The 142555-nt window shown below is 44.3% G+C and overlaps 3 protein-coding genes, 5 long non-coding RNA genes and 1 pseudogene across 12 annotated transcripts in view; 5 read left to right on the forward strand and 4 right to left on the reverse strand.

Annotated features, from left to right (window-relative positions):
• The first annotated feature begins 561 nt into the window (after positions 1 to 561).
• On the forward strand, positions 562 to 6937 carry PDZK1IP1 (PDZK1 interacting protein 1). 2 transcript variants are annotated; one of them, XM_077845059.1, is made up of 5 exons: positions 562 to 712; positions 926 to 1099; positions 3905 to 4013; positions 5832 to 5927; positions 6517 to 6937. In XM_077845059.1, exons 2-5 carry the CDS (start codon positions 1033 to 1035, stop codon positions 6587 to 6589), a joined length of 345 nt encoding a protein of 114 aa, XP_077701185.1. In that variant the 5' UTR covers positions 562 to 712; positions 926 to 1032; the 3' UTR covers positions 6590 to 6937. The 2 variants fall into 2 exon arrangements, with proteins under 2 accessions (XP_077701185.1, XP_077701184.1); XM_077845058.1 differs by lacking the exon at positions 562 to 712 and having other exon boundaries at positions 807 to 1099.
• On the reverse strand, positions 2125 to 9110 carry LOC144282009 (uncharacterized). Its single transcript, XR_013350386.1, has 3 exons — positions 8355 to 9110; positions 4931 to 5064; positions 2125 to 4672 (listed from the first exon to the last, which is right to left on the reverse strand). It is a non-coding gene; the product is annotated as an uncharacterized LOC144282009 (long non-coding RNA).
• Positions 9111 to 12294: 3184 nt separating this feature from the next.
• Positions 12295 to 25098, forward strand: LOC144282010 (uncharacterized). Its single transcript, XR_013350387.1, has 4 exons — positions 12295 to 12679; positions 15593 to 15707; positions 19525 to 20022; positions 24348 to 25098. It is a non-coding gene; the product is annotated as an uncharacterized LOC144282010 (long non-coding RNA).
• On the reverse strand, positions 20060 to 27568 carry LOC144282011 (uncharacterized). The gene is made up of 2 exons (XR_013350388.1): positions 27508 to 27568; positions 20060 to 22650 (listed from the first exon to the last, which is right to left on the reverse strand). It is a non-coding gene; the product is annotated as an uncharacterized LOC144282011 (long non-coding RNA).
• Positions 27569 to 30738: 3170 nt separating this feature from the next.
• Positions 30739 to 67836, reverse strand: CYP4X1 (cytochrome P450 family 4 subfamily X member 1). 3 transcript variants are annotated; one of them, XM_077845061.1, is made up of 12 exons: positions 67517 to 67825; positions 60486 to 60627; positions 58747 to 58791; positions 57247 to 57374; positions 54941 to 55068; positions 54702 to 54856; positions 42002 to 42108; positions 41254 to 41444; positions 37929 to 38062; positions 34555 to 34619; positions 32390 to 32472; positions 30739 to 31548 (listed from the first exon to the last, which is right to left on the reverse strand). In XM_077845061.1, the coding sequence occupies exons 1-12, from the start codon at positions 67691 to 67693 to the stop codon at positions 31380 to 31382; spliced, it is 1524 nt and encodes a 507-aa protein (XP_077701187.1). In that variant the 5' UTR covers positions 67694 to 67825; the 3' UTR covers positions 30739 to 31379. The 3 variants fall into 3 exon arrangements, with proteins under 3 accessions (XP_077701187.1, XP_077701188.1, XP_077701189.1); XM_077845062.1 differs by lacking the exon at positions 60486 to 60627 and having other exon boundaries at positions 67517 to 67836; XM_077845063.1 differs by lacking the exons at positions 58747 to 58791; positions 60486 to 60627 and having other exon boundaries at positions 67517 to 67835.
• LOC144282013 (uncharacterized) lies at positions 38392 to 55494 on the forward strand. Its single transcript, XR_013350389.1, has 3 exons — positions 38392 to 39642; positions 41150 to 41411; positions 54630 to 55494. It is a non-coding gene; the product is annotated as an uncharacterized LOC144282013 (long non-coding RNA).
• Positions 67837 to 100412: 32576 nt separating the features above from the next.
• Positions 100413 to 121059, forward strand: LOC144282014 (cytochrome P450 4A11-like; annotated as a pseudogene). Its single transcript, XR_013350390.1, has 7 exons — positions 100413 to 101289; positions 101731 to 101837; positions 101929 to 102118; positions 102226 to 102360; positions 117426 to 117490; positions 117631 to 117707; positions 120112 to 121059. The product of XR_013350390.1 is annotated as a cytochrome P450 4A11-like (transcript).
• Positions 121060 to 125183: 4124 nt separating this feature from the next.
• LOC144282015 (cytochrome P450 4A11-like) overlaps positions 125184 to 142555 on the forward strand; it is a 22275-nt gene continuing 4903 nt past the window's right edge. The window contains exons 1-9 of the mRNA XM_077845064.1: positions 125184 to 125428; positions 128633 to 128774; positions 129625 to 129669; positions 136668 to 136795; positions 137771 to 137895; positions 138248 to 138402; positions 138845 to 138951; positions 139043 to 139233; positions 139329 to 139462. Of these exons, the coding sequence (XP_077701190.1) occupies positions 125234 to 125428; positions 128633 to 128774; positions 129625 to 129669; positions 136668 to 136795; positions 137771 to 137895; positions 138248 to 138402; positions 138845 to 138951; positions 139043 to 139233; positions 139329 to 139462 (1222 nt within the window). The 5' untranslated portion in view covers positions 125184 to 125233. The remainder of the gene's footprint in view (positions 125429 to 128632; positions 128775 to 129624; positions 129670 to 136667; positions 136796 to 137770; positions 137896 to 138247; positions 138403 to 138844; positions 138952 to 139042; positions 139234 to 139328; positions 139463 to 142555) is intronic.
• On the reverse strand, positions 125231 to 127144 carry LOC144282017 (uncharacterized). The gene is made up of 2 exons (XR_013350391.1): positions 126279 to 127144; positions 125231 to 126012 (listed from the first exon to the last, which is right to left on the reverse strand). It is a non-coding gene; the product is annotated as an uncharacterized LOC144282017 (long non-coding RNA).

Consider the following 142555-nt stretch of genomic DNA (forward strand, 5'->3'; position numbering starts at 1 on the left):
CCGGGCCTCAACAGGTACTTGGGTCATTCTTCACTCCTGAGCTGGAGGGCCAGATGGACTCCATGTGATCCTGGGGCTTGGGGCCCCAGATGGGATCCTTCCACCTGGGGATCTTTCTTCTGCCGGCACAGCAGGGCTGTGTTCACCCACTTGTCTCCCTGTGATGGGTGGAGGTGGGTCAGAGGGATATATAGAGGCCTCTGACCAAACCTGGGTCTTGTCCCAGGGAGGTTCCACCCAGCTTCCAGGAACCCCTTGGGGGCCGAGAGGAAAGCTGAACAGGACCAGGGCAGCTGGGCTGGGTGGGGAAGGCTGGGGACTGGGGCTCTCAGGCCCTCTGTCCGGAGCCCCATGAGAGAGGGTGGATGATAGAGCTACTGAGCCAGGCCAGGGATGGAGGGACAGAAGCCAGAGCTGTGTCCCAGGACTGGAGCCCCATGGTCTGGCCTGGCTGAGTAGGGACAGGTGAGGAGAAGAACAGGGAGTAGGCCCGGCCGTGGGCGGTCAGCTTTGACCTTTCCTAGCCTCTGGGGTTTTCCCCAAGCTCCTGCTCAGACAACAGATTTCTTAATCCCACTGTCAGCCTTCCAAGACGCCCCGCCCACAGGAGCGGCACTGTCACTCCTCTCCCCACAACCAGCCCCAGCCCCAGCCCACCCCGCTGTGAGAAGAAGGGGGAGCTGACCAAACTGGAGAGGCCTGGGGCTTGGCGGTGAGGCACCAACTCTCCTCACATCTCCCTCCTCCTCGGACCTGCTTTCTTAGCCAGCCTCTGAAAGATGACCTCGAGTGCCAGCTCCAGTGGGCCGGGCACCGACCTGGGAGGCCAGGCCTGGAAGCTCATTACCATGGGAGGGAGGGCAGTTTCTCTCCACCTCCCTTCCTTCCTCCTGTGCCTTTTTCCTTACTAGCTTCTCTCCTCCAGGGCCAGACTGAGCCCAAGCTGATCTCTGGCCCTCCGGGCAGACCCCACAGCAGCTCCAGGAGCCCAGATACCAGCTGCCAGAGAAGGCCCAGAAGCTTCCTGCAGCCATGTCGGCCCTCACCCTGCTCATTCTGGGTCTGTTCACGGCAGTGCCACCTGCCAGCTGTCAACAAGGTAATACAGGACGGGTGGCTGTAGTGAGGAGGGCTGGGCTGGGTCCCTGGAACCCAGGGTGGATGGGGTGGTTGTCTGGCCTCCCTCATCACCCGGGCACCTGCAATGGGGAGGGGAAGAAGCAGAGCCTGGGCTCTCTGGAGGAACCTCCGAAGGCAGAGACTCCTGAGCAAGGCTTCTGTCTGTGACTCACTTTCTCCCAGTGAGGAACGCGGGCAGTGGGGGAAGTGTGGGGTCTCGGACTGGAGACCTACAGGAGTTGAGGCCCAGCCTCTTGATGCAGGAATTGCCCGAGAGACGGCGGGGTCCTGAGGACACGGGGTCCTGGGTATAAGGAATGGGGGAGCGGGACCCGAGCCCCCCTCCCAGGGCAGGCTGGGCCCCCTGGGGAGCACTGTCAGGGCTCTGGCCTAAGTCCTCACTGTCTCAGCTCCCTGGGCTTGGGTGGGGGACAGCGCCCCGGTGTGGCCCCCTCCCGAGCCCGAGCTCTCTGTCCAGCTCTGCCGCTGTCCTGCCGTGTGCGGCCTGGAGAAAATCACTGCCCCCCTCTGAGACTCAGTTTCCTCATCCATAAAGTGAGTAAAGTGGGGACAATAAAGCTGCCCTGCCTGCCTCCCGGGACAGCTGCCAGGCTAGGGTGTGGGAAGGCTTCGTGCCCGTGAAGCACCACACCCTGAGCTCTGCTGTCTGCCCTGAGCAGTGTTGCCGCATCTGCAGCCAAAGTGTGGGGCCCTGCACGTGGGTCCAGATGGGGCCCGAAGGGGCCTGGCGGAGATGCTCCTGGAGTCCCCCTCCTTTGCAGAGACCCTCAGCTTACACGCATGTCTGCTTCACCTCTGCCTCCCAGGCTCAGGAGCCCTCTTGGAAACTGGAGATCAGAGGGGTTGAGTAACCTGCGTGGATCACACAGCAGAACAAGAAGGGATGCAGCCGGGGTGCAAGCACGCCTGGTTCCGGGGGTCCCAAACACCCCGGGTTTGGCCACTTGCCACTGACGAAATCCAAAGACAGAGAAACAGCAGTGGTGAAACAAGAAAGGGATTTATTTTGGTGAGGCCAAGACTGTCTCCAGCGTGCCAAATGTACTTCCAGGTTTAGGTGCAAAAAATGTAGGGCAAAAATAGGTGGGTCTGTGCAGGTGGGCAGTGAAGGTCGGGGGGATCTCTGTGTTGGGGTCAATCACCGGCGGGGTCTGGCTGGCTCAGGGCAGTCCCGATTGCTTGAGGGGGTGGTCTGGGTTCCCAGCAGCGGATGCATGGCCCGCAGGATATTTTGCCCAATTTAAGAGATGAGCCGGAAAGAACTTCATCGACAAGGAAATTTGAGGTGACAACGGAGGGACTTGCGATCCTTCTAGGACAGGGCTCAGGTCACCTCGTTCCCGCCTGAGGCTCTCTGCTCACTTCAGAGCCACAGGGAAGGAGCAGCAGGGACTAGGGCTCCTTGGTATCTGGAGGGAGCTGGCTGCAAGGTCTGGAGGAGGCAGACGGGGGCCTCCCAGGGCTTAGCCCTACTCCCCATCCTGGAGTAACCACTGACCTGAGGAAACATGGGTCTGATCCATTGTTTCTCGGGGGAAACAATGAGTCCAAAGCACTGCTTTTTGGCCAGTATGGAACTCAGGGTAACCACAGTGACTTGGCCCCAGGCCAGAGAATTCCCAGATCCTTCCCGTCTTCCCTATATCTGCCAGACTCAGAGTTTACTCAGAGAACAGACTGGGCCTTCTCTGTAGCAGGAGAGCTTTAGGGTAGACTCAAGGAAGGACTTTTGAGTGAGACTGAGACAGAATGAGACAGAATGAGGGCTTTGATGCCCAGCCTGGGCCCTCCTAAATACAGGGTGGCACTAGGGCTGCATGTGTTCTGGCCTGGAGGCAAGACCCTCTAGGAGCCTCCTGTTGGCTTCAGTCCCCTCCTGAGACCTGTCTGCTACTGCGTGTCTATCCTCTGCAGGGCCCAGTTCTCTCAGGCTCCTGGAGCACAGGGATGCCGGGGGAGGGGAGAGCCTGTCTGGCCTGCCAGTGGCTGAGGGCAGAGATTTGGGGAAACCTGGAGGGTGAGAGGTGCTGTCAAAGGTCAAGGGTCAGGAGGTAGAGGAGGTGATGAATGGGGCCTCAACCTGGTGTCTGGCCTAGTCCGGTAGGCCCCCAGCTGGAGGAGACCAAAGGGGCTCAGGTTTGAAGCTCTCTTCCTGGCCCCACGGCCTGGAGGAGCCCTGGCCCCTCTGCCTTGCTCTTCCAAGGGTGTTTGGTCCCACCCCTCTCTGGGCACCCCTAGCTAAGCAGCCTTGCCTGTCCTACACTCCCACGCCCTACCCGTACCAGGGAAACCTCATTACAGAACAGGATCTTCCAGATACCAGCCCAGTCCTATCAGCTCGGGCCGCTCCGGCCTTCTGGGAGCCAGGGCAAACGGGAGACACCGTGGGCTGGCAGGGCCCAGGCCAGCTGTCCAGAGGGCTGCCCTTTGGTCCCTGGGGCCCAGACACTCCGTAGGGGGCCCTGCAGGTGACCCATGTGGTGGGGCAGGTGGGGGCTCTGGGCTGTCTCTCCTTGGCTCCTCATTCCTTTTTTGAATTCATTTTCCCAAGTGTCATCCCTTTCTCAGCTCAGTGGGGGGGTCAAGCGGGTCCCCCTCGCCACCACCGCTGCTGCCCCAGGATGTCTCCTCTGGTCCTGGCAGCCAGCTGATGGCCTCAGACACAGGCTCTAGCCCTTGGAGCATCCCCTCCTTCCAGGGTTCTGCACTTGCAGCCCCCACAGCAGCTGAGCCGCCTGCAGCATCCCCACTCCCCTCTCTCCAGGCCTGGGCAACCTGCAGCCCTGGATGCAAGGCCTAATCGCTGTGGCTGTGTTCCTGGTCCTCGTGGCAATCGCCTTTGCTGTCAACCGCTTCTGGTGCCAGGAAGAGCCGTGAGTGCTGCCCGGGAAGGGGTGGCTGGGGGCAGGGTCTGCGCTGCTGGCACAGGCAGGCCAGACCCCAGGACCACTGCTACTGCTCTAGGAGTGCTGAGAAGGGCCGTGGAAGCCCAGAGTCCAGGCCTGTCCCTGTGTGGAGTGACACTGAGCTGAAGGTCTCCCGGCCGGGAGCTCAGGCTCAGTGGCTGCCAGCCGGGCTCGTCGGACCCCACAGCTCTGGTTCTCATTCACCGTGAGCTCCGGGGTCTTCTCTCCCTGAGGGCTCTGTGTCTCTCCGTAGTCAGGACGCTGGCCCAGCCTGTGATGGGGGCTTTGCAAACCTCTGGGAAGAAGGCTGCATCTTTCTTCAGGGTCAGGTGCCACACGCTGGGGTTCAGAGGGTCAGTGGGACACACACAGCCCCACACTCCAGGCTCCCAGACCGGAAGGCCAGGAGCAATCACAGCGCAAGTTTCAGCTCCATGGTAGGAGGGAGTGCACTGTGGTGCTGCGCCTGCCCTGGTCTGGGGGCCCAGGGACCGTGGTCCAAGAGGGCTTCTGATGGCACGTTTATTCTGAGGGCTGAGGAGTGCAGAGGAGCCAGGTTCAGGATAGAGCATGCAGGGGAAGGCATTGCAGTTGTGGGAAGAGGACACTGAGGGTACCAGGGGTTCCTGGGCAAAGGCAGGCACAGAATTAGAGAGGGGTGGGCTAAAATCCAGCCCACCCTGTGCTCACCACCCCTGGAGCAAGGTGGCACCTGCCGCTAGCTCTCACGAATGGGGCTGGGGCCTGGGTGCAGCCCAGTGAGGGAACACCAGCTGCCACAGGTGGAGCGAGGGCCAGAGAGGTCCCCGGGGGGCCAGCCAGGTGGGCAGGACCTGGGCCTAGCGGGCCTTGTACACACCAATACCCTGAACTTTGGGCTTTACCTTTCCTGCGACAGGACCCCAGCGCTAGCTTGTATGCTGGTCTTGGGAGGAGAGGTGGCCTGAGCACAACGGTTCTGGCTGCCCTGGGTGCACGCGTGGGTAGGGGCTGCACACGAGACTGGAGAGTCTGGACTCTGGAGGCAGTGAGGGGACAGAGAGGGGACATGTGGCAGCTGTGGAGGGGGCAGTGGATGGGGATGGCGGCGGGCAGGAGGGAGGAAGGACGGGATGAGCCCAGGCTTCTGACAGCCCCAAGGACCGAGGTGCGGAGCCCAAGGTCCGGAGGCAGCTGCTGAGTGCACCGTGGGACACAGCAAGTCTGTGGCGCCCTGGGCAGGAGGGGTGGCCAGGGGAGGACAGGCGGCGCCCTGTAGAGAGTCCCTGTAAGAGCAGTTTCCAGTAGGTGGGGGCAGAGGTCGCACTCCCGTGGTCTAAACTCGAATAAGAGGCCAGGAGCTTTTTGTTGGAAATGCTTCCTTTTCCAATGGACCCAAGCTCTGCCTTCAGTGGATGCGGACCCTGTGCACCCAGTGCCGGAGGAGGCCCCTGAGGAAGTGTGGGGGGATGCTAAGTCCCGCTGGGTCATGAGCCGAGGCCACAAGGGGGACCGCATGGGAGGCTGGGCGGTGGTCGGTGTGAGGCTGGGGTAAATCCATTGCACCTCTCGAGCTGGGACCTGAGGCCCCCACCCTGGACGGGGGAGACGGCTGTGAAGGCCCGTGGGGCAGGGCCAGAGTCAGGCCACCAACAGCGCCCCGCTGGAGAGAGGGGCTTCTGCAGGGGGCCAGCCTCTGCCCTTGGACTTGTGACAACAGGTGCCTAGGACAGGGCCCGACTGGACAAGGGGGAGGACAAAGAGGGTCGGGACCCAGGGAGCCCCACTGATGAACCTCGCCCACAGGGAGCCTGTGAACATGGTCATGACCGTTGCAAACAAGGCAGATGGGATCCTGGGAGGAACAGATGGAAGGTACTCCTTGACGGCGGCCAGCTTCAGGTGAGGCGCCGGTACAGGGCTGACCGCGCTGTGCTCCAGAAGGACCAGGTGTTCTGAGGGGTGGGGGGAGAAGGCTGGGGGGGGGCAGGGAAGGAGGAGGACTCATGGAGGTTGGGGCTCAGCAAAGAGAGGAGCTCAGGGAGGCCTGTGAGGGCTTTGTGAGGATGCAGGGCTCCTGGGGGCCCAGCATGGGGATGGGGGCAGGGGTGCAGCCAGCGGACTGGGACTCACAGGTAGGGGTGCATTGGGGGAGGGGACTCTGAAGGGAGTTGGGAGACTCAATGCAGGGAGAGGGGTGAGGAGGGGAGGCAGCTCAGTGAGGAGATGGGCTCCATGAGGGGGTGGTTCAGTGGGGGCCCTGTGGGGACCCAGGGGGGGCGGAGCTCAGCATAGGAGAGAGATGGGGCTCAGTGAAGGGTGCCGGGAGGCCTCCAGTCTCAGGTGCACCTGAGACCAGATGTGGGCAGGGGAAGTCCCTCTGGCACTCAAGTATATTTATTCTGGAAGAAACTGCCCACACAGGTACAAGACGGGGCAGGGAGAAGGGGATGGCCTGGGAAGGGTGATGACCCCTGTCATCTTCTCTCAGGTCCAGTGAACACGAGAATGCCTATGAGAATGTCCCTGAAGAGGAGGGCAATGTCCGCAGCACCCCCATGTGACCCCCACTTGCCTGTGGCCCTCCGCCCTGACCCCAGGTGCCTGTGACCGATGCCCGGCTCACCACACAAGCCTCTCCTCTACACGGGAATCTACAATAAGAGGCTGACTCTCCCAACCCCACACCTCCCACCTTCCCTTGAATTGTCACCAGCCAGTCAGGGCTGTGTCCAGGCTGGGGTTCAGCTGTGGCCCTAGGGTTTCCCGCCAGGTCTCCCACCCAATTCAATTCAGAAGACCCTTCAGAAGAGGACAGTCAGCTCGTCACCTCCTCCCTGCCTCACATCCACTCCCTGTAACCGTGGAAATGGCTCTTATTTCTGTGAAATAAAGATGTTTTGTATTTCCAAGCCTGATGTTCCCAGGGCTCGGAAACAGCCCCTCAGGCTTATAACCAGGTCCAACCTTGCTTTCTGAATCATGACAATCACCTTCCAAAGCCACTGTCATGGTGGCTTTGGAGGATTACGCAGGAAACCCTCTCTGGGAGGACCACGGGGCCAGGGAGCTCACCCACTCTGCCCCTTGTTCTAGGCAGAGACCCTCCTGCGGGTGCCCCCCAACCCCCCGACCTACTCTTAACAGCTATGCTTCTGGGCCTGTCTTTGCGCAGCACCGACACCCCTACCAAGTCTCTATGCTGCCTGGCTTTGCAGGTTGTTTACTCATCCCCCGTCCAGGCGGCTCCAGCCTGCATGGGTTGGCCTTTGAGCATAAGAAGCTCCAAGACAGAGCTTGGGTAGGACTTTGGAAGCCCAGCTGAGTCCCTGTTCCCTGCAGACTTATTATGGGACTTTGGGAGAGTCACAGTCCTCTCTGAACTAACCTTCCCCTCTGGGGAGGGTTTGGCCAGTTTCACCACAAACCTGGGGTAGAATCATCCTCGCCACCGGCTCCCAGTCCTGGGTGGACGTGGAGTCAGGGCACTGGGTCCCCTGGGGAATGAAGCAGGATGGGGGCGGGGAGAAGGTACTCCCAGCTGGCTGGCTGACCGTGAAGGCCCCTCCTCCCTGTGACTGCCATTCTAACGGAACAGAGTCTGGGGTGACAACCTGAGACAGACCCACCCAGGAGCACTCCCAGATCCAGAGGAGCAGGCCAGAGGGTAGGAGGCAGTCCACGCTGTTCCAACCAGTCCCAGCCCCCCTTGCTTCCCCACCACAGCCATTGCTCTGCTTTTCGAAGCCTTCAGACAAATACTCCACCTGAGATCCGAATTATCCTTTCTTACCACACCGAGGTCTAGTCTGCAGCCTGCAGGCAGAGGGAAGGGCCCTGAGCAGTGACTCAGGACAAGTTGCCTCCCCTCTCTGACCTTCAGCTCAGTGAACTGTGGCTGTGTTCACGTGGGCAGATGCCTTCTCACCCACCACTGCCAGTTCAAACTGCATATTCCCTTTCCTTGGCTCTGCCAAGAGTCCTCTTCCTCTAGGAAGTCCTCCTTGACCAGACCAAAGGGCAGAGCCAGGGGGCCAGCCAGTCCAACCTCTACCTTACTGGAGGAGGGATGGAAGTTACTAGAGGGCCTCTGCTAAGGCACAAACACCCTCTTCTTCCTTTCTAGCCTCCTGGTCTGAACCTTCTGGCTGCTTGGATCTGATTCTCCCTGCACGAACCTCCATTCCCTCCCAGTGCTGCCCTGAGTTGTCCCTGAGAGGCTGGGTGGGGGGGGGGGGGTCAGGTCTGGCCCTACACGCCCTCCAGGGTAGAAGGCAGAGCCACCATCCCTTGGCCTCCGGGCAGCAAGTGCAGCCTGGCCTGTCTCACCTGTGAGGCGTCCCAGGGCCTGGGGGCGCCGCTGCAGTCCTCCTGGTTCCTGGGGCACCACCCGCTCCCTGCCTTGGCCTCTCTGGGAGTCTCCTCAGCCCCTCCCGGGCTGGACCAACCGGCATGGTGGGAACTCTGGGGTCCCTGCAGGTGCTGGGCTGGCACTGACCCGCCCCCACCCCGTGTTCCTGCCCTGGCAGGGGGCACGGGGCACAGAGCTGCGGGCCCCAGAGCCCCCGGCCCTTATCGCCTCTTCCCACCTGCCAGCCTGGCCAGCCGAGGGAGGGAAAGGAGGCTGGGCCCGGGCCAGGGCGGTGCTTAATGACCCTCCGGGGCCTAATCTCAGGCTGGCAGCCGCCGAGTGGCTCAGGCTCGCTCCTGGAGGAGGCTGATAACACACCAGCTGGGCCCCCCACCATCTATCGGGGCTGCACAGCCAGCCCCAAGGGGCGGCGACCGGGGGCCTGGGGAAGGGGGCCTCTGGGCTGAGGCGGGTGGGAGGCCAGCCCCGGGGGGAGGGGATTCTCGTCTCCTTGACTGACAGGCAGGGGGAGGGACCGGCCGCTGGAGGGAGGCTGGGGGGCCCCCCACGCGGCCCCTGCGCCCCGCGGGACTTCCTGCTCTCTCCTGCTCCCTCCCCGCCCTTTTCTCCCACCCAGTCCGGCTCCTCCTTTGCTCTCCCAGCCTTGATGGAGCTTTCCCTCCTCCACCGTCCACCGTCCACCGTCTAGCCTCCTTCTCCCCCTTCCACCTGACCTAGCGCCCACCGTCCCCTCTCCCCTTCCATCCTCTCTGTTTCCAGTGGGTCCCCCTGCGCGCCCCGCCTGCCCAAGGGGCCCCGTGCCAGTCCCTTGGCTGGGGACAGTCCCTCGCCCTCCCTCATTGGCATCTCACTTCTTCTTCCTGTGGCATCATCTCCCCCGATCCCTCCACCTGCTCTCTGGGCAGAACGCTCAGGTGGCCCGGCTCTGGCTGCAGGGCCCGGAGATCCTCTGACTGCCGGCGGACCTTGCTCTTCCTGCTTCCTGGAGCAGGACTTGCACCTTCCTTTTCCCTTCCGTACCTAAAACGTGTGGATGTCACAGGGTCACAGTATAAGTTACATCCAAACTCAGCCACTAAAGGCTCCACCCAGGAACTGCAGAGTTGGAGGTAGATTGCAGCACTATTAACTTCAGTTAGACTCAAAGAGGAACTTCCAGTCTGGAGCTGGTTTAAAAAAAAAAAGGGCAAAAGGCTGGGGAATTCTATCTCCAGTGTCACCTGTTAGAGGGCAGAGTGCCAGATGGTTGGAATAATTTTCAAGATGACTTTCTTCATGCTCAGAGTAACATGAGCAGAAATACTGCTCCAAGGAGCAATCAGATGATCAAGACTACTGCTGGGCAGGGATTCCTCCCCCAGCTTAGGGTACAGGTGAGGGTGGGAGTGCAGAGTGGCCCTCCGGGGGTGATCCCAGTCCCATACACTTTGCCTTGTCCCCTTGGGCCAAGTTCACAGGGGACTCAGACAGTTGGAGCTATCAGAAGCTTCTCTGGGACCAGGGCGGGAGGCATCTGCCCCTCCCCCAGGTCTGGCCTGGGGCCTGGCCTCCCCCAGCTTGGCTCTTCTCCACATTCCCAGGTCCCCTTGGAAGTGCACACAGTGGCCAAGAGCTTGAGCTTGAGAATCATGCAGGCTCCGGTTCGAATTCCAGATCTGTGCCTCACCGCTGGTGGACTGCCCAGCCCGTCCGCTGCTCCACCGGCTTGTCTTCCCTGCGGGGCTGCTGGGAGGAAACAGATCCTGGGCTGCTCTTGCACCTGACACCTCCAGGAAGCCCTCCAGGTGCCGGGGAAGCTCTGTGCCCACCCCCTGGGCCTTTCTCTGGGCTATCCCAGCCACCTCTGTCCGCACCACCCTGCGGCTATTTAATTGCCAGGCCTGGGAGCTCCCCAAGGGCAGGAACGAGGTCACGTCCCTCTGCATCACCGGCACCCAGGACAGGGCTAGACTCGGGAAGGGAAGCCGTAGGTGTGAGGAGGAAACCCAAAGGAAAGGGCTCAGCCCCTGTGGTTTGCCCAGGCGTATGTCTGTCCGTACCCTTCAGCACACAGAGGTGCAGAAAGACACGCGTGCTTGTGCATGCACATGTGCTCACACTTTCCTGCTCCCTGACCCTGATCCAAGGCCGCAGGGTCAGTGATGAGCCCCAACATCTGTGCTCCACCCAACCTCGTCAGCCGGCCTGGAGCCTCGGCTGCCATCTGGTGGCCACGCTCAATAGAAAGGGCAGATGAGTAGAACTTTTGAACTTGAGCTGAAGTAAGTCAATCGGAGAAGGACAAACATTATATGTTCTCATTCATTTGGGGAATATAAATAATAGTGAAAGGAAATATAAGGGAAGGGAGAAGAAATGTGTGGGAAATATCAGAAAGGGAGACAGAACAGAAAGACTCCTAACTCTGGGAAACGAACTAGGGGTGGTGGAAGGGGAGGAGAGCGGGGGGTGGGGGTGAATGGGTGGTGGGCACTGAGGGGGGCACTTGACGGGATGAGCACTGGGTGTTATTCTGTATGTTGGCAAATTGAACACCAATAAAAAATTAATTTATTAAAAAAAATAAAATAGACTTGTAAAGTAAAAAAAAAAAAAAAAAAAAAGAAGCTCTTTCCTTCTTAGGTGCCGTTCCAGAGGCTTTCCCTCGGTCCAGCTCCAGGGACACCCCCCCTCCCCCAGGCTGTGCCAGCACCTTACCTTACCGTAGGCTTCAAGGGCAGCTGGCCTCCAGGGCCCCCTCCCTGTGGCCCCAGAGGCCAAGACTGTGACTACCTTAGGTTGCAAGCCCTACCGGTGGTGGGGGGGGGGGGGCAGGCTCTTGGGGCCTTCATCATCCTGCTCCTGATGACACACTTCGCTTTCTTTCAGAAATGATCTGGGAGCCCAGTGGTTTCCACCCTGGTGTGCTATTCTGGAGGATAAGGGATGACAAAGTTTCTAGGATATGTTCCTTATTGAGTCCCTGGAGAAGCAAAATAGAGGGAGCTTGATGAGAGAAAGAGACAGGAGGAGGAGCAAAGAGAGAGAAAGAGAGAGAAATCAAGGATGAATTCCAGTATTGTCTGAGCAAGTTGGAAGATGGTGGAATTTGGGACATTGAGCTGGGCTATGCAGGGCATGTCTCCACTAAATCAGGCCCTGCTAGGGATCCCTGGGTGGTTCAGCGGTTTAGCGCCTGCCTTCGGCCCAGGGTGTGATCTTGGAGTCCTGGGATCTAGTCCCACATCGGGCTCCCTACAGGGAGCCTGCTTCTCCCTCTGCCTGTGTCTCTGTCTCTGTCTCTCTCTGTGTCTCTCATGAATAAATAAACAAAATCTTAAAAAAAAAAAAATCAGGCCTGCAAGCTAGTTTGGGCCTGTGTCTGCCTGAAGGGAGGGGGCGCCTTTTCCTGCTTCTCACCAAGGCACCATATAGCCTTGTGAATGGCACTGAGAATGGCAGGTACCAGGGGACAAGCAAGAATGTGTGTGTGTGTGTGTGTGTGTGTGTCTGTGTGTGTGTGTGTGTGTGTGTGTGTGTGTGTGTGTGGTGGGGTAAGGATGCACTTATGGGCGTGTGGAAATGAGAAGCTTCTGGGGCATCTACAGGGGGTAGACTGGAGGGCAAGGTGGGTGCACAGTTCAGCTCTGAAGCTCAGGTGAGCGGTGGTTAGTAGCTGGGCCAGAAATTTCACCCACTGGGGGGTTAAGAGCCCAGGCCTGGGTCAGGCAGCCTGGATAGAGCCATGCTCAGACAAGTAATACCAAGTGGCCTTGGATAAGTGAACTCAACTCACCAAGCTCCAGCTCACTCGTCTATAAACCGAGGGCAATAAATGGTGTCTATCTAATGAGAGATGATGTAAAGATTAAAGGAAACAATGCTCATAAAACACATAGAATAGTGTCTGGCCCAATAAGTGTTAGCTATTGTGTTTTGTTTCTATCATTATTACAGGATGAGCTGAACTGCGTGTGAGACCAGTGTGTCGGAGCTAGCCAAATCCTTACAATCATTTAGCCCAGGTTACTAATATCGTACTGTGGAATCTGAAGCCTCAGGTCATGTACCAAGTTGGGGTGAGAAGCAGCGAGAGGCTCTGCACAGCTGGTAAGTACAGAACATGCTGGACCCAGCTGCTCTTCTGGACCTCTGGAGGCACCAGCATAATGGAGTTGGTTACATGGGTTCGTTCTGCATCGCTGAGGCTGGTACAATTCTGCATGTGGACTTTGCAAATGAATAACCAGGCTCTTGACCAGTTCTAGCTACAAGCCCACATGTGGGATGGAGGTGGATGGAGGTGAGTACAGGTGCTAATAAGATGGGGAAAGGGTCAGGGAGGAGAGGGAGCATCAAGAAGCAGAGGGGAGAGGGAGAGAGGAGGTTGGGGAGAAGCTGATGGAAGCATCTTCTAGGCCCAAAGAGCTAACCATTTGGGACAGAGACTGGGAAGGGCCTTCCCTCAAAGCCAAACACGTGATGGTGGGGGTGGGGGTGCTGGTTCTGACATGAAAGCCGAGGGCTACTATATGGTTGGGAAGGTGCTTTCTGATTGCAGCCTTGTTCTGATCCTTCCAGCTGGATATAACTCAGCCCATTTTCTTGGGGGAGAAAATGCAGACTCAGAAAGGGAGGTGACTTTAGTGGCATTGGGCTAGTTAGTGGCATTAGGCTAATTAATAGCATTGTGCTCTAGTCTTTGGACTTTAAATCCATTGCTAATTCTACTCCAGCATAGAGTTCTCTGTGTGTGCGGGTGTGTGTGTGTGTGTGTGTGTGTGTGTGTGTGTGTGTGAAATGGGGAGCTGAAGAAAACAGAGTGTTTGCCATTGTAAAGCTTATGCAAAACTTGAATTTGGAAAGATGCATCTAGGAAAGCAGAGAGGGATCCCTTCAGGGATCTGGAGGGGGTCAACATTTGTCCCCTCTACTTCCATCCTTCGCACCTGCTCCTCAACTTCGTAGCCTCGATTCCACTCCTAACACCTCTGAGACGGCCCGCACCCAGGGCACTAGAGTTCCCTCTTCTCATCGCAAGGTGTGATGGTTTATCTGGTCCTTCTGCTCTCAGCATAATAGGATAATGGCCAGTTTCTCTGTGGCACTGCTCCTGACCATCTGCCCTCAGCTGGCCAGGTTCTCACAGGCCTGGGGGCTCACAGTGGTCATGGCATTGCTCTCTGAATGAGACTGTGAACTTGGAATTCCATGAGGCGGAGTTGCACCTGTCTTGTTGATTGTAGTGTCGGAGTGGCCAGCATGGGCCTACAATGCTGGGGGTCCCCAGTACATGTTCGAAGGAATGGCATGGGCACCTCATCCACTCAGGTCATTCCCATTACTGCCATGAAGTATCAACTTCCAAATCAGTCCCAAATAAAACAACCAGTTGTCTGAGACACAAATGCCAATGATGGATGCTTCAGGGTGGTGCTTGGACAACATTTCTTAAGAAATAAATGGTAGCTAAACTTGAGGCAGGGAAGGGCCAGTTCTAGAATCCCAGTTCTAGAATTCCATCTGGTACCTGCTTGCCTCTCGCACCATTCCTCGGGGATCTGAGGTCCAAATGGAATCCTGCTATTTTGCCAATCTGCATCCCCTGTCCTTGTTAGTGATACCACCACTCATTTACTCAGGTCAGAGATGGGACTGACACTGAATTCCTCTCCCTCGCCCCATTTCTGCTCCCCTGCTTCTGGCCTCCAGCTCGCCTGGATGGATTAAAAAAAAGTGGTCTGCAGACACTTTTCCTGTCTTCCCGTTTTCGCTCTTGCTGCATGCTCAAACCAGCTTCCACACTGCCACTAGAGAGAGTTTTCCCAGACACAGCCAAATGGGATCCAGCCCTTTACACCTTCAAGGTGAACCCCACTGCTCCAGGCAGGTGCAGCTTAGTGACTGGGGGCATGGGCTAGAAGCCAGACTTCCCTGGGCAAATCCTTCTCCGCCAACTTTATATTAATTAGTGCGATGTTGGGCAAGTTCATAACAAAGGTATGTCAACAGCCGAATCTTAAAATAAGGGGTAAAATGATGCCCATCTTATTGGGTTGCAGTGAAGAGTAAATGAGTAAACGCATGCACAGAAAGCACACAGTAAATAGGTGGTGAGTGTAATTTTCCTTTCTGCTGTGCCTGCAGTATCTTGAGCAACAGTAGGCGGCCACAGTGAAGGCCCTCTGTGACCTGGCATCCTTCCACCTTCCCATCTTCTGGTCACCCGCTCTCGGCTGCACACTCTTCACTGCTTCAGGCTCTCCAGCCTCCCGTTCCCTCTCCTCCCACACTGCTTCACATCTTTGCGCCTGTGGTGTTCATTCAGGCCTCACAGTGTCCCTTCTGCCAGCCTCACGTTCTTCAGGATGACTCTCTGATGCCTTTTTCCCTCCCCACGTTCTATGTCTGTGATCTCCCAGGGGGCAGGACATCCCCAAGACATCGGGCACAGTCCCTGCGTGGAGCAAGTGCTTGCTGTTTGTTGAATGAATGTCAGCTGGTCCCAGCTCAGCCAATTAAGTCCATTGCAGGACCTCATAGAATCACTTCACCTCTCTAGGACTCAGTTTCTTTTCCTTAAATGGACATTAAAGAGAGGATCTACTTCATATCCGTGGTGAGAGTCCAGCATCAGGCTCTAGTGTAAGACGTGACATTCTGTAGCCCCAGGGCCACCTGCCTATCACTCACCGTGCATTCATTGCCCACCAGCTGTTGCCCACCTGTGCTCACTCTTTTCACCTGGCCCAGCTGAGGGTATTAAAAATGGTTTTTACCTCTTCACAAAGGTCCTTCTTTACCAACTAGGGTCCGGGATTAGTCTGCAAGCCAGTTGGGCTGGGTGGACCTAGGCTTGGTTGACGGATCCGCTGAATCCAGTGAATTCCCATTTGCCTGGAAAGAACAACCCAGTCTCCCCAGCCCTGAAGCCCTACTGTGCCTCCAGGTGACTGCATTCCCAGGTCTCTTTTTCTCCATCCGCCTATTCCTGATGTCCCAGCTCAGTCTGGGGAGGAGCTGGAGGTCTGGCTCCTGGCCACTCCCCGTGGATCTCTGTACCCTAACAGTGCCTCTATCTGGATGACACTAGTCATTGTGCCTCTTCTATCAAAGCCCTGAAGCAATATCCCTTCCGTAGGGCAAACCCCCAGGAGTGGAATGACTCTATCAAACAATATGAGCATTTCTTTTTAAAAAACATTTTATTTTTAAGTAATCTCTACACCCAATGCGGAGCTTGAACTCACCATAGATCTAGAGTCGCCCCCTCCACTGACTGAGCCAACCTGATGCCCCAAGAATATGAGTATTTCTAAGGCTCTTGTAAGGTAAGTACTCTCTATTGGTTTCTCTAAGGGTTGAATCCATGTACACTTAATCAGTTCCACCTCAGTGTAATCAGTAAGGGGAGGGAGAAGGTTCCAGCTTGCTTTGAGCCTGAACACTTTCTAAAAACTCATGCACAAAATGCAGTGCTTTCTTTTTGCAAATGCCTGTTCCCGTTCATTATCCTTTCTCCCTATTGCTTTTATTTGTTTATTTATTTTATAATAAATTTATTTTTTATTGGTGTTCAATTTACCAACATACAGAATAACACCCAGTGCTCATCCCATCAAGTGCCCCCCTCAGTGCCCGCCACCCATTCACCCCCACCCCCCGCTCTCCTCCCCTTCCACCACCCCTAGTTCGTTTCTCAGAGTTAGGAGTCTTTCTGTTCTGTCTCCCTTTCTGATATTTCCCACACATTTCTTCTCCCTTCCCTTATATTCCCTTTCACTATTATTTATATTCCCCAAATGAATGAGAACATATAATGTTTGTCCTTCTCCGATTGACTTACTTCACTCAGCATAATACCCTCCAGTTCCATCCACGTTGAAGCAAATGGTGGGTATTTGTCGTTTCTAATGGCTGAGTAATATGAATGGATAAAGAAGATGTGGTTTATGTATACCTTGAATATTACTCCCTATTGCTTTTAATGTCTTGATTAGCCACCAGATGGCAGAGCTTACACAGTCCCTGGGAAGATCAGTGCTGGACCAGCAACCCGCCTTTTCCTGTGCAGAGAGAGCAGTCTCCCCAGCCTGGGAGTCTGAGTAGAGTGACTATTGATGGGATCCCTGTGGGAGTGGCCCTAATGGAAAGAACCCTGGCTGAAGTTCAGGAGTCTGGGATTCTAGAACTGGCCCTGCCCTGCCTCAAGTTTAGCTACCATTTATTTCTTGAGAAATGTCCAAACACCACCCTGAAGCATCCATCATTGGCATTTGTGTCTCAGACAACTGGTTGTTTGATGCAAGTCTCACGCAATGTGAAGCCCAAGACAAATGTGTGTGCTGATTGGCCACCAGACAAAGTTTATTAAAATGGAGGTTTTGGTGGCTGAATTTTTTTAAATTTTTATTTATTTATGATAGTCATACAGAGAGAGAGAGAGAGAGAGAGGCAGAGACACAGGCAGAGGGAGAAGCAGGCTCCATGCACCGGGAGCCCGATGTGGGATTCGATCCCGGGTCTCCAGGATCGCGCCCTGGGCCAAAGGCAGGCGCTAAACCGCTGCGCCACCCAGGGATCCCTTGGTGGCTGAATTTGTAAACCAGGTATGGTGATGCAGGAAAGTGTGCTGGTCAAGGTGGATGAGTTTGCTTTCGTTAAGCACTGCTTCTAGGCAGAATTTGGAGCTATTGGAAGAGAGGAGGTGGAGCAGCATGCTAATGGATGAACAGCTGATGGTGACTGAGCTTACCTCCTGTCCTTTAGTCACTGATCTGTTCACCTAGGCATTGCCTTGGTGACTGAAGGCACACTTCATAGTGGTGTCCAGGGTCATTAGGAAATGTGTTCAGGGGTGCCTGGGTGGCTCAGTGGTTGAGCATCTGCCTTTGACTCAGGTCATGATCCCGGGGTTCTGGGATCGAGTCCCACATCAGGCTCCCCGCAGAAGCCTGCTTCTCCCTCTGCCTGTGTCTCTGCCTCTCTCTCTCTGTGTCTCTCATGAATAAATAAAACCTTTTTTTTTTTTTTTAAAGAAATGTGTTCAAAGAAGTTCAGATCTGGGTTTGGAGTATTGAGCCTCTCGTATATGTCCTGGAGAGATGAAGATGACATCATACAAAATGCTCATCAATCTATTGGCCCCTTTTTCTACATGTCCCTGATGCTCAAAATTTATGGTGCCTTTTAGAGCTTCTTTGGGCTCTGAAGTAGAGAGAAATGGTACAAAATAAATGTACACTATAATTACAAGTACTACAAAGCAAAGCAACCTGCAAGCACTGGAAGGAAATGCTGTGTCCAAATTGCCCACTTCCCATCAATTGCACCATGAGGCTCTGCCAGTATGCTATTTGACTTCCAGAAGATAATTCCCTCTTCAGTGAACCTACCAGAGATCCTATAATTCTTTATACACAATGTTCAGCATTTAATAAAAACTTAGCCAAAATGCCAAGAAGCAGTCCAATTGATCAAAACAGCAAAAGAAAAAACCTCAGACAATAGAAACAGTCCCTTGAGTGGCCCAGATATTGGTAGCTAGACAGAGACATTGAAATGACTATGACTAATGTGTTTAGAGTATAGAGGGAAAAATGGAGAATTTCACCAAATAATTTAATCTATAAAAAAAAGAGTGAAATGAAAAAAAAAAAGGAATGAAATGGAAATTCTAGAATTATTTAGTGAAGTTTTGTAGTCTAGGTCTATAGGCTTGAACATATTTTTGTAAAATTTATTCCTACATGTTTTATATTTGGAGCTGCTACTGTAAATGGACTTGTGTTTCTAGTTTCATTTTACAGCTCTTCATTGCTTCTATCTGAAAATACAACGGATTTTTGTATGCAGACCTATTGGCCTTTGTGTTGGGGGTTTCCAAGACCACCATCAGGTTTGATGATTCACTGGAAGAACTCAGAGAATTCAGAAAAGCTGTTCTACTCACAATTATAGCTTATTACAGTGAAAGGATGTACATTAAAAGCGGCAAAGGAAACCGGCACATAGAGACCAGAAGTGAGATACATGCTGTCTTCTACCAGTGGAGTCAATGAACAGCGCTTGATTCTCACAGCAATGGCGTGTGACAACACATACAAAGAATGGCCAATCAGAAGAGATTGCCTTACCCTTGATGTCCAGGATTTATTTCTATTGGGAGTCAGTAATTTCAGAATGGAGAATGTGACTGATCTTAGTTACTTAAACTCTCCAGCCTTTTGGGAGGTGAAAATGATACAGCTTGGCCCAAGTTCTCCACCATAAATCACATTGTTAGCATAAGTTCCCTGCTGAGGTTGAAGGCCCCAGATATATAAGGACACTCATCAGGCAAAATATTTTAAGAGCTTAGAGTTTATCTCCTCAGAGTCATCAAAAGCCAGTCTATTTTCTCACATGTGTAGGGTTTGAACATCTCAAGACTGATGAGTTAGTTTTTTAGTGCACAACCTTCTATCTTTGAACCTTCCCAACTTATTAGTTTTGGTAACTTTTTTGTAGACCCCCCCAGGATTTTTTAATTGACATTATATTTAGAATGGTTTTATATTTATAGAGAAATTGACAAGATAATAGAGGGTTCCCATACCCCACACTGAGTTTCTCCTATTATTGACATTTTACATTAACGTGGTACATTTGTTACAATCAATGAACCACTATTGACACATCATCATTATTACTATTATTATTATTAAAAGATTTTATTTATTTATTCATGAGAGACACAGAGAAAGAGAGAGAGAGAGGCAGAGACACAGGAAGAGGGAGAAGCAGGCTCCATGCAGGGAGCCTGATGTGGGAATCAATCCCGGGACTCGAGCATCATGCCCTGGGCTGAAGGCAGGTGCTAAACCACTGAGCAACCCAGGGATCCCCTACACATTATTATTAACTAATGTAATAATAGTTTATTCAGATTTTCTTAGTTTTTTGCTAATGTCCCTTTTATGTTCCCTGTTCTGATCCCATTAAGGATACTATGTTGTATTTAGTTGTCACATTTCCTTTGGCTCCTCTTAGCTGTGCTGTAGGAATTTCACAGACTTTCTTTGTTTTTGATGACTTTGATGGTTTTGAGGAGTCCTGGTATTTTTTAAGATGTCTTATTAATGGAATTTGATATTTTTCTCATTATAGGACTGGATTATGAGTTATTGGGAAGAAAACTACAGACATTTTCACCACATCCGAGGGACTATTCAGCTACTCCAACTTATAAAGTACTACTCTAGAATGAATTTCAAAATACTCACAAGTAAGATGGAGATCAAGAACATCCTAAGAGCACCCTTAGCTTAGCCAGAACATAGGAGATCCAGGAAGTTCTTCTGGCCATGGAGTCATGCCCAACAAACCACCTAGCCTCACTAGACAAGTTTTTCCTCTGTAGATTGGAACAATGACACCATTTAAAAAGTGAAACATGATACCTTGAGTCAATAGAGTCAAGAATAAAAATAATTCCCTATGAATTCAATTAATGTTATTAACTGTGAACACACTTTGAGATGCAAGTCAAAATACTGAACGGAAATGAAGTGCTTTGAGCCGGTTTATTTCATAGAGAAAGGAATTATGATACCCCGACTCAGGAGATGGAAAGCTTCTGACAGCACAGATGTGTGATCTCACTCAGTAAGTTCATTAGCTTCAGAACAAGTATGGTTTTGGCTCTGTCATTCTCTCTTGTTGAAATAGTTAAGAACAGGCAAGTGAGACAAGATGGTTTTTGTAGAAAGAGAGTTTCATTCCTTTAAAGGAAGGCTTAACACATGGGTGGCTCAACACATACCTGAGGAAGTTACCCAAGGCTAGCAAAGCACATCTGAACGTCTTAGAAGGAGCAAAGTCAAAAGCTCATAGTCCGGGAATATTTTGTGTCCTCCCCAGTAAGAATGAAAAACCTCAGAATTCATAAGCCATTAGGTACAGTACTCAGAGGAAGCTGGTCACAGCAGTGGGACAAAACAAGACCTAGAATTCATGCTGCTCCAGTCCAACAAAGCATTGAAACAAGATTTCTTTTTTTTTTTAAGATTTTATTTATTTATTCATGAGAGACACATTGAGAGAGGCAGAGACAGACAAAGAGAGAATCAGGCTCCTTGCAGGGAACCTGAGGCAGGACTTGATCCCAGGATCCTGGGATCACAAACTGAGCCAAAGGCAGATGCTCAATCACTGAGCCAGCCACCCAGGCATCCCTGAAACAAGATTTCAAAGGATTAAACTGTCTCTTAGTAACTTCACTTCCCTCTGATAATAAAGCCCCCATATACTATAGCTATTCACCTAGTGGCCAACAGTGGAATCAGGTTATAGATCTAGAAATAGATCAAATTAGGCATAAACAAACATTAACAGAAGATGTAGGAAGAGTCATGCTATGTATTCCAAAAGGCACCTGGTCGAAACCAATCATATCAATGGACAATCTTGTATTAGTAAATCATGACCATGAAGAAGATGTCTGACCATGAAGAACTGTCTCCCTTATGTTGGAAAAGCCCTACCTAAATGTCAGGGAGCCATTCCTCAGTCAATACTGAGAGTGAGCTGAGACACGAGAGTGGGCTGTGGAAGAGAAGGCGTGTGGAGGAATCGAAAAGGCTGGTACTAGCAGATGACAGGGCAACTCTGGGATGGGGAGATGAAAGGGACCATCAGCTTCAGAGCGATTTCCAGAGGAAGAGCCTAGAGTAGGCAAGGGAGACGGTGACTAGCCCTCCCTAATCCAGAATCTTTTGTTTGGCCATTTCTTGAGACTTCTCTTGAAAGGTGGGAAGAGTTATGTAAGTATGCTCAGAATTCCCTGATGATTATTGCAGAAATGAAGGAGGAGTCATAGAGAATTCCTGTCAACAGGAAAGTTAATTTGGCTTTCCAGGAACTCCAGACCCTGGCTACAACTTTAGTCTGACCCTGTAGGGTCTTGGTGACCTTGGCTGTTAAAACTGAGTGAAAATGGTAGACAATCTGGTTAGACTTTGGCTGAACTGAACAATTGTAAGAAAATTGAAAATTCAGATTTGAGGGTTTAATCCAGGGTTTATTGAGGGTTCTCCAGAGAAATAGGACCAATAGGTTATATATATTATATAAATATAACATTGTGTGTATGTGTATATAAAGTAAGGAATTAGCTCATGCAGTTATGGAGGATGAGAAGTCTCAAGATATACAATCAGTTCTTTGGAGACTCAGGAAAGTCAATGTGTAGTTCCAGCTCGAATCTGAAGTCCTGAGGACCAGAGACGCTGATGGTGTGTCTCCAGTCCCAAAGTCTCAGGACCCAAGAAGAGCCAATGTTTCACTTCCAGTGTCAAGACTGGAAAAGTCTGATTTCCCAGCCCAGCAGTGAGATGGGAAGAGCTCGCTCTTACTGAGCTTCTTTGTTCTATTCAGGTCTCCAGTCGATTGGCTGATAAGCAACCATACTGGAAAGGGAACTCTGTTCTCCTCAGTCTTCCAATTAGAGTATTAAGCTCATTTGAAAACACCCTCACAGACACGCCCAGAAAAATGCCTGGCCAAATGGCTGTTACCCTGCAGCCTAGTCTTGTTGGCACATCAGATTAACCATTACATTCAGCAACTGATATGCAGTAAGCTCCGGGAAAGAGTGTGCAAAGAACATGTGACTAGAGTCAAAAGTCTGTTGTGGGGAATTTTGTTCCCGGCAGTGTGACTTAGTAGAAACTAAACTTAACTCATTCAGTCTTCAAACAGATAAAACCAATTCTCAGAGAAAGGGCAATTGAAGAGAGCGGGCATAGGTTGAAGAGGAAAGGAAAAGGAAGCCAGAAGCAAGGAAGAAAATGGCGGAAATAGTGAAAAGAAAGCAGAAGTTGTAGAACAGTAGAAAGAAAGGACCAAAGAGTGAAAGCTACAGGTTTCTTTTAAAATGAGCACTTTGGGGGATCAAGCCAGAAAATATTGTCAATGCTGGGTTTTCCAGAGTTGTTGTTGGCATCATGGCACATTCCTAGTTATTTGCGGTGTCCTTCTGCGCTCTCTGATATGTTAGGAGGGAAAACAATTCTAAGGGTTTTTGATGATCTTTGGTTGGTATTTTGTGAGCTCCCTGAGGTCTGTACCAGCATTAAAAGTGTCAGCTGAGAAACTGCATGGCATAATGAAAACCCGGTGTATGGTATGTAGCAGTGGCCGGATGGATACCAGAAGAGCTTCACGGGCAGCACTCAAACTCCCAGTCTCCACGTTAGAATTTTAGGGGTTGTTTTCCATTCTATCCCATGAAACCTGTGGATGAAAAATTTTCTTGGTCGCTTCCCAGATCATCCACTTGGTAATTCTGCTTCTGTCCATATTGTGTTTGTTATACAACAGCTGTCTAGATTACCAACTCATTGGTATCTCTGAGCAGAGTCATTTCCATGGTGATACTAAAACTTACCTTTAGAGATGTTACTAACCCTCACCTTTTTAGAGTGCCCCTTAAGGGCAATTAAACAGAAGTTTGTTCCCTGGCCAACTCAACACACTTGAGTCAATGTGTAATGGCAATTCTCCCTCCTGCACCCTTTATATATGATTTTTATCAGTAATGTTGGATTAGTTGAGATGAGCACTTAGCAACATGAAGTCTCATGGAAAATTATTTCCTTAATTCTAAGTAATATTGCTGCTTGCCACGTTCATGAAGGAGTCCAGCCAGATAGGAAGGGTCTCCAAAAACAGGCATCACCTCCTTTGGGAAGCATGTCCTACCTGACTTACTGTCATCATCACCACATGGCTGCTTAGCAATCGCTTTCTTAGGCTCTCACTGCTCTCTGGGCAAATCCAAGGAACATTGCTTTTCTTTTTTTTAATATTTTATTTATTTATTTATTCATGAGAGACAGAGAGAGAGAGAGAGAGAGAGAGAGGCAGAAACACAGGCAGAGGTTGAAGCAAGCTCCATGAAGGGAGCCTGATGTGGGACTCGATCCTGGGACTCGAGGATCACACCCTGGGCCAAAGGCAGGCGCTAAACCGTTGAGCCACCCAGGGATCCCAGAACACTGCTTTTCACGATGTATTATAAACATTGTTTTTTACTTGCCTTCTTCCTCACTGTACTGAAAACCCCTCTTAGTCAAAAACCATGCTTAATTATCATTGATATCTTCAATTTCTAACAAGATTGTTAGCCCACAGTAGAGTAAATAAATGAATCAGTGAATGAATATGTTGCCAATAAAAATGGAGAAAAGGGGTTGAATTCAAGAGAAAATTAGAAATTTGACTTTGTGACTGAGTCTGATGAGAGTAGGAGGGAAGTAGATGGCTCTCTAGCTTTAGTAACTGGGTGGTTGTTAGAATCATTTTTAATAAAGTTATAAAAATTTGTTTTGTTTTGGTAGGAGAACATACAAGTATAGTGGTATTTATTTTTAACTTTTTTTTTTAAGTAGCCCCACTCAGTGTGGGGCTTGAACTCACAATCCTGAGATGAAGAGTCACATGTTCTACTGATTGAGTCAGCCAGGCGTCCCAGAAGTATGACAGTGTTTTGTACTGGTCTCAGCCTATTAGTAACCTATGTGGCTGGACCAGTCCTTGTGGTTCTTATGATTGTTCTTATGATGACACCCTTCAGCAACAGCCATCAGGAAACTTTGAAAAAAATAAAAGTTTAGCTTACAAGACCTGTAACTGACAACGCATAGTTAGGACCATGCAGCAAAGTTTTGGGTAGAGAGAGAGAGCATGTATGGGCCTGGTATTCTGCTTTGCATGGGCTTAGGGTTCCCCAGGCTCACTCTTTTTTGGTGAATTTAAAACAGAAGAGTAGGCCATGTCTATGTCTTCCTCTGTGAGATTTCTGTTCATGTCTTTTGCCCATTTCATGATCGGATTGTTTGTTTCTTTGAGTTTAATAAGTTCTTTATAGATCTTGGAAACTAGCCCTTTATCTGATACGTCATTTGCAAATATCTGCTCCCATTCTGTAGGTTGTTTTGTTGACTGTATCCTTTGCTGTGCAAAAGCTTCTTATCTTGATGAAGTCCCAATAGTTCATAGACATGGCCAACAAGCACAGGAGACAATGCTCCACATCACTGGTCATCAGGGAAATACAAATCAAAACCACAATGAGATACCACCTCACACCAGTGAGAATGGGGAAAATTAACAAGGCAGGAAACCACAAATGTTGGAGAGGATGCAGAGAAAAGGGAATCCTCTTACACTGTTGGTGGGAATGTGAACTGGTGCAGCCACTCTGGAAAACTGTGTGAAGGTTCCTCAAAGGGTTAAAAATAGATCTGCCCTATGACCCAGCAATTGCACTGTTGGGGATTTACCCCAAAGATACAGATGCAGTGAAATGTCGGGACACCTGCACCTTGATGTTTCTAGCAGCAATGTCCACAATAGCCAAACTGTGGAAGGAGCCTCGGTGTCCATCGAAAGATGAATGGATAAAGAAGATGTGGTCTATGTATACAATGGAATATTACTCAGCCATTAGAAATGACAAATACTCACCATTTGCTTCGACGTGGATGGAACTGGAGGGTATTATGCTGAGTGAAGTAAGTCAATCGGAGAAGGACAAACATTATATGGTCTCATTCATTTGAGGAATATAAATAATAGTGAAAGGGAATAGAGGGGAAGGGAGAAGAAATGGGTAGGAAATATCAGAAAGGGAGACAGAACATGGAAGACTCCTAACTCTGGGAAATAAACTAGGAGTGGTGGAAGGGGAGAGGGCGGGGGGGGGGTGGGGGTGACTGGGTGGCAGGCACTGAGGGTAGCACTTGATGGGATGAGCCCTGGGTGTTATTCTGTATGTTGGCAAATTGATCACCAATAAAAAATAAATTTATTATTAAAAAAAACAGAAGTGTAGAATTTAAAGTACAGGAGGAGAAAAAACAAGTGGCCCAAATGGTCAGTTATCAAAATCAACCAAAATCCTTCCAGCCCTCGGGAAAGGGAGAGGAGATCTAGAGCAAGCAGCTTGGTTTTAAAACTCTTGACGTGATCCAAGAGTTGCACACACACATCAATTTTGCTCATATCCCATTGGCCTAAACAAACTAACTCACACAGCCACACCTAACAGCAAGAAAATCTGAGAAATACAGTCTTATTGGGATAGGGTTGAGAATTTTTAACTGCAGTTTTCCTGTCTCTCCTCCATCATTAAGTCTTTAGAACTTAATGAGTTCTAAAGAACTTGTCTTTCAGTTCATAGAACCCTAGAATGCAAGAAGTCCCATCGAGGCCCGATGGAGAGAAATGAGCATTACTCAGAGATTTTAAATGCTCTGCAAAATAGGACTTTATTGTCATCCTCACAGAGGGAGTAGATGCAGTCTGTATTGGAGAAGAAAATAAACCAAAGGGATAGACTGGCACAGGGAGGGGCAATATTTTTGTTCTTTCCTTTGGGGGTTTGTTGGTTACTATAGCTAGCCTGAACCTAACTAATGTATTCCTTTATTCATTTACTTTTTTTTAAAAAAATATTTTATTTATTCATGAGAAACACAGAGAAAGAGGCAGAGACACAGGCAGAGCGAGAAGCAGGCTCCTCACAGGGAGCCTGACTGATGCGGGACTCAATCCCCAGACCCCAAGATTATGACCTGAGCTGAAGGCAGATGCTCAACCCCTCAGCTACCCAGGCATCCCTATTCACTTGCTTGTTAACTGTTTGAGGTCCCCTCTTGAATATAAGCTTCAAGAGGTCAGTCTTTGTCTGTTTATTCCTTATACCTGCTGCACAGGTGTTCCAAAAGTATCTATATATGAGTGAAGAAGTGCAGATGGAATTACACCCCCTGCAGTGGGCAGGAGCTGTGCAAAGCCACACAAACATGTCACCAAACCATGGCTGAGACCGACGTCATGATTGACCCAGAGCTGCAACATTTATTTTCTCCGAACATAAATAACTGTTGTCTAGGCAGTTGGTATAACAGCTGTGGCTAGAGGTCAGCTTGTGATCATAGTTCATTTGCTCACTCATCTGTTCATGAATTCATTCACTCATTAAACAGATATATCTGGAACGCCTACCATGTAGTAGGATATATGGAACAACCCGGTCAACCTGTGGGTACAGGTGGGGCCAATCTCCAGTCAGGCAGGTATAGCTCCGTAGTCCACAAACGAATGTCACTTATCTCAGGTGAGAAAAAGAGAGCGAGCCTGGGTGGTTCAGCACAGCCATTCTGAGCTAGAAGGTGCACCTCGGAGCATCCCATATAACAATGGGTTGTTGTGGGGGAAGAGTCAGGAAAAGGTCAGTGTCCTTATTAGATATTTCAAAGATTGCCAAGGAAGCCGTACTGTCCCATTCAGGGGAGATACATTGTTTTCTAAACGAACTTGCAGGGCTGAGGCCTATGTTATCACAAGTCCTCCAGAGATCAGAGAAAAGAGAGCTCTGGACCCTTTTCTTCTGTGTTTACAGTTGTTCTCAAGGAGACTCTGGTTTCTGGAGTGTTGACTAAACACGCATTCTGGCTTCCCCAAACACCACAGGAATCCCTATCTGAAGTGGATGCCAGAAGAAGAAGGCTTATAACATTTTGGGTTATTTTGTTCATTTCCAGGCATCGTGCTTTAAGAGAGATGTTGTCAAACTGGTTTGAGTTTGGATATGAGGATAGTGATGTGTTGAGGAAAAGTAGGCAGAGCTAGGGTCTGGATCTGGATCACCATGCAAGGGGGATCAGATGAGCTGCTTGAAAGACTAGCCAGCAACTGCGTCATTGGCTGAGACCTGAGGGTGAGTGTAGTTCAGGCCTCCTCTTTGAGGAAAAAAGGACAATCAGGAGTTGGAGAGATAGCCCAAAATGCATATATTGAGTCCAGAAACCAGAAGTGAAATTATAAATGAGAGAATCGAGATGCCAGAGCCTAAATGGGTACCAGACTGGAGTAGGGACAGAAGAAGGTTAATTCCAGGATGACTGCCATGAACACCATCGGTTCTCTGCAGCTCGACTCCATGGTGGTGGATGTTAGTGCAAAGGCACATCTGATTTGCTAAAACTATAGAGCTGAAACACTGAGGACCTGGGAAGTCATGAGAACTATTTCTAACTACTTAATGAATTGCCAAAGCTCCAGAGTTCTAGGTCTGCTACTCACTGACTGAGAGACCTTGGATGTGCCACTTGATCTTGCTGAACCTCCTTTTCCTCATTGGAACTGGGTTTGATAACATTCCATGCATACATCACAAAGGGTGTGGTATAGATCTAATTATGTAATGGTGATAAGAGGACTGTGAAAACTATAAGTTGATAAAGAAATTTTGAGCTTTATCAATGAGTGAATGTTATAAGAAAGAAGGCTTTGGTTCAGTATCCTGAAACACTGTTGTCAGTGATAGCTGCCGGGGGATGCAATGACATGCCTCCTGAACTAATGGGTACCTCCATTACTAGATACAGCTACCTGCTAAGGTTCCTAAGGATATGAAGGCAGAAGAAGTGCTATCAGCTGGGTCCAGGCATAGGCTCGTGGAGTCCACCAAAGTCATGAAATCACAGACAAACCCTGCTGGTGCTTGGGGTACATATGCATTTCTGGAGAAGATCCACAATTTTCTTTAGATTTGTAAAAAAGGCCAATGACTCCCAAAAGGTAAAGAATAAAAACATAATACTTGATATTACTTACAGCTCTATTGAGTGTATTTTCCTTTGTAGAACTTAAGATTGGTGTTGAAGAAAGCAAGCACTTTTTTTTTTTTTGCTTCTGCGTCATCTTCCAGTTGAGGGGACAAGAAAAGAGAGTCACAGTATTTCATTGGGGCTATGTGGCTCCTTCAAGATACTTGCCCACCCCATCCATTCCCGGCTTGAGAATATTTATAAATTTACCTGTATGGCCTGTTGAATGCTGCTGACTCTTGATTACTGTACTCTAAATGCTGTGACACCTTCATGGTTGGCACGATCCCTGATATCATTTCTATTTTAAAGGACCTGTTCTGACAAACATTATATGGTCTCATTCATTTGGGGAATATAAAAAATAGTGAAAGGGAATAAAGGGGAAAGGAGAAAAAATGAGTGGAAATATCAGAAAGGGAGACAGAACATGAAAGACTCCTAACTCTGGGAAACGAACTAGGGGTGGTGGAAGGGGAGGTGGGAGGGGGGTGGAGGTGACTGGGTGACGGGCACTGAGGGAGGCACTTGACGGGATGAGCACTGGGTGTTATTCTTTTTTTTTTTAAGATTTATTTATTTATGATAGACAGAGAGAGAGAGGCAGAGACACAGGAGGAGGGAGAAGCAGGCTCTACGCAGGGAGCCCCACGCGGGACTCGATCCCAGGACTCCAGGATCGCGCCCTGGGCCAAAGGCAGGCGCTAAACCACTGAGCCACCCAGGGATCCCCTGGGTGTTATTCTATATGTTGGCAAATTGAACACCAATAAAAAATAAATTTATAAAAAAATAAATTTATAAAAAAAAATAAAGGACCTGTTCTGGTCCGTGCTTAAATGATAGGCTGTTGCTGGCAGAGGTGACTCAGTGTCCTTTCAGCATCCCTCTTCTACTTCTACACAAATGGACGATTTAGCTGAGCACATGGTTGCCAGCTAAAGACCACATTTCCCAGTTTCCTGTTCAGCTATAGGTGGGACTGGATTTTCCACAGAGCTGTGAGCAGAGTGATGAGTACAACTTGCAGCTAATATCCTAAAAAAGGAAATATTCCTGCCCTCCCATCCCCTTTCATCTCCTCCCTCTTGCTTTAAGGTAGGAGCTAGCAACTACCTTAGATCATTCATTGAAAGCTGAGTATTGAAGATGGAGGACAAGATATAAATAGCCTGGGTACCTGATGACCATGTAGTGCAAACTACCCTACTAGTTCTGGACCACCTACCTCCTCAAGCCTTTCATACAAGAGAAAAACACATTTTTTTCTTGTTTAAGCTCCTCTATTTGGGGATATTTTTGTTATGGTAGACTGTTACGGATGTGACCAGGACTTTATTTTCATTTCTTATCCATCTAGAGAGTCAAGATTAATATGCTTGTATTTGGCAAGGATGATAAACTTCTACTATTTGTTTCAGAGCTATCAAAATAATTTTTTTATTTGAGTATAGCTGACACACAATGTTGCATTAGTTTCAGGTGTACAACATAGTGATTATATTGTACTATGCTCACCCCAAGTGTAACAACTATCTGTCACCATACAATGCTATTACAATATCATTGCCTATATTTGCTATGCTGTGCCTTTTATTCTCATGGTTTATTCGTTCTGTAACTCCCAGTGTTTCAAGGCTATTTTAAATTGTCCAGTGACTTGCCAAAATTTTGCCACTACGGGGCATCTGAGAAAGAATAGGAGTAGCTTCTAGACTTTGAGGTCTCAACTTACCTGTTCCTTTCTTAGAGAGGATTTCCTAGACAACCTGATCTAAAGCAAGTTCCCCTTCTTACTGTCTAGTACTGAAGGAACTAGTGCTTTCATGACACTTAGTGAAATCTGTAATTATTTGTCTGTTATCCATCTTAAGGATGCTTTAGGATATAAGCTCCATGAGGGCAAGGGTCATGTCTCTTCATTCACTGAATGCTTATCACAACAATATCTGGCATATAGTGGACACACGAAAATCAAATCAGTAATGAATCTGGAAATAATACAAACTATTATTTATTATTTGGTAATTATTAAAAAATTCCCACTCAGGCTTCACAAGCACTGTTGGCACCAGGAAACTATGTAGACTATCTAGATAATATTCCAAATGAAGATTTTCTTATCCAAGACTTAACTCCCAGAAACCACAAAGTTTATTTATCTTCTTTCATGAAAATTTAGAAATTCTGTATGCTAATATTTAGCATACAGTTTTATAAAAGTAAAAAAAAAAGGGAAAAATTATAAAGTTACAATCAAGGACTGTTATCCACAATATTAAAGATCTCAAATAGAACTACATAGGAAAATAAGCATAAATGATGTATGAGTCACAGACAACAAAATAAAGATAAACACAAATGGCAAATAAGCATGTTTTTAAAACTACAAATAAATTAAATATCCAATAATAAGAAAATAGCTCAATAAATTATAATACATCCACACTATAGAATATTATGAATCCATGATTAGGAATAAGATGCATTTTTTATTTTTTTTTAATTTTTTTTTTAAAGATTTTATTTATTTATTCATGATAGTCACACAGAGAGAGACAGAGAGGCAGAGACACAGGCAGAGGGAGAAGCAGGCTCCATGCACCGGGAGCCCGACGTGGGATTCGATCCCGGGTCTCCAGGATCGCGCCCTGGGCCAAAGGCAGGCGCCAAACCGCTGCGCCACCCAGGGATCCCCAAGATGCATTTTTTATTAAGTGAAAAAAGCAAGAATAATACGGATATGATCCCACCTATAAGAATACACACATACATACATATGTATATTTGAAATGTATAGGAAAAATTCTGAAAGAATGCACACCAAACTCTTCTGTTTTTAGGAAAATGAGTAAGATTGGTCAGGGCAGAGAGGTATAGAGTCTGTAAAGTGGGATTTTTACTTTTTACTCTACATGCTTTTGAATGTTGTAAATCTTTTACTGTGAGTATACACACACCTATTACTTGTATAATTCCAAAAACTATTTTAAAAAGCAACAGAAAATATATGGAAGTCACTGAGCAAAATTCTTGGTATATAGCATTAATAGCAGCCAGAATCAAACAGAAATGATTGGAAAATCTCCCCAAATCATAAAGAAATTGATCTAGGTGACACAGCGTATCACCTAGAAACGTTTCTGGATAATGTGCAGTTACACAGAGTTGCACAGATAATGTGCAGTTACATCCCACCTACCCCTAACCCTCCCATCATATTTTGACTCCTCTTCATTTTCTTGCTCCAGTAGCTGTATTTAACTTTAAAACTAGATATACACACATATATATGTATATATAGTTTGGATATGTATACAATCATTGCACCCTGGGCTAGAAACATTAGGGGAGTTTCTTCAGGTGCAAGTGGACCCCATTCTTGGGTTTGAGGACAATCTGGTGCAAGAAGACAAGAGGTCTGGTGGGGTCTGGAGACACCTTGAAGTGGAGCAGAATCAAGGCAATGGCCACCTTTAGCTTGACCATGGCAAAATGCTGCCCGATACAGTTCCTGCAGACACCAAGGGAAAGAAAGAGATACTTGAAGAAATGGTAGTTGTTTCTGACTCTTTCATAAGATGCTAGGATAATGAATCTGTCATTCACAGTAAAGCAGCATTGTCACACTAAATGCCATGGAAACTTTTGAACTTCTATTGTTCCCTGCTAGAAAGTGAACTGAAAGGCTGTAATGTGATGATGGCCTCTCGAAACATGGTGGCACTTGGAGTTGCATATAGAATTGTTTCTCCTGTGAGGACGCAGTGTGGGGGTTATTCTGTATGTTAGTAAGTAAATTGAACACCAATAAAAAATAAATTAAAAAAAACATGGAGACTATAGTGGCTAACACTGTATTGTGCAACTGAAATTTGCTAATAAGATGGAGCGTAAATGTCCTCAGACACACACATGCAGAGATAAATTGGTGAGATGGAGGATGTGGTAATTAACCGGAGGGAGAAGAACCCTTTCACAATGTACGCAGATAGCAAATCACCATGATGTATGTTTTAAATATCTTACAATTGCATGTGTCAAAGATACCTCAATAAATCTGAACTTAAGAAAAAAAGGAACTATTTCTCCTGCATTGGAGGTGGGCTGCATGGCTTATGAGCAAGTTTGCATCACGGGATAATTGTCCGAGGCATAGCTGAATAGGATGTGACAGAGAAGGGCTTTGTCCTTTGTGGAACTAACTGGTCTTTTCGGGGGCTCAAAGAGGTACCAAGATCTACCTCATAATCTGGTGAGAAGATGGGGTTCCATGGAGCTGAGGTACCAAAGGGAGAGTGCTGTTTCCAAGTAAACATTTCTGTGCATTTTCAGCAACCTCAAATTGTCCTTACCTTGGTCCAGCCGAGAATGGTAAGAAGGAGTGGGTGTGTCTCTGATCAGAATTCTCCTGAGAAAACCTCAAGGGGTCAAAGACCTGAAATGACAGGGCAACGCCACCACCATCCCCAAAACACCATGAGCACACTTCTTAAGCTACTATTTAGCACTGATTGAGAAACATACAATGAGCTACATATGTAATTCCAATGTTCTGGTAGTCACATTCTTAAAAGGTGGAAGTAATTTTGATAATATAATTTATTTTGCAGAAAATATTATCATTCTAACATGTCTCAATTTAACTGATCATTAAGCAAATAGTCCACTTTTTTGTACTGTGTCTTCAAAATCCAGTGTGTATTTTACATTTCTAACATACCTTATTTCTGAGTAGCTACATTTCAAGTGCTCAGTAACCACATGTGACAAATAGCTACCACACTTGGCAGTGCGACTCTAGACCTGCAGCCCTTGTCTGGCCTTCCAGTGGACTAGTCTGCTACCCAGACTAAGTATGGAGAAAGCAGAAATGGTAGGGCCAGTGTTATTATTTTCACTTTGGAGGTAAGAATGCATCCATTTAATTTACCCAAAGAAAATGAAAACATTAGAAAAGACATATGCATCCCTATGTTTATTGTAGCATTACTTATAATAGCTAAGATTAAGGAAGCAACCTAAGTGTCCTTCAATAAATGAATGGATAAGGAAAATGTGGTGGATTAAATGGAATATTACACAGCCATAAAAAGGATGAGATGGTGCCATTTGAGACAACATGGATGGACCTAGAGGGTATTATGCTAAGTGAAATAAGTTAAGATTGAGAAAGACAATTACTATGATTCCACTCATAAGTGAAATCTTAAACAAAACAAAACAAAACCAACCAAGTACATAAACAAACAAAAAGCAGAATTAAACCTTTATATACAGAGAAAAAACTGATGGTTGTGGGGGGTTTGGACAAAGTAGGTGAAGGGGAGAAGGAGATACAGGCTTCCAGTTATGGAATGAATAAGTCACAGGAGTAAACGGCACAGCATAGGGAATAATCAGTAATATTGTTTTAGTGATGTAACAGGACAGATGGTGGCTACCATCAGGGAGCATCGTGAATCAACTTGTCAAATCACTAAGATGTGCACTTGAAACTAATGTAACATTGTGTGTCAACTCTACTCAATAAAATTAACTTGAACTTAAAAAAAAAGAATGTTCTCACTTAGACTTAGAAGTCTAGCCAAAATGATTATGTGATCAACTGTTAATGAGACCTGCAGTCCACTTCCCATTACACGTAAGAGGTCTTCAACCCTAGCCACTTATGTGAAAACAAGTGTCTGTAGGTGTTGTGAGTGTTCAGAGTTCAAGACGGTTGAATCAAGCACTATGGTTAGCTGTGTGTCTTCTTTTTGCCTCTCCAGATCCTCTCTCCTCCCTTTCCTGCTCTGCTCGGGGCTCCAAGAAGCTGACCCACATGGTTTGCTCTTGGGTTTGGCTGATAAAAGACATTGATTGGCAATCTAGAGGGTGGACAGAGAGAGCTTTTGGATTATTTATTCCCTACACCTGACTCTACCAAGCTGCCTCCGGCTGGCTGCTCTACTGAAGGCCCAACTCCTGCCCAGGACTCCTCCCAGCACGACAGTCACTCTCTGGGCTTCGAAAGTCTCTCTCCCCTCTGGCCCAGAGGTGGGAAGCACTTCAGCATTTGTGCACTCCGTGTTACTTTTCTAAACTCTACCAACGCCTTTGTAAATAGTTCCTTTATGAAATTCTCCTCTAAGTGCCCAACTTGAGGGTGTCATCAGTTTTCTGCCAGAATTCTGATTGTTACATCCAGCAGAAGAGTGAGTTGCCTGCATGGCAAAATGGATAGCCTGCAGTCCTGCAGATGGCTAGGTGAGTGCTTGGTGGAGCTCACTGAGTAAATGACTGCAGCACAGACTGCAACTTAGAGCAGACTGTGTGGTATTTTGTCAATCCATTCATTCAAAGCTAACACACAGTAGGAATAGGGGAACAGGACAGTTTTCTTTTAGGGGGAAAACTTTAACATTTTTGGTCTTTCTGTTTATTTGCTTTGTGCCATTTGCCACTTCCACATCGTGCTAACAAAAAGTGAGTTGTACTGCATTAGTTCTTTGAAGGATTTATAAATAAACAGTCATACCTTTGGGTTTTCCCAGATGGCAGAGTTATGGTGAAGGCCCCAAATACTGAGAACCACGGTTATTCCTGAGAAAGAAAAGAAAGAAAAAAGATTGCAGCAGATAGATCAAGTTGTGGGCTACTGTTATACTGCTCTTCTTGAAGGGAATGAGGTTGTTCCTGGCAGAGCTCTGCGTGCTGTAGCTGATGTCAGCAGTCAAGGACTCATGGAAAGTTGAGGCTTGGGTGACACCTTGGTTTTCTTTCTTTTTTTCTGACACCTTGGTTTTCAAAGCAATGACTTATTTAATATCTGATTCTACCTTAAGGAGCTGTTGGTTTCATGTCAAAATGATATCTGTCAATGGACTGTACAGCACCCACCAGAGACCATTTGGGTCCAGGGGAACAGAACCATAATTCCATCATGCAGGTCCAATGATAAGTTTCTGTTGGTTCTTTTTTTTATCTAAGACACATTTATTCAGCGTCATGATCAGACTGTTACATTTAGCAATCAAGAGCATGGGTGCAAAAAAAAAAACTACATTAAAACACTTTGTTGGAATGCTTTACACTTTCCACAGAACAGAAACTAAAATAACCTGTTATATAATTAGTCACAAATACAGTCCTCGAGTTATTTGCCCATTCACATGAGTATGGTCTAAAACATGTCTTCTCTGTAGCAGCTAGGCCCTGCCACCACAGTGCTTGGCTGAGTTCACAAATCAGCTGTAACTTGTAGTTTCCCTGTCACTTCTCTGGCTCTCCTCTCCTGCTAAGTTTTGTTTCCTGGCAGTGATTAAAACCTTCTGCCTCTGCCATAGCTGCTGCTGCTGCTGGAACTGCCATAGCCACCTTGGTTTCATGGTTTGACAAAGTATTGGCCTCCACCACTGTAGGGGCCAGAGCTTCTGCCTCCAAAATTTCCTCCTTTCATGGGTCTAAAATTTGAGGATTGATTGTTGTAATTGCCAAAATCATTATAGCTTCCTCCACCTCCAAAGTAACTTCCATCATTACCAAATCCGTTCTAGCCATCCCCACTGCCACGGTATCCACCACCACCTCGACTGCCACCAAAGCCACCTCGACCACTGAAGTTCCCTCCATGACCAAAGTTGTCATTCCCATCAAAATCACCTCCAAGACCACCAACAAAGTTTCCAAACCACTTCGTCCTCTTTGGCTGGATGAAGCACTAGCCGTCTCTTGCTTCAATAGGGCTTTCCTTACTTCACAGTTGTGGTCTGTCACAGTATGGTATTTTTGAATGATAATCTTGTCTACAGAGTCATGGTCATCAAATGTCACAAAAGCAAAACCTCTCTTTTGCCACTGCCTCGGTCAGTCATGATCTCAATCACTTCAATTTTCCCATTCTGTTCAAAATAATCTCTTAGATGATGTTCTTCAGTGTCTTCTTTAATGCCACCAACAAAAATCTTTTTCATAGTTAAGTGGGCACCAGGTCTTTGAGAATCTTCTCGTGAGACAGCCCTCTTTGGTTCCACAACTCTTCCATCCACCTTGTGTGGCCTTGCATTTGTGGCTGCATCCACCTCCTCCATGGTGGCATATGTGATGAACCCAAAACCTCTGGAGCACTTGGTGTTAGGGTCTCTCATTACCACACAGTCCGTAAGGGCTCCCCATTGCTCAGGATGGCTCCTCAGACTCTCATTGGTTGTTTTGAAGCTCAAGCCTCTGATGAAAAGCTTCCGCAGCTGCTCAGGCTCTTTGGAAGACTCTGACTTAGACACGATGGCAGTGGGAGGGGAGACTTTAACGATGCTTACTCGGCGGCATCTAGGGGCCTTTCTGTTGGTTCTATTCATAAACGGAGGGGAGGAAATTTTGGCAAATATCCACGTGGTTTGGGGATTAAAAAAAAGAGGAGAGAGATTTTGAGGATTATTTGATTACCATGAAAATTCTGGATCTGTCAACAAAGTCCCAGTGACAGGCCATTGGTAATTGCTACAAGCAATCCTGCCAGCTTGTTTCCAAGGACAAGAGTTAACAGGATCCCCAAGCAGAGAGGTGAAGGGTGTCTCCCATGACACCCTATGCTTCCCCCTTGCCCTGCTCAGAAACCTGTGCTCTGAAGAGCACTGGGTTCCAGTGTGGGGCCTCTGTGCAAGTTCTAGTTCTGCCAATCTGCACATTGGGATCTCTAGTGAGGTTTTTGGCTACACCAAGAGTATCTGAAAGTGCTTTGTAAACTGAGAAGAACTATATAAGTGTCTGTTAAGATTATGTTCTGAGGGTGGGAAAATGAGCTAATGCTCTTGAAGGCTCTATGTAAACTATTACGTGCTGCACAGTTATAAGAATGATAGTATTACGATGATGAAACCAAAGACCCTACCTTGGGTCTTCTAGATAAAGATAATGATGTTCATCTCCCATTAATGTGGGAAACAAAGGCAGAAGAAAAATTATTGAATTTCCTTGCTACCTACAGCCCTTTGACAAGTCCTTGAAACAGGCAGAGTGACATTCCTCTAGGAATGAGTCTAGGGGACTCTGAGTCTAGGGGACTCAGTAGTCTTAATGTTGACACTTTGCTAAGGGCAAAAGGCAATCACAGCCCAACCTTCAGGATCCTGTGAGTCTACTTCAACATACAAAAATTCCTTTAGAAATTTCCTTTATGTGCTCGCTTCGGCAGCACATATACTAAAAATAGAAATTTCCTTTATAACTAAACCCCCAAGACATGTGTTGGCGATCATCCCCCAAGCATATGGCCCATTGACATACATCTGAAGGGAATCATGACTGAGGTTTTATTATAGTAATAAATGACCTTTTCCTAATAATAGCTAGTCCCCTCAAGGTCCTGGAAACATTTTTTCCAAAATTCCTTAGAGACTTACACTATCCCTAGCCCTCTCCCAACTTGAAGATATATAATCACTACCCCTCACAACCCCATTATAGCTCTTTCTGCCCATAATGGGTCCTGTCCATGTGCTTTAATAAAATCACCTTTTTGCACCAAAGGCTCAAGAATTCTTTCTTGGCCGTTGGCTTCGAACCCTAATGTCTTTTCCTACATCATCATGAAGTCTCACCCAGGTCTCAAACTAAGCTAAACAAAGATTATCTTAGAAGCAATGTCCTGCTAAGTGAAGAAACTCTGGGTTGGGATTCTGGCCACCTGGGTTCTGGGCACAGCTTCGCTGCAAATGGCTATGTGCCTTTGGGAAAGTCTGGAAACCACATCTGATGAAGGAATTACACACTGAGTTATTAGGCACCCAACCCTAAGCCAGAGGTTCTTTTGACTCCTCTAAGAGTCAAAAGAGAAAAAAAGCCAGTCTTTGTCACTGTGGTTGCCAGGATCCCCTGGTCTCTAGGACCTGCTTAGGAAAAGAATGCAAAGACCTGCAGGCAAGGAGCGTCCATCTGGGAAGGTAATGGGCTTGCTGAGCTCTCTGGAAATGGATGGGATTGGAGGCGCCAGTCGGAGTGACTCCTTGATGCACATGGTGGTATACGACATCTCACCCAGCTGGTCCCTGTGAGGACAAGGGAAGGAGGGGCAGGAACTCAGACTCCATAGCCAGTTGGTAAATATTAATGTTTTTTCCTCTTCATTATTTATTCTTGGTAAACATTACCTCTAGGTTAAAGTTATTTTGCAATTGATTTATGTAACAGAATGCTAAAATGAGACTCTTTCTGCCTGAGGATCAGCTGAAGTTCCAGAGGAAGAGGAACCAAACAAGTGTCAGATATCCTCATTATAAAGTGAGATGCTAATCTACTGGTAAAAGATTTGCTAGGGAGGTTTCAGAAACCAGTTTCGCAACTCTTAGTCACCATATAAATCAAGAATGTAGAAAGTATGACTAAGGACTGAAGAGAGAGGGCTTCAGAGTTTTGAGAGAGGAAAAAAATCCTTTAAAGATAATGTTGGAATGGCACAATGCTGCGGAATGCAGGAGGGCCCCCTCAAGCGTGTTAGGCAAAGAGGGGCTTCTTGGGTCACTTCTTGGTCACTTAGATGATCTGACATGTGTGCCTTGGAGTTTGAGGAACAGAGGACTGAGAGGAAAGTCTGTGACTCAGAACAAACAGGGAGTTGGGGGAGAGCAATAGAGACAAATAGGTAAGGAGTGCTCCAGTGTGTTCTATGGGCCAATGAACCAGCAAGAGGGAGAGCTTCGGAACCGTCTTGAAAGGAACTCTGAGGACAAGAATTCCCTTGTCTCATGAATTACCATGGCAAAGCTCCAGTGAGGAAATCTCCAAGATTCTCCTTGAAACTCAGATACGCCTACTGAGAGTGAAAGGAAGCACTGAATAGCCACCAAGCTCAGAAGGCAAGATCTCCATAGTACCAAACCCTTTCTCCTCGTTCCTCCTGGGACCACTTCTAAAAGGTTCAGAAACAGCAGCTACTGGGTTGGTGAGGAACTTGTCAGTAAAAAGAAGCCAATCAAGACCCCCTCACCCACCACTGGCTTTCAGACCCAAAGAAATGCTGAGCTGGGATGGAGGGATATGCTCCAGATTGATACGAATTTGTATTTTTTGCTATTCCACTGGACCAGACAGCTTAATTACTGAAATGAGACTGCTCTTATGACTTAAATGGATAAGAACTCTATGAGATTCACTCAGAATTTCACCCCAGATGAAAAGAACTTGCCCCACACAAGTGTGAAGTATCAGAGGGAGAAGAATAAACTTTTTCATTTTCATCCTAGCCAGTTATAAGATGACTGCATATATTCAGTCTATTTGCCTTATTGTATTTCTATTTGCTTTTCTGATTACTTATTTAGAATGCAGGCTCTGGCCATTTGGCAGTGCAGATTTTCATTTTGAGCTCTTTCCTCCTCAAGCTCAGAATAAAAAGGGTAATTCTGCTTAGTCTGGCATTTTGCATATTTTAGAAACACAGTATTGTCCATCTTAGCCCTGGTGCAAGAAGAGAGAAATTTTAACCCAATGCAGAAATGGCTGACGAGGAGCCAAAGGGATGTTGAACAACTTGCCAGCTTTTTCAGAAATTGCTCTTTGCAGTGTGGTTTTATTATCTGTCTAAAAGAATTATAAGTTTTCAGCATGCCATGTACAAATTTCATTAAATGTAAGTATAGGGCCATAGTATGGAATAAAAACATATTTTTCTTTATATTTTTATTTCTTTCATTAAAATGAATGGTAGTTAACAGATCCTTAGGAATTTGTTTTCTTACCTGGCCAAGATTTCTTTGTTTTCACATTTCACATAGGCCAGAAAAGAATAAGAAAGGCCAATATTGGGGTTGTATATATATCCACCCTAAACAGGTTAAGATATCCAATCAATGTTAAAGAATGAATAAAAAATGACTAATCGACATTATTTTGTGCTATACAGATTAAACCTTTAATTAATTTATTTTTTATTTTTTTCTAAAGATTTTATTTATTTATTCATGAGTGACACACAAAAAGAGAGAGGCAGAGACACAGACAGAGGGAGAAGCAGGCTCCATGCAGGGAGCCTGACCTGGGACTCAATCCCAGATCTCCAGGATCATGCCCCAGGCCGAAGGCCACGCTAAACCTCTAAGCCACTGGGGCTGCCCATAAACCTTTAATTTATGGTAGGAAATAACTACTGTTTCCTTATAAAAAGTAAGATCTCTATCATAGCTATATAAATCCAAATTTCCCCTTACAAAAGTTCTTACTGAGCTTACCTTTGCATTTGAAATGCAGTGTTCCCCCCTAGTGCTAGGGGTGGATGACTCTTAACATTTCCATCTTTCTGCCCTTTTGACTAGCAGAGCAAATAATAAGTGAAATATCTAGCTAGGGTGAAGAATGTGGTTTAAATCAAGACGTGCTTGTTTGTTTTTCTTTCAGACAGCATGTCTTAGGGGTAAATCCATAACCTGGGCATCACTGAACAGTCAGATAAGCTCAAAGTCTTGCAAATGGTGTTGACATTTCTATCTAGCTAATCCATCCTAGAAGAGGCAGCTTGGGTGTCAGATCTCCCAGGAAGTCCTCTTGAGTCCCCTCTTGAGTACCAGGTTAAGTGACTGTCTTCTAAGTCTCTGTAGTGGCCAGCACATCTCTCTCTTGCTACCCTTAGCAGATTATATAGAGATTATCCATACAGAAGCCTGTCTCCTCTCCTTGGGTGTGAGCTCATTGAGGACAGGACCCACACCAAATCTTGCACATTTCTTAAGTGCCTCAGTACTGAGAATGTATGTACTCAGTCCATAATCACTAGATTCAACTACAGTGTATATGATTTAGTACTGTGTTCAAAGTCTAAGCTAGTTCTGAGGAATGAAAAGGAGATGGGAGGGAATGACTACAGTGGGGCTTAAATGATACGGATGCTTGCTGGGATCTCAGAGAGGAGACACACTTGAGCTCTACCATTTAAGCTCTCAATGCAAGTCTAGGGATCAAGTCCCTATTTCCAGTGCACTGAGCCAGGTGAAAGAAAGAAATGGGACGTTACACACCACTGATTAGAAAAACAAAACAAAGAAACAGATAATTGTGGATGGATGAACTTCTTTTGCAAAGATATAATGATAATTTTGATCTCTCTAGAAAAAGAATAGTAGTCTCCTTTTCTGTTTCTATAGGCACATATCTTGAAGCACAATGGTGACTAAGGTACCAGAGGAGAAAATAAAGGAAAACCCATGAAGAGGAAGAAGGATGAAATGTTTAAGAATGCAGATCTTACCATGTGATAGAAGACCTGTCCCTCAGGATGCCCCTGATCTCCTGCCGGCATCTCTCCTGATGCTCAGGGTTCAGAGCCAGGTGGTAGAGGAGCCAGGAAATGCTCCCTGCCATGGTGTCATGCCCTGCCAAGATGAATGTGTTCACCTCAGACCGTAGGTCAGTATCTGAGAAGCTGTTGCCATTTTCAGCCTGGAAGGTATAGTGGAGATATGTTTATGCAATGTCAGTTTACAGATGTCTGCAGCCCTAATCAAGATAATGGCTTTAGGGGAAAAAATTAGAGATTCATATGAGAGTTTCCATTTTAATTCTGTTCAACAAATATATAGTAGGAGCCACACTTTGACAAAGGAGAACCAACATTACATAAGAAATGTAGGTCTTGCAAAGAGTTCCTCCAATCATCCTGCCAGATTCATGCAGATTTTCCAGCACCTCCTCTTCATCATTTTACCAACTTACTTTGTGACCCATTTTCCCGTGTTTCCCTAAACTACCATGTATCTTTGCAGTAATCACCAAGTCCTGTCCAATTAGCAAAAAATTTAGTATTATCTGATTCCCTGTAGTGACAGAATTACAGACCTCTATCTTTACCTCAAACTGTATAGAGCCAACCCATCACCTCAAAAGTATTGTTAAATTTAGTTGATCAATTTTGCTCTTGTCTCCCCTCCTCCTCACTCATCCATCTACCCACACAATTAATTGATACACGAGCTGCCTCAGACATTTAAAAGATTTACCTGGGCAGAAAGGATAATATCCAGATAATCCTGGTCCTTCCGTTTCTGAGTGTTGCCATGCTTCTTCTCATCTTTGAGTAATTTCTTTCTATCCTGGATTACCTTTTCTGGGACAGAATAGCAATTCCCCATTACCAAAGTGACAGCAAAGTTAATCAAAGTAAAATAATTACAGAGCAAGCCATGGCTCATAAATAGCTTCAAATCTTAGCTAATTTCCTGATCTCAGAATGGGTACTTGTATTTAAGTAGAATTAATTTTTGCGGATGTTTGTTCTCCCTCAAACGACAAACTTTGATCAAAGCTCCAAAGAAACACAATATACCTGAAATAGACTTTGTATAACTAGGTAGGCAATATAACAAAAATGGTTTCAAATGCAGGTGCAAGTCCCAATCATTCTTTTCTTTCTCAGTCTCTTTTTAATGGAAAATTTATCAAATGAAATGGAAGACAAGCAAAGAAACACCAACATCTGTATAACTGAAGGGTCTTAGAAGAAAACCCCACAAAAATATGAAACTATCTAAGAGTATCTAAAACTATAATTCAAGAAAACTTTCTGGAAGTGAGACATAATTTAAATGTACATATTAAAAGGCCCATCCTATGCCTAGGAAAGTTGGAACAGAATAACCAATACCAATACATATGCTAATAATACTATTTGACATTAAAGACAGAAAAGAAAATCCTCATAGACTCCAGACAAAAGAGCAAATAACTTTTAAGGGTAAGAAAATTAAGGTAGCATCATATTTTTCAAGAACAATAAAGAAATCAAAGCAAGATTAGAGCATTTTCAGGGTGCTTAGGTGGCTCAGTCAGTTAAGCATCTGACTCTTGATTTTGCCTCAGGTCTTTATCTCAAGATTGTGAGATCAAACCCTGCACTGGGCAAAAGATCAGAGCCTTTTAAAGAAATTCAAGGACACAAACTAGGAAAAAAGTATTTTATATCCAGGAAAATTGTCAGTCAAGCAACTATCAAGTCTATAAAAAATAGGTATAAACTTGAATGAACTCAGAAAATATTATGCTCATGAGCCCATCCTGAGGAATCTAGAGTGGATGAGCTTCATCCAACCAAGAAATAAGTAGGAAAACTTCATTAAAGAACTGAGGTGGGCATTTCATAGATGTAATTTTAGATCTCAGACTAAAATAAGGATTGGCACATGGGAAGAAGTATATCACATAAACACTAAAAGTGAAAATAATTCAACTAAAAATAGGAGGAGAAGGGAGAGAGAAAGGAGAAAGTAGAATAATCACTAATTGTTGGGAGCCTTGCACATTTTATCTTTTCTCCTTCTGGACCTGAGGCCTTTCCTGCAACCATGTTACACCAGATCCTCAGGCCAAAAAGCACCCGAGCTTGATCCTCCTCTTCATCTTTATTGGAGTGAGAGGTACTGGCGCAGTGTGGATGTCATTTGGGATAGGAAGAATAACCCAGAATCCTGGAACAAACTGGGTCTTCATGATTAATACAAGTTCTGCTCAGTGAATGTACATTACAGAAAACTGAAGAAAGGAGATCCAGACTTCAAATGAAATGTTTCACTATAAAGTTGCTCAGAAAGAAGGCCTTCCAGAAGCCATCCTCATGATTTTCTACTTATCCAGGAAATATTTCCCCTCTAAATGCATGAAATCATGTTGGTGTATTGTGTTAGGGTTTGCACTGATTAATAAGTATCTGAAACTTGAAAAAAAAGATCACTAATAGATGTATAAGTAATAAATGAAAACCAAAGGATATTATTAAATTATTATTAAAAACTGACAAACTATCAAATAACCAGTCACCAAAGGACAAATACTATATGGCTCCTATGGCTCCTCATATATATCTAGAATACCTAGTCAAATTTGTAGAGACAGAAAGTAGAATGGTGGTTTCCAGGGGCTGAGAAAGGAGTATAAAGAGGAATTATCATTTAATACTTATGGAGTTTCAATTTTGCAAGGTAAAATGAGTTCTGGAGATGGATGTTGGTGGTGGTTGCACAATAATGTAAATTTACTTAATAGCACTAAACTTTATACTTCAAAAAGATTAAGATGGTAAATGTTATCTATATCTACCACAGTAAATATGACAAGCCAGATAGCAAAAGTTTAAATAGGGAAAGGGGAATTAAGGATTTATGAAGGACTAAACACTATGGTAGCCAGAGTAAAAATATAAACCTTCTAAAATATCAAAAGGTTTATTTTTAAAAAGCAAAGAAAACATACCACATAGGAAAAGAAACACAGTGTGCTGAATTGAATAATGTAGCCCCCCCCCCCCAATTCCTGTTTACCCAGAACCAATAAATGGTTATCTGTTATGGAAGTCTTTAGGAAACTAATAAACACAGTAACTATAACATAAGACACATAGTAAAACATAATCATATGACAATGTTGAGTCCAAACATATCAGTCATTTCAACAAATAAGAATGGGAATGTCTTGTTTACTAAAATAAAAACATTTTCAAATTGACTCATAAAGCAAAACCCAACTATGTGCTGCATGTAAGAAAAACACATAAAACAAAGTAATACAAAATGGCTACAAATAAAAGGATGGACAAAAATATACCAGACAAATGAAAATAATAAGAAAATTGGGGGTTGCAATCCTGATATCAAACAAAGTAGAGTTTGAACAAAAACTCATTAAAGGAGATCAGTTTTTAATGTTAAAAGTCATGGTATCACAGGGCACCTGGCTGGCTCAGTTGCTGGAGCATGTGACTCTTGATCTCAGTTATAAGTTTGAGCCCCACATGGAGTGTAGAGATTACTTAAAATCCTATTTTAAAAAGGTCATGATATCACAAGATGTAATACTTAGGAACACATACACACACCAAATAATAGCAATACCTATTTAAAGCAGAAACTAGAGGAAATGCAGGGAAAAATAGGCAGAATTGCACTGATAATAAGAGTCTTCAACATAGCATTCCCAATGCAGGACAGGTCAAGTGGACAAAAATAAGATATAGAAGATCCAAACAGAATAATAAGGCAGAGCATATGGGGGGAACATTTCAGATGCCATACTTAATGACAGAGAATTTATCTTCTTCATAAGAGTAAATGTTGGTTTTTTTTTTTTTTTTTACAAAATTGATCATATATTGGACCAAAGAAAACATTACTGAGTTCTATAAAATGGAAATACTACAAACAATGCTTTCTAATTACAATACAATAAAATTAGAAATTAAAAAAATATAGAAGCTTTCCATTCAGAAATTTATAAATTTTCTATTAAACATCTTTTGAGTGGAAGGGAAATGCAAACCGAAATTAAAGAATTTCAGAAAAAATAGGGGTGCCTGGGTGGCTCAGTTGGTTATGTCTGCCTGCAGTTCAGGTCATGATCCCAGGGTCCTGGGATCTAGCCCTGCATCAGGCTCTCCACTCGCCCAGAAGCCTGCTTCTCCCTCTCCCTCTGTTTGTGCTCTTTCTCTCTGTGTCAAATAAATAAAATCTTTAAAAAAAGAATTTATGAAAAAATGATAATAAAAACATTACTTATCAAAATACATGGGGTGTATTTAATTGATAAACAAGAGAAAATTCATAGCCTTAAAAGCATAGAGCAATAAGAAATGTAAAAATCCATATTAAAATTCTTATAGAATCTCAAGGGACTGCAAAGAGCCAAAACTATCTTGGGAAAAAACAAAACTGAAGGACTAACTAAACTATCTAAACTCTTAAAACACAACACCAAGAAACAAACAACTTGATTCAAAAATGGGCAAAGGACTTAAGTGGACATTTTTTCAAAGAAGATATATGAATGGCCAATTAGCACATAAAAGATGTTCAACATCACTGATCATTAGGAAAATGCAAGTCAAAACTACAATAAGATACTACCTCACACTTATTAGGATTGCTATTATCAAAAACCCTGGAAAACCAGTGTTGGTAAGAATGTGGAGAAATCAGAACCGCTTGTGAACCATTGGTGTGAATGCAAAATGGTACAGCTGCTATGGAAAACAGTATGGCAGGTCCTCAAATAATAAAAAATAGAATTATCATATGATCCAGCAATTCCATTTCTCGAAAAACTTATGAACACACACACACACACACAAATAGATTAACAAAGCAATTAAAAATAGTAATAAGAATGAAAGAATTAAATATAGTAGTCCTCTCTTATCTGCAGGAATACGTACCAAGACTTTCAATGGATGTCTGAAGCCACAGATAATACCAAACCCTACATAATCTATGTTTTTTCTATACATACATACTCATGATAAAGTTTAATTTATAAATTAGGCACAGTAAGAGATTAACCACAACTAAAAATGAAATAAAATAATTATAAAATATGTTGTAATAAAATTTACGTGACTGTGGTCTCTTGCTTTCTTTCTCAAAATAGCTCATTGTACTATACTTTCACCGTGCTTCTTGTGATGATGTGAGATGATAAAATAGCTACTTGATGAGATGAAGTGAGGGGAATGACACAGGCATGGTGACATAGAGTTAGGTTACTACTGACTTTGATGATACATCAAAAGGAGGATCATCTGCTTCCAAACCATGATAATTGAAACCGTGGAAAGCAAAACCATGAATGAGGGAGAACTACTGTAAATATATTAGATCCTAACTTAAAAATTAGAAAAAGAATAACAAAATAAACCAAAAGAGAGTACAAAAAATAATAAAGAAAATAATAAAAATTAGCATGGTAAAGAACAGAAACACAGTAGATCAAATTAATAAATAAAATTTTTTGAGTCTTTCAAAAAAATCCATAATAGACATATACTGGCTAATTTAATTGGGAAATGAGGAAGAATGCACAAATATATGAAGTAAGAAATGACAAAGGGAAAATAACTATTAATACAGAGAAATTAAACATTTTTATTCTATTTTATGTATTTTTAAAGATTTTATTTTTAAGTAATCTCTACACTCAACACTCAACTTACAACACTGAGATCAAGAGTTGCATATTCTGTTGACTGAACCAGCCAGGTGTCCCCAGAGAATTTTTTTAAAATCATGAGACTACTGCTTCTATCCAAATAAGTTTTAAAACCTATATGAAATGGAAAATTCAGTGTACCAGAGTTGACTCCAGAGGAGCTAGAAAACTTAGACTAATGTCCATAGAAGAAATAGAGAAGGTCATGAATAAATGATCCCCACCAGAAAAATGAAAAATAAAGGACCAAAGAGAAGAAAGAGAGAAAGGAATAGAAGTTTTTGAAACAGTAAATGACTGAGAACTTTCCAAAATTAATGATAGACACCAAACCACAGATATAGGAAACTCAGGATACCAAGCAGGAAAACACCAAAATATCTACACGAAAAAATCAAGATGCACGTTTCATTCAAACTACAGAAGATCAAAGACAAAAAGGAAATCTTGAAAGAAACCACAGGAAAAAAAAACTTAACCCATAGAACAGCAGTGACAAAAATTACATTGGACTTCTCTTCAGAAACCAGGCAAAGAAGAGAGTGAAGTAAAAAATTTAAAGTGTTTAAAAAGAAAAATCCAACCTTGAATTCTTCCAAATTACCCTTAAAAATGAAAGAGAAATAAAGACTTTCTCGGACAAAAATTGAGGAAATTTGTCATCATTAGACATGCTTTACAAGAAATAGTGAAATCTGTTCTTTGGAAAGAATGAAAATGATATAGGCCTGAAGCTCAGATCTACATAAAGAAAGAACATTAAGGAAGGAATAAATGAAGGTAAAATAAAACCTTTTGTTTTCCTATTTTTTTTTTTTTTGGAGTTTTAAAAAAAATTTTTATTGGTGTTCAATTTGCCAACATATAGAATAACATCCAGTGCTCATCCAGTCAAGTGCCCACCTCAGTGCCTGTCACCCAGTCACCCCCACTCCTCTCCCACCTCCCCTTCCACCACCCCTAGGTCGTTTCCCAGAGTTAGGAGTCTCTCATGTTCTGTCTCCCTTTCTGATATTTCCCACTCATTTTTTCTCCTTTCCCCTTTATTCCCTTTCACTATTTTTTATATTCCCCAAATGAATGAGACCATATAGTGTTTTTCCTTCTCCGATTGACTTATTTCACTCAGCATTATACCCTCCAGTTCCATCCACGTCGAAGCAAATGATGGGTATTTGTCGTTTCTAATGGCTGAGTAATATTCCATTGTATACATAAATCACATCTACTTTATTCATCTTTCAATTTTTTTCCTATTTTTAATTGATCCCACATATAACAATCTGTTCAAAATAATAACAACATTCAGTTTATAGCTTATGAAGAAGTAAAATAAATAACAATGTTATAAGGGATAGGAGAAAAATTGGGAATTGCGAATACCCTGTTATAAGTTGCTTGCAAGTATTATTTGAAAATGGGCTTGTTAGTTGCAAATACACATTATAGGGATGCCTGGGTGGCTCAGTGGTTGAGCATCTGCTGGCTCAAGGAGTGATCCCAGGGTCCTGGGATCGAGTTCCGCATCAGGCTCCTGGCAGAGAGCCTACTTCTCCCTCTTCCTATGTCTCTGCCTCTCTCTGTGTTTAATGAATAAATAAATAAAACCTTTAAAAATACACATAAACTCAAGGACAGCCACTAAACAAGGTAAAAAGGAGTATAATTTATATGTTAAGAGAGGAGAAAAGTGGAATCTTATTAAATCTTTAATTAAAACCAGAGAAAGCATAAAAAGAGTGGAAGACTAAAAAGAAAAAACAAAACAATGAATAGTAAGAAGTAACAATTATGGTAGCTATCAATCCAAATATTCATATTAAGCATCAATGGTTTAAATAAACCAATTAAAAGATGGACTGTCAGAGTGAATTAAAAAACCAACTATATGTTGTCTACAAGAAACCCACTTTAGGTATATAAAGATACGTGTAGATTAAAAGTAAGGGAATAGAGAAAGATATACTAACTAACCAAAAGAAAGCTGGGATAGCTATATTAAGTTCAGATAGAACAGATTTCAAAACAAGGAAAATTATTAGGTTAAAAATTATTAGAGATTAAAAAAGGGCATTCCATAAAGATAAAGGGGCCAATTCTCCAAGAAAACAACAGTCTTTAGGGTAAATGCGCCTAGGAACAGAGAGTCGAAATACATAAGGCAAAAAATAATAGGACTCAAGAAGGAATAAATGAATCTGTTCTTATAGTTGGAGACTACTAAACTCCCCTGTCAGTAATGGACAGATCCAACAGGCAAGAACCAGCAAGGACATAGTTGAACTGAACAATATCATCAATCAACTGGATCTCTTTGACATCTATAGAGTACATCATCCAATGCAGCAGAATACACTTCCTTTTCAAGCTCACAGAGAACATTCATCAAGATTGACAGCATTTGGGCCATAAAACACACCCTAAATTTTAAACAAACATAAATCATACAAAGTATGCTCTCAGAGCACAATGGAATAGAAATCAATAACAGAAAGATAGTTGGAAAACTCCAAAATAGTTGGAGAATAAACCACACATTTTTAAATAACGTATGGGCTAAAGCAGTCTCAAGGAAAATTTTAAAGATATTTTGAACTAAATAGAAAATTAAAATACAACTAATCAAAATTGTGGAACACAGTGAAGGCAGTACTTAGAGGGAGCTTTATAGCATTAAATTAATATATTAGAAAAGAAGAAAGATCTAAAATCAGTAATCTAATCTTCTGCCTTAGGAAACTATGAAGAGAACACATTAAATCCAAAGTAAGTTAAAGAAAAGAAATAAAAATTAGAACAGAAAGCAGTGAAATTGAAAATAAGAAACTAAGGGCTAAAAATCAATGAACCAAAAGTTGGTTCTCTGAGGAGTGCCTGGGTGGCTCAGTTGGTAAAGCATCTGACTTCAGCTCGGGTCATGGTCTCAGGGTCCTTCAGCTCAGGTCATGGTCTCGGGGTACTTTCTGCTTAATTTTTCTGTAAGCCTAAAACTCTCTGAAAAATAGTTTGTTAATTTTTAAACTTATTTTAGGGAGAGAGGGAGCATGGGTGTGGAGAGGGGCAGAGGGAGAGGGAAGGCGAATCTTAAGCAGACTCCATGCTGAATGTGGAGCCCTAAGCAGGGCTCAATCTCACAACCCTGAGATCATGACCTGAGCCAAAATCAAGAGTCAGACACTTAAAAAAAAAAAAAAAAAAAGAGTCAGACACTTAACTGACTATGCCACCCAGACATGCCTAATTTGTTATTAAAAAGAAATACTACAGAGTCTCTTTAAATAAATCAGCATGGTCCCAGTACATGAATACATAGACCAATAGAATAGAAAAGAAAGTCAAGAAATAAGCTCAAGTATATATGTCAGTTTAGTATATGATAAAGGTAGCGCAAATCACTGGAGGAAATGATGGAACTTTTAAATTAAATTAAATTTTTAATTGAAGTGTAATTAACATAGAGTATTATATTAATTTCAGGTGTACAATATAATGACTCAATAATTCTATATATTACTCAATGTTTATCATGATAAATAAGTACACCCTTAATCCCCTTTATTTACATCATCCAATCTCCTACCCATCTGTCCTCTGGCAACCTCCAGTTTGCTCTCTGTATTTAAGAGCCTGTCTTTTTTTTGCCTCTTTTTTTCTTTGTTTTGTCTTTAAATAAAAAAATCTGAGTGAGTTCATATGATATTTGTCTTTGACTTCACTTCCAGAATACCCTCCAGGTATGGATGTGTGTTGTTGCAAAAGGCAAGATCTCCATCTTTTTACGGCTGAATAATAGTCTGTGTGTGTGTGTGTGTGTGTGTGTCACAGAAAAGATGGAACTTTGTAATACATGGAGATGGGACAACTGGATAACCATTTGGAAATGTAAGATCAACACTTCATAGCATATGTAAGAATAAACTCTAAATGGATCAGAGATCTAAATGCAAAAAGAACAAGACCACACAAGCACTGGAAGAAAAACATGAATGAATCTCTACAATTGGGGTATAGTTGCAGTAGTTCTCAGCTGGAGATAATTTTTTAAAGGTTTTAATTTTATTTTTTGCTTTTTGAGAGAGAGAGCACTAGCAGGGGTGGGGTGAGCAGTGGGCAGAGGGAGAGAGAGAATCTTAAGCAGGTTCCACACCCAGTGCAGAGCCCAATGTGGGGCTCAGGGCTCGATCTCAGGACCCTGAGGTCATGACCTGAGCTGAAATCAAGAGTTGGGTGCTTCACCACCCAGGCACCCCAGCTGCAGATAATTTTGATCCCAGGGGACATTCATCACTATCGAGACATGTTCAGTTGCTACAACTATCAGAGTCATACTGGCATCGAGTGGGTAGGTGTCAGGGATGCAGCTAAACATCCTACAAGACACAGGACAGCTCCCCACACAACAAAGGCTTATGCAACCCAAACTGTCATTAGAGCAAGGGTTGGCATACCCTAGAAGAGGGGGAAGGCTATTAACTACTATTTAAAGTCCAGATGCAATAAAAAATTTCATAAATTTGATGACATAAAAATAAACATTTTGAAAAAATTTTATTTTGAACAAATTTAATTTTTCCCCAGTACTTTGCATTTTGTTTTTTAATCATCATTATGTAATATAAAAAAATAGTAAAGAATTTTTTCACCAAGTACATTGTAGATGCCCCCAGATACATTCTAATGAACCATACAAATTTAGCATTTTCTGTGTGGGCAATGATATGGACAAGTCTGGAACTACTGCTGTATATAATGCCAATCTATGTCTTAAATGGTTAAACTAACCTGCTTCTCTGAGTCTACTCCTTATAATATCTACATTCCTGTGTGTCTATGTGTGACTGTGCATGTGTCAGTGTGTTGCAAATTTCCTTGAGGCAAATATATTCGCTAAAGTAAATATATATATGTGTATATATATTTTTTTTTGAAAGAGAGAGAGAGAGAGCAAGCATGAGCAAGCAGGAAGGGCATAGGGAGAGGGAGAGGCACGCTCCCTTCAGAGCAGGGATCCCGAAGCAAGGCTCATGGGATCATGACCTGAGCTGAAGGCAGACACTTAACCGACTGAGCCACCCAAGTGTCCTAAAGTAACTATTTTTATGTTTAACACTTATTCAGTGCCAGGTATTGTCCTAAGCCCTTTATGTATCCCAACATATTTAATCATCACTGCAAACCTAGAAGATAGTTCCTTTTAATCCCCATTTTACAGATGACACTGAGACAAAGCAATGAGTAACATGCCCAAAGTCACACTGCTAGTAAGTAGTAGAGCCAAGGAAGGTTCATTAACTACTTGATAAATATTCTCTATTATGATGTTGATGAAAAGTAATGTTGAATTGCTTAAAAAGCTTAATCTATTTCAACTTTTATGTTTATGTTTTGCCAAAACTCTCTTTGAATGAAGCTTCTTTTTTTTTTAAGATTTTATTTTTAAGTAATCTCTACATCCAACCGACATGGGGCTCAAACTCATAACATTAAGGCTGACTGAACTACTGACTGAACCAGCCAGGTGCCCCAAATGAAACTTCTTTTTTTTAATTTATTTTTTTATTGTAGTAAGATGAGATTGGGCACGTTCAGGATGGTGTGGCCATGGACTGTTTTATTTATTTATTTTTTAATTGTAGTAAGAACTCTTAACCTGAGATCTACCTACTTAACAAACTTTTACATGCCCAATACCGTACTGTTAACTTACAGGCAGATCTCTAGAACTTCTTATCCTGTGTAACTGAAAGTTTACCCCCACTGAAAAACTCTCCATTTCCCCCTTCTTTTGAATACATATCCGTGCTCACTCTGCTCTGCTCCTACATTCATTTCTATATTGTGTGAGTGTTTTTAGTTTGTCATTATTCCTTTATTACTGCAAACACTGTGTAAAGAGCCACGTGCCCTGTATGCTTTGAGATATTAAATGTCCCCTTGTTATATTTGTATTATTAACAATTGTACATAATGACCAAGGTGTAGCTAACTTCTGACAGGACTACTACTATGGATGCAGCAAATTCTTTTTTTTTAAGATTTTATTTATTTGTGTATGGTGAAAGAGAGTGGTCTAGTTTCATTCTTCTGCATGTGGATGTCCAATTTTCCCAGCACCATTTATTGAAGAGACTGTCTTTCTTCCAATGGATAGTCTTTCCTACACAAAGATAAACTCAAAATGGATGAAAGATCTAAATGTGAGACAAGATTCCATCAAAATCCTAGAGGAGAACACAGGCAACACCCTTTTTGAACTCAGCCACAGTAACTTCTTGCAAGATACATCCACGAAGGCAAAAGAAACAAAAGCAAAAATGAACTATTGGGACTTCATCAAGATAAGAAGCTTTTGCACAGCAAAGGATACAGTCAACAAAACTAAAAGACAATCTACAGAATGGGAGAAGATATTTGCAAATGACATATCAGATAAAGGGCTAGTTTCCAAGATCTATAAAGAACTTATTAAACTCAACACCAAAGAAACAAACAATCCAATCATGAAATGGGCAAAAGACATGAAGAGAAATCTCACAGAGGAAGACATAGACATGGCCAACATGCACATGAGAAAATGCTCTGCATCACTTGCCATCAGGGAAATACAAATCAAAACCACAATGAGATACCACCTCACACCAGTGAGAATGGGGCAAATTAACAAGGCAGGAAACAACAAATGTTGGAGAGGATGTGGAGAAAGGGGAACCCTCTTGCACTGTTGGTGGGAATGTGACCTGGTGCAGCTGCTCTGGAAAACTGTGTGGGGGTTCCTCAAAGAGTTAAAAATAGACCTGCCCTACGACCCAGCAATTGCACTGTTGGGGATTTACCCCAAAGATACAGATGCAATGAAACGCCGGGACACCTGCACTCTGATGTTTATAGCAGCAATGTCCACAATAGCCAAACTGTGGAAGGAGATTTGGTGTCCATCGAAAGATGAATGGATAAAGATGATGTAGTTTATGTATACAATGGAATATTCCTCAGGCATTAGAAATGACAAATACCCACCATTTGCTTCGACGTGGATGGAACTGGAGGGTATTATGCTGAGTGAAGTAAGTCAATCGGAGAAGGACAAACATTATATGTTCTCATTCATTTGGGGAATATAAATAACAGTGAAAGGGAATATAAGGGAAGGGAGAAGAAGTGTGTGGGAAATATCAGAAAGGGAGACAGAACATAAAGACTCCTAACTCTGGGAAACGAACTAGGGGTGGTGGAAGGGGAGGAGGGCGGGGGGTGGGGGTGAATAGGTGACGGGCACTGAGGGGGGCAGTTGACGGGATGAGCACTGGGTGTTATTCTGTATGTTGGCAAATTGAACACCAATAAAAAATAAATTTATTATAAAAAAAGATTTTATTTATTTGTGTGTGTGTGTGTGTGAGAGAGAGAGAGAGAGAGAGAGAGAGAGAGGCAGAGACACAGGCAGAGGGAGAAGCAGGCTCCATGCAGGGAGCCTGACGTGGGACTCGATCCTGGGACTCCAGGATCATGCCCTGGACTGAAGGCAGTGCTAAACTACTGAGCCACCCGGGCTGCCCTAGCAAATTCTTCTAAAGCAGCATTGTCTCTATAGCTCCATTAAGAACAAGAATGTTTTCTTTTCTCACAATGAAGCCTATTCTTTTTTTTTTTTTTTTGAAGCCTGTTCTTCTGGACAGACACAACACAATTATGACCGCGTATGGATGTGGGCCACCCAAATGCAAGAAGTACCTGTGTACTGATGGAGAATTTTGACCAGCTCCTGTAAGCGATGGCCCTGAGGGCTGAATTTGAAAATTATGTCATGGTGATGTAAGAAACTGTACAAGCGGTAAAAGTTTATTTTACTGGCTTCAAACGTTGTTTTAACATAAAGATCATGGTTGCTAGGAGAGAAAGAAGGGACAATATGTCAATGAATGACTTAGAGGATAGCCAATAGATGTCTTTCTTGTTTTCCTGTCACTGACCTGCTTATCTGGCAGTTGGTCTCCTGGCTGAAAGCGCATTTCATCAGTACATCCAAGGTCATCAGGTTGATGTGCTCAAAGACCTCCACAACTGTGTCCTGAGTGCCACAAATCTTCTCCCACTTACCCTGGCATAGGAGGTCAAGATCAACAACATCACCATCATCAAAATGCCTTTACCTGAAAGCTCCTCTCTGACTGCTCTTAGGACATAAGGTAGACAGCCCTGACCTAGAAGGAGCCATCTATTATATATGTAAATTAATCAAGTGGCATGAGGAGGGGAAAACTGCACCGAGCTGTGTGAGAAAGAGCATGGAGCAATCCGGGTTTCTGGAAAATGGCTGAGTTAAGTATCTTCGGCCTTTCAGTTATTATCATAACTCTGCTTTACAGCAGATCAGAGTCCCAGTAAAACAGACCTATAATTACAGAGGGTCTCTCCAGGGCTTCTTCCATCTTCAGTCCCCAAATTGCTAGACAATCCACCCTATCACTACTGCCAACCACCATAGCCACATTTAAAATAAACTTGGAACATTGTAAAACACATTTTCAATTCAGGGGCTCCTAGGTGGCTCAATCAGTTAAGCATCTGACTCTTGATTTCAGCTAAACTCATGATCTCAGGGTTGTGAAATAGAGCCCCACATCGGGCTCCGTGTTGGGTGTGGAGCCTGCTTAAGATTAGTTCTCTCCCTCTCCCTCTCCCCTGCCCCTCCCCCTCTTCTTACAGACCAAAAACAAAACCCAAAGACATTTTCAATTCAGAAGTGGAGGACAGAGAGAAGCTATGAAAGGAGCAGCTTCGGGGAGTGGCTCCCAGTCAAGTGCTCCTTCTGTCCACTTTTTCCCCCCCGCAAGTGACCTACTTACACTACATCTGAGATGTTTTGTGGCTGAAACTGCCATATATGAAAATGTATTTGTCATAATAGGCATTCATTGTGTAAAACACAAATAAATCTGAATGGTTAAAGTCAGAGCAACCTACATTTGTTGAACACCTACACCATAGCTAGGGGCTGCTATGAATTTGCAGGTCTGGATGGGGGTGGGGTGGAAGGCAGAGATTTTTTTTTAAAGCTTTTACTCAAATGTCAATTGTTTATTCAATTGTTTTCATCTTTAATTATATAAGTTTAACTGAGTAAAAAAAAGTAAATTTAGAAGAAATGGGAGCAAAGGGGAAGCTCAAGGCTGGAGGCACTTCTGCATAGTTCAGCAGAGGGAAGAACTATGGATGGGGTCTCAGGCACAGGTGGGACAGAGAAACAAGGAAGACAGAAGTGGTTTTATTGAAACAGAGTTAAACCCAGTACCATCACTGGCTAATTTGCAATTGTGCACAAAGCTGCACAGAATGGAAATAGCATGCTCCCTGCCGGGCCCCCTAGCCTGCCCTCTGGTTTGCTGCCAAGAATGAGATAGGGGTATTTTCACCTCAACAAGGGCAACTGATGTTAAATCCACTTCTGTGAGAACCCAGTTAATCAGCTGGTAACAGCAGGTCTCTCTTGGGAAAAGGGATGAGTTTACAGATGAAGGTGGAGGGAAACTTTGACTTTGTGGGGTTTGAAGTTTATAATAAAACTTCTATTAATGAGTTACTTGTCTGATTTTTAAACGAGTACAAATTTAAAAAATTTAAATATGTCATGTACAATTGAAGTTTTGGAATGGAACTCATTTATAAATCATGCCCATGGGAATATTCATCTGCCAGCATCTTCCTGGCTCTTTGAAAAGGCTCAAATCAGCTCCTAATGATCCTCCTACTATCCACTAGAGGAAACTCACATCTGAGACTTTAATGTAGACACTTATCCTTTCTAGGGTCTTTGTAACCATCAGGCAAGTTCATCCTAACTTCCACACCTTTGTTCATGCTAACTCACTCTGCCTAGAATTCCCTCATCTGTATTATCCACATAATCAAGTCTCGTTCATATTTCCTGGCAAATCTGAGTCCCCTCTGCATCTGAAGCTACTATAGCTGTTCCTGGTTCCATCACTTGTCAGTTATAGCACTTATCATCTGAATCTCACTACTTGGTACTTGGTTTACTGCCATAGGGTCTCAAAATACATCCAAGTCATATGACCAGATCTTCATCATTTTTTATCACCCAAAGAACCAAAGCAAAGGCTTACATAGACACCTCTTGCTCAGCTGGTAATTGTACATTGGCTAATTTCTAGGAGCCATCCTCCTTTGACTTTCACTACCCACTACAGATGTGAAATACATTCCTTTTTGGAAACATTCTGGAACACATCAGAGCACTCTTTTTCCCTTCACTTACCAGCATTATATTCACAGAATGGGCCATCACCTTGATGTATGATTTCAAGATGTTAACATTGAACCCAGGAGTTAGTAGGCAGCGGTGCTGGAACCACTTGGATCCTTCCAGATTCACTAGTCCATTTCCTTGAGAAATAAAAGGGATAAAACCTCATGCCACTTTATTAGATGAGATGACAAAAGAGAGGTGAGAAACACAACATCATGGGCTGACCATGGCACACAGGTAGTCATAACAGAGTGGAAATCAGAGCAGGGCTCATATATTAAATTGGAAGTTAGTTTTGATGCTTACATCTGGGATGGATGTATTCAACACTGTGAGGAAGACACACCAAGTTTTGCAGCCTGATGAGTATGCCGATCCTGAAATCACCAGCTACTGTCTCTGTAGTAATTGAATAAGTTACCTAATCTTTCCAAGGTTTGGTTTTCTCAATGATGAAGTGTGATAATAAGCATCTACTTCACTGTGTTGCTGTGAAGATTAAATGAAAGTGTATATATGAGGCAACTAGCATGGCCTGTAACTTGATGTAGAAACACAACACATATTCATCTCTCTTGACTCCAAACCAACCCATAAACTATGCTGTGAATACAAAATTTACAAGGAACTAGACCCGAGTATTTACTCTGTCCCCAGATGTCTCGTCTTCGAGCCCTAGTCTGTGCTTTACACCCATAAATGATATGAAGTGGAAATTCTCAGGAAGGCCAATGCTTCACAACCTTTTGTTGCAAGAAATGTCATTAAAGATTTGGTTTTAAATGACCGTAAAGTTTATTAATATGTAATTTCCATCATTCATTGAGTGCTTACACGTCAGGTTTGTGACACATGGTCCAGCACTGGTACAATGCCAGACATTACACTAAGTGTGGGAAATATGGGCTTCACTTAATCCTCACAATGGCCCAGAGATGTAATGCTTATTGGATGATTTCCCCAAAATCACATTCAATTAGTCAGTGGGAGGCAGTGTTCAAATCCAAGTAGCTCTGAACCCCAAACCTACAATTTTTTCATTTAATGCCTTCTTTGTCTAACATAAATACGAATTACATGACTAAAAGTCTTAATTTATCTGCTAATGGAATACTACAAACTATACTTCAGAGCAAAACTGCACTGGTTTTCAAATGGAAATAAAGGAACTCCAAAAAGAAAGGGGAAGAACCAAGAAAACAAGAGGGAAGAAAGGATAAAATAAAGGATATAGATGTGAGGCTACAGTTTTAAAGACAGAGATGGGATGGATTCACACACATGTGCCTTAAGAATGAGACTTTGGGGAGAGAAATGGACAAAGAGGGCTCCTGAGAAGTTGTGCTGTGTTGGCTTAGCACTCACTCTTGATCTTCCCCCTAGAAAACTTGCAGTATAGATTTATCATCACTCTCTTAATGCTTTCGAGCATTCTGATTTGTTTCTTGGAATGCTCTGCTATAGCAAGGGGACCTCAGTGTGTCACCCTACTCTGTTGTACATACATACCAAGACATGGAATCAAGAACTTGTACAGGTACTTGGACTTGGGATCTGCAGAGTCAAGCAGAAGAAACAAATGACAGCATTAGAAATTACCAGTCGGTGAAGTTTCTTTAAATTTGCCTGCACTAACCATAAATAACAAAAAAGGAGCCCAGGACTCACCCCCTATAGCCTTGGTAGGCCTAGGAAAACTACAGGTCTCGGTTGAGAAACCAGAGAATAACAAACCCCAGGAGGCAGACAGGTACACATACCCAGATTTTCTCCTTGCTTACACTTTCTCCAACAGAAGTAGAGATTGCCTAAGGGTTACCAAGTTTCCAGAAGAGGATTTCGGACAATATATTATATCCTTTTTGGAAAGTAGGTTAGTGATTAGAGCAGGGGCTGGCAAACCACAGAGAATGGGGGACAAATGCTTCTTGGGGTTCTCGTGAACTCTAACATAGAGGTATTTTACAGCTCTTGTCCTTTAAAGGGTAAGCAGGAAACAAAATAGGGCTGGGGGCATGGGAACATGGAGACTTTCAGGGAAAAGCTGTTTTCCTTTATCAGGTTTTACTGAAAGTAACAGAGACAGTGGACAGGGAAAAAAGATTAGAATATAAGATTGTATTTAAAACTAAGTTAGTTAAAACATAGATGATGGAGCAAAAACCAGATATTTTAATTTTGTGCTATGAGATGATCCACCATGGATGTCTTGAAAAAGGCTTGGATGGGGGAAATAGATGACTTGTGCATGCCCTAAAAGGAAACACAGTTGAGAAGTATGCAGAAAGCAAAAAATAAATAAATAAAATTTGGACCACAGTCAAGAGGTTATACTGGTAAATTAATGATCTAGCAGTCAGGTATATGTACTGAACCAACAGAGGCAGAGCTACTTCTGAATTCCTTGAAAGACTTATGCTCAAACAGGGGGCTGGGGTGGCAGGTATTGCTGACATGAAGTCACAAAACCAAGAGGCAAAGGAAGTCCTTGGTGATCTGATGGTGCCAACTGGGCTTTAAGATATACCCTCAAGGGCCCATGGGAGTCTGAGCTGGACAAAGGACTGGGTGGGGCAGGAGGAGTGGGAATCTCTTTCAGGGTTGGTCAGAAACTTCTCCTCACTTTCTCCAGGTCTCTCTCTCTCTCTCTTTTTAAAGATTTTATTTATTCATGAGAGACACACAGAGAGAGGCAGAGACATAGGCAGAGGGAGAAGCAAGCTCCTCGCAAGAAGCCCGATGCAAGACTCGATCCTGGACCCCGGGATCAAGACCTGAGCCACTGAGCCACTCAGGCGTTATCTTTCTTTTCTTTCTTTTTTTCTTTTTTCTTTTTTCTTTTTTCTTTTTTCCTTTTTCCTTTTTCCTTTTTCCTTCCTTCCTTCTTTCTTTCTTTCTTTCTTTCTTTCTTTCTTTCTTTCTTTCTTCTTTCTCTCTTCCTTTCTTTCTCTTTCTTTCTTTCTTCTTTTATTCCAGTATAGTGAACACAGTGTTATATTAGTTTCAGGTGTACAGTGTAGTGATTCAACACTACCATACATCACCCAGTGCTCATCACAAGTGGCCTCCTTCATTCCCATCACCTATTTCTCCCATCCCCCTCCCCTCTGGAAATCATCAGTGTGTCTCTAGGTCTCTTAAAGGCCCAATACTAATCTTTGCTTCAGGATTTCTTTAGAATCCTGCCTGTGAGTTTTGCATATCACTCTTAGGAGGATTAGGTTCCTGAGATTCATCCCTTTTCTTACCTGTTCTGCCCAGAAATGTCTTTGCGTAGTCTGGGTCGTAGATATAGAAAAATGCCTGAAAAGGCCCAACCCAGTAAGGAAAGGCACAAGGGTATTTTTCAACAAGCTCCTCAAGTTTCTCTATTTTACCATCCTGAAGTAACTGCAGTGAAAAAAGAGTGAAGGAAGTTAGAGGAACCCGACAGTCTGGACTCAACCCTCTTACAGAGGCAAGCTGATCTAGGGCCTGGATAAGGTCGCACAAACATGCATTCCTTGGCATTTCCAAGCTTGGAGTATAATTTTTAAATATAATTAATTAATTAATTAATGAGAGAACTGGGGGGAGAGGCAGAGGGGGAGGGAGAAGGAGAAAATCTCAAACAGACTTCCCCCTTAGCATGGAGCCCAATGCAGGGCTTTTTCTCACAACCCTGATCATGGATCATGATCTGAATTAAAACCAAGAATCAGGGCAGCCCTGGTGGCGCAGCGGTTTAGCGCTGCCTACAGCCCAGGGCTTGATCCTGGAGACCCTGGATCGAGTCCCACGTCGGGCTCTCTGCATTCTCCCTCTGCCTGTGTCTCTGCCTCTCTCTCTCTCTCTCTCTGTGTGTGTCTATGAATAAATAAATAAAATCTTAAAAAAAAAAACAACCAAGAATCAGACACTTAGCTGACCATGACATCCCAGAGCCCCAGAATATACTTTTCTAATGAAGGTCAGGGCATTTATCTTCTCAATGTAAATGTATGCTGTATCTCCAGAACAAGCCCCTGTCAAATGTGAAATGACATGGTGAACTGTTTTCCCAACTGAGAAGGTGAAGAGAATCTCATCTGCTTCATCTGCCAATGTCTCACATTTTGATTAGGAGTGGAGTCAAAGCTGAGAAAGATTTTTTTCCTATGGGAAGCTAATTGGTGATAGGCTGAACATGACCCATGATCCAATTCACAATTTCCTCTCCCTTTTCCTTTCTCTAATCATTGAGGAGTGATTTTTTTCTTGTGACTTCATAGTAAAAGCTCCTCCCTAAAAATCCACCCACTCCATCTATGAAGAAAATCTCATTCTCTTCCCTTACTACTTGGAGGCTCATTTTGAAGTTTGAAGTAATGTTTAAGTAAAAAACTCCCAGCTTCTAACATTTATAAATCAGAGTATAAATGCCATCATCACAGATGAACTTTTTACTTGATAAGTAGTTTACTAATGGCTCATTTAAAAAATTCCTCTAAATCACTGACAAGAAGATTCATTTATATCCATTTATTATATAAAGTGGGAGTGTGTGTGCACCTGTATGTGTGTGTCTGTGCATGCTCAGCGACACATGATTGTGGGGGTCCTGACTTGCAAAGAAACCCTAAGGCTGGCAAACTCTTCTTTGTGTGACCAATCATACAGAGTTTGCCATGTGATTGCTTGTACCCTCAGAAAAGATGGAAAACTCTGGCTCCCAATTTCCTCTGTTATCAACCAGCATTTTTATCCCATGAAATGTTCCCTGGAAAGCTGACTTATATTCTGAAAACTACAAAACATTGCTGAAAGAAATTTTTAAAAACCTTAAGTAAATGTAAAGATATCCCATGTTTATGAATCAGAAGACTTAATATTGCTAAAATGACAATAATTCCCAAATTGATCTACAAATTCAATGTAATCCTGCAGAATCACACCTGGCTTCTTTGTAGATGACATTGACAAGCTGATCCTAAAACTTATATGGAAACCAGAGGTATCCAGAATAGCCTAAATAATCTTGAAAAAAAAAATAGGAGGATTCATGCTTTCTGATTTCAAAACTTACTATAAAGCAAAGTAAGACAGTGTGGTATTGGCATAAGGGTAGACATATAGATCAATAGAATAGAATTGAGAATCCAGAAATAAAGTTCATGTTTATAGTCAACTGATAGTAGTGTTTTTTGTTCCAATGAGGTGGTTCTTGGTGGGCCCTTGGGTGGGGACTGGTCACCAGAAAGACCAAGCCATAATTAGAAGCTTGGGATTTTCAACCCCATTTCCCATTCTCCACAGATAGAGAAGGATTGGCAATGGGGTTAATGTTCAATCATGCCTACATGAGGAAGACTTTGTAAGAATTCCAAAAGTACAGGGTTTGGAGACCTTCTAGTTTGGTGAACATGTGGAGGTACTGGTAGAGTGATGCATCTGGAGAGGGCATGGGCGCTCTGTGCTCCTTCCCAGATAACTTACCCTGTGCATCACTTCCAACTGCATGTTCATCTGTATCCTTTATCCTAACCACTTTTAATAAACTGGTAAACAGTAAATTAACTGTGTTCCTAAATTCTGTGAGCTAATCCCACATATTAACCAAACCCAAGGAGGAGGTTATGGGAATCTCCAACTTACAGGTGATTGAACGTAGTAACAACTTGGACTTATCATTGGCACCTGAAGTGGGGAGGGGATGGATAGTCCTGTGAGGCTGAATTCTTAATCTGTGGGATTTGATGATTTCTCTGGGTAGACAGTCAGAATTTCATTAAGTTGTAGGACACTCAGTTAGTACCACAAAATTGATTGGTTGCAGGGGCACTCACCCAATATCTGGTGTCAAAAGTGTTTTGAGTATGGCCATAATGTGAGAGAAAAGGGGAAACACAGGAGGAAGAATGGGTTTTTCCCACTCAGGTGCCAAAACAATACAATGGGGGGGGGCGGGAAAGAATAGTCTTTTCAACGAATGGTGCTGGGATATAACTAGATATCCACAAAGAATAAAATAAAGTTAGACCCCTACTTTACACAATATGCAACCATTAACTTAAAGAATCAAATATCTAAACAAAAGAGGTAAAAGTATAAAACTCTTAGAAGAAAACACAAGGAATTAACCTTAGACTCAATAGTCAGTTGCATTTCTACACTAAAATGTAGAAAATCTATATTTTCTACACAAAACCAACTGCATTTCTAACAAACAATCTGAAAAGAAAATAATGAAAACAAGTCCATTTACCATAGCATGAAAAAGAATAAAATATTTAGGATGTGAAACCAAGTATTAGAAAACCAAGTATTCCCAACCAACAACCTAAGCCAAAGGCACACGCTCAACCACTGAGCCACCCAGGCGTCCTTGGAAGATTTATTATTGTTAAGATGTAAGTACTACCCTAAGTGATCTACAATTCAATGTAATCCTTACCAAAATCCCACTGATGTTTTCTGTAGAAATAGAAAAATCATCCTAAAATTTATATAGAATATCAAGGGAACTTGAATAGCCAAAACAGTCTTAAATCACAAGAACAAAGCTGAAGGACTCACATTTCTTGATTTCAAAACTTATTACAGAGCTACAGTAATCAAAACAGTGTGATTCTGGCACAGAAATATATATATATATATATATATATATATATATATATATATATAGGCTAATGGAATAAAATAGAAAGTCTAGAAATAAATCCTCAAATATCTGGTCAAGTGATGTCCGACAAAGGTGCCAGGACCATTCAATGGGAAAATGATAGTTTTTCAACAAATGTTGCTGGGAAAACTGGATATCCACATGCCACAGAATAAAGTTGGGCCCTTCCTTACCAAAACGCCATATACAAAAATTAACTGAAACTGGTTCAAAGACCTAAATATAAGGCCTAAACCTGTAAAACTCTTAGAAGAAAACATAGGGCATAGGACGCCTGGGTGGCTCAGCGGTTAAGTGTCTGCCTTCAGCTCAGGGAATGATCGTGGAGTCCTGGGATCAAGTCCCACATTGGGCTCCCTGCATGGAGCCTGCTTCTCCCTCTGCCTGTGTCCCTACCTCTCTCTCTGTGTGTCTCTCATGAATAAATAAACAAAATCTTAAAAAACAAAAAAGGAAAACACAAGGCAAATTCTCCACAGCATTGGATCTGGCAATGACTTCTTCAATATGACACAAAAGGCACAGGAAAAAAAAAATACAAATTGGACATTATGAAAATTAAAAATTTTTGTTCATGAAAAGACAGTATAACAGAATAAAAAGTGAAAAACACAGAATGGGGGAAATATTTGCAAATAATATATCTGATAAGTGAGATTCCACTTATCCAGAACAAATAGAGATCTTAAACTCAACAACAAAAAACAACCTGATTCAAAATGAGTAGAAGACTTAACTAGACATTTCTCCAAAAAAGATATACAAATGGCATTGAGCAGATGAAAAGACGCTTAAGGGATGCCTCAGTGGCTCAATGGTTGAGAGTCTGTCTGCCGTAGGCTTGAGTTGTGATCCAGGGGTCCTGGGACCAAGTCCAGCATCAGGCTCCCCACGGGGAGCCTTTTCTTCCTCTCCCTATGTTTCTGTCTCTCTCTGTGTCTCTCATGAATGAATGAATGAATGAATGAATGAATAATTAAATAAGTAAATAAAATCTTAAAAAAAGAGAAAAGATGCTTAACATCACTAATCATTAGGGAAATGCAAATCACACCCATTAGGATAACTACCATCAGGAAAAAAAAAAAAAACAAATGTTAGTAAGAACGTGGAGAGATTGGAATCTCTGCACTTCTGGTGGAAGTGTAAAATGGTACTGCCACTATGGAAAACAGTGTGGCTGTTCCTAAAAAAATTAAAAATGGAATTACTATATGATCCAGCAATTCCATTTCTGGGTACTTATCCAAAAGAATTGAAAGTAGGGTGTTGTACACCCATGTTCACAATAGCTAAAATGTAGAAACCACCCATGTATCCACTGATGGATGAATAGATAAATAAAATGAAGTATATAGGGCCAGTGAAATATTATTCAGTTTTTAAAAGAAAGGAAATTCTGACATATGCTACAGAATGGATGAACCCTGAGGACATTACGTTAAGTGACATAAGCTAGTCACAAAAAAGATAAATACTACACGATTCCACTTATACGAAATACTAGTACTCAAAATTGTAGAGTAGTCAGAATTACAGAGACAGAAAATAGAGTGGTGGTTCCTGGGGGCTGGGGAGATAAAGAAATGGGGGACTATTGTTTACTGGGTATAGAGTTTCAGTTTTACAAGCTGAAAAGAGTTATGGAGTTGGATGGTGTTGATGACTGCACAACATTATGAATGTATGTAACATCACTGACTTGTACACTTTTAAAAATGTTTAAGATGGTAAATTTTATGTTATGGGCATTTTACTACAGTAATGATGTTGGGAAAAAAATCAGAAATGTGTCAGAATTTTCAACAGTCACCTTGAAAGCTAGAAGATGATGGAATGTTGTCTTCAAAATTCTGAGAGAAAAGTATTTCCAAACTCTAATTCTATACCCAGCCAAACTATCAACTAAGTTATGAATTTTAACAGACATTTTCAGCCATTTGAGAGCTCAAAGAATTCACCCGACATTCCTTCACTCAATCTCAAGAAGCTACCATAAAAATAATAAAATAAATCAGAAAAAAAAGATATACTATCCAGGAAACAGAAGATATGACACAGAATAGCACATTATCTGTGTACCAGGCCTAGAGAGCAACCAGTCCAGGTTAGAATGGGAGGAGAAGTCTTTGGGAGAAATGCCTCCAGAAAAGTATATGGACTGATGATTGTTTGATATCTTTCAGTACTTGAAAATGTTGTTGAGATGTGTTTGATAGATCTATTAGAAACATTTGGGAAAAAAATAGTGATAGATTTTGAAAAACTAAGCATATGAGAAAAGGACATTAATAACAACATGAGAAAGAAAGTTCTATGAGAGAAGGAACAAAATCAACCATTGGATCAGTGGTAAGTAAGCATTTACATAATCAAAATAATATAAGTACTAATTTTTCTCTTTAACCAAAAAATACCATGTAACTATATTGGGACAGTAAAAGATGAGGTATAAGTGATTATTCATCATAAAGTAGTTAATAAAAGGATATCTAAAATTATGAAATTAAGAAATGCAACATAGTAATATTTTACCAATAAGGATTGAAATAAACATGTAAAACAGTTGAGAGTGGTTGTTTTTGGAAAGAAGGATTAAGGGGAGGTGAGCGGGGGGTGGGGGTGACTAGGTGACCGGTACTGAGGTGGGCACTTGACTGGATGAGCACTGGGTGTCATTCTATATGTTGGCAAATTGAACACCAATAAAAAATAAATTTATATTTTAAAAAAAGAGTGGAGCTGAAGGATCATGCAGCAGCTCTGCGGGGCATACCCTCCCCACCTCAACCATCCTTTAAAATTCTGCCCAGACTTTCACAGACTTTCCTTCCTCCCCTAGATAGAGACACCCACTTCCCTCCAAGATCCCCTTGTCCCTAGGTCTCTATCAAAGCACTCATTACCCTGTATTTGTATCTTCTCTTTGTAGTCTAAGTACGCATCTGCCTTGGGCTTCTGAAGGTAGGTACTAGTCTGCTCTCTGCAATTCCAGCATCCACCACACAATTCCACTCAAAGCTGGCTGAACGAATAAAACAAGTAATCAGGGGTGAGCGTGGATGTGGAGAACAGGAGGAACAGAAGGTAAAGGTCTCCCTCTTACACGTTGCAATTTGCCATCATTTTTTGAGTGAGTGGTGGGGGCTGCTCTCTACTTCACAAGAATCTTGGGAAAAGTTCATTTTCTCTGGTGGTAACACACTAAGGGTGGCAACTAATTGTGTTCGATTTTGCATATTTTCTGCAAGTAATAAGCACTATTTAGAATAACGTAACTATCTTTTAGCGACCCGCGTGGAAGGCTTTTCAAGATGCAGTACACAAATGCAAGAGCTCGGTGAAGCCGCTAGACCCAGCCCTGGGTTGCAGAACGCTCTTTTTCTGTGCTCAGACTCTGCATAGGCCCTCCCAGCCCCCCAGGCTTCCACTCCAGAGGCTCCGGGCTTGTTGCCTTTTCCCTGCAGCGCTGTGAAGGAGCAAGCCCAGAGTTCATGGAAAGATGCCCAGAGCCCCAGGCTGGGCCAGAGAGGTCAGTGCAGGATGCAACGCTGAGAGGGAAGGGAGGAGACAGCCCGCCCCACCGCCCGCCCGCCGGTCTCCTCGGCAGCATCCTTCTCAGCCCCTCCCTTCCGGTACCTTCTGGTGCCCGTAGAACCAGTGGGTGGGGGGCGCGGGGAAGGGGCACAGGTCTCGCAGCAGCCGCAGCCTCCGCAGGTAGAGCTTGATGGCCTGCAGCAGCCCCAGGGCCAGGCAGAAGGCGAAGGCCAGGTACAAGGGCCGCGCCCAGCGCGTCTCGAGCCAGGACGACTCCATCCCCGCACCAGGCGGGGCGCGCGCGGACTCGGGGCCCGGGAGGGGGGAGCCCTCTACGCGCGCCGCCGGGAGAGGTCCCCAGCCCACGGCGACTCGGTGCCCTCATCAAGCTCCTTCCTCCCCGGGAGGAGGGAGAGCGCTGGGAGGGACAGCTCAGGCTTGGCCAGCGGAGGCAGGCGCGAGTTCTCGGGTTTCTAACCCTTTATCTTTAAAAAAAAATTTTTTTAAATTTATTTTTATTGGAGTTCAATTTGCCAACATATAGCATAACACCCAGTGCTCATCCCATCTAACCCTTTATCAAGAGAGAGCAATCTTCATTCAGGGCGACTTCTTAATGCCCCTCTGGAATGTCACACTTCAGCTGTGACAGTTTTCAATCATGGGAAGTCAGAATTTAGGTGTTGAAATAATTACAAGGCCAAGGCCATTGTCTTTCTTCGTTGCCACAAATAAATGGTAAACTGCTATGTTTAAAAAAAAAAAGACCAATAAAAAATAAATTTATTATTAAAAAAGAAAACAAAATAAAACACCCCCAAACTAAAAATCTTCTTCCCTGCTCTGAAATTTTGTCAAAACTCACGGGGATCTTGGGGCTGGGGATGGATATGTGTAATTTTTTTTTAAATTTTTTATTTATTTATGATAGTCACACAGAGAGAGAGAGAGAGAGAGAGAGGCAGAGACATAGGTAGAGGGAGAAGCAGGCTCCATGCCGGGAGCCTGACGTGGGATTTGATCCTGGTCTCCAGGATCGCGCCCTGGTCCAAAGGCAGGCGCTAAACCGCTGCGCCACCCAGGGATCCCAGATATGTGTAATTATTATACTCATATATGGCTTGTCCGGTGGTGTGCTGGTAAATGTTCAACAATTGGTCCTCACTTGGATTTCTAGCATTTGCCAATGTCCATCATGTACTATTTTAAACTGCAGAAGACACTACAGATACAATCAGGGCCCACTACATAATTTGGATCCCAGTGCAAGAAAAAATGTGGGATCCCTTGTTAAAAAGTTATTAACAATTTCAAAGTGATGACGGTAGAGCATTAAACCAAGCATATGCCCTTCTGAGTATGGGGCCTTGTTCCGGGCCCATGAAGCCATCCCTGGATACAAGGGACATAAATAGCCTTGAGAACATAGATAACAGGAAAATGTAGTAAGATAATTAGAAAGTAATGTGGTTTAGGTATTTATTACCTACGAGGTGGTGAACTAGGATACAACAGACCTGACTTCCCAAGCTGCTATTCCCCATTCCCAGCCTTCTTTATAGGCATTCCCAAAATTCATTCATTCATTCATTCATTTATTTATGCTAAGAAAGGCACGTGTTAGATGTTGGATTTACAGCCTTGAACAATAAACTCAATCTCTGCTACAACTCCCTATTTTCTTCCCTGTCACTGCCCCCAATACTCAAGCCCCCACCCCAGTCTCCATTGCCAGGTTTTTTGCTAAGTTAATAATTAAGACAGACTCCATTGGTGATAACTTCATATGGACTAAGTACCAACCCCTGGGATGTTCCACTATGTCCCACACATTAAATGTTACAGCTCCCTCTTCCCCAGACCTTGCCTTCTCCTGCCTATCTCCATTCCTCAAGTAGAAGTTGTTATTTGACTGTGTCTCAGAATCTTCTGGTTTATACAGTCTCCTCTGGGTGACTCATAGCATTTTAGTTTCTTCAGATTCTTCCTCTGTACCCTGCCCCTTCCCCAAATCATGATAAATATATAATGGCTTTCACATAACCACATCATGGTGACCAGGCTGAGGACCTCAGACTCATGTTCTGCCTTGGGTCTAGCCAAGCTAGTCTTGGCTTCATGACATCTAGTCTGCTCTGGTCCTGGGGTCCTCTGGGCTGACTGACAAATAGTAGAGTGGAGTTCGTGAACTTCCAGTTAGTTGTCTCAGCAGGGTCGGGACCTGGGGACTCCTTAGCTGACCTAGTCTTATTCAGACTCTTGCTAAAGATGTAAATCCCTTCTGAGATGTGGCTGGTCCATCCACTGTATTCTGTATACTTCCTTGGAAAACAATTTTGACACTTTTTGTACTATACCCAAGAGCTTAAGAGAGGCTTAAGGGTGCTAGCTCAAGTCTTCTCTCTGCTTCACTGCCATTTTCACTCTGGTTCCTCTCCAAAAGGAAGCAAAGCAAAATCTATCTAAATCTCTACTTCCAGAATCTTAGCCTAGAGGGAGAAAATCAGATGCTCTCCTGACCTCGGGCTTTACCACTTCTGCTAAAATTTACCCTAGTCCACCAGGCTGGAAGAGGTGGGCTTTTTCACAACTTCCACTCATAAGGTAGAAACTTCCTTATGATACAGTCTGTGTCCTCTCTACCCCTGATTGAGACTTAAAATCTACAACCTACTCCAATAGGACATGCTAATGGGACAGACAGGAAGTTAGAAAATTATTCTGGCCAAAGACTGGCTTTCAATACTAATTGCAACATGAAAATCCCACTTTGGAGACCAATAGCAGAACATGTATCCCTTTCTTCTTTTGGCAGACCTGTGTAAAAGTCTATTGACTTGAATTTCCTTGGCTGGAGGACTGGGGATAGGGACACTGAAAAAGCCTAGCAACATGGTCAGCCCAGGTTAAGGAGTTCAGACTTTACAAAAAGTGATGGGAATCCACCAAAGAGATTTAAGATGGAAAGTGACATAGGTAGTAGATCACAGCTATTTGGGAGATAATAATAGGCAAATATTTATTGGGTGCTTACTTAGTGTCAACTACTATTTTAAAATGATTTACATGTAGTAACTCATTTAGTATTCATAATAAAATTTGAGGTAGCTATTACCATTATCCCTATTGTATATACATGGAAACTGACACACACAGAGATTATGAAGTTTGCCCAAGACATCAGAGGGTGAGAATGGGGATCAGGATTTAAATCTGGCCATTCTCAAGAATCCAGGTCCTACGATCTTAACAAGTACAGGAATAAAGGATATGTGTATGGAGTGGGTGAAAGACTGGCACTAGAAGACCACTTCTGATACTTTTGCAATATTCAGATAAGACGTGATAGTCGCCTGGCAAGGGGGAGTGCCATGGAACAGAGAGGCAGAATGAGTGGGAGAATATTGGAGAGTGTTTTTGATGGAGTTGGTAATCAGATGTGCACCCAGTAGGGAAGAAATCTAGGATGATCCCTGTGTTTCTCCACATTGAGATAGAGCAAGAAGAATCACTCTTTTCTCTTGCTCTGCCTCCAGCCCCCTTCCATGTGTCTTCTGTTCTTCTTGAACCTGCCCTTAGGATTTACCTCCTCAGGAATACTTCTCTAACCACCCAGCCCTTTGGGAATCTATCCTATGAACAATTGAAGCACTCATTTTCATACCTCTCATTTGATACTTCATTTATTCATATTTTCATTTATGACTCATTCCATAGTTAGCAATTCTATGCACCTTCATTATATATCTCTTTTCATGTTTGACTTATCTTCTTGGAAACTCCATGATGGTGCAAACATTTCCTCTCCTCATCTCTTAGATTCCTTTGGAGCCCAGCTCTGAGCTAGGTACATAGTAGATGCTTTACTAATAGTTATTTAATATGCTTTAGAAATAGCTATTCACTTGAACTGGAGAAACTTTTTGAGGGCTTTTAGGAACGAGCAGAATGAGGAATGTAAAATGTAGGTATATGACCTACACAAGAGGACAACAAAGAAACGGAGACATCCTAGGTCAAGGGATTTGTCTACTAAGACGATAACCATCAGGCAGGGTGTGGGAAGGGAGGTGAAGAGAAGAAGAATGAAGTAAAATGACAGCTGTTTTCATAGTGGGGAAAACACTCCCTTAGTGTTCCTAAGGGAGATAGTGCTGATAAAGAGGAAGAATGGAAGGTGCTGAGAGAGGGGCATTGAGAGAAAAAATAGGGCCAGGGATGAGTAAGTTGTTGAATAGAAGGAATGAGCTGGATGGGGTAGGGCATAGAAACCTCATAGATGTCCAGTCCCAGACAGTTTTATGAAAAATTTGAGACTATGCAGTGATCTCTTCAGTCTGTTTTTGACAGCACGTAAGTTACAATTTTGAAGGCATCCAGCTGGGAAGACCAACACATTAGAGGCATAGGAGGCAGGATGGGGGGGCGGGACGTGGGCAGCTTACATCTCTATGCCAGATAACCTCAATTTTCTCAGAGTATTCTCAGGCATCTTCTGCCCTGGCAGGGGAGGAGAGGACCGAGTGCCTGAGCAGGGCAGGGATTTGGAGCAGCTGCTGTGGTGATGCTGAGGGCATCGGCAAGCAGTTGTTAAGTGGATTTACATAGCGGGTTCATGCAGAGGGCCCAGGGCACATGATTCCATTATGTATTTTCTCCCACAACAGTCCAGAATAAGAGAATGGAAATATTCAGAAAGGAAGCATAGAGCCAGTCTCTACCTTCATTGCTGCATCCTGTACATCAGCCAGTGCTGGGCAATGCCAGGATACAAAGATGGATCTAGTGTACACCTCTTCCTGGGACAGCTCACAGCCTGGGGGAGGGGACAGATATAGTAAAATGGATAACTGATATGACTGGAAGGATCTTTATGGATTATCTCGACCTCATCTAGTCTTATGAATAAAGAAATTAAGTAAAAAAAAAAAAAAAAGCAGCTTTTCCTGAGCCCCTTTCTCCAGACTGAGAATTGCAAGATTTTCTCTCCTTTCATCTTTGCTGCCTGTGTGCCACACCAGTTGTGCTGATCTCTCCATCTCTCCACTCCTTCAGATGACACAACCAGTGAGTCAGGAAACCATTGATTGTGTCTAGCAGTGTTGGTCTGTTACCTTAAGTGATTTGAATATTTTAAAAATTGGGTCTAGAGCTGTGAGCTTCCAGAGGAGGAAAAGGAGCAAGCAGAGAGATCGGAGGGACATGAGGAGCACCAGGTGTTGTGGGATACAAGGAGACAATGCTGAAACACTTTAAATGATAGCCAGATGTTGAGTGGTCTTGAGACAAGGATCGAGTTTGAAATGTGTTTCTTGGAATCAGTGACATGGAAGTCAGCTATAACCATAGAAAGAGTTGTTAAAGTGATGGATATACATTGGAAGAAAGACAGTCTCTTCAATAAATGGTGCTGGGAAAATAGGACATCCACATGCAGAAGAATGAAACTAGACCACTCTCTTGCACCATACACAAAGATAAACTCAAAATGGATGAAAGATCTAAATGTGAGACAAGATTCCATCAAAATCCTAGAGGAGAACACAAGCAACACCCTTTTTGAACTCAGCCACAGTAACTTCTTGCAAGATACATCCACGAAGGCAAAAGAAACAAAAGCAGAAATGAACTATTGGGACTTCATTAAGATAAGAAGCTTTTGCACAGCAAAGGATACAGTCAACAAAACTAAAAGACAACCTACAGAATGGGAGAAGATATTTGCAAATGACGTATCAGATAAAGGGCTAGTTTCCAAAATCTATAAAGAACTTATTAAACTCAACACCAAAGAAACAAACAATCCAATCATGAAATGGGCAAAAGACATGAACAGACAAAGACATAGACATGGCCAACAAGCACATGAGAAAATGCTCTGCATCACTTGCCATCAGGGAAATACAAATCAAAACTACAATGAGATACCACCTCACACCAGTGAGAATGTGGAAAATTAACAAGGCAGGAAACCACAAATGTTGTAGAGGATGCGGAGAAAAGGGAACCCTCTTACACTGTTAGTGGGAATGTGAACTGGTGCAGCTGCTCTGGAAAACTGTGTGGAGGTTCCTCAAAGAGTTAAAAATAGACCTGCCCTATGACCCAGCAATTGCACTGTTGGGGATTTACCCCAAAGATACAGATGCAATGAAACGCAGGGACACCTGCAGCCGATGTTTCTAGCAGCAATGTCTACAATAGCCAAACTGGAAGGAGCCTCGGTGTCTATCGAAAGATGAATGGATAAAGAAGATGTGGTTTATGTATACAATGGAATATTACTCAGCCATTAGAAATGACAAATACCCACCATTTGCTTCGACGTGGATGGAACTGGAGGGTATTATGCTGAGTGAAGTAAGTCAATCGGAGAAGGACAAACATTATATGTTCTCATTCATTTGGGGGAATATAAATAATAGTGAAAGGGAATATAAGGGAAGGGAGAAGAAATGTGTGGGAAATATCAGAAAGGGAGACAGAACATAAAGACTCTTAACTCTGGGAAACGAACTAGGGGTGGTAGAAGGGGAAGAGGGAGGGGGATGGGGTGACTGGGTGGCGGGCACTGAGGTGGGCACTTGACGGGATGAGCACAGGGTGTTTTTCTGTATGTTGGCAAATTGAACACCAATAAAAAATAAATTTATTATTAAAAAAAAGAAATAGTGAAAGGGATTATAGAAGATGGAAGGAAAATGAGAGGGAAGAATTAGAAAGGGAGAGAAAATATGAGAGACTCCTAACTCTGGGAAACAAACAAGGGATAGTGGAAGGCGAGGTGGGCAGGGGGATGGGGTGACTGAGTTTCAGGCACTGAGGAGGGCACTTGACAGGAGGAGCAGTGGGTGTCATATGTTGGCAAGTAGAGCTTCATTAAAAAGATATTAATAAAATAAAATAAATGGGAGTTCCCCATTGTACCTAGAGAGAATATTCTCTATCTGTTCATTCTCCACATAACATGAATATGTGTCTGGATTCTTAGATGTCGAAGGAATAGAATACTAAGTTCTCTCCTTATCCACGACAAACATTCAAACCCCAAGGGTTCCATCATTTTATGATGCTATATTATTCCCATCGATGGCACTGACATTTTGTAATTTTAAGCTATATACTCCTATTCCCAACTCCAAGAACACAACTCCTGCAGGATTTCTGTCTTTATTGATACTCCTTTTGGATATCATCCAGATTTGATGTAATGATAAGATAACTCTTTGTTGACAACTGCAAAAAACTATATACCTGCCAGTTAAAATAATGACACCAGGGTCCTAAGTGGCTCAGCACTGGTGTGTATGTCTTGGCTTAGGTCATGATCCTGGGATTCTGGGATAGGGCTCCCTGCTCAGTGGAGAGTCTGCTTTTCCCTCTGCCACTCCCCTGGTCATGCGCTCTCTCACTTTCTCAAGTAAATACAGAAACATTTTGTATAAAAATAATGATGACTCAGTACATTGCACCTTCTCTACAAGGAGATGTTGGCTTCAGGAAGGGGCTCAGAAATAGCATACAATTCTAATTCCCAAGATTTGATAGCTAGAGAGGGAGAGCCCTGGGGCAGGGAGAGTTCTTCTTTCACCCTTATGGGGTTGAGTACATCAAGCATATCAGGAAACCCACTCTCATTCTTCAGATGGCCCACTCCCAGGGAGCCCTCAGGTTGATGGAGAGAGCAGCTGGTGACCACATCTGAGGTCCCTGCCATGGTCTAGTCTACCTTTTAGCTCACCTCTGCTCTGAATCCCAGCCCTGCCACATCCCAGCTGGGTGGTCATAGGCAAGTTGCTCAGCCTCTCTGAGGCTTAGGTGCTCATGTGAACAATGGGCATTGGGCTTTCCTTGGAGGGTTGTTGTGAGATGGATTAGTCAATGCATATTCCCCAAGGGCTCATGGATGGTACTTGGTAAACGTGAGTTGTCCCTTGAGCTGCTCTCTAACATATGCCTCCAGTTTTTTCTGCTTCTCACCCTGGTCTGGGTATCTACTAATCTGGGCACATGTGCTGTGCCATGTCTGCCCCACCTCTCCTGCCACACTATCATTCCCCTCAGAGTGATGAGAAGTGACACTCATAGCAGCTGCCAAGCTGTGTGGGCAAGCACCTGGCCCCGCAGGCAGGTATGGCCATTCTTCTCTCTTCTGCCCCACAGGATTCTTAGTCTTGCTCTCCTTTTATGCCCTTCACCACAACCCGAATGTGTGGCCAAACCCAGAGGAACAATGGCCTTGGGAGGATGGGATGGGGGAATCTCTGCATGCCAATCATTCCTCCCATTCCATTTCTGGGTGTGTCATGAGGTTGAGAGGAAGAAGGAGCTGGCCACACCTATCCTGAACCTGGGGTTGCTGTACAGGTGTTTGACCCTTCCCACTTTGCACCAGATGCCTCTCGACACAGCCATGCTGTCCTGCCCTTCTCAGGAGGAGCAAGGTGAGGCACTTGTACTGGGATGGGAGGAGAGGGCTGTTTACTAGGAACATTCCTGTTGTTTGTCACTTCCTACATTTCCATGGGTGTTGCAGATATGCCCTGACATGTTGGTGTGCTGGCAAAGAGGTGTGTGTCTCTATGCACGAAAGACATTTGGTAATCAATGCAGGGTATGGAAACTTTGACACATTTGTCTCACTCAGTCTCCAGCCACAGTTTAGTGTCAGTGGCTATTCAATGGCTCGAGGCATTCTTGTGATTTCTTCACTTTATGAGAGTGACTTTAGTACTGGACATTGTCACATGCAGTTTTCAAGTGTTGTCAAAGTCAAATCAGGGTATAATAAAAAGATTTCTTTTGCACACATTCTCAAACCAGCCCCTCTCCCCACTCTACCCTAACACTGCACCGATGCCTAGGTGCATGTGTTTCCGTCCTCAGCTGCCTCATGTCTGAAATATTTAAGCCTACAGAGGAAAATTTCCTGCGATCTCTTAAGGCCCTCAGAAGTATTCAACTTGTGTCTCCAGTATTTTTGCTTCTATTCAAAAGAATTTTGGACTGCATGGAAATGATCATGAATACTTGACAGTTTTCTCCGTTGTGAAATCAGTACATACTGGGCTCTACATACCTGAATATTACACTTTGAGTCCAATTATCCAATAAGCAAGTATATAAAATGAGGATATTAAATGGCTTTTGAGAGAAAATCCATGGTTTTGTATATGTACATTACAAGTGGCATTTGAAAGTTCATGGCATATGAAATAGAAAGGACACTTGAAATGGCTGTTCAGCTGCATGACTATTCTCCTGAGTGAAATCCTCCTGGGCTGCTGAAATTGTCCTATAAATCATATATAGTAACTTCTGTAAACTTTTTAAGTAGTTATTAGAAAAATTCATTTTAGCAAATATATGAATCTTCAGTCCTTCTGAACTAAGTGAATCTACTCTCCAGAATAGGCTTTAAGCAAACTGTTCTCCAGATACTGGGCCAGGATTTGGTTTCCTCCTGGGATTACCTCCTTCCTCCTAGACATTGGTGCAAGTCATGTGGTTATCACTAGAGATAGGAGAGGGGTAGACAGCTCAATTCCTAGCTCAGAACTAATGGAGACTTCTGTTTATTCCTTTCTGCTTTCCTATTCAATTCGGTAAACCTCATTCAATATCTAAGAATAATTATTAAGCTGGACTCTGTGCCAAGCCTATGCTATGAGATGGGAAACTGCCCTTGGTTCAGGGAGTTCTCAGTCAAGAAATAAATCCCTCTACTCAAAAGAGACACCATGCATTCATTCTTTCTTGCCCTCACTCATTTACTAATTGATCCTACAGCAGGACGTTCTGTGTTTCTGGCACTGTCCTGTACTGGAAAGTGACGTGTCCTTGAGTAAAATACCATGTGATTCAGGGTCCAGGAATGAAGAGGTACAGCCAATGGTGGGTGGGTTGTGTGTGGGGGCCTGAAGGCAGAGTGGCATTGCCCTTAGCCTTGGGCATTTGCCGGGCAGAGGTAGAGAGAGGGCATTCTCTTGGATATCCTCAACAGGAGGTGGGCTGGGAGAAAGAACTGGATAGGTGACCGGTGAATGTGCCAACAACCCAGAGAGGGCTTTGATGCTCGCTGAGCCCTATAGGCATGCTTACCTGTGATGGAGGACATGGGGGGTTCTGAGTATAGGAGGGTGGGATATCAGGAGAGGGACCAGAGGCAGGAGACAGAAAAGTCCAGTTGAGCAGCAGCTGAGGGATGATAGGCAGGACACTTCTGCAGTAGAATTGGAAGGCAACAGCACCTGGTTGAATGAGGGGCTGATGGGGAGGTAGGAGTCTGGACCCAAACTGGGAAGCAGATGGTGCATCAGCTTGAGCATCCCTAAGGCTCTGCCCCTGCAGGAAGCTTCCCTGTTGGCCATCCTGACTTCCTTACCCAACTCCATCTTGTCATTTCTATGAGAATCTGGATCCCTGTGTGCCCATGGGATATGGTTAGGATCTGAAGTGTGGCCCAGCCCACCCCCTCTGGTGCCCTGGCCTGGCCTCCACATTGTGAAATTAGAAATGGCTGATTCAGAGAGCAAAGAACCTAATGATTAACTGTTGTAGTGATCACTTGACTTGGCTCTGAGGCTCAAAGTGTTGACCCTCCTGTAACAGGGTTTCAGGCCTGCTGAGAGCAGAGGTAAGAGGAGGAGCTGATTCCGGAGGAGTGTAGGCTTTTGTCAGAGGTCGAGGGGGAGAGTGTTAACAAAGCAAGGCTTGGGGTAGAGATGTGCATGTGTCCAGGGAAGGCAATCAGGGCTGGGCCCATGCAGGCTGGCCATGAAGGGACTGTTCCTGGCAGGGGCTTTGAGGCCACTCCTCGTTTCCTTTTCCCTCACTGACCCAGGAACTGCATCAGGCAGCACTTTGCCTGAACGAGTTGAAGGTGGCGGTGGCCCTGACCCTGCTCCGCTTTGAGCTGGCACCAGATCCCTTCAGAATCCCTGTCTCCACTCCAAAAATTGTGTTGATGTCCAAGAATGGGATCCACCTGCATCTCAGGAAGCTCCTCTAACCCTTGTGGGGACAAGGATGAGTCCCGAGGGCCTCCTGCCTCCCTTTCTGTCTTCCTGTCAGTCTCTCCTGTCTGCTGGCTTCTGCTCACTTCCTGCTTTCCTCTGCCCACCTGCCAGCCTTCCTGCTCTCCTGCTCTCCTGCTCTTACACATGAGATTGTGTTTCTGTGTCTCACCTTTTCCATGATTCCTTCTTGTTTGTCTGTTGCCTTTCTCCTAATGAGCTGTCGCTCTGACTGTCCACATAAATCGTCATGGCTGATTATTTTTCAGGCTCTGAAAGTGTGTCTTCTCTCTGTCGTTGTTTCTGGCTGCTGCTCCTCTGTCCCTATGTTTTCTCTTACTGCTTTACCGTATTACACAAACTTAGTTCTTTCAAAGAGCACAAATGATAATCTTGTGTTTTAGGAGATCAGGAATCTGAAATGAGTCTCACTGGGTCGCAACGAAGGCACGTAGATAATCTAAGGGATAGTCTCTTCTCTTGTATTTTCCACCTTCTCAGAATCCACTCTTAAGGCTATTCAATGAGGGGACTAGGCCTCCTGATTTCTGATGGAAATATCCTTTTCTTCAGTTCAACTGAGTCAGATGTTAACCATACCTGTCAAATTTTTAGTGCAACATCTAGACTTTTGTTTAATTGAACAAGGGTACTCCAGCCAATCCAAGTGCACCCGTAAAGTGAGACATGTCAGTCCCCCTTTTGTCCACTTGGCATTCACACTTTCCCTTACACCATACTTTGTCTCTAGCCAAGTAAAATAAAGTCATGCTCTACCAACTCAGCTGCCTATGAGTGAACCTGTGTAGTCCCTTTTCCTCAAAGACAAAGCCCAAGTTTTTGGAAGGTCTTCTCTCTTCTCCCCAAAATGCTGTAACCTAAATGCTATGACAAAAAGTTAACTACTAGCTTTACATGTTACATTTGATGTGCAGGTTATAAGACAAGGAAGGAAAAAATCAGACCCACATACCTACACATGCATAATCATACTCATAACAAGGGAAAATGTTAGAAAGCATTACACTCCTTATTTCTATAACATGTGACATAGCCATCATTAGCATTTAAAAATTTTTTTTATTGCAGTTCAATTTGCCAACATATAACATAACACCCAGGGCTCATCCTACCGAGTGCCCCCTTCGGTGCCAATCACCCGGTCACCACAACTCCCTGCCCACCTCCCTTCCACTACCACTTGTTCATTTCCCAGGGATAGGTGTCTCTCATGTTCTGTCTCCTTCACTGATATTTTCACTCATTTTCTCTTTTTTCCCCTTTATTCCCTTTCACTATTTTTTATATTTCCAAAATGATTGAGACCATATAATGTTTGTCCTTCTCCGATTGACTTATTTCACTCAGCATAATACCCTCCAGTTCCATCCACGTTGAAGCAAATGGTGGGTATTTGTCATTTCTAAAGGCTGAGTAATATTCCATTGTATACATAAACCACATCTTCTTTATCCATTCATCTTTCGATGGACATTTTCGATGGACTCCTTCCACAGTTTGGTATTGTGGACATTGCTGCTAGAAACATTGGGGTGCAGGTGTTGCCGTATTTCACTGCATCTCTATCGTTGGGGTAAATCCCCAAACAGTGCAATTGCTGGGTCGTAGGGCAGTCTATTTTTAACTCTTTGAGGAACTCCACACAGTTTTCCAGAGCAGCTGCACCAGGTCACATTCCCACCAACAGTGCAAGAGGGTTCCCCTTTCTCCACATCCTCTCCAACATTTGTTGTTTCCTGCTTTGTTAATTTGCCCCATTCTCACTGGTGTGAGGTGGGATCTCATTGTGGTTTTGATTTGTATTTCCCTGATGGCAAGTGATGCAGAGGATTTTCTCATGTGCGTGTTGGCCATGTCTATGTCTTCCTCTTTGAGATTTCTGTTCATGTCCCCTGCTAATTTCATGATTGGATTGTTTGTTTCTTTGCTGTTGAGTTTAATAAGTTCTTTATAGATCTTGGATACTAGTCCTTTATTTGATACGTCATTTGCAAATATCTCTCCCATTCTGTAGCTTGTCTTTTAGTTTTGTTGACTGTTTCTTTTGCTATACAAAAGCTGCTTATCTTGCTGAAGTCCCAATAATTCATTTTTGCTTCTGTTTCTCTTGCCTTTATGGATGTATCTTGCAAGAAGTTGCTGTGGCCGAGTTCAAAAAGGGTGTTGCCTGTGTTCTCTAGGATTTTGATGGATTCTTGTCTCACATTTAGATCTTTCATCCATTTTGAGTTTATCTTTGTGTCTGGTCCAGTTTCATTCTTCTGCATGTAGCTGTCCAAATTCCCAGCACCATTTATTGAAGAGACTGTCTTTTTTCCAGTGGATAGTCTTTGCTTTGTCAAATATTAGTTGACCATAGAGTTGAGGGCCGGCCCACTTCTGGATTCTCTATTCTATTCCATTGATCTATGTGTCTGTTTTTGTGCCAGTACCACACTGTCTTGATGACCACCGCTTTGTAGTACAACCTGACATCTGGCATTGTGGTTCCCCCATTCTCTGGTTTTCTTTTTTTAAAATTCCACTGGCTATTTGGGGTCTTTTCTGATTCCACACAAATCTTAAGATGATTTGTTTGAACTCTCTGAAGAAAGCCTATTTTGATAGGGATTGCATTAAATGTGTAAATTGCCCTGGGTAGCATTGACATTTTCACAATATTAATTCTTCAAATCCATGAGCATGAAATATTTTTCCATCCCTTTGTGGCTTCCTCAATTTCTCTCAGACGTATTCTGTAGCTTTTAGGGTGTATATTCTTTACCTCTTTGGTTAGATTTATTCCTAGGTATCTTATGCTTTTGGGTGCAATTGTAAATGGGATTGACTCCTTAATTTCTCTTTCTTCAGTCTCATTGTCAATGTATAGAAATAGGCATTGATTTTGTATCCTGCCACACTGCCAAATTGCTGTATGAGTTCTAGAAATCTTGGGGTGGGGTCTTTTGGGTTTTCTATATACAGTATCATGTTATCTGCGAAGAGGGAGAGTTTGACTTCTTCTTGGCCAATTTGAATGACTTTTATTTCTTTTTGTTGCCTGATTGCTGAGGGTAGGACTTCCAGTACTATGTTGAATGGCAGTGGTGATTGTGGACACCCCTGTTGTGTTCCTGATCTTAGGGGAAATGCTCCCAGTGTTTCCCCATTGAGAATGATATTTGCTGTGGGCTTTTCGTAGGTGCCTTTATGAAGCTGAGGAATGTTCTTTCTATCCCTACACTCTGAAGAGTTTTGATCAGGAATGGATGCTGTACTCTGTCAAATGCTTTGTCTGCATCTATTGAGAGGATCATATGGTTCTTGTTTTTTCTCTTGTTGATATGATCTATCACATTGATTGCCTTATGAGTGTTCAACCAGCCTTGCATCCTGGGGATAAATCCCACTTGGTCATGGTGAATAATCTTAATGTACTGTTGGATTTTATTGGCTAGTATCTTGTTGAGAATTTTTGCATCCATGTTCATCAGGGATATTGGTCTATAATTCTCCTTTTTGGTGGGGTCTTGGCGGTTTTGGAATTTAGGTGATGCTGGCCTCAGAGAATGAGTTTGGAAGTACTCCATCTCTTTCTATCTTTCTGAACAGCTTTAGTAGAATAGGTATGGTTTCTTCTTAAACGTTTGATAGAATTCCCCAGGGAAGCCATCTGGCCCTGGACTTTTGTGTCTTGGGAGGTCTTTGAGGACTGCTTCAATTTGCACCCTGGTTATCGGCCTGTTCAAGTTTTCTATATCTTCCTGTTCCAGTTTTGGTAGTTTGTGATTTTTAAGAAATGCGTCCATTTCTTCTAGATTGCCTAATTTGTTGGCATATAGCTGCTCATAATGTGTTTTTAAAATCGTTTGTATTTCCTTGGTGTTGGTAGTGATCTCTCCTTTCTCATTCATGATTTTATTAATCTGAGTCTTTTCTCTTTTGTTTTTTTAAGGCTGACTAGTGGTTTCTCTCTCTTATTCTTTCAAAGAACCAACTCCTGGTTTTGTTGATCTGTTCTACAGTTCTTCTGGTCTCCATCTCATTGAGTTCTGCTATATCCTTGTTAAGTCTCTTCTGCTTGGCATAGGTTTTATTTGCTCTTCTTTCTCCAGTTCCTTTAGGTGCAAGGTTAGCTTGTGTATTTGAGTTTTTTCCAATATTTGGATGGATTCTTGTATTGTGATGTATTTCCTTCTTAGGACTCTTAGTGTATCCCAAGATTTTGAATGGTTGTATCTTCATTCTCATTAGTTTCCATGAATCTTTTTAATTCTCTAATTTCCTGGTTGACCCTTTCATTTTTTAGCAGGATGCTCTTTAACCTCCATGTGTTTGAAATTCTTCCAGATTTCTTCTAATGATTTAGTTCTATTTTCAAAGCATTATGGTATAAAAATATGAAGGGGACAATACCAATCTTTTGGTATTGTTTGAGACCTTATTTGTGACACAGTATGTGGTCTATTCTGGAGAAAGTTCCATGTGTACTTGAGAAGAATGTGCATTCAGTTGCGTTCAGATGTAAAGTTCTGTAAATATCTGTGAAATCCATCTGGTCCAGTGTATCATTTAAAGCTCTTGTTTCTTTGGAGATGTTGTGCTTAGAACATCCGTCATTTGACAAAGCACCGTGTTGGAGTCTCCCAGTATTAGCATATTATTATCTAAGTATGTCTTAACTTTGGTTATTAATCTATTGATGTACTTGGCAGCTCCCACATTAGGGGCATAAATAGTCATGATTGTTAGGTCCTCTTGTTGTATAGATCCTTTAGGTATGATATAGTGTCTCTCTTCATCTTTACTACAGTCTTTGGGACGCACTTTAGTGTACCTGATATGAGGATTGCTACCCCTGCTTTCTTTTGTGGACCATTTGCATGGTAAATGGTTCTCCAACCTTTCATTTTCAGGCTGTAGGTGTCCTTAGGTCTAAAATGAGTCTCTTGTAGACAGCAAATAGATGGGTCTTGCTTTTTTATCCAGTCTGAAACCCTGTGCCTTTTGATGGGATTATTTAGCCCATTCACATGTAGAGTTACTATTGAAACATATGAATTTGGTGTCATCATAATACCTAGTCAGTCCCTTTTTTTGTAGATTGTTTCTTTGGACCCCTTCTTTATTTTAGAGGGTCCCCCTTAATATTTCTTGCAAGACTGGCTTGGTGGTCACATATTCTTTCAGTTTCTGCCTATCTTGGAAGCTCTTTATCTCTCCTTCTATTCTGAATGAGAGCCTTGCTGGATAGAGTATTCTTGGCTGTATGTTCTTCTCATTTAGGACCCTGAATATATCCTGCCAGTCCTTTCTGTCCTGCCAGGGCTCTGTGGAGAGGTCTGCTATAAACCTAATACTTCTCTGCATAAAGTTTATGGAGTTCTTGTCTCTTGCTGCTTTAAGGATCTTCTCTTTATCTTTGGACTTTGCAAGTTTCACTATTAAATTTTGGGGTGTTGTATGGTTTTTATTGATTTTTTTAAATTTTTATTTATTTATGATAGTCACAGAGAGAGAGAGAGAGAGAGAGGCAGAGACATAGGCAGAGGGAGAAGCAGGCTCCATGCACCGGGAGCCCGACGTGGGATTCGATCCCGGTTCTCCAGGATTGCGCCCTGGGCCAAAGGCAGGCGCTAAACCGCTGCGCCACCCAGGGATCCCGGTTTTTATTGATTTTTAAGGGAGATCTCTCTATCTCCTGGAAAAGCACCAATTGAAGAAAACCACAGTCAATTTAGGGAACTCGTTTGGATTCTGTTTATGTTAAAAACATTCTTGGTACCAAAATTTATCTTAATCAGCTTTCTACCAGAAAAACAAAACCATTAGAATGGAAGCTTCTCCAATGTCAGAGTTAAAAAAAATAAAGGAACAAACAACAGAATCAGAAGTACAATGTATCTGAGCTCCAATTTCTGATGACCCAGTAGCTTTCTTATGTTCTCCCTGTGTTCTTACTGAGCAGCTTAAGTAAGAAAGGGGACTAGGGGACCAAGTAGTGCAGTTTATGAGATCCCTGAGTGAGGTCACAGCAGGGAAGGAAAGGGGAGGGAAGGGTCATGTTCAGGAAGCACCAATGTTTTGGGAAATGTCGAGCAAGGAAGGTCAGTGCCCACTCAGCAATCCACGGGATGAAGAAATTAAACACACTTGGAGTCACGGTATTTGTAGAGAAAAGATGATCAGGTCATGCACAGCCTGAGAGGTTCCCAGAGGAGGCTTGCAGATAAATAGGATATGCATGGACCTCAGCTCCCCAAGCTCGAGATGCAGGCCCCAGGACTCCTTCCCACATGATGCCTGAGCTCTTTGCTCTCAGGAAGCCCTACCATCTCCTGGGAATGCTGACACCCTCAGCTGTACCAAACTTTAGAGAAGTCAGGCTCACAGATGTTTAGGAAGCCGAGGAAGGATCCAAACCAGAGAGGGTGGGCATAAGGGAACTGGTGGCCCAGGACCCAACTTTGTCCAGGCTCCCTGTCTACTGCCTCAGAAACGTGAGTGAATGCCAGGCCCGTATGGAGCCCACTGTACCAGCAGGCCCTAAGTCCCTGGGCCTGGGAGAGAAGGGGCTACCCAGGTAGATCCTCAGAAAGTCCTCCTCTCCTCTTCCAGCCCCTCCTAGACAATCATGGTCCTAGTCCCCTCTCCAGTCCCAGAGCTACCACTCTAAGCCCAAGCCACCCTCTTCCTGCACCTACATGAGCTCAATAACCTGCTTCCACAGGTTACTGTCATCAACCCTCCATCTATCCTGCTCTCACAAAGAGATGTCTTTCTATGCTGTAAAGCTGATTTCCTGAGAGAGAGAGAGAGAGAGAACATCAGCTTGCCGTGCAATGCAGAAATATGCTCAGTTGGGTCCCTGTTATGTCGTTGGACTCAGTTTTGAGGACCCACTATGTGCAGGACATTATCTAGATGTCTTGGGTCATGAGACATACCTGGTCCTACCCCTTTATTCTATGGGGCAGACCAATGCAACTAAACAATGAAGGAACATGAGCGCGAACTTGTTGTGGCCTGTTAATGGTACCAAGAAGCTCCAGGAATAAAAATACTCATTTCCCTTTAAAAAGTCCCAACTCCCCTGGAACCTGGTCTCTTTGAGACGGTGATCAATGGGTCCTATGATCCTATTTTCCTGCCCCATTGTTTGTCAATCAGTAGGAATGCACTGGGTGCCACAGATAGGCACAGCCTTCTGTCTCATGCTTTAGAAGCATAAGGGTACAGGTTGCCCTGTTAGAACCTTCAATGGCTCTTTGCTTGGGTTGTCTGGATACCAGATGAATGGGAAAGATGTTGACTGGTTAATCAATGTTGATCATGACAGCACAACTCTGAGACTTAGGTTCAGACTCTACAGAGAGTTCTACATTCTGCTTTCATCACTTCATTGTAAGCTCTACTCACATCATACAAAATTCTCAATGACTGTTAAATCTAGCTACATGGTATGCTCCACACTGTGCTCACAAAAACTGCCCTGCATAGTGAGGCTTACATTTATGCTGATATGTGGGATTGATCCCCAAAGCATGCTTCTGCACCACGGAATCAGGGATCAAACAGAAGAAACATAAAATGCCCTGAAACTATGGGAGATAATACGTGTGCACTGGAGCCTGGTTTTGAGCAAATGGTTCACAGTAATGCCTCTGGGGCCATACCGCCTGAGTCTGAATGCTGTCTTCACCTCTTGCCAGTAGAGTGGCCCTGGGCAGGCAGCTAAGCACTTTGTGCCTTGCTTTTGCCGCTTAGACTACAGGTTTCTTTGTTTTTTATTTGACATTTTTTTACTTTAAATTGTTGTTAGTTAACATCTAGTGTATATGTTTTCCAGAGTACAATTTAGTGATTTATCAATTACATTAACACCCAGTCCTCATTACATCAAGTGCACCTTCTTCATGCCCATCACCCAATATTCCCATCCTCACACACCTCCCCTCCAGGTACCCTCTGTTTCCTATAGTTAGGCTCTTAAGGTTTGCCTCCCTCTTTGTTTTTATCTTCTTTATTTTCCTTCCCTTCCCTATGTTCATCTGTTTTTTTTTTAATAAATTTATTTTTTATTGGTGTTCAATTTACCAACATACAGAATAACACCCAGTGCTCATCCCATCAAGTGTCCCCCTCAGTGCCCGTCACCCATTCCCCCCCACCCCCTGCCCTCCTCCCCTTCCACCATCCCTAGTTCGTTTCCCAGAGTTAGGAGTCTTCCTGTTCTGTCTCCCTTTCTGATATTTCCCACACATTTCTTCTCCCTTCCCTTATATTCCCTTTCACTATTGTTTATATTCCCCAAATGAATGAGAACATACACTGTTTGTCCTTCTCCGATTGACTTACTTCACTCAGCATAATACAAAAAACATATATATGAGTGAAATCACATGTTTTTTTTTAATCTTTCCCTGACTGACTCATTTCACTTAGCATAATGCTCACTAGTTCCATCCATTTCCTTCCTCACAAAGGACAAGACTTCATTCTTTTGGATGGATGAGTAACATTCCATTGTGTGAATTTGTACCATTTCTTTATGTATCTGTCAATGGACATCTGGGCTCTTTCTATGTTTTGGTGATTGTGGACATTGTTGCTATAAACATTGGAATGAATGCATGTGCCCCTTCAAATCACTGTGCTGGTTTCCTTTGTGTAAATACCTAGTAGTGCAATTACTGGATTGTAGGTAGCTCCATTTTCACTTTCTGAGGAACTTCTATACCGTTTCCACAGCGGCTGCACCAGTTTGCATTCCCACCAACAGTGTGAAACAGTGAGCCTCTTTCTGCATCCTCACCAGCATTTTTTGTCTTCTGAGTTGTTAATTTTAGCCATTCTGACTGGTGCGAGGTGGTTTTGACTTGTATTTCCCTGACGCCGAGTGATGTTGAGCATTTTTTCATGGTCTGTTGGTCATTTGTATGTCTTCCTTGGAGAAATGTCTGCTCGTGCCTTCTGCCTCTTCCTTGACTGGATTTTTGTTTTTGGGGTATTGAGTTTGATAAGTTTTTAAAAATTTTTATTTATTTTAATTTTTTGCCAGAAAAAAACATAATTTGGTTTTGTAAAAATAGATTTTGGATAGGAGCCCTTTATCTGATAAGACATAAGCTAATACCTTCTCTCATTCCATCAGATGCCTTTTAGTTTTGTTGATCATGTCCTGTACTGTGCAGAAGCTTTCTGATCTTGATGAAGTCCCAATAGATACTTGCATCTGGAGGCATGTCTAAAAAGAAGTAGGTGTGTCTGAGGTCCAAAGGGTTGCTGCCTGTTTTCTCTTCTAGGATTTTGATGGTTCTCTGTCTTACATTTAAGTCTTTCAACCATTTTTAATTTCTTTCTCTGTATGGTGTAAGAAAGTGGTCCAGTTTCTTTCTTCTGCATATCACTGTCCAGTTATGCCAACACCATGGTATAACTGGTATAATATCTTTGTTGAAGAGATTGTCCCTTTCCCACTGATATTCTTTCCTGCTTTGTTAAAGATTAGTCGACCATATCGTGTGGGTTCATTTCTGGGTTCTTTATTCTGTTCCATTGGCCTCTGTGTCTGTTTTTGTGCCAGTGTCCTATCCTGTTGATGATTATAGCTGTGTAATACAGCTTGAAGTCTGGGATTGTGATGCCCCCTGCTTTGCTTTCTTTTTCAACATTACTTTGGCCTTTTCTGATTCGATATAAATTTTAGTGTTGTTTTTTCTAGCTATGTGAAAAATTCTGGTGGTATTTTGATAGAGATTGCACTCCATTTCTTTGTGTCTTCTTCAATTTCTTTCATAAGTGTTCTATAGTTTTCAGCATGGACCTTTTACCTCTTTGGTTAGGTTTATTCCTAGGGATCTTACAATTTTTGGTGCAATTGTAAATGGGATCAATTCCTTGATTTCTCTTTCTGCAGCTTCATTATTGGTGTATAGAAATGCAACAGATTTCTGTGTGTTGATTTTGTATCTTGCAACTTTGCCGAATTCATGTACCAGTTCTCATAATTTTTTGGTGGAGAGCATCATGTCATCTACAAAGAGTAAAAGTTTCACTTCTTCCTTATCGATGTGGATGCCTTTTATTTCTTTTTATTCTCTGATGCCCGAGGCCAGGAATTCCAGTATTATATTGAACAAGAGTGGTGAGAGTCAACATCCCTGTATGTTCCTGACCTTAGGGGAAAAGCTCTCAGTTTTTCCCCATTGAGGATGATATTAGTTGTAGGTCTTTCATATATGGCCTTTATGATGTTGAGCTATGTTCCTTCTATCCCTATTTTTGTCAAATACTTTTTCTGCATCCGTTGAGAGGATCATATGGTTCTTATCCTTTCTTTTATTAATGTGGTGTATCACGTTGATTGATCCATGGATATTGAATCACTCTGGAGTCCAGGAATAAAACCGACTTGATCATGTCAATAATTCTTTTAATGTACTGTTAATTTGATTTGCTAGTAACTTGTTGAGCATTTTTGTAGTTGTGTTCATCAGGGATAGTGGTCTCGTAATTCTCCTTTCTAGTCGGGTCTTTGTCTGGCTTGGGAATCAAAGTAATGTTGGCCTCAGAGAATGGGTTGGAAATTTTCCTTCTGTTTCTGTTTTGTGGAACATTTTCAGAAGAATAGGTGTTCCCTCTACTTTACATGTTGGTAGAATTGCCCTGGGAAGCTCTCCAGCCCCGAGCTCTTGTTTATTGGAAGATTTTTGATTACTGGTTCAATTTCTTCACTGGTTATGGGTTTGTTCAAATTATCTGTTTCTTCCTTTTTCGGTTGTGGTAATTTATATGTATATGTGCTAGTATGCTTCTAGTCTTTTATCCATTTCCTCCACATTGCCCAAATTTCTGGCATAGAGTTGCTCATAATCTTCCCTGATAAGTGTATTTCTGTGGTATTGGTTAGGATCTCTCTTCTTTCATTTGTGATTTTACTTATCCAGGTCCTTTCTCTTCTCTGTTTATTAGGTCTGGGTAGCAGTTCATCAGTTTTGTTAATTCTTTAAAAGAACCAGCCACTAGTTTCATTGATCTGTTCTACTGTGTTTTTAAAAAAATATTTCTGTATCCTTTATTTCTGCTTTAATCTGTATCATTTCCCTTCTTCTGCTGGTTTTGGGCTTTATTTGCTGTTTATTCTGCAACTCCTTTGGGTATAAGGTTAATTGTGTATTTGAGACACTTTTTTTTTCTCAAGGAAGGCCTGGATTGCTATATACTTCCCCTCTTTTTTATTTTTTATTTTTTATTGGTGTTCAATTTACTAACATACAGAATAACACCCAGTGCCCGTCACCCATTCACTCCCACCCCCCCGCCCTCCTCCCCTTCTACCACCCCTAGTTCGTTTCCCAGAGTTAGCAGTCTTTACGTTCTGTCTCCCTTTCTGATATTTCCCACACATTTCTTCTCCCTTCCCTTCTATTCCCTTTCACTATTATTTATATTCCCCAAATGAATGAGAACATATAATGTTTGTCCTTCTCCTCTTTTGATCACCTTCGTTGCATCCCAAAGTTTTGGACTATCATTGTTTTCATTTTCATTTGCTTTCATGCATATTTTTTTCTTCTTTAATTTTGTGGTTAATCCATTCATGGTTTTTTAAAATAAATTTATTTTTTATTGGTGTACAATTTGCCAACATACAGAATAACACCCAGTGCTCTTCCCATCAAATGCCCACCTCAGTGCCCACCACCCAGTCACCCCCACCCCTGCCAACCTCCCTTTCCACCACTCCCAATTCATTTCACAGAGTTGGGAGTCTTCCATGTTCTGTCTCCCATTCTGATATTTCCTACTCATTTGTTCTCCTTTCCCTTTTATTCCCTTTCACTATTATTTATATTCCCCAAATGATTGAGACCATATAATGTTTGTCCTTCTCCGATTGACTTATTTCACTCAGCATAATACCCTCCAGTTCCATCCACGTTGAAGCAAATGGTGGGTATTTGTCATTTCTAAAGGCTGAGTAATACTCCATTGTATACATAAACCACATCTTCTTTATCCATTCATCTTTCGATGGACATCGAGGCTCCTTCCACAGTTTGGCTATTGTGGACATTGCTGCTCTAAACATCGAGGTGCAGATGTCCCGGCGTTTCATTGTATCTGTATCTTTGGGGTAAATTCCCAGTATGCACATTAGCTTTCTGATAGTTTTTATACATTTTTTTCTATGGCATAAGGGAAAAATAACCAAAGCTCACCATGTACAGTTCTTACATGTTTTTCGATTTTGTGAACAGTATACAACATCCTTCTGTTTCAATAGAAATACATTGTAATAAACTGCTTGCCCGTAAGTCTATAGTCCCGAATTTTTCTTGTGCTAGGCTTCAAGTTTCATAGCATTGGAAACTAGTGGCTGGAAAATATGCATGGTAGCATCTCACTCCTTTTGTTGTTTTTATAAATTTATTTATTTTTATTTTATTTTATTTTTTTAAATTTTTTATTGGTGTTCAATTTACTAACATACAGAATAACCGCCAGTGCCCGTCACCCATTCACTCCCACCCCCGCCCTCCTCCCCTTCTACCACCCCTAGTTCGTTTCCCAGAGTTAGCAGTCTTTACGTTCTGTCTCCCTTTCTGATATTTCCCACACATTTCTTCTCCCTTCCCTTCTATTCCCTTTCACTATTATTTATATTCCCCAAATGAATGAGAACATATAATGTTTGTCCTTCTCCGACTGACTTACTTCACTCAGCATAATACCCTCCAGTTCCATCCACGTTGAAGCAAATGGTGGGTATTTGTCATAACACCCAGTGCTCATCCCATCAAGATCTCACTCTTTTTGTACAGGTGGAGGCCTGATATGTGACCCAGTATCTAATCAATTCTAGAGAATGTAACATGCACACTCAAAAATAATCTGCATTCTGCTACTTTAGGATGAAAAGTCTGATGACAACTGGCCCAGTATGTCATTCAAAGCCACTGTTTCCTTGTTGACAATGTTTAGGTGACCTGTCCATTACTGTGAGTGGGGTGTTAAAGTCTCCTACCTTTATTGTATCTTTATCCTTGAGTTTCTTTAGTTTGTGATTAAATTTATATATTTGGCTGCTCCCAAGTGGGGGGCATAAATATTCACAAGTATCGGATTTTTTGTTGGATAGATCCCTTTATTATGATATATTGCCCTTCTTCATCTCTTATTAAACCTCTTTGGTTTAGAATCTAGTTTGTCTGATAGAAGTATGGCTACTCTGGCTTCCTTTTGATGTCCATTAGCATGATAAATGGTTTTCCATTCCCTCACTTTTGATCTGGAGGTGTCTTTGAGTCTAAAATGAGTCTCTTGTAAGCAGCATATCCATGGATCTTGTTTTTTGTTTTTTATCTATTATGGTTTCCTTTGTCTTTTGATGGAGCATTTAGTCCATTTCCATAAAGAGTAATTATTGGTAAGTTTGAATTTAGTGCCATTATATTACTTGAAAGTCGCTGTTCCTGTAGATCGCCAATTTCCTTTCTCCGTTTTTTGGGTTTGGTCTCTCTTTGCTGCTCCAATGGTCTCCCTCAATGTTTTTTGTGGGGGTGGTTTAGTTAAAGTCCATGAACTCCTTTTGTTTTTTGCTTCTCTTGTAAACTCTTTATCTCTCCTTCTATTCTGAATGACAGCCTTACAGGATAAAATATTCCTGGCTACTTACTCTCCCCCTTTGGCATGTTAAATATATCATACCGTTCTCTTCTAGCCTGCCAAATTTCTGTGGATAGATCTGCTGCTAACTTTATGTGGTCTGCCCCTATAGGTTAAGTACCCTTTTTCCCTAGCCGATTTCAGAATTGCCTCTTTATTTTGTATTTTCTAAGTTTCACTGTGATATGTGTTGGTGTTGACCTGTTTTTGTTGATTTTGAAGGTAGGTCCCTATGCTTCTTGGACTTGAATACCTGTTTCCTTCCCCAGATTAGGAAGTTCTCAGCTGTGAGCTGTTCAAATTATCCTCTGCCCCTTTTCCCTGCTCTTTCCTTCTGTGACTCCTATGATATGAATAGTATTGTGCTTTATGAAATCGCTGAGTTCCATAAGTCTACCTTCATGATCTAATAATTTGCTCTCTTCTTTCCAGCTTCATTCTTTTCCATAATTTATCTTCTATATTGCCTATTTTTACCCTTCAAGGTACAAGGGGCAGTGTTGGGTGTAAGCACCTCTGCCTCCAGTGGAGGCAAGGTTTTTCTCTCTGAAGTCTGACCATGTTGGTGGGCTGGAGGGTGAGGAATTGAGGTGGAGTGAGGGGAATAGTGATGTCACCCCACAGTCTGGTTTGGAGGAGGTGGTATTGCACCCACTGCTGTCCAAGAAGCCCTCAGAGAAAGCAAATAATCTCCCCTCCTGTGTCCCTGGTCTATATCAGATCCTTGCCTTCACTCCATCTGTGATCGGGCTGTGGATACACCTGGTGCCAGAGTTCTCCATTTTATCTCAAGCACATTGATGGGATTAGAATATCCAAATCTTAAAAGACCCGGACCACCCTGGACCCACTCCCTTCCCAAAGAGGGGAGTCTCACCACCTTGAGAATTAAGATTTTTTTAAAAATCTGTTTTTAGGGTTGGTTTGGGGAAAACATACCAAGCTACTCACTCGCTGCATAGAATATGATAAGTGCTCACTAAATACTAGCTATGACCAAGCATTAGGCACTCAGTTCTATAGAGGTAACCAAAGACCCAGGGAGGAAAACATGGAGTTACACTCAGAATTGCAACCCAGATTGTTGTACGTCCAAGCACTTCTACAAATGCCCCTCATGTGCTAGGTGCAAAGGAGGTGATGGGCCATGTGAGGGAAAGAGTTAGGCTCCAGAGTCTCTGATCTGAGGCCAGAGAGGGTGGGAAAGTATCTACAGAACTCAGGAATGTTGAGAGGCATGGGTAAAGTGGATATGGCTCCCTGGGTTTGGAGAAGAGCCAAGGATTAAGGGGAAAAAAGAAAGAATTCTGACCACACAGGTTGTGTAATGCATCTCCTGTCACAAGGTCAGCCACAGGAGGAGGGCGTAGGAGTAATAAGGTAGATAGTGAGGAACAGGGCAGAAGAGGGAGGCCCCTCAAATGTGCCTTCCAAAGAACTCCTCATGAAAACATCTTGGTCTCCATTTGAGTAATGAGCTTGGAGTGGGTTTGGGGGGAGAAAACCAGGAACAAAGTGAAGGTGAGAAATTAAACTGTCCTCCTCAGATGCACATTCACACGATCTCTATTAGCTGTAGCCCCCCCGCCCCTGTCTCCTGAGAACTCTCCACCTGATGAACTCTTACTCACCCTTCAGGGTCCCATCCTTGTTTGTAGTTTTCTCCTTCCCTGGATGGGCCCAGTTCACTATTCACTCTTTCAGTACAGGCCTTACCAAGTTTTCCTGTACTGCCTTAGTTTTCTGCCTTGACCTCCCAGAGTGTGAGCTAAGGAAGCATTTGCTGAGTGCATCAGTGACTGACTGAATGAGCATTCCTGGGAGGAACTTGACAAAGGAATGTTTACTCCCCTTACAGAAGGAGAATCTGAGGCACAGAGAGTGTGATTGCCTGGCTTCGTATGTCCTGAGCGAGCCCTGAGGCTGGGCCTCCTGAGTGTGAGGCCAGTGCTCTGCCTGCCGGCACAGTCAGCCCAGGACCCAAGTGAATGGTGGCCTGGACAAGTGTAGGGAACAGTGCAGAGGCAGCTGGGGCAGACAGTATGAAGGCCCCCTGATTCCAATCTCAGTTGGCCCTCTCAAAGGCAATTTTCCTCTGGCCACATCCCTATAAGTGTTCTTTTCTCAGAAATGGGATAATCATCAACCCAAGCACACCTCCTGGACATTTGGTAAACTAGGCTGTACATTTTTTGAAGTCACGGTTCATGTCTGTTTTGCTGGCCACTGTGGCCTGGCACGTAGCACTCTGTGGGGCACAAAGTAGGTGCTCCTGAAATAATTGATGAATAATGGGGATAAGGGCAAAGGGGAATGTGCCTGGGCATTATCACTGTCTGTTCAGAAGGTTTCCTTCCTATGGATTGCTAAGGTGGATCCTCTCAGTTAATGAACTCTGGAATCCCAGTCTAAGCTCTGCCCTCACCCTTTGCTCCCCCTCCAGGTGGGCAGGGCCATCCTCGCCTGATTGACTAGGCTCAGGGGGATTTCAGCAACACTCAGGGAGAGTCAGTGACCCAGCAGCCACTGAACATGAGTGTCTCTGTACTGAGCCTCACCAGACCCCTGGACACTGTGTCTGGGCTCTTGCAGCTAGCCTCCCTGCTAGGCTTGGCTCTGCTGCTGCTCAAGACAGCACAGCTCTACCAGCGCAGGCAATGGATGCTCAAAGCTATTCAGCAGTTCCCGTCCCCTCCTTCCCACTGGTTCTTCGGGCATAAGCAGGAGGAGGGAAGGGGCTGAACTGGGGAGAGGGAAGGCAGGGTGGGCCAGGGCTCTGGAAGCATCAACCCAGTCAGGAGATTCAACCCATGGAGACCCCTTGTGTGATCAGGACATGGGCCTTGGCAAACCCCCACCTTACCTGCCAGTTCTGGACTCCTCACCCCAATTCCAGGAGCTCCCCAACTTGAAGGTAGCCTGTGCTGGAGCCCTCAGGCCCATCTGACCCTCCTTCCTTAGAGAGTTGTGCAGGTGATGGTGCAGCCCTGAACCTTGAGATGAGTGGCTGTTCCTTCCTAAGTCTTCCCCTTCCAGGCTGAGCAGTCCCAGCTCTTTTCTCAGACACACTTCCTGATGCTTCCCTGCCCCAGCCATTAAACCCCATCCTCTCATCCTGGTCCTGGCTGGCCTGGGAATACACAGCAGTGTGTTCATGGGCTACGGAGAGCGTAGACAGGAATCAGGTGTGAGGTTACAGGAAAATAGGCTCACTTGCCGGACTGGGGGGTGATGTCTGTCAGGTACAGGGACCAACTGGTTAGGTTTGCCCAAGACTATGGGATGTTGCAGACTGGTGACTTCAGGGCTAAAACTCCAATAAGTCATTGGAAGACATGAGAGAAGGTTGCCAGATTAGGGCAAGGAAAGAGTATTAACGGTGAGTTGCACCAGTAACCGAATTGGTTTCCCCTCCAGTTGTTCCCCCAAATCCTGGTACTGTGAACTCCTTGGGCTGAGGATGCCACCCCCTTCCAGCACCACAGTGACCACCACAGAGCTGACCTCTGAGGGATTCCTGACCAGGCTGTGCAGTGACAGAGAAAGAAGCAGCTAGTGGCTGCATTGGAGACAGTGCCTCCCCTCCACCTCTGTCAGTACTGGTCCTGCAGAGGGGGCACCAGTAAGGGGGGAGGGCAAATGAGGAGGGGCTGTCTAGCGCTGTGTGAACTGAGGTAGAGGGAGGTGTTGTAGAGGAGGAGGCCAAGCAATTACAAAAAAGCCAAAGACAGGAACTTCATGTCAGCCACAGGGAGACAGCCAAGGGCCACTTTCTTCCCAAAAACTGTTGCTTGAATGATTTCCAGAGTCTATGTCCATTTTGAGAAATTGTGAACTTTTGTCACAACTCTGAGTTAGGATTTGATCTTATCATGAGTAAAATTTCCTCCACTACCGTTCCCATTCAAGGATGGTGTAGAGAGTCAGTAAGCAGACAAGTTCACTTAGGTAACTCATGTAACTCAGCTTCGGCCAGCTGAACACATAGTGCAGCCATATTTTCCTGCTTCTGCAAATCTGAGACTTTCTTTACTCAGTACCTCTGTTACTCGCTAAGCCAGGAGTCGATTGCCACATGTAGTAGTTAAAGCTAATCTTTCAGGCCAGGTGACAAGTGATAAGTGGGACAGGGAAGCATGTGGGCTCAGAGCCAAGGTACTTAGATTCTATCCCAGCTCTGCCACTTACTTCAAATGAACTTGCTCTGTGCCTCTGTTTCCTCATCTGCAAAATGGGGATCATGATGAGGAGTATAGCCTCATGGGAGTTTTACTAATCTCTGAATGTTGCCTGGCACAGATAAATATCAGAGTTACAATCTAATTTATAAAACTTGAAGGTCATAGTAATGCTCATGAAGGACAAACATGTTTGTAGGTTAGCAAACTTGCTGCAGTAACTAGGGCTGAAATCGGTCAGAATTATGAAAGAGGAGCACTTCTTTCACAGTGTACGAAATCCAGGACCCAACAGTCCTACTTGACCTCAGGTCGTCCCTTCTGCCTCAGGCAGACCTCAGGCCAGCACAGCCCACAGCCTCTGAAGATGGAGTGCCTGTGCTGCCCACTGTCTCTCCTGGTTTCTCACTGGGACATTTTTGGTGGCCCCACTTCCAGAAGGAACCAGGTGGGAGCAGCTATAATGGAGCATTGCCTGCATGAGTGGCCACAGCCTGAATAAAGTCCAGTGGACACCGGGTATTTGCCTACAGGGTTACCATGGGCACACTTGTCTACCAGAGTCTACCAGAGTCTCACCGGGCCCTGACCAGCCCCGTTCAGGCAGAGATGGAAGTCCCAAGAGGTTCTGGAGGGCCATCAGATCAGTGGGGGTCAGGGTGAAAGAGGTGAAAGAGGAAGAGCCAAGCAGAGCACCGTTTAGCTCCATCAGGACCCCAGAGGAACTATTGACACTCCCCAGGAGCAGGAGTTTCTGGAAGCTTGAAGAGTAAGCAATCAGAAAGAATGCAGGCAACCGCTGAAACAGGATACTCTGGAGGCCTCTGCTAAACAGGCTTGAGGGGATCCTGGAGAATGAGGTAACATAACTTTGACATAAGAGGCTCCCACTAGGGGCTCCTGCGTGGCTTAGTGGTTGAGAGTCTACCTTTGGCTCAGGTCGTGATCCCCGGGTCCTGGGATTCAGGCCCGCATCAGGCTGCCTGTAGGGACTGTCTCTCTCTGCCTGTGTCTCTGCCTCTCTCTCTGTTTGCTCAGGAATAAATAAATGACTCTTCATATATGGGCTCCCACTAGGGAGTCCCTGCACTGCATCCAAGGAGAAGGGTGGTCCCAGTGATGGAAATGACCTGGGAGCACAGAGTAGCCTCCTCAAGTGACTGGAGAACACTACTCAGTGTATGGACCAAGGATGTCTCCCACCTCCGCTCCCACTAGAACATAAGTTCTATGAATCTGGATCCCGATCAGAGCTAGCTCATCAGACTGTTCCAAACTCCTAACTGCTGCCAATATCCAGAACTCTCTCCATGGGGCCATCCTGTCCTCCACCACCACTCCCAGCTGTGGACCTAATGAGGAAGCAAGGTTGTATTGAGTTGTATTTCTTTGGTACAGTTCCAAACGGGTCTGGAGCTGCAAGAGCTGAAGAAAAGGACAGAGAAATACCGTTGCGCCAGTCCTCTTTGGCTATGGGGAAGCAGAGTTAGCCTCATAGTCTATGACCCAGACTACATGAAGATGATCCCGGGGCGATCAGGTGAGAGCTAAACTTTTCCTCATTTGGAGTGGCCCTTCCCTCTTAGATGCATTCCTGGTGCACTGTGACAGTCCAGGAGGGACTGTTGCCTCAATCCATCAATATCTGACCCTCTACCTGTGATCTTTCCAGCCTAAGAGCTAGGGCAGGGCCAAATACAATTAGTCAATTGGAACGCTCAAACATCTGTGATAATTACCACTTTCTTTCTCTCTCTTGTTTCTTTCTGTTCTTTCCTTTGCTCTTTCCCCTTATTCCTTCTTACCATTTTCTCTCCTATGTGTCTATCTTTATTCACCACAGTGGTGTGATCCTAGACTGAAGCTAAATTCCTATCCATGATGCCTGGGGTAGACCCCCAGGCCCAAGCCATTGCCTCAGCTGGGATATAGGAACTGAGCCCTGATTTTAAAAAATCACCATAATACTGGCATTCTATGTGCACTGAGGACAGAAGCTAAATTTCTTACTGATTCAAATTTATGCTCTGTATGGCTTTGCTATGGGACACTTATTCTTCGATTCTGTGTCCACAATGTCTATCAGGAAGAAAAAGAGTCAAGGTTAGGCGACAAGTGGGAGGTGGCTGGACACAAACTGCCAGCTGACAAGCATCGGCAAGGGATGGGGGCCAAAGGTCTATATCACAGCTGCCTTTGGGGCTAGCATGAATTCCTTGGTTACCTCCAGTTTGCTGTCATATCCTTCTTAATTTCAGACCCAAAATCTGAGGGTGCCTACAGATTCATGGCTCCCTGGATAGGTAAATATATCTAACTAGGACTATGGTCCACCATCTGCTTAGGTTTGCTGCCAACTATACATTTGGCCCAGACTAACAAGATGAGACCAGCACCACAGTGACTCCACTCAACTCTGAATTGAGCCCCATTCTCTCCTTCTGATAAAAACTTCACCCCCTCTGAATGGTGGTGGAGCCCTCCTGTAGCTCAGCTTCTCCCACATTGCTTCTCAGCCCTCACCAACGAACTCAGCCGATTCTGAAGGAAGTCCTTGTAGGACCCATCTCCTGCTCTGTTTCAACCTCCATCTCACAGCTGTCATAACCACTTCCTGGCCACAGGCTTTGGGAAGTCCCCTTCTTGACATGCCCTGGCCTTTCCTGCTTTGCCAAGGGTGCCCTTCTTCTGACACCCTGGGTTCCTCCCAAATTGTCCCTGGATAACTCGGGCAAGGTCCCTTCCCACCCACCCCCCAAACACACTGTGGTCCAGGGTATGGTTTGCTCCTGCTGAATGGAGAGATATGGTTCCAGCACCGGCGGATGCTGACCCCAGCCTTCCACTATGACATCCTGAAGCCCTACGTGAGACTCATGGTTGACTCTGTCCAAGTGATGCTGGTAAGTAGAACCATACCTCACCTGCACACTCACACCCACAGCACAGTTCACAAGGTCCATTTTCAACAGCTAGGTGCTTCAGAGATCCATTAGCGTGGCCTCTGGAATCACACACTTACACCCTGCAATGAGACACAGCCCCCGGAGGGTGGATAGGACAGGAAAGCTCCTGGCACCCACTTCCATCCATTCTTTGCTCCCTGCCCACAGGAGAGAGAAACACAGTGGAGGCAGGGTCCCTTCTCCTCCCACTTGCATGTCTTTGGCTTGGATAGGAAGAGTAGTCAATACCACAGGAAAATAGGACAAGCTGCCCCTGGCTAGCCTGGGAAGTAGCAGCTTCAGTGGCAGGGGGGACAATGCAGGATGTCACTCAGATGTGCTCTGGTGTGGGATTGAAAGCATCTTTTATTTTAAGATTTATATATTTATTCAGGAGAGACACAGACTGAGAGCGAGAGAGGCAGAGACATAGGCAGAGGGAGAAGCAGGCTTGTCACAGGGAGCCTGATATGGGATTGGATTCTGGATCGCAGGATAATGACTTGATTTGAAGGCTGTCCCTCAACCATTGTGTGACCCAGCTGCCCCTGGATTGAAGGCTTCGGGTTGGATTTTAGCTGCTCCGTGGAGGGAAATGGAGACCAGGTCTCAACCCCCAGGACTGGGTCCTGCCAGAATTACACCTCTGAGCATGACCTTATTGCTGACTCACTGTACTCAGCTGACATTTGCTGAACAAGAGGAATTGGCGTCCCTGATATTCCTTTCTTAGGAACCCCTGTACTAGCCCCTTAACCTTTCTCTTGCCTTGACACTTGTTCCCTAAATTGGAACTTCATTTATTTCTCTGTGTAGGTCAGTCCCAGGGCAGAAAAGATTCCCCTTTATATTCTGAGAAACAGTGTTTATCTTCTATTTTTTCTTTCAATTTTTGGTCTGCTAAAAGGTGGTTATTGCCATAATTTATACTGAAGTCAGCCTCTAGAGATCATTCTTTTTTTAAAATTACTTTTATTGGAGTTAAATTTGCCAACATGTAGCATAACACCCAGTGCTCATCCCACCAGGTTCCCCCTCAGTATCCATCACCCAGTTACCCCAACCCCCCGCCCACCTCCCCTTCCACTACCCCTTGTTCATTTCCCAGAGTTAGGTGTCTCTCATGTTTTGTCACCTTCAATGATATTTTCACTCATTTTCTCTCCTTTCCTTTTATACCCTTTCACTAATTTTTATATTCCCCAAATGAATGAGATCATAGATCATTCTCAATAAAATAAAAACAGTTTCTGAGAAAATACTCAACATATCACAAATACTCAGCTCTATGGTCCTAAATTGATGAAACACAACTGCTTTAGAAAGTGAGGACATGTCATCAGAATATGTGGAGAAGCAGAGAGAGCCTAGCCTCGTCAGCCTGGGCCTTCCAGAGCTGTAGAGAAGGATCAATGTGTCCCCTCTACACAAGACAAGTGGGAGGAGCTCCTCAGCCAGAACTCACATCTGGAGATCTTTGAACACGTCTCCTTGATGACCTTGGACACTATTATGAAGTGTGCCTTCAGGTACCAGGGCAACCACTAGGCAGACAGGTCAGTGAAATGCTTAAGGCCGGGTCCTATTTCCTACCAACTGGTGTGGAATCATCTGGAGGCAGTTCCAGTAGTTGTGATGTTTACCAACCCAAAGAGTCACATTCTGCAGAGCCCCAGTCTGACAGTCAAATTCACCCCACACCAAACCTACAGACCCTGATCCCTGCCTCAGGGAGAAGCGCGGCTGCCCAAATCCCTCATAAATGGCTGGGAGTTTCCAGGGCATAAGACAGAAATGTCAGATGCCTAGGTCACCTGTACCAATGACTGAGGAAACCTCCACCCACAGCCCCATCCATTCCAGTTCAGATGCCTCCCTCCAACTCGACCCTTCTGCACCATCCTCCTTCAGGAACTTCCAGTCCTACATTCAGGCCATTAAAGATCTGAACTACCTGGTGTTTTCCCGGATGAGGAATGTTTTCTACCAGAAAGACATCTTCTACTGGCTGACCTCTGAAGGCCGCAGGAACCACAAGGCCTGCCAGCTTGCTCATGAACACACAGGTTGGACTCTGCCCTCTGGGCACCTCCCTTCCTTCATTAGGCACATCCCAAAGGGATAGGCCCTCACCCTAGGACAGAGGCCTGCCCCTCACTGCCCCTCCAGAACCTGGGACAAAGCCACTCTGGATTTCCCCCCGGTGCACCTGTTAGTGTGCCCAGTTCTTGCAGGAAGCTACATGTGTCACAACCTGGGTGAAGGTTGAATGAGCCCCCCTGCCAGCCACATTCAAGCAGAGCCTCCTTGGTCTGTGCTGTTGAGGGGATCGCTGACATGCAAATACCTGGTGCTAGAGCTCTCACCCTGGCATGCACACCCATTGCCAAACTCCTCCTGATCCCCCTGGCACCGTGGCTGTGGCACAGGGGGCAGGTGGGCTATGTGGCTGGCTATGTCTGGGCACTCAGAGCTCTCAACTCCGCCTGGGAACACTGTTTGGGCAGACTGAGTGATCAAGCTGAGGAAGGCTCAGCTACAGGAGGAGGAAGAGCCTGAGAAGGTCAGGAACAAGAGGCACTTGGACTTCCTGGACATCCTCCTCTTAGCCAAAGTGAGTGTGGCAGGGGAGGCCTGAGCGTTTGCCCACAGGTAGGGAGTAAGGGTGAAGACTCAAAGTCTGCCCTCTCTCTGGGTCTTCCCAGATGGAGAATGGGAGAGGCTTGTCTGACAAGGACCTCCGTGCAGAAGTGGACACGTTCAAGTTTGAGGGGCATGACACCACAGCAAGCGGCATCTCCTGGATTCTCTATATTCTGGCCACACACCCCGAGCATCAGCAGAGGTGCCGGGAGGAGATCCAGAGCCTTCTGGGGGATGGTGCCTCCATCACCTGATGAGTGTTCATGAGATGGGAGGGCCCTGATAGGGTCCTGCCTCCTCAATTAGGGAATACACTGATTGCCAGGGCCTTGCTTGCCCTTCAAGATAGCTTTGTTTTAGGGAGCACCTGGACCAGATGCCCTACACCACCATGTGCATCAAGGAGGCATTGCGACTCTATCTACCAGTTCCAACTGTTGGCAGAGAGCTCAGCAAGCCCATCACCTTCCCTGATGGACGCTCCTTGCCCAGAGGTATGGCCTTCACAACTCTCACTCCGTAAGCAGTCCTGTGGGAAGCATGGGAGGTCTGAATCCACATGTCCTGGGGCAGTTCTAATGTTTGATGACCCATTTTATCTGCAGTAAGTGGGGACAAGGTTGTAGTTTGGATGAGGTTATGGAATGCTTGTCACAGAGTCTGGCCACATTCAATGTATATAATAAATAGTCAAAGGGATTATAGAGGAATGGAAGGAAAACAAGAGTGAAGAATTAGAGAGGGAGACAAAACATAAGAGAGTCCTAACTCTGGGAAAGAAACAAGGGGTAGTAGAAGGGGAGGTGGGCGCAGGGATGGGGTGACTGGGTGACGGGCACTGCAAGGGAACTTGATAGGAGGAGCAGAGAGTGTCATACTATATGTTGGCAAATGGAACTTCAATTAAAAGAGTAATTAAAAAATAAAATAAATGGGAGTTCCCCATCGTACTGAGAGAGAATATTCTCCACCTGCTCATTCTCCACATAACATGAAAATTGTGTCTAGATTTTTAGATGATGAAGGAATAGACTCCTAAGTCTCTTTTTTCTGGCTTTTTAAAAAAATAATAAATTTATTTTTTATTGGTGTTCAATTTGCCAACATACAGAACAACACCCAGTGCTCATCCCAACAAGTGCCCCCTCAGTGCCCGTCACCCAGCCACTCCACCCCCAGCCCACCTCCCTTTCCACCACCCAAGTTCGATTCCAGAGTTAGGAGTCTCTCCTGTTCTGTCTCCCTTTCTGATATTTCCCACTCATGTTTTTCTTTCCCCTTTATTTTTTTTAAAAATATATTTTTTATTGGTGTTCAATTTGTAAACATATAGAGTAACACCCAGTGCTCATCTCGTCAAGTGCCCACCTCAGTGCCCGTCACCCAGTCACCCCCACCCCCCTCCCACCTCCCCTTCTAGAACCCCTAGTTCGTTTCCCAGAGTTAGGAGTCTTTAATGTTCTGTCTCCCTTTCTGATATTTCCCACTTATTTTTTCTCCTTTCCCCTTCATTCCCTTTCACTATTTTTTATATTCCCCAAATGAATGATACCATATAATGTTTGTCTTTCTCCGATTGACTGATTTCACTCAGCATAATACCCTCCAGTTCCATCCACGTCGAAGCATATGGTGGGTATTTGTCGTTTCTAATGGCTGAGGAATATTTCATTGTATACATAGACCACATCTTCTTTATCCATTCATCTTTCGATGGACACCAAGGCTCCCTCCACAGTTTGGCTATTGTGGACATTGCTGCTAGAAACATCGCGGTGCAGGTGTCCCGGCGTTTCATTGCATCTGTATCTTTGGGGTAAATCCCCAGCAGTGTAATTGCTGGATCGTAGGGTAGATCTATTTTTAACTCTTTGAGGAACCTCCACACAATTTTCCAGAGTGGCTGCACCAGTTCACATTCCCAACAGTGCAAGAGGGTTCCCCTTTCTCTGCATCCTCACCAACATTTGTGGTTTCCTGCCTTATTAATTTTCCACATTCTCACTGGTGTGAGGTGGGATCTCATTGTGGTTTTGATTTGTATTTCCCTGATGGCAAGTGATGCAGAGCATTTTCTCATGTGCTTGTTGGCCATGTCTATGTCTTCCTCTGTGAGATTTCTCTTCATGTCTTTTGCCCATTTCATGATTGGATTGTTTGTTTCTTTGCTGTTGAGTTTAACAAATTCTTTATAGATCTTGGATACTAGCCCTTTATCTGATATGTCATTTGCAAATATCTTCTCCCATTCTGTAGCTTGTCCCTTAATTTTGTTGACTGTTTCTTTTGCTGTGCAAAAGCTTCTTACCTTGTTGAAGTCCCAAAAGTTCATTTTTGCTTTTGTTTCTCTTCCTTTCATGGATGTATCTTGCAAGAAGTTACTTGGCCGAGTTCAAAAAGGGTGTTGCCTGTGTTCTCCTCTAGGATTTTGATGGAATCTTGTCTCACATTTAGATCTTTCATACATTTTGAGTTTAGTTTTGTGTCTGGTGTAAGAGAATGGTCTAGTTTCATTCTTCTGCATGTGGCTGTCCAATGTTCCCAGCACCGCACCATTTATTTATTTTTTTATACAATAAATTTATTTTTTATTGGTGTTCAATTTGCCAACATACAGAATAACACTCAGTGCTCATCCCGTCAAGTGCCTCCCTCAGTGCCTGTCACCAGTCACCCCGACCCTCCCGCCCTCCTCCCCTTCCACCACCCCTAGTTCGTTTCCCAGAGTTAGGAGTCTGTCTCCCTTTCTGATATTTCCCACACATTTCTTCTCCTTTCCCTTATATTCCCTTTCACTATTATTTATATTCCCCAAATGAATGAGAACATATAATGTTTGTCCTTCTCCGATTGACTTATTTCACTCAGCATAATACCCTCCAGTTCGATCCACATTGAAGCAAATGGTGGGTATTTATCATTTCTAATGCCAGCACCATTTATTGAAGAGACTGTCTTTTTTCCAGTGGAGAGTCTTTCCTCCTTTGTTGAGTATTAGTTAACCATAAAGTTAAGGGTCCACTTCTGGATTCTCTATTCTGTTCCATTGATCTATGTGTCTGTTTTTGTGCCAGTGCCACACTGTCTTGATGACCACAACTTTGTAGTACAACCTGACATCTGGCATTGTGATGCCCCCAGCTCTGGTTTTCCTTTTCAATATTGCCCTGGCTATTCGGGGACTTCTCTGATTCCACACAAAACTTAAGATAATTTATTCCAACTCTCTGAAGAATGTCCATGGTATTTTGATAGGGATTGCATTAAATGTATAAATTGCCCAGGTAGCATTGACATTTTCACAATATTAATTCTTCCAATCCATGAGCATGGAATATTTCCATCTCTTTGTGTCTTCCTCAATTTCTTTCAGAAGTGTTCTGTAGTTCTGAGGGTATAGATCCTTTATCTCTTTGGTTAGGTTTATTCCTAGGTATCTTATGCTTTTGGGTGCAATTGTAAATAAGATTGACTCCTTAATTTCTCTTTCTTCAGTCTCATTGTTAGTGTATAGAAATGTGACTGACTTCTGGGCATTGATTTTGTATCCTGCCACACTGCCAAATTGCTGTATGAATTCTAGCAATCTTGAGGTGGAGTCTTTTGGGTTTTCTATGTAGATAATCATGTCGTCTGTGAAGAGGGAGAGTTTGACTTCCTCTTTGCCAATTTGAATGCCTTTTATTTCTTTGTGTTACCTGATTGCTAGGGCTAGGACTTCTAGTACTATGTTGAATAGCAGTGGTGAGAGTGGACATCCCTGTCTTGTTCCTGATCTTTGAGGAAAGGCTCCCAGTTTCCCCATTGAGAATAATATTCCTGTGGGCTTTTCGCAGATGGCTTTTAAGATGCTGAGGCATGTTCCCTCTATCCCTACACTCTGAAGAGTTTTGATCAGGAATGGATGCTATATTTTCTCAAATGCTTTCTCTGCATCTATTGAGAGGATCATACGGTTCTTGTTTTTTCTCTTGTTGATATGATCTATCACATTGATTGCTTTACGAGTGTTGAGCCAGCCTTGCATCCCAGGGATAATTCCCACTTGGTCAAGGTGAATAATCTTCTTAATGTACTGTTGGATCCTATTGGCTAGTATCTTGTTGAGAATTTTTGCATTCATGTTCATCATGGATATTGGTCTGTAATTCTCCTTTTTGGTGGGGTCTTTGTCTGGTTTTGGAATTAAGGTGATGCTGGCCTCATAGAACGAATTTGGAAGTACTCCATCTCTTTCTATCTTTCCAAACAGCTTTAGGAGAATAGGTATGGTTTCTTCTTTAAACGTTTGATCGAATTCCACAGGGAAGCCATCTGGCCCTGGACTTTTGTGTCTTGGGAGGTTTTTGAGGACTGCTTCAATTTGCACCCTGGTTATCGGTCTGTTCAGGTTTTCTAATTTCTTCCTGTTCCAGTTTTGGTAGTTTGTGATTTCTCAGAAATGTGTCCATTTCTTCTGGATTGCCTAATTTATTGGCGTATAGCTGCTGATAATGTGTTTTTAAAATCGTTTGTATTTCCTTGGTGTTGGTTTTGATCTCTCCTTTCTCATTCATGATTTTATTTTTTTTTTAATTTTATTTATGATAGTCACAGAGAGAGAGAGAGAGAGAGAGAGAGAGAGAGGCAGAGACATAGGCAGAGGGAGAAGCAGGCTCCATGCACCGGGAGCCCGACGTGGGATTCGATCCCGGGTTTCCAGGATCGCGCCCTGGGACAAAGGCAGGCGCTAAACTGCTGCGCCACCCAGGGATCCCTCATTCATGATTTTATTAATTTGAGTCTTTCCTCTCTTCTTTTTAATAAGGTTGGCTAATGGTTTATCTACCTTATTATTTCCTTCAAAGGACCAACTCCTGGTTTTGTTGATCTGTTCCACAGTTCTTCTGGTCTCTATTTCATTGAGTTCTGCTCGAATCTTTATTAACTCTCTTCTTCTGCTGGGTGTAGGATCAATTTTCTGTTTTATCTCCAGCTCCTTTAAGCGCAAGGTTAGCTTTTGTATTTGAGTTCTTTCCAGTTTTTGGATGGATGTTTGTATTGTGATATATTTCCCCTTCAGGACTGCTTTTGCTGTATCCTAAGATTTTGAATTATTGTTTCTTCATTCTCATTAATTTCCATGAATCTTTTTAATTCTTCTCTAATTTCCTGGTGACACTTTCGTCTTTTAGCAGGATGGTCTTTAACCTCCACGTGTTTCAAATCTTTCCAAACTTCTTCTTGTGATTTAGTTCTAATTTCAAAGCATGATGGTCTGATAATATGCAGGGGACGATCCCAATCTTTTGGTATCGGTTCAGACCTGATTTGTGACCCAGTATGTGGTCTATTCTGGAGAAAGTTCCATGTGCACTTGAGAAGAATGTGTATTCAGTTGCGTGCAGATGTAAAGTTCTGTAAATATCTGTGAAATCCATCTGGTCCAGTGTATAATTTAAAGCTCTTGTTTCATTGGAGATGTTGTGCTTAAAACATCTGTCACTTGCAGAATGCGCCGTGTTGAAGTCTCCCAATACTAGTGTATTTTTATCTAAGTATGTCTTAACTTTGGTTATTAATTGATTGATATACTTGGCAGCTTCCACATTCAGGGCATAAATATTGATGATTGTTAGGTCCTCTGGTTGGATGGATCTTTTAAGTATGATATAATGTCCCTCTTCATCTCTCACTACAGTCTTCGGAGTAAATTTTAGTTTATCTGATATAAACTAGGATGGCTACCCCTGCTTTCTTTTGAGGACCATTTGAATGGTACATGATTCTCCAACCTTTTATTTTCAGGCTGTAGGTGTCCTTTTGTCTAAAATGAGTCTGTTGTAGACAGAAAATTGATGGGTCTTGCTTTTTTTTTATCCAGTCTGAAACTCTGTGCCTTTTGATGGGGTCATTAAACCTGTTCACGTTCAGAGTTACTATTGAAAGATATGAATTTAGTGTCATCATGGTACCTATTAAGTCCCTGTTTTGTGGAATGCTCCCTTGGACTTCCTCTATTACTGAGTCCCCCTTAGTATTACTTGCAGAGTTGGCTTCGTGGTCACATATTCTTTCAATTTCTGCCTATCTTGGAAGCTCTTTATCTCTCCTTCTATTCTGAATGAGATCCTTGCTGGATAAAGTATTCTTGGTTGCATGTTCTTCTCATTTAGGACCCTAAATATATCCTGCCAGCCCTTTCTGTCCTTCCAGGTCTCTGTGGAGAGGTCTGCTGTTAATCTAATATTTCTCCCCATAAAGTTAGAGATTTCTTGTCTCTTGCTGCTTTAAGGATCTTCTTTTTATCTTTGGAATTTGCAAGTTTCACTATTAAATGTCGAGGTGTTGAGCGGTTTTTATTGATTTAATGGGGTATCTCTCTATTTCCTGGATCTGAATGCCTGTTTCCCTCCCCAAATTAGGGAAGTTCTCAGCTATCATTCGTTTCATTACATATTCTGGCCCTCTGGCCCTTTCGGCGCCTTTGGGAACCCTAATTAAACGTAGATTTTTCCTTCTGAGGCTGTCATGTAGTTCCCTTAATCTATCCTCATGATCTTTTAATTGTTTTTCTCTTCTTTCCCCAGTTTCCCTCCTTGCCATCAATTTATCTTCTCTGTCACTCACTCATTCTTCTACTTTGTTAACCCTCATCGTTAGGACCTCTAGTTTGGATTGCATCTCATTTAATTATTTGTAATTTCTGCCTGATTTGACCTAAATTCTGCAGTCATGAAGTCTCTTGAATCCTTTACGCTTTTTTCTAGATCCACCAGTAGCTGTGTAGTTGTGCTTCTGAATTGGCTTTCTGACATTGAATTGTAATCCAAATTTTGAAACTCTGTGGGAGAGAGGACTGTTTCTGATTTTCTTTCTTTCTTTCTTTCTTTCTTTCATTCTTTCTTCTTTCTTTATTTTTATTTTTTTATTTTTTTAATTTTTTATTGGTGTTCATTTACTAACATACAGAATAACCCCCAGTGCCCGTCACCCATTCACTCCCACCCCCCGCCCTCCTCCCCTTCTACCACCCCTAGTTCGTTTCCCAGAGTTAGCAGGCTTTACGTTCTGTCTCCCTTTCTGATATTTCCCACACATTTCTTCTCCCTTCCCTTATATTCCCTTTCACTATTATTTATATTCCCCAAATGAATGAGAACATACAATGTTTGTCCTTCTCCGACTGACTTACTTCACTCAGCATAATACCCTCCAGTTCCATCCACGTTGAAGCAAATTGTGGGTACTTGTCATTTCTAATAGTTGAGTAATATTCCATTGTATACATAAACCACATCTTCTTTATCCATTCATCTTTCGTTGGACACTGAGTCTCCTTCCACAGTTTGGCTATCGTGGCCATTGCTGCTATAAACATCGGGGTGCAGGTGTCCCAGCGTTTCATTGCATTTATATCTTTGGGGTAAATCCCCAACAGTGCAATTGCTGGGTTGTAGGGCAGGTATATTTTTAACTCTTTGAGGAACCTCCACACAGTTTTCCAGAGTGGCTGCACCAGTTCACATTCCCACCAACAGTGTAAGAGGGTTCCCTTTTCTCCACATCCTCTCCAACATTTGTTGTTTCCTGCCTTGTTAATTTTCCCCATTCTCACTGGTGTGAGGTGGGATCTCATTGTGGTTTTGATTTGTATTTCCCTGAAGGCAAGTGATGTGGAGCATTTTCTCATATGCATGTTGGCCATGTCTATGTCTTCCTCTGTGAGATTTCTCTTTATGTCTTTTGCCCATTTCATGATTGGATTGTTTGCTTCTTTGGTGTTGAGTTTAATAAGTTCTTTATAGATCTTGGAAACTAGCCCTTTATCTGATATGTCATTTGCAAATATCTTCTCCCATTCTGTAGGTTGTCTTTGAGTTTTGTTGACTGTATCCTTTGCTGTGCAAAAGCTTCTTATCTTGATGAAGTCCCAATAGTTCATTTTTGCTTTTGTTTCTTTTGCCTTCGTGGATGTATCTTGCAAGAAGTTACTATGGCCGAGTTCAAAAAGGGTGTTGCCTGTGTTCTCCTCTAGGATTTTGATGGAATCTTGTCTCACATTTAGATCTTTCATCCATTTTGAGTTTATCTTTGTGTATGGTGAAACAGAGTGGTCAAGTTTCATTCTTCTGCATGTGGATGTCCAATTTTCCCAGCACCATTTATTGAAGAGACTGTCTTTCTTCCAATGGATAGTCTTTCCTCCTTTATCGAATATTAGTTGACCATAAAGTTCAGGGTCCACTTCTGGATTCTCTATTCTGTTCCACTGATCTATGTGTCTGTTTTTGTGCCAGTACCACACTGTCTTGATGACCACAGCTTTGTAGTACAACCTGACATCTGGCATTGTGATGCCCCCAGATATGGTTTTCTTTTTTAAAATTCCCCTGGCTATTCAGGGTCTTTTCTGATTCCACAAAAATCTTAAAATAATTTGTTCTAACTCTCTGAAGAAAGTCCATGGTATTTTAATAGGGATTGCATTAAACGTGTATATTGCCCTGGGTAACATTGATATTTTCACAATATTAATATTTCCAATCCATGAGCATGGAATATATTTCCATCTCTTTGTGTCTTCCTCAATTTCTTTCAGAAGTGTTCTATAGTTCTGGGGGTATAGATCCTTTACATCTTTGGTTAGGTTTATTCCTAGGTATCTTATGCTTTTGGGTGCAATTGTAAATGGGATTGACTCCTTAATTTCTCCTTCTTCAGTCTCATTGTTAGTGTATAGAAATGCCACTGATTTCTGGGCATTGATTTTGTATCCTGCCACGCTATCGAATTGCTGTATGAGTTCTAGCAATCTTGGGGTGGAGGCTTTTGGGTTTTCTATGTAGAGTATCATGTCATCTGTGAAGAGGGAGAGTTTGACTTCTTCTTTGCCAATTTGAATGCCTTTAATGTCTTTTTGTTGTCTGATTGCTGAGGCTAGGACTTCCAGTACTATGTTGAATACAGTGGTGAGAGTGGACATCCCTGTCTTGTTCCTGATCTTAGGGGAAAGGCTCCCAGTGCTTCCCCAATGAGAATGATATTTGCTGTGGACTTTTCATAGATGGCCTTTAAGATGTCAAGGAATGTTCCCTATATCCCTACACTCTGAAGAGTTTTGATCAGAAATGGATGCTGTATTTTATCAAATGCTTTCTCTGAATCTAACGAGAGGATCATATGTTTCTTGGTTTTTCTCTTGCTGATATCACATTGAATCACATTGATTGTTTTACGGGTGTTGAACCAGCCTTGTGTCCCGGGGATAAATCCTACTTGGTCATGGTAAATAATATTCTTAATGTACTGTTGGATCCTATTGGCCAGTATCTTGTTGAGAATTTTTGCATCCATGTTCATCAGGGATATTGGTCTGTAATTCTCCTTTTTGGTGGGGTCTTTGTCTGGTTTTGGAATTAAGGTGATAGAACGAATTTGGAAGTACTCCATCTCTTTCTATCTTTCCAAACAGCTTTAGGAGAATAGGTATGGTTTCTTCTTTAAACGTTTGATAAAATTCCCCTGGGAAGCCATCTGGCCCTGGACTCTTGTGTCTTGGGAGGTTTTGGATGACTGTTTCAATTTCCTCCCTGGTTATTGGCCTGTTAAGTTTTTCTATTTCTTCCTGTTCCAGTTTTGGTAGTTTGTGGCTTTCCAGGAATGCGTCCATTTCTTCTAGATTGCCCTATTTATTGGCGTATAGCTGTTCATAATATGTTTTTAAAATCGTTTGTATTTCCTTGGTGTTGGTAGTGATCTCTCCTTTCTCATTCATGATTTTATTAATTTGAGTCTTCTCTCTCTTCTTTTTAATAAGGCTGGCTAATGGTTTATCTATCTTATTAATTCTTTCAAAGAACCAACTCCTGGTTCTGTTGATCTGTTCCACAGTTCTTCTGGTCTCAATTTCGTTGAGTTCTGCTCGAATCTTTATTAACTCCCTTCTTCTCCTGGGTGTAGGATCTATTTGCTGTTTTTTCTCTAGCTCCTTTATGTGTAAGGTTAGCTTTTGTACTTGAGTTCTTTCCAGTTTTTGAATGGATGCTTGTATTGCGATGTATTTCCCCCTTAGGACTGCTTTTGCTGCATCCCAAAGATTTTGAACGGTTGTATCTTCATTCTCATTAGTTTCCATGAATCTTTTTAATTCTTCCTTAATTTCCTGGTTGACCCTTTCATCTTTTAGCAGGATGGTCCTTAACCTCCACATGTTTGAGGTCCTTCCAAACTTCTTGCTGTGATTTAGTTCTAATTTCAAGGCATTATGGTCTGAGAATATGCAGGGGACGATCCCAATCTTTTGGTATCGGTTCAGACCCGATTTGTGACCCAATATGTGGTCTATTCTGGAGAAAGTTCCATGTGCGCTTGAGAAGAATGTGTATTCAGTTGAGTTTGGATGTAAAGTTCTGTAGATATCTGTGAAATCCATCTGGTCCAGTGTATCATTTAAAGCTCTCATTTCTTTGGAGATGTTGTGCTTAGAAGACCTATCGAGTGTAGAAAGAGCTACATTGAAGTCACCAAGTATAAGTGTATTATTATCTAAGTATTTCTTCACTTTGGTTAATAATTGATTTATATATTTGGCAGCTCCCACATTCGGGTCATATATATTGAGGATTGTTAAGTCCTCTTGTTGAATAGATCCTTTAAGTATGATATAGTGTCCCTCTTCATCTCTCACTACAGTCTTCGGGGTAAATTTTAGTTTATCTGATATAAGGATGGCTACCCCTGCTTTCTTTTGAGGACCATTCGAATGGTAAATGGTTCTACAACCTTTTATTTTCAGGCTGTAGGTGTCCTTCTGTCTAAAATGAGTCTCTTGTAGACAGAAAATACATGGGTCCTGCTTTTTTATCCAGTCTGAAACCCTGCGCCTTTTGATGGGGTCATTAAGCCCATTCACATTCAGAGTTACTATTGAGAGATATGAGTTTAGTGTCACCATGATATCTATTCAGGCCTTGTTTTTGTGGAATGTTCCACTGAACTTCTTCTTAAAGGGGAATTCAAGAGTCCCCCTTAAAATTTCTTGCAGAGCTGGTTTGGAGGTCACATATTCTTTCAGTTCCTGCCTGTCTTGGAAGCTCTTTATCTCTCCTTCCATTTTGAATGAGAGCCTTGCTGGATAAAGTATTCTTGGTTGCATGTTCTTCTCATTTAGGACCCTGAATATATCCTGCCAGCCCTTTCTGGCCTGCCAGGTCTCTGTGGAGAGGTCTGCTGTTACCCTAATACTCCTCCCCATAAAAGTCAGGGATTTCTTGTCTCTTGCTGCTTTAAGGATCTTCTCTTTATCTTTGGAATTTGCAAGCTTCACTATTAAATGTCGAGGTGTTGAACAGTTTTTATTGATTTTAGAGGGGGATCTCTCTATTTCCTGGATCTGAATGCCTGTTTCCCTTCCCAGATTAGGAAAGTTTTCAGCTAGAATTTGTTCAAATACATATTCTGGCCCTCTGGCCCTTTTGGCGCCCTCGGGAACACCAATTAAACGTAAGTTTTTCTTCCTCAGGCTGTCGTTTATTTCCCTTAATCTATCTTCATGGTCTTTTAATTGTTTGTCTCTTTTTTCCTCAGTTTCCCTCTTTGCTATCAACTTGTCTTCTATGTCACTCACTCGTTCTTCCACCTCGTTAACCCTCGTCGTTAGGACTTCTAGTTTGGATTGCATCTCATTCAATTGATTTTTAATTTCTGCCTGATTAGCTCTAAATTCTGCAGTCATGAAATCTCTTGAGTCCTTTATGCTTTTTTCTAGAGCCACCAGTAGCTGTATAATAGTGCTTCTGAATTGGCTTTCTGACATTGAATTGTAATCCAGATTTTGTAACTCTGTGGGAGAGAGGACTGTTTCTGATTCTTTCTTTTGAGGTGAGGTTTTCCTTCTAGTCATTTTGCTCAGTGCAGAGTGGCCAAAAGCAAGTTGTATTGGGAAAAGGAGAAAAAGAGAGGAGAGAAAGAAGGAAAGAAAAGAGAAAGAGAAAAAAAGGAAGAAAAAAACGAAAAAGAAAGAAAAAGAGAAAGAAAAGGAAAGAAAGGAGAAAAAGGGGGGTGGGGGAAGGAAACAAATCAAAAAGCAAAACAAAACAAAAGAAACAAACAAAAAAAGAACCACGGGGGAGAGTATCTTCTGATTCTGTGTACTTTAAGTCCCTTGGCTTCTCCTGGAAGTTGTCCGTCTAGCTGGTCTTCTGGGGGAGGGGCCTGTTGTGCTGATTTTCAGGTGTTAGCAGTTGGGGGAGCTGCTGTGCCCCTGCCTGGTGCAGGGCTCAGTGGGGGGTTGTTTACCCCGTGAGGCCCCAGGAGCAACAGCCCTAGTGGCGGGGCCAGCTCTGGAGCCCTGGATTCAGCTCCGGCAGGAACTCCGGAGGTCGTCTGCAGGGCCTGGAGGCTCTGGGGCGGGGCCGCTGATCTGCTCAGCTCGGGGCAGGAGCGTCCTTGCTGTCCTGGGCCCTCCCGGCCTCTGCCTGTCCGGGGGAGGCCGGATCCTGGGCTGTGTCCCCGCGCCCTGTGCTCCGGGGCCTGCGCTGGTGGATTCGCGCTCCCCGGCCGCGCAACCCCCTCTGCGGAGCCGCCGCCTGAGCGCCCCCCGAGCTGCTCCTGGAACCACGCAGCCCCCTCCGCACGGAGCCTCTTCCTCTGCCCGAGCCCCTCCGAGCTGGTCCCGGGGCCGCGCAGCCCCCTCCGCGGAGCCGCCGCCCGAGCCCCTCTGAGCTGCTCCGGGTCCCGCCGGGTCCCGCCGTGCGCGCTGCAGCCCTTAGGGAGCTCGGCGCACTCTCCTGGTGCGCAGTTGCTCTGTTACTGTCCCAGGGAACCCGAGGGCATCCTCGCCCTTCTGGGTCCTGCTCCAACTCCCTGCGAGCCCCTTTCCGCCCGGGAAGGTTGGTGCAGCTCATGCGTCTCCGGGACGGGGCTCTCCTGTCCTGGGGACACTGGCCCCAGCCTCAGCCCGGCTCCTCGCGGGGCCCCTCCCCCTTGGATGCCTTTGTTTCTTTATTTCTTTTTTCCCGTCTTCCTACCTTGATAGAAGCGCAAACTCTTCTCACTGTAGCATTCCAGGTGTTCTCTCTTTAATTCTCAGGCCGAATTCATAGATTTTCAGAATAATTTGAAGGTTTTCTAGGTAATTTGGTGGAGACAGGTGATTTGGGGACCCTACTCTTCCGCCATCTTGCCCCTCCTCCCTGATTCTTTCTTTTGAGGGGAGTTTTACCTTCTAGTCATTTTGCTCAGTGCAGAGTGGCCAAAAACAAGTTGCATTGGGAAAAGGAGAAAAAGAGAGAAGAGAAAAAAGAAAAGAAAAAAAAAAAGAAGAAAAATGGAAAAGAAAAAAAATGGGGTTGGGGGAAGCTAACAGAAAACAAAAAAACAAAGGGGAGTATAGTCTGATTGTATACTGTAAATCCCTCGTCTTCCCCTGGAACTTTCCAGTGCTGCTTGGTAAATAACTTGCTTTTCCCCTGTCCAGTACTTCTAGCAGGTCTTCTGGGGGAGGGGCCTGCTGTGTTGATTCTCATGTTTGAGCACTTGGGGGAGCTGCTCAGCCCCCTGCCTGTTGCATGGCTCAGTGGGAGCTGTTTATAAGGTGAGGCCACTGTAAGGCTCAGTGGGGGTTGTTTATCCTGTGAGGCCCCAGAAGGAACAGCAACAGTGGCTGCGGCCAACTCTCCAGCCCTGGAGTCAGCTCTTTCAGTAACTACCAAAGCAGCTCTCACGCCCCAGGGGCCTGGATGCTCCCGGGGTGGGGCAGCTGACCTGCACAGCTTGGGACCACCCGGTGGCAGGAGCGTCCTTGCTGTCCTGGGCCCTCCTGGCCTCTGCCTGTCCCGGCGGGAGTGCTGGGTCTTGAGCTGTGTCCCCCGGCACCCTGGGATCCTGGGCCTGCACTGCTGGAATCTGGCTCCCGGAGCCACACAGCTCCCTCCGCGCAGAGCCACCTCCGAGCTGCTCCCAGCCCAGCCCTGCACAGCCTGAAGCCCTTTAGGGAGCTCGGCCGCGGGGTGTGGCGCGCTCTCCCCCGGGGCCCAGGTCCTGTGTTAGTGGCCCTGGGAGCCTGAGGGCATCCTCGCCCCTCCTGGATCCTGCTCCAACTCCCTGCGAACTCCTGCTTCTCCGGGGCGGGGCTTTCCTGTCCTGGGGGCACTCGCCACGTGGCCTTAGCCGCACTCCTCGCAGGGCCCCACCCCCTTGGATGCTTTTTATTTCTTCTTCTTCTTCTTTTTTTTTTTTTTCCGTTTTCCTACCTTGATAGAAGCGCGAACTCTTCTCACTGTAGCATTCCAGCTGTTCTCTCTTTAAATCTCAGGCGGAAATTGTAGGTTTTCAGGATGATTTGAAAGTTATCTAGGTAATCTGGTGGGGACAAGTGACTTGGGGTCCCTACTCTTCCGCCATCTTGCTGCCCCCCCCCCCCCGAATCCTAAGTTTCTATCCTCATCCACGACATTCAAACCCCGAGGGTTACAACATTTTAGACGCTATATTATTCCCATCGATGGCACTGACATTTTGTGAGTTTAAGCTATGTATATCCTATTCCTGACTCCAACAACACAACTCCTGAAGGATTTCTGTCTTTATTGATACCCCTTTTGATATCATCCAGATTTGATGTAATGATAGGATAACTCCTTGATGACAAATACAAAAAACTATATACCTGCCAGTTAAAATAATGACTCAGGGGCCCTAAGTGGCTCAGCATTGGTGTGCATGTCTTGGCTTAGGTCATGATCCTGGGATCCTGGGATGGGGCTCCCTGCTCAGTGGGGAGTCTGCTTTTCCCTCTGACACTCCCCTGGTCAGGGTCTCTCTCACTCTCTCAAGTAAATACAGAAACATTTTATATAAAAATAATGATGACTCAGTACATTGCACCTTCTCTACAAGGAGATGTTGGCTTCAGGAAGGGGCTCAGAAATAGCATACAATTCTAACTCCCAAGATTTGATCACTAGAGAGGGAGAGCACTGGGGCAGGGAGAGTTCTTCTTCCACCCTTATGGGGTTGAGTGCATCAAGCATATCAGGAAACCCACTCTCATTCTTTAGATGGCCCATTCCCAGGGAGCCCTCAGATTGATGGAGAGAGCAGCTGGTGACCACATCTGAGGTCCCTGCCATGGTCTAGTCTACCTTTTAGCTCACCTCTGCTCTGAATCCCAGCCCTGCCACATCCCAGCTGGGTGGTCATAGGCAAGTTGCTCAGCCTCTCTGAGGCTTAGGTGCTCATGTGAACAATGGGCATTGGGCCTTCCTTGGAGGGTTGTTGTGAGATGGATTAGTCAATGCATATTCCCCAAGGGCTATTGGATGGTACTTGGTAAATGTGAGTCGTCCTTTGAGCTGCTCTCTAACATAAGCCTCCAGTTCTTTCTGCTTCTCACCCTGGTCTGGGTATCTACTAATCTGGGCACATGTGCTGTGCCATGTCTGCCCCACCTCTCCTGCTACACTATCATTCCCCTCAGAGTGATGAGAAGTGGCTCTCATAGTAGCTGCCAAGCTGTGTGGGCAAGCACCTGGCCCTGCAGGCAGGTATGACCATTCTTCTCTCTTCTGCCCCACAGGATTCTTAGTCTTGCTCTCCTTTTATGCCCTTCACCACAACTCGAATGTCTGGCCAAACCCAGAGGTATGATGGCCTTGGGAGGATGGTATGGGGGAATCTCTGCATGCCAATGCTTCCTCCAGTTTCATTTCTGGGTGTGTTCTGAGGTTGAGAGGAAGGAGGAGCTAGACCACACCTATCCTGGCCCTGGGGTTCCTCTGCAGGTGTTTGACCCTTCCCGCTTTGCACCAGATGCCTCTCGACACAGCCATGCTTTCCTGCCCTTCTCAGGGGGATCAAGGTGAGGCACTTGTACTGCGATGGGAGGAGGGGCTGTTTACTAGGGATATTCCTGATGTTTGTCACTTCCTACATTTCCATGGGTGTTGCAGATATGCCCTGACATGTTGGTGTGCTGGGAAAGAGGTGTGTGTCTCTATGCACTAAAGAAATTTGGTAATCACTACAGGCTATGGAAACTTTGATTCATTGCTCATTCAGTTTCCAGCCACAATTCAGCATCAGTGATGATTCAATGGCTCAGGGATCCTTGAGATTTCTTCACTTTATGAGGATCAGTTTACAGAATTTGACATTGTCACATGTAGTTTTCAGGTGTTGTCAATGTCACGTCAGGATGGAATAAAAAGGTTTCTTTTGCACACATTCTCAAACCAGCCCCTCTCCCCACTCAACCCCCACACTGCACCATTGCCTGGTGCATGTTTCCATCCTCAGCTGCCTGCACGTCTGAAATATTTAAGCCTACAAAGGAAAATATCCTGCGATCTCTTGAGGGCTTCAAAAGTATTCAACTTGTGAATACTTCAACTTGTGACTCTAGTATTTTTGCATCTATTCAAAAGAATTTTGGACTGTATGGAAATAATCGTGAACACTTGACAGTTTTCTCCATTGTCAAATCATTACATATGATCTACATACCTGAATATTACACTTGGAGTCCAATCCTCCAATGAGGAAGTATATAAATGAGGACATTAAGTGGCCTTTGAGAGAAAATCCACGGTTTTGTATATGTACATGAGAAGTGGCATTTGAAAGTTTCCTGGCATGTAAAATAGAAAGCACACTTGAAATGGCTGTTCAGGTGCATGACTATTCTCCTGAGTGAAATCCTCCTGGGCTGCTGAAATTGTCCTATAAATCATATATAGTAACTTCTGTAAACTTTTTAAGTAGTTATTAGAAAAATTCATTTTAGCAAATATATGAATCTTCAATCCTTCTAAACGAAGTGAATGCACTCTCGCAGAATAGGCTTTAAGCAAATTATTCTCCAGATATTGGCTCCAGGATTTGTTTCCTCCTGGGATTGATTCCTTCCTGGTAGACATTGGTGCAAGTCATGTGGCTGCCACAAGAGACAGGAGAGGGGTAGACAGCTCAATTCCTAGCTTAGAACTAATGGAGACTTCTGTTTATTCCTTTCTGCTTTCCTATTCAATTCAATAAACCTCATTCAATATCTAAGACTAATTATTAAGCCGGACTCCATGCCAAGCCTATGCTATGAGATGGGAAACTTCCCTTGTTTCAGGGAGTTCTGAATCAAGAACTGCATGCGTCTACTCAAAGGAGACATCAGGCATTCATTCTTTCTTGCCTTAAATCCTTTACTAATTGACCCCACAGTAGGAAGTTCCATGTTTCTGGCACTGACCTGTACTTGTGACATGTCCTTGATTAAAATACCATGTGATTCAGGGTCCAGGAATGAAAAGGCACAGCCAATGGTGGGTGGGTTGTGTGTGGGGGCTGAGGGCAGACTGGCATTGCCCTTAGCCTTGGTCATTTGGAGACAGAGGTGGAGGCAGGGCATGATCTTGGATCTCCTCAGCAGTTGCTGGGCTGGGAGACATAGCTGGATAGGTGCAGGTGAGTGTGCCAACAACCCAGAGAGGGCTTTGATGCCAGGCTGAGCCATGTGTACATGCTTACCTGTGGTGGAAGACGTGGGAGGTTCTGAGTATGGGAGGGCGGTGAATCAGGAGAGGGACCAGAGGCAAGAGACATAAAAGTCCAGGTGAAGTGGCAATGAGGGATGATAGGCAGGGACACTTCTGCTATAGAATTGGAATGGGATGGCAGCTAGTTGAATGAGGGGCCGAGGGGAAGGTAGGAGTCTGGACCCAAACTGGAAGGCAGATGGCACAGCAGCTGGAGCATCCCTATAGCTCTGCCCCTGCAGGAAGCTTCCCTGTTGGCCTCTTGACTCTTCCTTACCCAACTCCATCTTGTCATTTCTATGAGGTTCTGGGGCCCTGGTGCCCCCCAAAATACGGTTAGGACCTGAAATGTGGCCCAGCCCAACCCCTCTGGTGCCCTGGTCTGGACTCCACATTGTGAAACCAGAAATGGCTGGTGCAGAGAGCAAAGAACCTAATGATTAACTGTTGTAGTGATCACTTGACTTGGCTCTGAGGCTCAAAGTGTTGACCCTCCTGTAACAGGGTTTCAGGCTTGCTGAGAGCAGAGGTAAGAGGAGGAGCTAATCCTGAGGAGTGTAGACTTTTGTCGGAGGTCAAGGGGAGAGTGTTAACAAAGCAAGGCTTGGGGTAGAGATGTGCATGTGTCCTGAGGGAAAGGGATCAGGGCTGGGCCCATGCAGGCTGGCCCTGAAGGGACTGCTCCTGGCAGGGGCTTTGAGGCCTCTCTCGTTTCCTTTTCCCTCCCTGACCCAGGAACTGCATCGGGCAGCACTTTGCCATGAAGGAGATGAAGGTGGCGGTGGCCCTGACCCTGCTCCGCTTTGAGCTGGCACCAGATCCCTTCAGGATCCCTGTCCCCACTCCAAGAATTGTGTTGATGTCCAAGAATGGGATCCACCTGCATCTCAGGAAGCTCCTCTAACCCTTGTGTGGAAAAGGATGAGCCCCCAGGGCCTCCTGCCTGCCTTTCTGTCTTCCTGTCAGTCTCTCCTGTCTGCTGGCTTCTGCTCACTTCCTGCTTCCTGTCTGCCCACCTGCCAGTCTTCCTGCTCTCCTGCTCTTGCACATGAGACTGTCTGTGCTTCACTGTCTCACCCTTTTCCAAGATTCCTTCTTGTTTGTCTGTTGCCTTTCTCTAATGAGCTGTCACTCTGACTGTCCACATAAATCACAATGGCTCTTGTTTTTCAGGCTGTGTGCCGTCTCCCTGTCGTTGTTTCTTGTTGCCTGCTTCTCTGTCCTTATAATGTTTTCTCTTGCTGCTTTACCATATTACACAGACTTAGTTCCTTCAAAGAGCACAAATTGATAATCTTGTGTTTTAGGAGATCAGGAATCTGAAATGAGTCTCACTGTGTCGCAACGAAGGCATGTAGATGCTCTAAGGCATAATCTCTTCTCTTGCATTTTCCACCTTCTCAGAATCTACTCTTAAGGCTATTCAATGAGGGGACTAGACCTCCTCATTTCTCATGGAAATATCCTTTTCTTCAGTTCAACTGAGTCAGGTGTTAACCATACCTGTCAAATTTTTAATGCAACATCTAGACTTTTGTTTAATTAAACAAGGGTACTCCAGCCAATCCATGTGCACCTGTAAAGCTAGACATGTCAGTCCCCCTTTTGTCCACTTGGCATTCACACATTCCCTTACACCATACTTCGTCTCTAACTAAGTAAAATAAAGTCATGCTTCCACCATCAGCTCCGTATGATTGAAACTGTGTAGTCCCTTTTCCCTAAAAACAAAGCCTAAGTTTTTGGAAGGTTTTCTCTCTTCTCCCCAAAATGCTGTAACCTAAATGCTATGGCACACAGTTCACTATTAGTATTATGTGTTACATTTGACGTGCAGGTTTATAAGGAAGGAAGGAAAAATCTGACCCACATACCTACACATGCATAATCATACTCGTATCAAGTTAAGGGAAAATGCTAGAAAGCATTACACTCCTTATTTCTCTAGCTTGTGACATAGCCATCATTAACATTTATAACACACGTCTTCATTATCCATTTCAGAGTTTCTTTGCCCTCTGAAAGCACCTCAGCCAGTTTTGGTTTGTTTTTGTTTTTGTTTTGTTTTGTTCTTTGTGTTGTGCCATGACCCAAACCTTTACTCTTGAAGGTTCTGGGTCATTACCAATCTTTCCTCATCTGGCCTGTGGCATTATTCTCTAAATGACACGGCATGTGCAGTGAAACGCCGGGACACCTGCACCCTGATGTTTATAGCAGCAATGTCCACAATAACAAACTTGGAAAGAGCCTTGGTGTCCATCAAAAGATGAATGGATAAAGAAGATGTGGTCTATGTATACAATGGAATTTACTCAGCCATTAGAAACGACAAATATCCACCATTTGCTTCGATGTGGATGGAACTGGAGGGTATTATGCTGAGTGAAGTAAGTCAATCGGAGAAGGACAAACATTATATCGTCTCATTCATTTGGGGAATATAAAAAATAGTGAAAGGGAATAAAGGGAAATGAGAAAAAATGAGTGGGAAATATCAGAAAGGGAGACAGAATATGAGAGACTCCTAACTCTGGGAAATGAAGTAGGGGTGGTAGAAAGGGAGGTGGGCAGGGGCTGGGGGGACTGGGTGATGGGCACTGAGGGGGGCACTTGATGGAATGAGCACTGGGTGTTATATATATTGGCAAATTGAACACCAATAAAAAATAAATTTATAAAAAATAAAAAATAAATTAATAATAAAAAAAATTTTTTTTAAATGATGCGGCATTGTAGTTCTAAGAGATGCTCTATGTACTTCCTACACTGCAAGTAACTCTTGTTTTTTTTGCATTTGTTTCCTAGGAAACTGCCAATTTCCCCGTTGGTAATCATGATCAGTCTAGTATAGTAACTCCTGCTGAATCATACCCATGAGTAGCCCAATGCAGCCTGCAATTATATTCCTGTAGTCATTCTTGTGTCTCCTGATGGAAGCACTTCTGCCTTTGAAAGTAAGACCAGTAGCACTAAGGACCATAAGGTTGCAGTGAAAATTCCCTCAAGTTATGCTAATCTGATCACTAGGGATAATCATGAGTGTTGCCATTCCCATTTCCATCCCTGAATCCTGGATGGGTGAGTCCTGGCTATGGAAGAAACAGCACCATATATTGTACATTGATTTAAAGCATATACAGCATCCTGGAGAGCCTTCCTTCAACCCTGTAAGTTATTGCCACCTCGCTGCTGCTGTTACCCAAACCTACTCTGAGGTTATTTCTCTGGATCTGGAATGCATAACTGTAATGGATATACCATCCCCAACTGACTACAAAGATTCGGTAGCATAGAGAGGTTTGATGGCACTGGCTCCATGGGGATCTTCCCATATGTCCCTATTCCAATGGTCAGGCTCCCATTTTTCAGTGTCCTCATTGTAAAGGATGACAGGCTGTACCTTATAGAATTCACTTTCCTGATAGTACATACACAGGCAGGGTAATCCTGGGTTTCGTTTAATAAATCTGAGCCCTACCTAAAGCCTGTGGCTACATGTCAGGATGATCTTCAATGCAGACGTTGATGCTCAGGTCACTTATTGTCCTTTTTAAAGATTTTATTCATTTATTCATGAGAGATACTTACAGAAAGAGGCAGAGACATAGGCAGAGGGAGAGGAAAGCTTCTCACAGGGAGCTTGATGTGGGACGCCATACCTGAACTAGGATCACGACCTGAACCGAAAGTAGATTCCACCACTGAGCCACCTAGTCGTCCCTTGGGTCAGTTATTTCTTTTTTGGTCAGAGAATTTTAATCCTCCACATTACTCTTTCCTTTTCCCACTCTCTCCAGTACAACATGGATATCCAGTCAACCTTCTTATGCTCCTTAGTTTGGCTAAAATGCTTTAAGGCATCAAATACATACTGACCAGAACCTTCCCTTTAACAAGTCTCTGATTACCAGTATCACTGGTGATGTCCTGTGTATTGCAGCATCAGGCCCTGGGCTACCATTGTCCTCTTTACCTTTGGGAGTTGGAGTCATCAGTGTCTTTCCAACTAATCCTCTTGAAGCACCAATTCAAGAAATCCAGAGTCAATTCAGGTAAATCATTAGGATTCTGTTTCTCATAGAACCATTCCTGGTACCAATATTTATCTTAGTCAGAGTTCTACCAGAAAAAGAAAACTATTAGAAAAGAAGCTTCCCTGGGGTCAAGAAAAAAAAAAAAAAAAGAAAGGAACAACCTGAGAGACCCAGAAGTGCAATGTATCTGAGCTCCAATTTCTGACCACCCAGTAGCTTTCTTATGTTCTCCCTGTGTTCTTACTGAGAAGCTGAAGTAAGAAAGGGGACTAGGGGACCAGTAATTGCCCATTCCAAGTTGATGGGATGCCTGACTGAGGGAGGTCACAGCAGAGTAGGAAAGGGCAGGGAAGGGTCATGTTCAGGCAGCACCAATGGTCTGGAAAGTGTTGGGCAAGGAAGGTCAGTGCCCACTCTGCAATCCATGGGAGGAAGAAATTAAACACACTTGGGGTCATGGGATTTGTACAGGAAAGATGATCAGGTCATGCACAGCCTGGGAAGTTCCCAGAGGAGGCTTGCGGATAAATAGAACATGCATGGACCTCAGCTCCCCAAGCTCGACGCAAGCCCCAGTACTCCTTCCCACATGGTGCCTGAGCTCTTTGCTCTCAGGAAGCCCTACCCTCTCCTGGAATGCTGACACCCTCAGCTATACCAAACTTTAGAGAGGTCAGGCTCACAGATGTTTAGGAAGCCGAGAAAGGGTCCAAACCAGAGAGGGTGGGCATAAGGGAACTGGCGGCCCAGGACCCAACTTTGTCCAGGCTCCCTGTCTACTGCCTCAGAAATGTGAGTGAATGCCAGGCCCCTCCGGAGCCCACTGTACCAGCCAGGCCCTATGTCCCTGGGGGTGGGAGAGAAGGGGCTACCCAGGCAGATCCTCGGAAAGTCCTCCTGTCCTCTTCCAGCCCCCCTTAGACTGTCATGGTCTTAGTCCCCTCTCCTGTTCCAGCCCACTATTCACTCTTTCAGTACAGGCCTTAGCAAGTTTCCCTGTACTGCCTTAGTTTTCTGCCTTGACCTCCCAGAGCGTGAGCTCAGGAAGCATTTGCTGAGTGCATCAGTGACTGAATGAATGAGCACTCCTGGGAGGAACTTGGCAAAGGAAACTTTACCCCCCTTATAGAAGGAGAATCTGAGGCACAGAGAGTGTGATTGCCTGGCTTCATATGTCCTGAGTGAGCCCTGAGGCTGGGCCTCCTGAGTGTGAGGCCAGTGCTCTGCCTGCCAGCACAGTCAGCCCAGGACACAAGTGAATGATGGACTGGACAAGTGTGGGGAACAGTGCAGAGGCAGCTGGGGCAGAGTGTATGGAGGCCCCCTGATTCTAATCTTAGTTGGCCCTCTCAAAGGCAATTTTCCTCTGGCCACATCACGTTAGCTCCCCGTAAGTGTTCTTTTCTCAGAAATGGGATAATCATCAACCCAAGCACACCTCCTGAACATTTGGTAAACTAGGCTGTACATTTTTTGCAGTCACGGTTCATGTCTGTTTTGCTGGCCACTGTGGCCTGGCACGTAGCACTCTGTGGGGCACAAAGTAGGTGCTCCTGAAATAATTGATGAATAATGGGGATAAGGGCAAAGGGGAATGTGCCTGGGCATTATCACTGTCTGTTCAGAAGGTTTCCTTCCTATGGATTGCTAAGGTGGATCCTCTCAGTTAATGAACTCTGGAATCCCAGTCTAAGCTCTGCCCTCACCCTTTGCTCCCCCTCCAGGTGGGCAGGGCCATCCTCCCCTGATTGGCTAGGCCAGGTGCTCAGGGGATTTCAGCAACACTCAGGGAGAGTCAGTGACCCAGCAGCCCCTGAACCATGAGTGTCTCTGTACTGAGCCTCACCAGACCCCTGGACACTGTGTCTGGGCTCCTGCAGCTGGCCTCCCTGCTAGGCCTGGCTCTGCTGCTGCTCAAGGCAGCACAACTCTACCAGCGCAGGCAGTGGCTGCTGAAAGCTGTCCAGCAGTTCCCGTCCCCTCCTTCCCACTGGTTCTTCGGGCACAAGCAGGAGGTAGGAATGGGCTGGACTGGGTAGAGGGGAGGGCAAGGCAGGCTGGAGTTCTGGGAGCATCATCCCATTCAGTAAATCCATCCCACAGAGGCTTCTTGTGTGACCAGGACATGGGATTCGGGAAAACCCAGCTTACCTGCCAGTTCTTGGCTCCTCACCCCAGTCCCGGATTCCCCAACTTAAAAGTATCCTGTGCTGGAGCCATCAAGCCAGTCTGACCCTCCTTCCTTAGGGAGATTTGCAGGATGTGGTGCAGCCCTGAGCCTTGAGGACAGTGGCTATTCCTTTCTGAGTCTTCCCCCTCCAGGCTGAGCAGCCTGAGCTCTTCTCTCAGACACACTTCCTGATGCTTCCCTACCCCAGCCATTCTATCCCATCCTCTCGACCTGGCCCTGGCCGGTCTGGGAACACACACAGCAGTACAATCATGGGCAAGGGAGAGAGTAAACAGGAATCAGGTGTGAGGTCACAGGAAAATAGGCTTACCTGCCAGACGGGGGGTGATGTCTGTCAGGTGCAGGGACCAACTGGTTAGGTTTCCCCAAGAATATGAGAAGTTCCAGATGGTGACTTCAGGGCTAAAACTTCAACAAGCAGATGGCACACATGAGAGGAGGGTGCCAGATTGAGGCAGGGAAAGAGTTTTGACAGTGAGTTGCACCATTAACAGAATCAGTTTCCATCCCAGTTCTTTCCCAAACCCTGGTACTGTGAACTCCTTGGGCTGAGGATGTCACCCCCCTTCCAGCACCACAATGACCACCACAGAGCTGATCCCCAAAGGATGCCTGACCAGGCGATGCAGTGAAGAGGAAGGAGCAGCTAGTGGTTGCATGGAGACAGTACCTACCTTCCAGCTCTGTCAGTACTGGTCCCGTAGAGGGGGCACCAGCAACGGGGAAGGGCACGTGAGGAGAGGCTGTCTAGTGGTGTGTGGAATGAAGTAGCAGGAGGTTTTGCAGAGGCGGCGGCTAAGCAATTACAAAAAAGTGAAGCCAAAGACAGAAACTTCATGTCAGCCACTGGGAGACAGCCAAAAGCCACTTTCTTCCCAAAAACTGTTGCTTGAATGATTTCCAGAGTCTTTGTCCATTTGAGAAATTGTGAACTTTTGTCACAACTCTGAGCTAGGATTCAATTGAACAACCACTAAAATTTCCTCCACTGCCGTTCCCATTCAATGGATGGTATGGAGTCAGCAAGCAGACAAGTTCACTTAGGTAACTCATGTTACTCAGCTTCAGCCAGCTGAACACAGAGTGCAGCGAAATTTACCTGCTCTAGCAAATCTGAGACTTTCTGTACCTCTGTTATTGGCTAAGCCAGGAGTAGATTGCCACATGTATTAGGTTAAAGCTAATCTTTCAGGCCAGATGACAAGTGATAAGTGGGACATGGAAGCATGTGGGCTCAGAACCAAGGTATCTAGATTCTATCCAGCTCTGCCATTTACTTCAAATGGACTTGCTCTGTGCCTGTTTCATCATCTGCAAAATGGGGATCATGATGAGGAGTATAGCCTCATGGGAGTTTTACTAATCTCTGAATGTTGCCTGGCACAGATAAAGATCACAGTTACACTGTAATTTATAAAACTTGAAGGTCATAGTAATGCTCATGAAGGACAAACATGTTCATAAGTTAGCAAACTTGCTGCAGTAACTAGGGCTGAAATCGGTCAGAATTATGAAAGAGGAGCACTGCTTTCACAGTGTACGAAATCCAGGACCCAACAGTCCTTTCTGACCCTGGGTCGTCCCTTCTGCCTCAGGCAGACCCCAGGCCAGGACAGCCCATAGCCCCTGACAATGGAGTGCCTGCGCTTCCCCTTTATTTCTGTCCACTGTCTCTCCTGGTTTCTCTTTGGGGCATTTTCGGTGGCTCTACTTCCTGAAGGAGCCAGGTGGGAGCAGCTATAATGGAGCATTGCCTGCATGAGTGGCCACAGCCTGTATAAAGTCCAGTGGACACCGGGTATTTGCCTACAGGGTTACCATGGGCACACTTGTCTACCAGAGTCTCACCGGGCCCTGACCAGCCCCGTTCAGGCAGAGATGGAAGTCCCAAGAGGTTCTGGAGGGCCGTCAGATCAGTGGGGGTCAGGGTGACCCAGAAAGAGGAAGAGCCAATCAGAGCACCGTTTAGCTCCATCGGGACCCCAGAGGAGCTATTGACACTCCCCAGAAGCAGGAGTTTCTGGAAGCTTGAAGAGTAAGCAATCAGAAAGAAGGCAGGCAACTCTGCTGAAACAGGATCCCTCAGAGACTTCTACTAAACAGTCTTGAGAAAGGAGAAAAATAAGTGGGAAATATCAGAAAGGGAGACAGAACATGAAAGACTCCTAACTGTGGAAAATGAACTAGGGGTGGTATAAGGGGAGGTGGGCAGGCGGTGGTGGTGACTGGGTGGCGGGCACTGAGGTGGGCACTTGATGGGATTAGCACCGGATGTTATTCTATATGTTTACAAATTGAACACCAATAAAAAATAAATTTATTAAATAAAAAATAAAAAAATAAAAAATAATAAAAAAATTTTAAAAATTACCAAAGGATGAATATAAGCCCATCAAACATAAGAGCAAAATATATTATAAAAAAAAGAATGGACAGGGATTAAAAACAAACATGGAAAAAATAGTCTTGAGGAGATCCTGGAGGATGAGGTAACATAACTTTGACATAAGAGGCTCCCACTAGGGGCACCTGCTTGGCTCAGTGGTTGAGAATCTGCATTCGGCTCAGGTTGTGATCCCCAGGTCCTGGGATTCAGGCCCGCATCAGGCTGCCTATAGGGACTGTTTTTCTCTGCCTGTGTCTCTGCCTCTCTCTCTGTTTTCTCAGGAATAAATAAATGACTCTTTATATAAAGGCTCCCACTAGGGAGTCCCTGCACTGCATCCAAGGAGAAGGGTGGTCCCAGTGATGGAAATGACCTGGGAGCACAGAGTAACCTCCTCAAGTGACTGGAGGACAGTACTCAGTGTATGGGCCAAGGATGTCCCCCACCTCCGCTCCCACTAGAACATAAGTTCCGTGAATCTGGATCCTTATCAGAGCTAGCTCATCAAACAGTTCCAAACTCCTAATCACTGCCAATATGCAGAACTATCGCCATAGGGCCATCCTGCCTTCCATCACCACTCCAAGCTAGGGACCTAACGAGGAACCAAGGTTGTATTGGTTTGTCTTTCCTTTGGTACAGTTCCAAACGGGTCAGGAGCTGCAAGTGTTTCAGAAATGGACAGAGAAATACCCTTGTGCCAGTCCTCGTTGGCTATGGGGAAGCAGAGTTAGCCTCGTAGTCTATGACCCAGACTACATGAAGATGATCCTGGGGCGATCAGGTGAGAGTTAAACTTCTCCTCTGTTGGAGTAGCCCTTCCCTCTTGGTTACATTCCTAGGGGCACTGTGACATTCCAGCGGAGACTGCTGGCAAAGCCATCAATATTTGACCCTCGAGGTATCATCCTCCCAGCCTAAGCAAGCAGAGGACCAAATGCAGTTACTCAATTGGAATGCTTAAACATCTGTGAATAATTACCTATTTCTCATCTCTCTGATTTCTTTCTCAGTCCTCTACTTTTCTCTTCATTTCTTTCCACTTCCTTCCATCCTTCCTTCTTTCCTTCTTTTCTCCTCTGTTTCTTTCTCCTTTTTCTAAACAGGAATTTATTTATTGCCTAGGGATACACGAAATAAATCAATAAGTATTTATCCATTGTATTTTCAGTAAATGGACACATCTCCTATGTTTCTATCTTCCTAGCACAGTATTGTTATTCAGTTATTCCTAGAACTGAAGACAATTTCCTAACCATGATGGCTTGGGTAAACACCTCCGGACCCCCATTGCCTGAACTGGGTCATGGGAAGGCTGAGCCACCAGTAAAAAAAAACAATTAGCTTCTGTTTTTTTATTGGCAGTGAAGAAAAAAGCTAAATTTCATACAACTTCATACTCCATAGTGCTCTTCTGTGGGACACTGAGTCTGCCATCCTGAGTCCAAACTGATTACCAGGAAAGAAAAAGAGTCTGAGTTAGGAGAGAAGTGGGAGATGGCTTGACACAAACTGCCAGCTGAGGATTATCGACAAGGGTTGGAGGGTAAAGGTGTAAACAATGGCTGTCTCCTGGGGACAGACTGACTTTGTTGGTCACCTCCAGTTTGCTGTCATGCCTTTCCTCCTTTCAGACCCAAAAGCTGGTGGTTCCTACACATTCATCACTCCCTGGATAGGTAAGTGCCTTAAACTAGGACTGTGGTCCACCTTCTGCTTAGGTTTGCCACCAACCATCCATTTGGCCCAAAATAACAAGAGGAGACCAGCACCACAGTGACTACACTCAACTCTGAATTAAGCCCCATTTTCTTCTTCTTTTTTTTTGTATATCTTTTATTGGAGTTAGATTTGCCTACATATAGCATAACACCCAGTGCTTATCCCATCAAGTGTCCCCCTCAGTGCCCGTTACCCAGTCACCCCATCCCTCTGCCCACCTCCCTATCAACCACCCCTTGTTCATTTCCCAGAGTTAGGAGTCTCTCATATTCTGTCTCCCTCACTGACATTTCCTATTCATTTTCTCTCCTTTCCCCTTTATTCCCTTTCACTAATTTTTAAATTCCCCAAATGAATGAGATCATATAATGTTTGTCGTTCTCTGATTGACTTACTTCACTCAGCATAATACCCTCCAGTTCCATCCACGTCGAAGGAAATGGGGGGTGTCGTTTCTAATGGCTGAGTAATATTCCATTGTGTACATATACCACAACTTCTTTATCCATTCATCTATGATGGACACCGAGGCTCCCTCCACAGTTTGGCTATTGTGGACATTGCTGCTAGAAACATCGGCTGCAGGTGTCCTGCCATTTCACTGCATCTGTATCTTTGGGGTAAATCTGCAGTGCAGATTTGGTTTTACAGAGTGGCTGCACCAGTTCACATTCCCACCAACAGTGCAAGAGGGTTCCCCTTTCTCCACATCCTCTCCAACATTTGTTGTTTCCTATCTTGTTAATATTCCCCATTCTTACTGGCGTGAGGTGGGATCTCATTGTGGTTTTGATTTGTATTTCCCTGATGGCAAGTGATGTGGAGCATTTTCTCATGTGCTGTTGGCGATCTCTATGTCTTCCTCTGTGAGATTTCTGTTCATGTCTTTTGCTCATTTCATGATTGGATTGTTTGTTTCTTTGGTGTTGAGTTTAATAAGTTCTTTATAGATCTTGGATACTAGCCCTTTATCTGATATCTTGCAAATATCTTCTCCCATTCTGTAGGTTGTCTTTTAGTTTTGTTTACTGTATCCTTTGCTGTGCAGAAGCTTCTTCTCTTGATGAAGTCCCAATAGTTCATTTTTGCTTCTGTTTCCCTTGCCTTCGTGGATGTAACTTGCAAGAAGTTGCTGTGGCCAAGTTCAAAAAGGGTGTTGCCTGTGTTCTCTTCTAGGATTCTGATGGATTCTTATCTCACACTTAGATCTTTCATCCATTTTGAGTTTATCTTTGTGTCTGGTGTAAGAGAGTGGTCTAGTTTCATTCTTCTATATGTGGCTGACCAATGTGCCCAGCATCATTTATTGAAGAGACTGTCTTTTTCCAGTGGATAGTCTTTCCTGCTTTGTAAAATATAGTTGGCCATAGAGTTAAGAGCCAACTTCTGGATTCTCTATTCTATTCCATTGATCTATGTGTCTGTTTTTGTGCCAGTACCACACCATCTTGATGACCACAGCTTTGTAGCACAACCTGACATCTGGCATTGTGATGCCCCCGGCTCTGGTTTTCTTTTTTAATATTCCCCTGGCTATTCAAGGTCTTTTCTGATTCCACACAAATCTTAAGATAATTTGTTCCAACTCTGTGAAGAAAGCCCATGGTATTTTGATAGGGATTGCATTAAATGTGTAAAGGGCCCTAGGTAGCATTGACATTTTCACAATATTAATTCTTCCAATCCATGAGCATGGAATATTTTTCCATCTCTTTGTGGTTTCCTCAATCTCTTTCGGAAGTGTTCTGTAGTTTTTAGGGTATAGATCCTTTACCTCTTTGGTTAGGTTTATTCCTAGGTTTCTTATGCTTTTGGGTGCAATTGTAAATGGGATTGCCTCCTTACTTTCTCTTTCTTCAGTCTCATTGTTAGTGTATAGAAATGCCACAGATTTATGGGCATTTATTTTGTATCCTGCCACACTGCCGAATTGCTGTATGAGTTCTAGCAATCTTGGGGTGGAGTCTTTTGGGTTTTCTATGTAGATAATCATGTCATCTGCGAAGAGGGAGAGTTTTACTTCTTCTTTGCCAATTTGAATGACTTTTATTTCTTTGTGTTGCCTGATTGCTGAGGCTAGGACTTCTAGTACTATGTTGAATAGCAGTAGTGAGAGTGGACATCCCTGTCTTGTTCCTGATCTTAGGTGAAAGGCTTCCAGTGTTTCCCCATTGAGAATGATATTTGCTGTGGGCTTTTCATAGATGGCTTAAGATGCTGAGGAATGTTCCCTCTATCCCTACAGTCTGAAGAGTTTTGATCAGGAATGGATGCTGTATTTTGTCAAATGCTTTCTCTGCATCTATTGAGAGGATCATATGGTTCTTGTTTTTTCTCTTGTTGATATGATCTCTCACATTGATTGCTTTACAAGTGTTGAACCAGCCTTGCATCCCGGGGATAAATCCCACTTGGTCATGATGAATAATCTTCTTAATGTATTGTTGGATCCTATTGGCTAGTGTCCTCTTGAGAATTTTGGCATCCGTGTTCATCAGGAATATTGGCGTATAGTTCTCCTTTTTGGTGGGGTCTTGGTCTGGTTTTGGAATTAAGGTGATGCTGGCCTCATAGAATGAGTTTGGAAGTATTCCATTCCTTTCTGTCTTTCGGAACAGCTTTAGTAGAATAGGTATGGTTTCTTCTTTAAACTTTTTATAGAATTCCACAGGGAAGCCACCTGTCCCTGGACTTTTGTGTCTTGGGAGGTTTTTGAGGACTGCTTCAATTTCCTCCCTGGTTATCGGCCTGTTCAGGTTTTCTATTTCTTCCTGTTCCAGTTTTGGTAGTTTGTGATATTACAGAAATGGGTCCATTTCTTCTAGATTGCCTAATTTATTGGCGTATAGCTGCTGATAATGTGTTTTTAAAATCGTTTGTATTTCCTTGGTATTGCTGGTGATTCCCCCTTTTTTATTTGTGATTTTATTCATTTGAGTCTTTTCTCTTTGTTTTTAATAAGGCTGGCTGATGGTTTCTCTCTCTTCTTAATTCTTTCAAAGAACCAACTCCTAGTTTTGTTGATCTGTTCTGCAGTTCTTCTGGTCTCCATTTCATTGAGTTCTGCTCCAATCCTTATTAACTCTCTTCTGCTGCTTGGCTTAGGTTCTATTTGCTATTCTTTCTCCAGTTCCTTTAGATGCAAGGTTAGCTTGTGTATTTGAGTTTTTTCCAATTTTTGGAGGGATTCTGATACTCTGATGTATTTCCCTCTTGGGACTGCTTTTACTCTATCCCAAAGATTTTGAATGGTTGTATCTTCATTCTCATTATTTTCCATGAATCTTTTTAATTCTCTAATTTCCTGGTTGACCCTTTCATCTTTTATCAAGATGCTCTTTAACCCCACATGTTGAGTTTCTTCCAAATTTCTTCTTGTGATTTGAGTTCAAGTTTCAAAGCATTATGGCCTGAATATATGCAAGGGACAGTCCCAATCTTTTGGTATCGGTTGAGACCTGATTTGTAACCCAGTATATGGTCTATTCTGGAGAAAGTTCCATGTGCACTTGAGAAGAATGTGTATTCAGTTGCGTTTGGATGTAAAGTTCTGTAAATATATGTGAAATTCTGGAACAAAGTCCTTGAGAACGGCGTGTGGGTCAGCTGGCCAGACATGGGTCTAGTGGACCCAGGGAGTAATCCCATCGACCTTGAGAGTGGTGGGAGTGGTCAGGATCACGATGTAAGGTCCTTCCAAGGAAGGTGAAGTGTCTGGTGTTGGTATCACCGACGTACACCCAGTCACCTGGCCGATATCGATGGGGGTCCAGGGGTGGCCCAGTCTCATAGAGGGCCGTCAGCTTAGGCCACACCTGCTCATGGGTTCATTGTAATATTTGGAGGGAAAAAAGAAGTTGGTGACCATCAAATTCAGCAAACACCTCGGGTTTTATATTGGGGATAATAGGTGGAGGAAGACTGAACATGATCTCTAGGGAGTCAGTCCCATCTTATATGGGGAGTTCCTCACCCTATATATGGCGAAGGGGAAGAGAGTCACCCAGTCCCCGCCAGTCTCCAGGGCTAATTTAGTTAAGGTCTCCTTTAATGTTCTGTTCATCCTCTCTGCCTGTCCTGAGCTCTGGGGCCTATATGCACAATGTAATTTCCAATCTGCCCCCGAGTACTAGTGCCACTCCCCGTGTTACCTTAGAAAGCCAACCAGACAAGGACAATCCCCTAAAGCTAAGACTGCGCCGTTCTCACTTATTTCCCACCTCCAAGACTCCCTAGTGTGAGGTCGTCCTTCAAAATAAACGGGGATTAGACTTAGTCTTCTTACAACAAAGGAGGGGGGTATGTGCTGCTTTAAAGCAGGATGTTGCTTCTTTGCTGGAATGTAAATGGGAGCGAGAACAGCAAAAAAGGTTGGTTAGAATCCTGGTTTAATCATTCCCCCTGGCTCACCCTGAGAGCAACCTGGACCCATGATTGGGTCCTTCCTTGGGTTCCTCTGAGAGGGGGGCATGTGGAGGCTGAGAAAATTAAGGCCATTCCACTTTAAGTTCAGCGTTAGCACAAGTACAGCCATCCCAGGCCCCTGTGAATAAGAGCTGAACTTTACCTTACTTCAGTTACTGGAAGAAAACAGCTTGCAGCTTAACATCCTAGAAAGCCCCATAGTAGAATAAAAACAGAGCCCAAGCCAAGGGCAGGAAGCCCCTATTAGAATAAGAACAGAGCTCAACACCCTTGAAAGCCCCATATCAAAATGTAAACAGAACTTGAGGAATTGCTCCACCCCTTCTAGAGGTCCCCTAGACCAGCCCTTAAAACTAAGCTGAAACCCACCTCGGGGTCCAAGTCCCTGCTCCGCTGTGTTGGGTACACTTGGACCCAAGCTCGAGCTTGTAAATAAACCCTCTTGTGCATCGGAAAAAAAAAAATAAAAAAAATAAATAAATAAATACATAAATACATAAATACATACATACATACATATCTGTGAAATCCATCTGGTCCAGTGTATCATTTAAAGCTCTTATTTCTTTGGAGATGTTGTGCTTAGAAATCTGTCATTTGCAGAAAGCGCCATGTTGAAGCCTCCCAGTATTAGTGTATTATTATCTAAGTATGTTTTAACTTTGGTTATTAATTGATTGATGTACTTGGCAGCTCCCACATTAAGGGTATAAATAGTCATGATTGTTAGGTCCTCTTGTTGGATAAACCCTTTAAGTATGATATAGTGTCCCTCTTCATCTCTTACTACAGTCTTTGTGATAAACTTTAATTTATCTCATATAAGGATTGCTACCCCTGCTTTCTTTTGAGGATCATTTGAATGATAAATGGTTCTCCCTCCAATCTTTCGTTTTTCAGGCTGTGGGTGTCCTTAGGTCTAAAATGAGTCTGTTGTAGACAGCAAATAGATGGGTCTTACTTTTTTATCCAGTTGAAACCCTGCGCCTTTTGATGGGATCATTTAGCCCATTCACATGTAGAGTTATTATTGAAACATATGAATTTAGTCTCATCATAATACCTAGTCAGTCCCTGTTTTGTAGATTGTTTCTTTGAGCTTCCTCTTTCTTTTACAGGGTCCCCCTTAATATTTCTTGCAAGACTGGCTTGGTGGTCACATATTCTTTCAGTTTCTGCCTATCTTGGAAGCTCTTTATCTCTCCTTCTATTCTGAATGAGAGCCTTGCTGGATAAAGTATTCTTGGCTGTATGTTCTTCTCATTTAGGACCCTGAATATATCCTGCCAGTCCTTTCTGGCCTGCCAGGCCTCTGTGAAGAGGTGTGCTGTTAATCTAATAATTCTCCCTATATAAGTTACGGATCTCTTGACTCTTGCTGCCTAAGGATTTTGTCTTTATCTTTGGAATTTGCAAGATTCACTATTAAATGTTGGGGTGTTGAATGGTTTTTATTGATTTTAGGGGAGGACCTCTCTATCTCCTGGATCTGAATGCCTATTTCCCTCCCCAAGTTAGGGAAGTTTTCATCTATGATTTGTTCAAATACACTTTCAGATCCTCTGTCCATTTCGGTGCCCTCTGGAACCCCAATTAAACATAGACTTTTCCTTCTGAGGCTGTCATTTATTTTCCCTTAACTTTCCTCAGGGTCTTTTAATTGTTTTTCTCTTTTTTCTTCAGCTTCTTTCCTTGCCATCCGCTTGTCTTCTATGTCATTCACTCATTCTTCTACCTCAGTAACCTTCCCCTTAGGACCTCCAGTTTGGATTGCATCTCACTTAATTGATTTTTAATTTCAGCCTCATTAGAATTAAATTCTGCAGTCACGAAGTCCCCTGAATCCTTTATGTTTTTTTCCAGAGCCACCAGTAGCTTTATAATTGTGCTTCTCAATTGGCTTTCTGATATTGAATTGTAATTCAAATTCTGTAACTCTGTGGCAGAGTACTGTTACTGATTCTTTCTTTTCTGGTGAGTTCTTCTTTCTAGTCATTTTCCTCAGTGCAGAGAGCCTAAAAATTAATTGTACGTGTTAGAAGCACAAACTCTTCTCTCTGTAGCATTCCATCTATTCTCTCTTTAAATCTCATGTCGAATTCATAGATTTCAGAATGATTTGAAGGTTATCTAGGTAGGTTGGTGGGGACAGGTGACTCGGGGATTCTACTCCACCGACATCTTGCCCTGCCCCCACTCGTTTTCTGATAAAACCCTCACCCTATCTAAATGGTGGTGGAGCCCTCTTGTAGCTCAGCTTCTCCCACATTACTCACCAATGAACTCAGCCTGATTTTTTACTGAAATCCTTGTAAAACCCATCCCCTGCTCTGTTTCAACCTCCATCTCACAGTTGTCATAACCACTTCCTGGCCACAGGCTTTGGGAAGTCCCCTTCTTGACATGCACTGGCCATTCCTGTTTTGCCAAAGATGCCCTTCTTTTCACACCCTGGGTTCCTCCCAAATTGTCCCTGGATAACTCAAGGAAGGCCCCTTCCCACCCACCCCCCTAACACACTGTGGTCCAGGGTATGGTTTGCTCCTGCTGCATGGAGAGACATGGTTTCAGCACCGGCGGATGCTGACCCCAGCCTTCCACTATGACATCCTGAAGCCTTACGTGAGACTCATGGCTGACTCTGTCCAAGTGATGCTGGTAAGTAGAACCCTACCTCACCTGCACACTCACACCCAGAGCACAGTTCACAAAGTCCATTCTCAGACAGCTGTGTTCTTCAGAAATCCATTAGCATGGCCTCTGGAATCAAACACTTACACCCTGCAATGAGACACAGCTCCTGGAAGGCAGAAGGCACAGGAAAACACCCAGGTACCCACTTTCATCCACTCTTTGTTCACTGCCCACAGGAGAAAGAAACAAGGTGGATACAGGGTTTCCTCTCCTCACACTTGCATGGCTTTGGCTGGAAAGGAAGAGTAGTCAATATCTATGGACAATAGGACAAGCTTCCCCTGCCTATCCTGGGAAATAGCAGCTTCAGTGGCAGCAGGGACATCCCAGGATGTCACTCAGTGGGTTCTGTGGTGGGATTGAAGGCTTCTGCATGGATCTTAGCCACTCCGTGGAGAGAAATGGAGACCAGGTCTCAACCCCCAGGGTTGGGTCCACCAGAACACCACCCCTGAGCATGACCCTATTGCTCACTCACTGTACTCAGCTGACATTTGCTGAACAAGAGGAATTGATATCCCAAATACTCCTTTCTTAGGAACCCGAGTACTGGCACCATAATATTTTTTTGGCCAGGACACTTGTTCCCTAAATAGAGACCTTATATTTCTCTATGTAGGTCAGTCCCAGGTCAGAAAAGATTACCCCTTTATCTCCTGAGCAACAATGTTTCCAGTTGGCTAAAAGATGATTTTTGCCATACCTTATGCTAAAGTCAGTCTCAAGAGATCATTCTTAATAAAATAACAACAGTTTCTGAGAAAATACTCAACATATCACAAATATTCGGCTCTATGGTTCAAAATCGATGAAACACAGTTGTTTTAGAAAGTGAGGACATGTCATCAGAATATGTGGAGCAGCAGAGAGAGAGCCTAGCCTCATCAGCATAGGCCTTCCAGAGGAGTAAAGAAGGATCAATGTGTCCCCTCTACACAGGACAAGTGGGAGGAACTCCTCACCCAGAACTCACATCTAGAGATCTTTGAACACGTCTCCTTGATGACCTTGGACACCATTATGAAGTGTGCCTTCAGCTACCAGGGCAACCACCAGGCAGACAGGTCAGTGAAATGCATAGCGGCAGGGTCCTATTTCCTGCCAACTGGTGTGGACTCATCAGGAGGCAGTTCGAGCAACCCAAAGAGCCACATTCTGCAGAGAGCCCAAGTCTGACACAGTCAAATTCAGCCCTACCAAACCTGCATTAGGCACTGACCCTGATCCCTGCATCAGGGAGAAGCCTGGCTGCCCAAGTCCCTCATAAATGCCTTGGTCTCTGGAGCATAAGACAGAAATGTCAGATGCTTAGGGTCACCTGCACCAATTCCTGAGGAAACCTCCACCCACAGCCCCACTCCACTCCAGTTCAGATGCCTCCCTCCACCTCGACTCTTCTGCCTCATCTCCCTTCAGGAACTCCCAGGCCTACATTCAGGCCATTCGAGATCTGAACAACCTGGTGTTTGCCCGGGTGAGGAATGTTTTCTACCAGAAAGACATCTTCTACGGGCTGACCTCTGAAGGCCGCAGGAACCACAAGGCCCGCCAGATTGCCCATCAACACACAGGTTGGACTCTGCCCTCTGGGAACCTCCCCTCCTTCATTAGGTACTACCCAAAAGGATGGGCTCTGACCCCTCAGGCAGAGGCCTGCCCCTCAGTGCCCCTCCAGAAACTGGGACAAACCCACTTGGATTTTCCCCCGGTGCACCTGTTAGGGCACCCAGTGTTTGCAAGAAGTTACATGCATTACAACATGGGTGAAGGTTGAACGAGACCCCGGCCAGCCACATACAGGCAGAGTCTCTTTGGGCTGTGCTGTTGAAGGGAGGGCTGACATGAAAATACCTGATGCTAGAGCTCTCACTCTGGCATACACACCCATTGCCAAACTCCTCCTGAACCCCCTCGCACCATGAATGGGGCACAGAGGGCAGGTGGGCTATGTGGCTGGCTATATGCCTGGGCACTCAGAGCTCTCAACTCCGCCTGGGAACACTGTTTGGGCAGACCGAGTGATCAAGCTGAGGAAGGCTCAGCTACAGGACGAGGGAGAGCTGGAGAAGGTCAGGAACAAGAGGCACTTGGACTTCCTGGACATCCTCCTCTTTGCCAAAGTGAGTGTGGCTGGGGAGGCCTGAGCATTTGCCCACAGGTGGGGAGCAAGGGTGCAAACTCAAAGTCTCCCCTGTCTCTGGGTCTTACCAGATGGAGAATGGGAAGGGCTTGTCTGACAAGGACCTCCGTGCAGAAGTGGACACGTTCATGTTTGAGGGGCATGACACCACAGCGAGTGGCATTTCCTGGATCCTCTATGCTCTGGCCACACACCCCGAGCATCAGCAGAGATGCCGGGAGGAGATCCAGAGCCTTCTGGGAGATGGTGCCTCCATCACCTGGTGAGAGCTCATGAGAGAGGAGGGCCCTCCATCCTCAACTAGAGGACACCCTGGTTGCCAGGGCCTATCCCGCACCTCAAGGCAGCTTTCTTTAGGGAGCACCTGGACCAGATGCCCTACACCACCATGTGCATCAAGGAGGCATTGCGACTCTATCCACCAGTTCCAGGTGTTGGCAGAGAGCTCAGCAAGCCCATCACCTTCCCTGATGGACGCTCCTTGCCCAAAGGTATGGCCTTCACTACTCTCACTCTGTTAGCACTCAGTGGGAGGTCTGAAATCCACATGTCCTGGGGCAGCTCTGAAGTTCTGTGGCCCCATTTTTTTCCATAGTAAGTGGGAACGAGGTTGTAGTTGGGATGGGGTTATAGGATGCTTGTCACAGAATCAGGCCACATTCAAAGTTATATAAGAAATAGTGAAAGAGATTATAGAGGAATGGAAGGAAAATGGGAGGGAAGAATTAGAAAGGGAGAGAAAATATGAGAGACTCATAACTGGGAAACAAACAAGGGGTAGTGGAAGGGGAGGTGGGCAGCTGGAAGGGGTGACTGGGTGAAGGGCACTGAGGAGGGCACTTGACAGGAGGAGCACTGAGTGTCATACTTTATGTTGGCAAATCGAACTTCAATGAAAAAAGTACTAAAAAATAAAATAAATGGGAGTTCCCCTTTGTACCGAGAGAGAATATGCTGTTTTTTTTCTGCACATAACATGAAAAGTGTGTCTCAATTCTTAGACATAGAAGGAATCGAATCCCAAGTTTCTTTTTTTTTTTTTTATTGGTGTTCAATTTACTAACATACAGAATAACACCCAGTGCCCGTCACCCATTCACTCCCACCCCCCGCCCTCCTCCCCTTCTACCACCCCTAGTTCGTTTCCCAGAGTTAGCAGTCTTTACGTTCTGTCTCCCTTTCTGATATTTCCCACACATTTCTTCTCCCTTCCCTTATTTTCCCTTTCACTGGCCATGATAGCCAAACTGTGGAAGGAGCCTCGGTGTCCAACGAAAGATGAATGGATAAAGAGGATGTGGTTTATGTATATAATGGAATATTACTCAGCTATTAGAAATGACGAATCCCAAGTTTCTATCCTCATCCACAACAAACATTCAATCTCCAAGGGTTCCATCATTTTATGATGCTATACTATTCTCATCGATGGCACTGACATTTTGTGAGTTTAAGCTATATATATATCCTATTCCTGACTCCAGCAACACAACTCCTGAAGGATTTCTGTCTTCATTGATACCCCTTTTGGATATCATCCAGATTTGATGTAATTATAGGACAACTACTTGATTACAAATGCAAAAAACTATATACATGCCAGTTAAAATAATGACTCAGGGGCCCTAAGTGGCTCAGCAGAGGGGAGGAGCAAGATGGCGGAAGAGTAGGGTCCCCAAATCACCTGTCTCCACCAAACTACCTAGAAAACCTTCCAATCATCCTGAAAATCTATTAATTCGGCCTGAGATTTAAAGAGAGACCAGCTGGAATGCAACAGTGAGAAGAGTTCGCGCTTCTATCAAGGTAGGAAGACGGGGAAAAAGAAATAAAGGAACAAAGGCCTCCAAGGGGGAGGGGCCCCGGAGGAGCCGGGCTGAGGCCGGGGCGAGTGTCCCCAGGACAGGAGAGCCCCGTCCCGGAGACGCAGGAGCTGCACCGACCTTCCCGGGCGGAAAGGGGCTCGCGGGGAGTTGGAGCAGGACCCAGGAGGGCGAGGATGCCCTCGGGTTCCCTGAGACAGTAACAGAGCAACTGCGCGCCAGGAGAGTGCGCCGAGCTCCCTAAGGGCTGCAGCGCGCACGGCGGGACCCGGAGCAGCTCGGAGGGGCTCGGGCGGCGGCTCCGCGGAGGGGGCTGCGCGGCCCGGGAGCGCGAATCCAACAGCGCAGGCTCCGGAGCACAGGTCGCCGGGACACAGCCCAGGATCCGGCCTCCCCCGGGACATGCAGAGGCCGGGAGGGCCCAGGACACCGAGGACGCCCCTGCCCCGAGCTGAGCAGATCAGCGGCCCCGCCCCGGAGCCTCCAGGCCCTGCAGACGGAGTTCCTGCCGGAGCTGAATCCAGGTTTCCAGAGCTGCCCCGCCACTGGGGCTGTTCCTCCTGCGGCCTCACGGGGTAAACAACCCCCACTGAGCCCTGCACCAGGCAGGGGCACAGCAGCTCCCCCAACTGCTAACACCTGAAAATCAGCACAACAGGCCCCTCCCCCAGAAGACCAGCTAGACGGACAACTTCCAGGAGAAGCCAAGGGACTTATGGTACACAGAATCAGAAGATACTCCCCGGTGGTTCTTTTTTTTTTTTTTTTTTTGTGTGTGTGTTTTTTTGTTTTGTTTTGTTTTGTTTTGTTTTGTTTTGCTTTTTGATTTGTTTCCTTCCCCCACCCCCCCTTTTTTTCTCCTTTCTTTTTCTTTCTCTTTTTCTTCTTTTTTTTTCTTTCGTTTTTTTTTCTCTTCCCTTTTTTTTCTCTCTTTTCTTTCCTTCTTTCTCTCCTCTCTTTTTCTCTTTTTCCCAATACAACTTGCTTTTGGCCACTCTGCACTGAGCAAAATGACTAGAAGGAAAACCTCACCTCAAAAGAAAGAATCAGAAACAGTCCTCTCTCCCACAGAGTTACAAAATCTGGATTACAATTCAATGTCAGAAAGCCAATTCAGAAGCACTATTATACAGCTACTGGTGGCTCTAGAAAAAAGTATAAAGGACTCAAGAGACTTCATGACTGCAGAATTTAGAGCTAATCAGGCAGAAATTAAAAATCAATTGAATGAGATGCAATCCAAACTAGAAGTCCTAACGACGAGGGTTAACGAGGTGGAAGAACGAGTGAGTGACATAGAAGACAAGTTGATAGCAAAGAGGGAAACTGAGGAAAAAAGAGACAAACAATTAAAAGACCATGAAGATAGATTAAGGGAAATAAACGACAGCCTGAGGAAGAAAAACCTACGTTTAATTGGGGTTCCCGAGGGCGCCGAAAGGGACAGAGGGCCAGAATATGTATTTGAACAAATTCTAGCTGAAAACTTTCCTAATCTGGGAAGGGAAACAGGCATTCAGATCCAGGAAATAGAGAGATTCCCCCCCCCCCTAAAATCAATAAAACCCGTTCAACACCTCGACATTTAATTGTGAAGCTTGCAAATTCCAAAGATAAGGAGAAGATCCTTAAAGCAGCAAGAGACAAGAAATCCCTGACTTTTATGGGGAGGAGTATTAGGGTAACAGCAGACCTCTCCACAGAGACCTGGCAGGCCAGAAAGGGCTGGCAGGATATATTCAGGGTCCTAAATGAGAAGAA

This window comes from Canis aureus, chromosome 13, assembly GCF_053574225.1.
Source record: "Canis aureus isolate CA01 chromosome 13, VMU_Caureus_v.1.0, whole genome shotgun sequence".
In the NCBI taxonomy this organism is placed as follows: Eukaryota; Metazoa; Chordata; class Mammalia; order Carnivora; family Canidae; genus Canis; species Canis aureus.

What these genes read in the sequence shown, in the direction of transcription:
- PDZK1IP1 (XM_077845059.1), top strand. Translation starts at nt 1,033, where the DNA reads ATGTCGGCCCTCACCCTGCTCATTCTGGGTCTGTTCACGGCAGTGCCA. An exon ending in ACCTGCCAGCTGTCAACAAG is followed by an intron (nt 1,100 to 3,904) that starts GTAATACAGGAC and finishes CCCTCTCTCCAG; the next exon opens with GCCTGGGCAACCTGCAGCCC. An exon ending in TTCTGGTGCCAGGAAGAGCC is followed by an intron (nt 4,014 to 5,831) that starts GTGAGTGCTGCC and finishes CCTCGCCCACAG; the next exon opens with GGAGCCTGTGAACATGGTCA.
- CYP4X1 (XM_077845061.1), bottom strand. Translation starts at nt 67,693, where the DNA reads ATGGAGTCGTCCTGGCTCGAGACGCGCTGGGCGCGGCCCTTGTACCTG. An exon ending in ACCAACTGCCAGATAAGCAG is followed by an intron (nt 54,857 to 54,940) that starts GTCAGTGACAGG and finishes TTTCTCTCCTAG; the next exon opens with CAACCATGATCTTTATGTTA. An exon ending in ATATTATCCTTTCTGCCCAG is followed by an intron (nt 41,445 to 42,001) that starts GTAAATCTTTTA and finishes TATACCTTCCAG; the next exon opens with GCTGAAAATGGCAACAGCTT.